The sequence below is a fragment of the Thermobia domestica genome, chromosome 13 (assembly GCF_964235325.1).
Source record: "Thermobia domestica chromosome 13, izTheDome1.hap1.1, whole genome shotgun sequence".
NCBI classification, from domain to species: domain Eukaryota; kingdom Metazoa; phylum Arthropoda; class Insecta; order Zygentoma; family Lepismatidae; genus Thermobia; species Thermobia domestica.
Window position 1 is genome coordinate 16,573,431 of NC_137466.1, and position 144,179 is coordinate 16,717,609.

Consider the following 144,179-nt stretch of genomic DNA (forward strand, 5'->3'; position numbering starts at 1 on the left):
TTGGTTTTTCTGAGAGCTCAAATTCTACTCAAATTCTGCACCGAGTTTCCGAATTTGAGCTTTTAGTGGTCCTGCCAACTTCACGCACCTTTATTTCCCCACTTCAACAGGTCAAGAAAAAGGAAAATTGATTATTAGGTGAGCATGGGCATAAAGAAAAACTGCTTTAAGGACTGTGTGAAATGAGTTCAGTATGCATCCATTTGCTTAAGAATTTGCACACATTAACATTCTGTTTTAAATATTTAGAGTATTCATGTTTCTGTTTCATGAGAATTTATATAACAGAATGAAATGAAATATTTAGCCGGTGGTCCTGGGACGTGAAGTTGGCAGGACCACCTTTCAAAAGAGACTTCAAGCCTTTAAATTGAAAGCTCAAATTCTGGGAGTTGGTTTCTCTGAGAGCTCAAATTCTACTCAATATCTGCACAAAGTTTCAGAATTTGAGCTGTTGGTGTCCTGGTACGATGTGTTTAAAATTGCAGATTTTTAGTGGACTTAGACACTTTAAATTGAAAGCTCAAATTCCGGGAGCTGGTTTTTTTGAAAGCTCAAATTCTACTGAATATCTGGACGGAGTTTGAGAATTTGAGCTTTCGGTGGTCCTGTAGCGTGAAGTTGGTAGGACCTTCTTTCAAATGGACTTAGAACCGTTAAATTCATAGCTCAAATTCTGGGAGTAGGTTTTTCTGAGATCTCAAATTCTACTCAATATCTGCACTGAGTTTCAGAATTTGAGCTGTTGGTGTCCTAGTACGATGTGTTCAAATTTGCAGCTTTTAAGTGGACTTAGACCCTTTAAATTGAAAGCTCAAATTCCGGGAGCTGGTTTTTGGAAAGCTCAAATTCTACTGAATATCTGGACGGAGTTTGAGAATTTTAGCTTTCGGTGGTCCTGAAGCGTGAAGTTGGCAGGACCACCTTTCACATGGAGTTAGAACCGTTAAATTGAAAGCTCAAATTCTGGGAGTTGGTTTATCTGAGAGCTCAAATTCTACTCAATATCTGCACGAAGTTTCAGAATTTGAGCTGTTGGTGTCCTGGTACGATGTGTTCAAAATTGCAGCTTGTAAGTGGACTTAGACCTTTTAAATTGAAAGCTCAAATTCCGGGAGTTGCTTTTTTGAAAGCTCAAATTCTACTGAATATTTGGACGGAGTTTGAGAATTTGAGCTTTCGGTGGTCCTGCAGCGTGAAGTTGGCAGGACCACCTTTCAAATGGACTTAGAGCCTTTAAATTGAAAGTTCAAATTCTGGGAGTTGGTTTTTCTGAGAGCTCAAATTCTACTCAAATTCTGCACCGAGTTTCCGAATTTGAGCTTTTAGTGGTCCTGCCAACTTCACGCACCTTTATTTCCCCACTTCAACAGGTCAAGAAAAAGGAAAATTGATTATTAGGTGAGCATGGGCATAAAGAAAAACTGCTTTAAGGACTGTGTGAAATGAGTTCAGTATGCATCCATTTGCTTAAGAATTTGCACACATTAACATTCTGTTTTAAATATTTAGAGTATTCATGTTTCTGTTTCATGAGAATTTATATAACAGAATGAAATGAAATATTTAGCTTAACGCAAGGTGACCAGAACTTTTACTTTCAAAAACGGGACGCATACGAATTGGCGACGGGGGACGGAGTTGCATTTTAGAACTCAGCAGTGTTTTCAGTTTACAAAATACACAAGTAAAAATGATAACACAGCGTTTCCAACTTAAGTACAACCAACAATACTTTTAACTACTTGAACACTCAGAATTCCCACTCAATTTCCACTTGAACCACAGAACACTCAATTCTCATTTGAACATTCAGAAGTTCTAGGCACGGCTGAACTTTCCCAATGAGTGTCGGTACGGAAAAGCGTAGAATTTGCCTTGAACATTTACATTTTGAATAATAATTACAGGACACCTCGGTCATTTTTGCTTAAAAACTGGACATTTAGGCGTCCCGTTTGAGAATCAGAAAAAAACGGGACAACGGTTGAAAATAAGGGACTGTCCCGGCTAAAACGGGACGTCTGGTCACCTTGAGTTTAACGTCCTACGATTATGGACCAAGGCTAAGGGAGATGGAATTTATACGAGGGAAATTCAAAAATTATCTACACTTTTCATTCTACAGTTTATTTACATGATGCCGAGTTATACTATGCACATCATTTTTCTACGTAACCTCCCTCCTTATCAATGCACTTGGCCCAACGGTCAACGAGCTTACGTATTCCTTCCAAATAAAAAGGTTTTCGGTTGAAGCCACTTTTGCACCGCATTTTGCACATCTAAATCTGGGGCAACTGAAGCTCGTCGTGGATGATACGATGGGCAGAGCCATGACTGATGTTCAAAGCAGCTGCTATCTCATCGATAGTGATTCGCCTATTCGTCAGAACCATCTCTCGAGCTTGCTGAATGTTGTCATCTGTAGTGGATGTTGATCACCGTCCTGCTCCCTCTTCATGCGTTACACTTGTTGGACCACTTTTAAACTTCTCGAGCCACAAAAACACAGTTTAACTTGATAGTGCACTTCTCCCATTTTGCGATGATAGTCTGCGATGAATGTCTGACTCTTTGACATTCTTCGACAGTGAAATCGGATCGCTGCTCGTTGTTCCTCTTTGGTGCAAACTTCTAATAGAGCAGCCATGATATATCTGCAACAGAAGGAAGAAAAATAAAGGAATTAAGATCACACTTTCACAGCATTACCACAACAGTATAACAATAAAATATGCGAGGACAGAAGATAAAGTGCGCAATGAAAGAAGTTATGACAAAAGTGTAGATAATTTTTGACTCTCCATCGTATAAATTACCATTTTCTTTAAAGAATTCATATAGTTAGTAAGTGTAAACGATAACTTTTATTTCGTTGTCTCTGCAAAATTAAGCCTCTAATTGTTGTTAGCAAAAATACAATTTTGTGGTAATTATTAAGTTTCTGTAATTCGGGCTTATTTCGGGCTCATTTTATTATCATCCCGGCTCGGGCCTAAAGGCTAAAACATATTTCGGACTCGGGTCGGACCTAACATAAATTCACGGACCGGGCCGGGCCCAAGCTAAAAATTCCGGCCCGTGCAGACCTCTAATGGAAGAAATAAGCTGATGTTATTTTAAATATAAATTGACACTTTCATAATAATAATAATAATAATAATAATAATAATAATAATAATAATAATAATAATAATAATAATAATAATAATAATAATAATGAACAAATCGTGTTAGAACGTTTTAGATTGGTGTACATCGGTTTCATTTGTACTGACAAAATAGGGTTAATTTAAGATAAAATCAGATTGTATTCTTGTGATAATGAAAACAGTTTGCAGTGTTACGTGTACACTACGTGAAGGAGTTTGGCTCACAGGGTGTGATATTTTCTCAATTATTATTTAAACTGCAAGTAGTAGTAAATTTATACTGCCGGTTTTAATAGAGAAATTATAGAGTTGAAGTGGAATATATTCTTGGAATGCTTTATCGAAACAGCTTCTCGCTATCCATTACAATTTTCACTCTATAACGATCAAAGCTAAAACCGGAAGTGGTTAGTTTCCCCCACTTTTGGTTTTAATAGAGAGATTAGAGTGAAGAGGAAACATTCTTACAACCCTCAATAACTGGGGAAAACAGCTTCTCCCTATTTATTACCATTTTCACTATATAGCAATCAACTGTTTCTGTTTTCTGTAGTTTCGCACATACACGTGGTATATACAGTTCGAAAATGTTTCTTATCTTTATACCTATTACTCGTATTTCAATAATTAGAAGAATCGTCTCGATAGAAGGAAGTGTTCTAGTTTTTTAAGACGCCTTTCGTGGAGGTAACTGTACCCCTCGGCGTCACTAGCGATGCCCAAATAGGTTGCCATAAAATCATTGTTTTGAAAATTTCCCAAACATCCCGAATTTTACATCCAGGAGACATGCATGTTGTATTTTATCATTATAAAGTGTGGATTATTCCAAATATTATGACGTACAAATCGTGAATCTGAGGTAAGTAGAGCATGAAGAGCAACTTTCTAAGTGAAATTCTTAAATTTCTCTTTAAAAAAAAAAAAAAAAAAAAAAGCTTGATTTTAAAATGGTCAATCACTTTGTCTTTTAGAGAACTTGATAAGTATTGCGCAGGTCTGTGTATAATTACCACACATGAACACGTCGTCAAATAACAGTAAATTATCATGGTAAATATTTTGAAAATAGTTTCCAAAAATATTTTATTGTTTAAGTATATTAGCAGAAACAACAATATTACATTTTCTTAATTACTTTTCCAAGAGGTTTGAAGTGTCCTATTTATTAAAAAATAGAATTTGCAAAAGCATAAGATAAAACAGATTATGTGGTCATAAACATTGACATTTAGTTGTGTATTTTTACATGCTCATTATTCAAAGAGAAGTATGGGGTGGGTGAGAACTTTGTGATGTGTTGGGAGCTCAAGCTCCTGAACTCAGAGTAACCTAAGATATACAAGGTGTGATTAGAAAGTGCGGTGTATGTAGTTGCACAGTGCCATCTATCGATGTTTTATCCATTTCAACTAGTAAGCCCGGTAGCTTAAACCTTTGGTACAGTCAGTGTCGAGTTTGAACGAGTTGTGACTTGTTAGTTGGTTTGCAGAAGCAGAAGAGTGATTACGTGTTAAGAGTGTCTGTCGCAGACCAAAACTAAGTTTTGTTCTAAGCTGCAAACAAAATTACCAAAGAAACTCAAAATCAGTGTATGGCGATCAAGTAGTGGCATTGAAGACTGTTTACAAGTGGTATCAGCGATTCAAAAGCGGAAAGGATTTGGTTGGAAACGAGCAACGATCGAGATGTCCTTCCACGTCAAAACAGATGAAAACGTGCAAAAACTGCACAAATGATTTATTCTAACAGGAGAGTGACTATCAAAGAAGTAAACATCTCGTATGGGTCGTTGAACAGAAGTTTGACCACCGATTAAATTGTCAAATGGCTTCCTTATTTATCACGAAAACACATCTTACTTTTGATCCGCGAGTTTTTGGCCAGAAAGTGTTCTTGTCTGACCACATCCGCCTTACTCACCAGATTTTGTACTATGTGACTTCTGACTCTTCTCAAAAAATTAAAACCATGCTTAAGGGAAAACGTTTTGACACCATTCTTGACATCGAGAGGGCACCTGAACGCCCTCCCAAAAGAAGCCTTCCAGAAATGCTTCCAGTCATGGATTCAACGTTGAATAAGTGCATTGCTCACCAAGGAGAGCACTTTGAAAGATATTAAATCAAATTCAATGTAAGTTTATTACTTGATTTCTAGTAAAATGATTCGCCACACTTTTTGATCACATTGTATAATTCGAATTGTCACAGGCGCTTGAACTCAGTGAAGCAAACGACTTGACAATATTAATAACGAATGCTGTGGGTTCTTGTATCACTTGAAGTAGTAGAGTCCCGAGGTTGGACGAGGGAATAGCAGCAAACACTCATGCACTTAAAAGCAAATTTATCAATAACAATCGTAATTTTATCATCATCTGAGACTGTTGAAGCTGTATTGTTTCAAATATTATTAAGAAGCGATTTTACTCTGTAGTATTGAAACATCAAACAAGATAAAAAAAAAAAAATCATTTTCTCAGTATCTTATCAGTCACACTTAGGACGAAAGTCCGATTGCGCTACTAATCACTTGTATGACTCAAGCTTTTATTGTCTTTTATTACGTTATGATATTGCGTTTGTTATGACGGATAGAGCAGTTCGTACAGATGTATGTTGAACACAATGTTTATTGTTATGCGTATCAACAATTTAAATTCTTTAAGTAGAAAAGCTTTTAAAGATATTGTGGATATTGAATTATTTTCTTCGAACTAGTAACGAGTTTTCTGCAATCCAAACCCCTCAGAGGAGTTCCTCAAGGATCTAATCTAGGTCCCCTGTTGTTTTTTCTTGTTATTAACGATATTCCTCCCTGTATTAAAACTTCTCAAGTTCTTCTTTTTGCCGACGATTTCAAATTATACGTGAAACTTCAACATAATCTACAGAGAGTTCAAATGTGGTATGATATGAATAAATTGGTCCTGAATTATCCAAATGTAAAATTGTATAAAGAAAATCTAATTAACTTTATCTATACAATAAGTGGCAATTCCTTGTCTACCCCAAATACTATCAAAAATCTAGGAGTTATATTTGATGACAAACTAACCTTTGTTCAAGACATTGACGCAATAACGAGAAGTACATACAGAAACGTAGGTTTAATTTATAGAATAGGACAGGATTTCTACAAAGAATCAACATTTAGATGGTTATATTTTTTATGTGAGGTTAAAATTCTAATACTATTGCACTCTTTGGACATAAAGTGTCACTAAATACTCTGATGCAATAGTAAATATACAGTTTTCTATTCCCTGCATACAAGAAAACCGGCTTCTACCGCTATGTTTCCTATGAAGACTTAGTGACGAATTTTAGTTTTCGAACATTAGAAGAAAGGAAGTGGGTTTTTGATTTGTTGTTTTTACATAAATTATTAAACGGTAAAATTGATTGTCCAGAATTAGTTTCAGATGTGTTATTACATGTCCAGCAGTTAAGATTGGAACAGCAAATACTGGGACATTCTATTGTAGAAAAGAAGAACTAACGTATTACATAAATCTCCTCTGTGCAGAATGTGTGCTTCATATACAGATGGTGGTCAGAAAAATGGAAACACCTGTAGTTGGCAACACGTCAGATGTATGGGTTGGCAGTGGTGTCGTGGCGCCCGCAGCGCCGGATCGCTGGTGGTGGTGTGTTAGGTCGGTCTCCATACTACGTCAGGCGCAGTGGAACAGCAGTGTCTAGTGGCTGCAGCAGACGGAGGTAGTGTAAAATGGGAGACCTCTCAGAGTTTCAAAGAGGGCAAATTGTTGGTGCGCGGTTATGTGGAGTGAGTGTGACGGCAGTGGCTACTGTGTTAGGTGTGTCGCGTGGGACAGTGTCGAAGGTGATGACGACCTACACAACACACGGGAAGACCACATCGGGGAAGCGGAACAGTGGGCGGAAGAAAATCATGGGTGACAGGTCACGCCAGGTATTAAAGCGCATTGTCACGCAGAACCGTCGTGCCACTGCGGAGCAAGTGACGGAGGAACTCAATCAGCACATCTCCCACCCTGTTTCGACAATCACAGTCCGCCGCGAATTACATGGTATGAACTTACAGGGTCGTGTTGCACGGCCCAAACCGCTCATCAGGGACCATAGCGCTTTCGCACGCCGCAAATGGTGCCGCGACCATGCAACTTGGACCGTTGAGGACTGTAAATGTGTGATATGGTCGGATGAGTCATCCTTCACCCTATTCCCAACCACGGGCCGTGTTTATGTGTGGAGAACGCCCAAAGAAGCTTATGATCTGCAGTGTCTCCGCCCAACTGTGAAACATGGCGGCGGCTCGGTGATGCTGTGGGCCGCAATATCATGGTTTTCATTGGGTGCTGTGGTCACACTTAGCGGACGAATCACTGCCAACGATTATGTCGCAATTTTAGGAGACCACTTGCATCCTATGATCCGGATGTTGTTCCCGGAAAATGACGCCATCTTCCAGGATGATAATGCACCCATTCACACAGCTGGCGTTGTTGCAGCGTGGTTTGAGGAACATGGGGATGAAGTTCAACACCTCCCCTGGCCCGCCCAATCCCCAGATCCCAACATAATTGAACGTCTGTGGTTCGTCCTGGAAACACGACTCCGGCGACGATTTCCACCTCCATCCTCTCACACAGAACAGGCCGATGCCCTGCACGTGGAATGGTGTAAAATTCCACTTGCTACCATTCACGACCTCTATGCCTCCATCCCACGTCGCATCAAGGCTGTTCTGAAGGCGAAAGGTGGTCCGACACCATATTAATCTGGTAATTTGCAATTTCGTTCAGGTGTTTCCATTTTTCTGATCACCATCTGTATATCGAAATGATTAAATTTCATGTAGTAGATGTGTTTAGTATGTCCGAAAACAAGTTGAAAACAATTGTCAGGCAATAACTTCTGCGTAATTAAACGACGTATATTTGCGTATGTATAATAATGTGTGTGCACAACACTATAACTTTGCATTAAGCCTGTTGTGTTGTCCTTATGAAATAAATAAATAAATAAATAGACCTAAATGTACGCAAACAATGAGTTTTAATTGAATTGTAATGAAATGAAATCTAAGTTTTACGTCCCACGGTTATGCCGGTTAGGCTAAAGGAGACTGTGATGATGAGAGATGAGTGAAATGGTGGAATGAAGAAAGTGGGAGGAAACGGGAGAACCCCGAGAAAATCCACGAGCACGGTGTTTGTCCACCACAAAGTCCACACGGCGCGAGCTGGGATTGAACCATGGACCCCAAGCACCGGAGGTGAACGCTCTACTACTGAGCCACCGCGCCACTGAGACACTGAACATCATTGAGCCATTGTGGTCTGAGTTAGAAAGGCGTGTTCGGTCCCATTACCCTCCATCAGCATCTCTTAAGGAACTTGAGCATGTTTTGGAGGAATAATGGTACAAAATTCCACACACCACAATTCAGGAGCTGTATACGTCCATTCCACGTCGGATACAAGCTGTTTTGGACGTAAAAGAAGGCCCCACACCATACTAGGTATGGTTTTCACACTTTTGCAAACGTTTTAATTCTTTTTTTTTTTTTTTTTTTTTTTTTGGCCAGTCCCTGTGCTTTCTCCTTTATCATGTTGGCGATTGCCAGTAGCCAGGTAGCCAAGTCCGCTCTTGTTACTGGGATAAATTACACTGTGCAACAATGAATTTTTTTACAGAAATGTAAATTGTCATCCTTTATTGACTTTTAGAGCTGAACACCTAACTGACAATAAAAATGTGCTCCTTGGCTATGATTTACTTGTAATTACACAATTTACATGTTACATATAACGCTTTAATAATGAAATTGTAAAGGTAAAAGGCACAAACCATTGAAATGATCACGGAAATCAAAATACCTATTCTTTATAATATCTTGGGCGCTGAACAATAAAATGACAATGATAATAGCTCCTAGCTCAGATTTAGTGGTAATTGCAGGGGCGATCGGGGCAATCGCCCCCCCCCCCCCAAAGAGGAAACTTTCTTCCACCCCCCCAGAAGTCCATCCTGCATCCGCCCCTGGGTAATTGCATAATTTACCTTTTGCATATAACGTTATTATAATGAAATTGTAAAGGTAAAGTCACCAAACTTTGAAATGATTACGTAAATAGAAATATCCGTCCCTTATAATTTTTTGGGCGCTAAACAGAAAAACACAATAAATACGTGTCCCGAATTCAGATTTAGTACTAATTACACAATTTACATTTTGCATATAACGCTATGATAATAAAACTGTAAAGGTAAAAGTAACAAACATTAACATAATTAGGGAAATAAAAATAGCTGTCTCTTATAAATGTTTGGACACTGAATATGAATATAAAAAATATAACGTCCTCCTGGCACACTATCGGTGTAATAGCACTCTTAACATTTTGCATATAGCGCTACAGGTCAAGAACTGTATTGGTAAAAGTTACCTAAAGTATCTGTTTTAAATAGCCATCTCTTTGCTTGTTTTATGTGAGGAACATCTGGAGCATCTCTTGGAATCATCCAGCAGAAATCTGCTAACATTGAAATTGACCACTTTCCTTTGTAATGTTGTTCCATCGCAGAAATGTCCTGGTGAAGTCGCTCACCTTGCTCGTCACTGTAAGATTCACTGGAAAGACATCAAGGTAGGATGAAAGAAGTGCATTTTGAGTGACATATTGCACCCAAGTTTCTCATAGGCAGATAGCAATTCTTCTACTAATTCATTGTAATTTTCGGCTCGGTGGTTGCCCAAGAATCTGGTTCAAACATTGCGGAAACAATGCCACGCATGGAGCTCATCAGCATTGAAAATTCATAAGAATTAATGCTTTTATTCATGTAATTAGATTGTATGCATATGCAAGAGTTGAGCAGGGAGGGCAAAGGGATTTTGGAATTTTTCTGTAACCTCGTTTTCTATAAGATGATTGGTTGTTAGGAGCCAATTAGGGAACAGTTTTTAAAAAACACACTGTGGTCACATATTGGGCTAGAATAAGTATTTGTATAATTTATATGTACAGTATTCGTTTATTTGTATAGGGTTTTAACTTTTAAACGACAAGAAATATATTGTGACAAGAATACGTAATGTTTTATATATATATATATATATATATATATATATATATATATATATATATATATATATATATATACAGGGGCGGATCCAGGATATGATCAAGGGAGGGGCTAAACCAAAGTGCCGTTTTATCCAGTGTAAACCAAGATTGAAGCCCATTTTATCCAGTGTAAAGCTGAGCGTCAAGGGGGGGGGGCTATAGCCCCTATAGCCCTCCCCTTGAATCCGCCACTGTATATATATATATATATATGTATATATATATATATATATATATATATATATATATATATATATATATATATATATATATATATATATATATATATATATATATATTAGATAAATACATATGGTTAACTAAGTAGTGCTTGTTATGCCTAACACATCATAAATCTTCATTGGCACAATTCAATTTTAGACTACCTACGTAAAAGTTCCTGATCAGTACTGAGTTCGTCACTCGAAAGTGTGTAAGTGCAAGTGTGTTAAATGTGTAAAATGGCTGTATATTTTAGACACGAGAAATATAACTGTAGATAATTGAACCTTCGCCTGTACCATATACTTTGAAATGTAGACTGAGTAATAAATAGATTTATCTAATCCAATACTTACAAGTAAACCTTACGATTGGGTGAATCGAGTTGCTGACTGAGACACATATGAGAAAGTAGTACTAATTGTGGTCAGTATTTCAGTGAAGTTATAGGTGCGAAGCTCCAGAGGTTTAGGAGATATAGCTACCAGAACATCACATGGAAGTACAGAATAGTCTTCATACAGTTGGAGGTAAAAGCTCTGTAAGACCTCTTGTAATGACAAAAGATGAATAAAAAATATATGGGTACATATTAGGACTAGGGAGAAGTCATATAGTAAGTGTATACCTGACGGCGGCCATCTTGAAATCCGCCATTTTGAATTAAGTTTAAGTTTTTAAAATAGGAATAGGGTCATGTGATACATGATTTAAGACGCAAATTTAATCAGAAGAACAATGGTGACGTTAATTTTGATTTACGTGCAATTGGTAAAAAGTTACAGGGAAATTAAATACTGTTGGAGCATATGTATTAGTCCTTTACCCCACCTTGTAAATTTTGTGTTAATGATAATAATTAAATAAAAAGCAGGTGGATAAATATTAGGTCTATGGTAAGAGTTGCCTTGATGGCGGCCATGTTCAAATCCGCCATTTTGAATCAGACAAAAGTTTTAAACAAAACGCATAACAGTGACACCTTATTAGTAGCAAATTTTACCATAAATCCAACGGTATAACAATTTTTGCTTTATCATTAACCAGCATTTGTTATCGCATAAACAAGTTGCTAATTTAAGGAAAAATGACCAAAGTGGAATTGAGTGATAATTGAACTTGGGTCTTTCTTCCAGAAAAATCCTCAATTAGTACAATTAATATGTAGTTCAGAAAAGAGTGCATGACTTGCACAATTGCTCTGCTCACAGTGAGCACACCTGACAAAGGCAATCGAGTTACACTTGACACATTTGTCGTTAACATTTCCGTCAAAGCAGTAGTCGTAAGTAGCGATCCATTTAATTTTGTGCTGGTTAATGATAAAGCAAAAATGGTTATACCGTTGGAGTTATGGTAAAAATTGCTATTAATAAGGTGTCACTGTTATGCGTTTTGTTTAAAACTTTTGTCTGATTCAAAATGGCGGATTTGAACACGGCCGCCATCAAGGCAACTCTTACCATAGACCTAATATTTGTCCACCTGCTTTTTATTTAATTATTATCATTAACACAAAATTTACAAAATGGGGTAAAGGACTAATACATATGCAGCAACAATATTTAACTTCCCTGTAACTTTTTACCAATTGCGCGTAAATCAAAATTAATGTCTCTATTGTTCTTCTGATTAAATTTGCGCCTTAAATCATGTATCACATGACCCTATTCCTATTTTAAAAACTTAACCTTAATTCAAAATGGCGGATTTCAAGATGGCTGCCGTCAAGTATACCCTTACTATATGACTTCCCCTAGTCCTAATATGTACCCATATATTTTTATTCACCTTTTGTTGTTACAAGAGGTCTTACAGAGCTTTTACCTCCAACTGTATGAAGACTATTCTGTACTTCCATGTGATGTTCTGGTAGCTGTATCTCCTAAACCCCTGGAGCTTCGCACCTATAACTTTACTCAAATACTGACCACATTTAGTACTACTTTCGCATATGTGTCTCAGTCAGCAACTCGATTCACCCAAACGTAAGGTTTACTTGTTAGATGCTGTTGCTCATTGCATACATATGGAAAATAAATAACATCTTGTATAGATGTTCTGTACTTCTTGTAGTTACTGCACTTAATTTGTTATATGAATAAAAAAATCAAATTGTATTTATGAATGTATTTGCAAGCCTACCAACATATAGTTCATAAGACGAAACGGGAAAATGCACATCGAGATTTCCCGTTCCGCCTTACATCAAGATGGAAAGTGATAACGGGTTTTACATGCAAATTTCATTGCTAGTGGTCATAAGGCGAAACGGAAAAAAGCGAACAGTGCAGGAATCAAAAGATCATGTGTAGTTCTCGAGAAGTTTGAGGAAAATAAATTATTTTGTAAAATTAAAAAAATTGATGCCAAACGTAAGGCCCCCAACTATTAATGTGAGATTAACGTTGAAGAATATGAAGCTCTTCATTATGACTAGGGATGGCCAATTGTGGAATCTTTACTTTCCGGAATCTGGAAAGTAAAGTCAGAAAAATTCTAGATTTCGGAAAAATTCCGGAATCTTTCCGAATTCCGAAATTCCGGAATATATATCGTACATATGGGCGCCATTTTATGTATTAAGATCACTAAAATTGTTTTAGTAACGTAAATAGCTAAACTGCGTAAACCTATTTACTAAAGAAAGCTTTTCAGTTCTTGTAATAAAAGTTTTGACAAACAAAATGAAGTTAAATATATCAACAAATTAATATAGCTATATTTTAGAAACACAATAGGTACTGATTATCTGAACACTGCTCTAAAATATACAAGAACAATCAATAAGACTGTCTAATCTACGATGCTGTAAAAATCGTAAATTAGAAACAGTCTACTGCGTCAATATAGCATTTATTTTATGAATGTATCACACATTTGATTATCCACGCTGTTCTTGATTTCTCACAATATTTTGTTTTATAGATACGTAACTTTATACATACATTTTTTTTAAATGATTGTACTCTTTACCTGTTCTCTGCCAATAGCATCTGTATGAATTTATAAGGCTAATATAAAACTGATAAACAGAATAAGAATAAGAATGAAAAGAAACATTTATCTATAATATGATGTTTCGCAGGGCGCAGTATTTATCCTTCACAGGTTCTTTACCAACAGCCACTACATGAATTTATTACAGGAAACTGGCATACAGAAAAATAACTAAAGCAACTTATATAAAATGTGGTTTCGCAGGGCGCTTTATGTAAAGGGCGCATTGTACCTTTCACTTTTTTTTTTTTTTTTTACCAATAACAACTGCAGGAATTTATTATAAAAAACTTGTAACTTCATTTATGTGATTGGATTGGACCATAGAGCATCAAATTGGAAATTACTCCTATTTATCAATCGGAGAAGCCCTGAGATAAGTAAAATTATGTTATTTTCACGTATCACTATTATACTTTGATCTTTAATATTGAGGTGAAGAGAGTATTACATAAGAGTGTCATCTACACCCAAACAAAATATTGGATATTTATCGTCTTTTGACATGAATGAAACTACAAAATGCCTTTATTATTATTTCTACTCTTTACCGATAACATATAATACAATAATAGAAAATAATAACCATGCACAAATAGGTTCAATAAGCTCTAAATAAACCAGAATCCATTAATGTTACCAAATAGAAAAAGAAAAGGAAAGAAATTCACATTTGAATGCGGAGCATCTGCTTGATTACATAGTTCTTTTCTTTTCAATTTATATTTTATTTATGAAAGAAACAGCATATTTGTGCTACAATTAAATTACAGCTAAAAAATGCATTTGCTTATGTGATAATCGAAAGTACATTAGTACTCAGAACTGAAGCCATAACTATATCCATTCTTTAAAGAATTCAAAGTAAGTGTACGTGATCGAAGGTGCTCTTAAGTGAAAAGTAATTACTTACGTAGATGCTTCTATCAGGCCTGATGCTTATCACTAATATTGTAGAGTCACGTTCATAATAAAGCGTAATCAATTTAATCAGATTATTTGAAGATAATTAACGTATGTTGAGTGGTTTTCAAGCTTTGTACTTGTCTAAAAGCATGACTTCACAAGGTTGCTTTACCTAGGTTCTCTATAACATAGGCATTTAATAACGTATGCATATTTACTAGTGAAATTATACACAGGTACGTTATTTTCAAGTTAAGTTCTATTCATCAGCAGAGGCGGCTTTAGAATTTTAATTTTTCATAGGCTTGCTTCCTCGCTTATGAAAAAATTCACACGAAATTCTCATGAATAATGGCAGTGGGAAATATTGGTTGACATTTTTGGATATATACATATAAACCATTGAATAATTCTAATTTGAATAATATATTGACTTTGTTCTTTTCCAGTAAAAATATGACTATCTTTTTGACGTTTATATTTTTTCAGATTTCTTGGGAGGCTTGTTCATAACCGACCTACCCTCTAAAGCCGCCTCTACTTATTAATTATAATTTCTTCTGCAGTAGTTGGAAGGTTGTCCTAGGTTGTCTCTGATACTAAGTAAAGCTCTGAAATGAATTTGAAGGTGTACAACTATGCTAAACGCTAATCGTTACCTTTATGTATTTAAGTCATAACCTTCCTTATTTATTTGTTTATTGATTCATCTGTAACTCCAATATATACGAGGTGTGTTCTAAAAGTATCGAACTTGATTTTTTCTCCGCGTAAACCAATGATGCGCAGGAGACTTTCTTCAGTATAGATACAGAGGGGACACTCATGTGCAGTCGTGAATTTTTTTCCCGCCCGCAGAAAGCGTGTCGCTGAAGTCGGCCAACGAATGAAGACATGTCGTGAGCGGTCGTCGGATTTCAGTTTTTTGTAAAATGACAGAAAAACTTGAGCAGCGATATTGCATCAAATTTTACAAAAATCTTAGCGATACTCAAGCGGAAACCATTCAATCGGATCAGTACATTGAATTTTGAACGAGAATTTGGACATGAGGAGAGTGTCCGTGAAATTTGATTCAGGCTTCCATCGCCAAATACATAATTCCTGTGTGTCGTCAGGTTTTCTACTCACCCGACATGTCTCCGTGTGACTATGCCACTTAAAGAGGCCCAATTTAAATCAAGAGAAGACATCATGAGGAATGCGGAAGCATGGTTGTTCACCATTCCAAAAACTGTGTTCCAGAAGTGTTCCCAACAGTGGCGGGAGCGCTGGGAGAGGTGTGTGCATTACCAAGCAGACTACTTTGAAGGGGATTAGTGTTTCGGATTTCCAAATCAATAAAAGGTTCGATACTTTTCGAACACACGTCGAACGTTACTTTTAATCCAATTAACGCAATACAACCCATGCAATAAGATATTAAGTAAAAAGAAGTGAGAAACTAAATAGCTATAGTAATTTCAGAGGATATGGTTTTACAAAGAAATAAATTCTTCGGAAAATAGTTCGTATGCATCTTCAAGATCATGAAGGAAAACATTCTTACATTGGAGGTAGAGAATTATTATATTATTTTTGGAACGTTATATACAGTAGCTCCATGCCGGACAGTACATAAGTATCTCTGAAATGCTATGCACAAGAGTGACCAATACTTGTAAGGCATTATTTATTAATAAGAAATCTGTATTTTAGACTTGTGTAACTATAATTAACTTTCAGTTACGATACTTATTAAAAAACTAAAAGAATGTTCAACACTTTTTAGACCTCTTGTAATGTAAAGGTCGTCGCAAATCGAAAATTGTGATTTTGTGCTTTGATTTTGTTTATGCTGGAAGTACCTTCAAAAAGAACTACTATGGAGATAACCAGACGAAAGACTGTAACATTCATTCTATAATTTATAGTTTTGTTTAATGAAACTAAGGCAATTGAGGGATATAGTAGTGGCCAAATTGCTCAGTTCATACGGTAATTCACACATTGGGAGCTGTTCCCATGCAATGCCCGCTCCATGTCGTGGTCCACAAACTTTCTTTTCAGACTTTGACGTTAAAAAATCATTGAGTTGTCTTTTCAATTCTCATATGGCGTGCTATTCCTCTGCCATGCCCCGACAGTGCCGCCTTGCAGAGAAACCACTTCGGTCCCGACTCGACGGCCGTGATGCTTCGGCTTTCCTCGGAGTACTCGAAGCGACACGAAGCGACACGAAGCTGACTCCTTCTTACAATCCATCTTAGGAAATGGTGTAAAAAGCAGTAGCGGCATGGTATGAGTGAATTGTCACGACCATGGCACGGATGGAGCATAGCTAGGGAATGGCATCGTATGTATGAGTTATCCTTACGTGATCACTGTTCGGTTTCTGGTGAAACTAGGTTTATTAGACAACTAGGCATCGTGAACAAATTGAGAATACACTTGAATCCAGACTTCAACGCCAAGTGCAAGCCGATGTACTATACACAGAACATCCAATTAAAATCATCTATCATCTAATACAACCATAGTCTACCTGGAACGTAATAACACATTTGTAGGAAATTTAGTTTAGAATACCCATTGATAACTATTTGCTTTCAATATGTAGTTTCTTTGAAATTCTTCATAGCTTGGAGCATAATGTTACGAAAAATGTAAGTTTAATTAAATATGGTAGCATTTTACCCTTACATCAGGTACTCTACTTTTAAAACAGAAAATCATTCTGATTCAATGTTAATAATATATTAGTTTATTTATAAATTTGTCGAGTTACTAAGAGAAGCGCACGTTTTTCGCACGGGCACAATATGGTGTCATAAATATAATGCCAGAAATGTGTATCTTGTAGAGATTGTCTCAATTACCGCTTCAAAAGCGAAATTTTCGAAAACCCTGAAACACATGTTCGGCCATTTTGAATCAAAAGGTTGTATACTGAATTTCACGCCCCCAACAGTAATATAAATAAATATAGTAGCTTTATTAAAACACTTGTACAGAGTTTTTAATTTAAAATGTAATACCATCTAATGTAAGGTTTCTTTTCTAGGTCGGAACGAGTCTATTGTGAGTCACGATGTCTTCCTGTTGCTCTTGCGAATATCAGGATCCTATATCGATAGCTAACACCTGTGGGGCTGGTGCAGTGCTATTTATGACGCTTGTAGAAACGCTAATTCAATCACAGTGTGGCATAGCAGATCCATGTAACAGAATTAGCCCTGTGGATCAGCCAAACTCTGAGTATGACTTCATCGTTGTAGGCGCTGGCGTTGCTGGACCAGTGGTGGCAAATCGACTTAGTGAAGTAGCAAATTGGACAGTTTTACTAATTGAAGCTGGAATAGATGAACCAACAGTGGCAGAAGTACCGTCGTTCATTGGAGTCTTGTTAAACACTATTTATGACTGGAATTACACAACGGTACCACAAGAAAATGCATGCTTAAGTACAAATGGTATATGCAACTGGGCAAGGGGAAGAGCAATAGGTGGTACTGGGGTATTAAATGGTATGATGTATATTCGAGGAAACCGCAAAGATTTTGACTTATGGGAACAAGCAGGAAACGAGGGTTGGGGTTACAACGATGTGTTACCATATTTTATCAAATCTGAAGACAATGGCAACCTCGATACCGTAGATGAAGGTTATCACGGAACCGGCGGCTACCTCCCAGTTGAGAATTTCCATTACCTCCCACCATTAGCTCCTGCAATATTAAATGCTGCGAAGGAATTTGGGTTTAATGTGGGAGATATTAACGGAAAAAATTCAACAGGTTTTACGGTTGCACAGATGACTAGTAAAGACGGCGTACGATTCTCACCTGCTAAAGCTTTCCTGAGACCCGTTAGAAACAGAACAAATTTAGACATAATAACTGAAGCTTTAGCAACCAGAATTGTAATAGATCCTGTTACGAAGACAGCAACTAGCATAGAATATATGAAAAATGGGAAGATTTCAAGTGTTAATGTTAGGAAGGAAGTTATAGTTTCCGGTGGAACATTGAATTCCCCTCAATTGCTTTTGCTTTCTGGCATCGGTCCAGAGGCAGATCTCAAAGATCTAGGAATTGATGTCATTCAGGATCTACCAGTAGGACACAATTTACACAATCACGTAGCTATAGGCTTAGATTTTACAATAAACAACACAAATTACAATTTACTGACAACAGAAACTTTATTAGAGTACGTTCGAAATCGTACAGGCCCCCTTTCATCTACGGGAACATTTCAGGTTACTGGAGTAATTTCATCACCATATACTGATCCAGATTATCCTGACTTACAGCTTTTCTTTAGTGGCTTCGAAGCAGGTTGCTCGTCTACCGGATTATCAAATGAATGTGCTTCTGAGGAATGTGGAAGACGAGTTATATCTATTACACCCACTCTTCTGCACCCAAAAAGCAAAGGTACGCTCAAACTTAGCACGAAAAATCCACTCGATCAGCCATTAATGGATCCACAATATCTCTCCGTACAAGATGATATTGATATTCTAATCTACGGGATAAGATTTGTAATTAATTTCACCAAAGCTGAAGCTTTCGAGAATTGGGACTTCCAGATGGATACCACTCCTGTTGAAGAATGTGCTAATTATATATTTGACACTGACGAATATTGGACATGCTTAATTAAATATAATACACATGCTCAAAGCCACCAATCTGGAACTGTGAAAATGGGACCTGAAAGCGATCCTGAGGCTGTAGTAGATCCTCAACTTCGAGTGCACGGTGTACCTAATATTCGCGTTATGGATGCTTCTATATATCCAAGGGTTCCCACAGGTAATCCAGTGGCTTCTATTGTTATGATTGCTGAGAAAGGTTCGGATATGATAAAACAGAATTGGTCAACTTACAAATAGAACCATAAACTTAAATTGCTCATGTATATGTACGAGACTGTCCTCAGAAGTTAAAAAATAAACTTTTCATCAAAAATTTATTTTATTCTGTACATAAATATTGACTCCAAAAATTCACACAATGATCCTAAATCCTTACAAAGGAAGAATTATGTAAGTATAAATGTTTATATTTTTACAAATACTTGTACTTTCAAAAGCCTCTTCTTTTCATTCTGCTTTAGAATTTCACGTGTCATCGACATAAAGTAGAATAAAGAAGGGGAGGAAAATGGAATGCTGCATGATTTAATGAGAATGACACGAATTAATTAATAGTAAATTCTATAGCCATAGCACCAAGTTAAATCAATTCCTGTTACGCTCCATTTCGGGAATTACTTCAATTTTCTATTAATATCTTCATTCTTAAACTAGTTGACGTTCTTGATCTTTAACCGTCATTTATAAACACCATGAAAATCATTTAAAAATTGTGCTTTCGGCTCGGAAAATCGTTGACACGAATACAGATTCATTCAATTTTTGGAAGTCTCCATCTTAAACATTTCACTTATGTATGCTAAATTGAATTTCTTCTTCCTTCCCTTGCTCTTTCAATTGAAGTTTCAAAAATTCGTAAACTAAATAAGGAATTCATAATTTCTTTAGTCAAATGACTAATATACTTGTACCAAGTTTGTTAATCTTATGTCCAACGGTTCGAAAGAAATTCTCAAAACAATAGTACAATTTCCTTTTCCTCCATTTCTCATGACAGTGGCAGAGAGAGCACAAGTGGCTCAAACCCTTATCTTTAGTACAAGAAATCGAAATGGGTTGTGCTTACATACAATATGTTTCGTTGGTGATTCCTGATGTTAGTCATGTCAAAAAACTTATTTCCAGAAGCACTCATTTTAACCCTACACAAAATTTTGACATACTGTATTAAGTTACATATTGTATTCTTCTATTTTTAAAAAGCTTTTTCTTGTTGACATATGCATAAAAAATTACTGTTTTCAGTTGCAGATTGAGGTCATTAAAAAACAAAGTAGATATTTCTAGGAGGAGAGTGGTCAAATGGTAAAGTTCTTACCTCCGGTGTTATGGTGACCAGGTTCGATACCAAGCTATGTGAGTTTGTGACGAATAATATCGTGTCTATAGATCTTTTCGGGATTCTTACGTTCTCATACCACCAACTCCTTCATATGACTTTCATTAACTATTCGTCTCTTTCACCGTATAATGGAATAATCGTTGTATGTAAAACTAAACATTTCATTTAATTTCATTTTGGATGTTCAAGTTTCTTTCAGAAAGCATCACTAACTCCTGCTTAGCGAATTCTTAGCTGCCACCACTTCTTTGTGCGTAGTTCCTGGTTCCATCACCGATGACACCAAGGAAAATTTCCATTTTTGTCCCAGCATGAATAGGCAATCGGCGAACTCCTGAATTAGCTGGTGGCTAATTTCGGTCAAGAAAGCCAAAAATAATTTGATATGGGGGCCTATGCGCCGAGGACGCATCAGTCAATTGAACATACGTATGTCATCTGTTCAGCCATAGTCTTTCGTTCTATACTTAACACCGGGAAGTTAAGTTTAGTATTTCTTTCTATCTGATAACTAATTTCAGCGGTATTTTATTACCGTGCAACTAACAAAGGAGAATAGAAGACAATGTGAATTCTTTGGTTCCTGTTCTTCCCGTCATCTGACTCTCGTGTGCGTATTAGAACAAAATAAGGCCAGTCGTACATTCACCTGAGAGCAGGGCACCCAAGTCGAGGTTTACTAATGTCAACAATGCAACAAAGCTTTGTACTGCATACTCACTTGAGAACTCGCTAGACAAAGGCCCTTCCAACGATGTGATAGACAAAGCCTCCGCATCCTCTGCTGCTTCGACTTAATTGATAGGTCAATATGCGCGGTAGCTCAGTGGTAGAGCGTTCACCCCCGGTGCTTGAGGTCCTTGGTTCGATCCCAGCTCGCGCTGTGTGGACTTTGTGGTGGACAAACACCTTGTGTGTGGGTGTTCTCGGAGTTCTCCCGTTTCCTCCCACTTTCTTCATTCCACCATTTCATTCATTTCTCATAATCACCGACTCGTTTAACCTATCCAGCATAACCGTAGGACGTAAACCTTAAAGATTTCGTTTCATTTCAATATGCGCCCGGCCTATTGTATTGTTGTAACTGTAAAATGACTCTGGCCAGCCATATTGAGCTGATTTCAGGCGATGACGCGCAGCGACGCAACTAGCGTAGTTGTCGCCCAGGGCAAGAATTCGTCATAGCGCCCGTCGTAATGTAATCCTGAATTATGGAAGTGAATAAAAATTTTGACGTGGTATATGTAAAAAGGGTCTAAAAGGTTTGTGAACCACATGTATGAAGGACCACAAATTGAAGAAAAACAGGTTTTATTCGTGAAATTTCGCAATAACATCCTTATTGTTTGTTGGTAGCTTTTGATGTAACTGGTATTTTCATTATTTTGATTACACTACTGACATCTTATGTGAATACATTATTAGTTGGATATTTGAACGCATGATGGATAGATTTTAATTAGGAATGTGGATCAAATATCCTCACTCGTATCCTGCATAGATATGCATCTTTAACATGTAAAAAGCGTTTCCGATTACATAACAAGACACAACACACTTCTTTCGCATTGAGAAATGAAACGAAGTATTTCCAATTAAAATATGAAGGATATGCACAATGGGTCTTTTCATTATGATTTTGCAACACAAGAATAGTATATAATTCTAGTAAAAATCAGAATATATTTGATCTAATTAATTTTTCCCTATTATTCGAGTCCCATACTATAATTTTGCACAAACGTTTATATGAACTAATTAATACTGTAAGGGAAACAATTACCATTTTCCCCTTCATATCCTACAACAATATGCAACTCGGATGCAACTATTATGTAAAAAAGCCCGTTCGAGTGCATAACATCTGGCAGGCGTTATGATTGGGAAAATTTTGTTACGATTAAGTGATGTATATGATTTCGATAGTTCCCTTTTATAGGTGATGCATTGAAAACCTTAATATATATATATATATGTGGATTAATTCAGTGTATTTTTTATTATTCAAAGCATTTATGGGATAATCAGACTTGTACTATCGGTTAAAGTACAAATAACTACTTTCAATACTTCTGAAGGAATATTACTGATACCTTGAAATTACAAAAAAAGAAAAGAATAACAAAGAAACAATTAAGAAAAAGAAAAGTTTATTTTGTAGGCCCTTAATAAACAATAATAAATTGCTTCATGTGAGTAGAAACATGAGCGTTAAGTAAATGCAATGAGAAACTAATACGAAGTTGAAAATGTGGGTATGAAGAAAAATAGACAATGTGAATTAATTGGGAAAGCGGAAAACTAATTAAGAACCTTTGCAATTGGTAGGGTAAAAAGAACTTACACTTGGTATATGAAAGAAAAAATACTTGGGAAGGCGATATTTTGAAGAGAGCGATAGGGCTGTGGAAATCAAAAGAGGTAAAGGATAACATTTGATGACCCGCTTAAAACTGATAGCTAACGGTCATAGTGTATGGGAAACTTCTCATTTCGCTAAATGATCTATTACTAGAGTACGTTTTTTATTAGGTGCATTTCGCCAGCCCCCCCACCTTGGAGTTTCGAAACAAAACCTATGCCAATCTATTGTGCTACGTTTGTGCCGGAATGTACCGCAAAATATTTCGTTTGTACCACTTCCGGTACGAAGTAATAAGAGTTTTAAAGTGGGAGGGCTGTGGAAACGGCAGCCCCCCACCTTGGAATTTCAAAACGAAACCTATGACAATCGTTTGTGCTAGGTTTGTGCCGGAATATACCGCAAAAATTTTCGTTTGTACCACTTCCGGTACGAAGTTATAAGGGTTTTAAAGTTGGAGCTGAGGAAACGGCAACACCCTACCTTGGAATTTCGAAACAAAACCTATGCCAATCGTTTGTGCTAGGTTTGTGTCAGAATGTACCGCAAAAATTTTCGTTTGTACCACTTCCGGTACGAAGTTATAAATGTTTTAAAGTGGGGGGGGGGCTGGAGAAACGGCAGCCTGCATACTTGGAATTTCGAAACAAAACCTATGCCAATCGTTTGTTCTACGTTTCTGCCGGAATGTACCGCAAAAATTTTCGTTTGTACCACTTCCGGTATGAATTTATAAGAGTTTTAACGTGGGGGCTGGGGAAATGGCAGCCTCCAGCCTTGGAATTTTAAAACAAAACCTATGCCAATCGTTTGTGATACGTTGTGCCGGAATGTACCGCAAAAATTTTCGTTTGTACCGCTTACGGTACGAAGTTATAAGAGTTTTAATATGGGGGCTGGGGAAACGGCAGCCCCATACTTTGGAATTTCGAAACAAAACCTATGCCAATCGTTTGTGCTAGGTTTGTGTCAGAATGTACCGCAAAAATTTTCGTTTGTACCACTTCCGGTATGAATTTATAAGAGTTTTAAGGTGGGGGCTGGGGAAACGGCAGCCTCCAGCCTTGGAATTTTAAAACAAACCCTATGCCAATCGTTTGTGCTACGTTTGTGCCGGAATGTACCGCAAAAATTTTCGTTTGTACCGCTTACGGTATGAAGTTATAAGAGTTTTAATGTGGGGGCTGGGGAAACGGCAGCCCCATACTTTGGAATTTCGAAACAAAACCTATGCCAATCGTTTGTGCTACGTTTGTGCCGAAATGTACAGCAAAAATTTTCATTTGTACCACTTCCGGTTCGAAGTTATAAGGGTTTTAAAGTGTGGGGAAGGGGAAACGGCAGCCCCCACCTTGGAACTTCAAAACAAAACCTGTGCCAATCGTTTGTGCTACTTTTTTGCCGGAATGTACCGCAAAAATTTTTGTTTGTACCACTTCCGGTACGAAGTTATAAAGGTTTTAAAGTGGGGGGCTGAAAAAACCGGCAGCCTCCAACCTTGGAATTTCGAAACAAAACCTATGCCAAACGTTTGTGCTACGTTTGTGCCGGAATGTACAGCAAAAATTTTCATTTGTACCACTTTCGGTTCGAAGTTATAAGGGTTTTAAAGTGTGGGGAAGGGGAAACGGCAGCACCCACCTTGGAACTTCAAAACAAAACCTATGCCAACCGTTTGTGCTACTCTTTTGCCGGAATGTACCGCAAAAATTTTTGTTTGTACCACTTCCGGTACGAAGTTATAAAGGTTTTAAAGTGGGGGCTGAAAAAACCGGCAGCCTCCAACCTTGGAATTTCGAAACAAAACCTATGCCAAACGTTTGTGCTACTTTTGTGCCGGAATGTACAGCAAAAATTTTCATTTATACCACTTCCGGTTCGAAGTTATAAGGGTTTTAAAGTGTGGAGAAGGGGAAACGGCAGCCCCCACCTTGGAACTTCAAAACAAAACCTATGCCAATCGTTTGTGCTACTTTTTTGCCGGAATGTACCGCAAAAATTTTTGTTTGTACCACTTCCGGTACGAAGTTATAAAGGTTTTAAAGTGGGGGGCTGAAAAAACCGGCAGCCTCCAACCTTGGAATTTCGAAACAAAACCTATGCCAAACGTTTGTGCTACTTTTGTGCCGGAATGTACAGCAAAAATTTTCATTTGTACCACTTCCGGTTCGAAGTTATAAGGGTTTAAAAGTGTGGGGAAGGGGAAACGGCAGCGCCCACCTTGGAACTTCAAAACAAAACCTATGCCAATCGTTTGTGCTACTTTTTTGCCGGAATGTACCGCAAAAATTTTTGTTTGTACCACTTCCGGTACGAAGTTGTAAAGGTTTTAAAGTGGGGGGCTGAAAAAACCGGCAGCCTCCAACCTTGGAATTTCGAAACAAAACCTATGCCAAACGTTTGTGCTACGTTTGTGCCGGAATGTACAGCAAAAATTTTCATTTGTACCACTTCCAGTTCGAAGTTATAAGGGTTTTAAAGTGTGGGGAAGGGGAAACGGCAGCACCCACCTTGGAACTTCAAAACAAAACCTATGCCAAACGTTTGTGCTACGTTTGTGCCGGAATGTACCACAAAAATTTTCGTTTGTACCACTTCCGGTACGAAGTTATAAGGGTTTTAATGTGGGGGGACTGGGGAAACGGCAGCCTCCAACCTTGGAATTTCAAAACGAAACCTATGCCAATCGTTTGTGTTACGTTTGTGCCGGAATGTACCGTAAAAATTTTTGTTTGTACCACTTCCGGTTCGAAGTTATAAGGGTTTTAAAGTGTGGAGAAGGGGAAACGGCAGCCCCCACCTTGGAACTTCAAAACAAAACCTATGCCAATCGTTTGTGCTACTTTTTTGCCGGAATGTACCGCAAAAATTTTTGTTTGTACCACTTCCGGTACGAAGTTATAAAGGTTTTAAAGTGGGGGGCTGAAAAAACCGGCAGCCTCCAACCTTGGAATTTCGAAACAAAACCTATGCCAAACGTTTGTGCTACGTTTGTGCCGGAATGTACAGCAAAAATTTTCATTTGTACCACTTTCGGTTCGAAGTTATAAGGGTTTTAAAGTGTGGGGAAGGGGAAACGGCAGCCCCCACCTTGGAACTTCAAAACAAAACCTATGCCAAACGTTTGTGCTACTTTTTTGCCGGAATGTACCGCAAAAATTTTTGTTTGTACCACTTCCGGTACGAAGTTATAAGGGTTTTAAAGTGTGGGGAAGGGGAAACGGCAGCCCCCACCTTGGAACTTCAAAACAAAACCTATGCCAATCGTTTGTGCTACTTTTTTGCGGGAATGTACCGCAAAAATTTTTGTTTGTACCACTTCCGGTACGAAGTTATAAAGGTTTTAAAGTGGGGGGCTGAAAAAACCGGCAGCCTCCAACCTTGGAATTTCGAAACAAAACCTATGCCAAACGTTTGTGCTACGTTTGTGCCGGAATGTACAGCAAAAATTTTCATTTGTACCACTTCCGGTTCGAAGTTATAAGGGTTTTAAAGTGTGGGGAAGGGGAAACGGCAGCCCCCACCTTGGAACTGCAAAACAAAACCTATGCCAATCGTTTGTGCTACTTTTTTGCCGGAATGTACCGCAAAAATTTTTGTTTGTACCACTTCCGGTACGAAGTTATAAAGGTTTTAAAGTGGGGGGCTGAAAAAACCGGCAGCCTCCAACCTTGGAATTTCGAAACAAAACCTATGCCAAACGTTTGTGCTACGTTTGTGCCGGAATGTACCGCAAACATTTTCGTTTGTACCACTTCCGGTACGAAGTTATAAGGGTTTTCAAGTGGGGGGACTGGGGAAACGGCAGCCTCCAACCTTGGAATTTCAAAACGAAACCTATGCCAATCGTTTGTGTTACGTTTATGCCGTAATGTACCTTAAAAATTTTCGTTTGTACCACTTCCGGTACGAAGTTATAATAGTTTTAAAGTGGGGGCAAACTTCAGAAACATCAAATTCTATAGAAATAGAGATAGAAACATAGAGTTAACGGCAATCGTTAGTGCACTTAAAAGCACTAAGCACTAACGTTAGTGCTATCATATTTTGGGATTTAGTCAAGATTTTTGACGGGGGGGCCAACTTCAGAAATATCAAATTCTATACAAATAGAGGTAGAAACATAATGTTAACGGCAATCATTGGTGCATCATTAGTGCACTTAAACGCACTAAGCACTAACGTTAGTACTACCATATTTTGAGATTTATTCAAAAAATTTGGTAGGGTGGTCAACTTCAGAAATATCAAATTCTATACAAATAGGGAGAGAAACATGGGGTTAATGGCAACCGAAGGCGCACTTAAACGTACTAAGCAGTATCGTTAGTGCTACCATATTTTGGAATTCATTCAAGATTTTCGGTGGCATGGGCAACTTCAGTAATATCAAATTCTATACAAATAGAGATAGGAACATAGAGTTAACGGCAATCGTTAGTGCATCGTTAGTGCACTTAAAATACTAAAGACTGACGTTAGTGCTACCATATTTTGGGATTTTTTCAAGATTTTAGATGGAGGCCAACTTCAGATATATCAAATTCTATACAAATAGAGGTAGAAACATGCAGTTAAAGACAATCGTTATTGTATCGTTAGTGCACTTAAATGCACTAAGCATTAAGGTTAGCATTACCATATTTTGGGATTTATTCAAGATTTTTGGTGGGGCCAACTTCAGAAATATCAAAGTCATACAAACATTTAGTGCTTTCTAGAAGCACTAACGATACACTAATGAATGGCATTAATTTTTTGTTAGTGCTTGAAGTTGACGCAAGTTCACCGTGCCCTCCAAAGATATTGTACCTGTAGCACCTACACTAATGAAGTACTAACGTTAGGGGTTGGTGCACTAAGAACCACTAACAATTGCACTAGAATATATCATTAGTGCTTTTGAATATGGCGGAAATTTGATGCAATTAAAAATTACCAATAAATGTCTTATAGGAGTTTCGTGAAATGTAATTGTCCATAACTACACTAATAGTGAAGGACAAACGAAACTGTTGTGTATTTTAGAAGCACTAAAGATGCACTAACGATTGCACTAGAAGAGATCATTAGTACTCTTGAATTTGACGGAAATTTGATGCAATGAAAAATTTCTCATAAATTTATTATGTGTTTCGTTACATGCAATTGGCCATAACTAAACTAATATTGAAGTTTTAACTAAACTGTTAATGTTTTCTAGAAGCACTACCAATGCACTAACGAACAGCACTACGTTTTTAGTTAGTGCTTGAAGTGGGGGCGCTAAGTTCACTCTGGCCTGAAAAGGTATTTTAATTGTAGCACATTTACTAATGAAGCACTAACCTTAGATGTAGATGCGCTAAGAAGCACTAACAATGCACTAACGATCGCTCTAGAAGAGATCATTAGTGATTTTGAATTTGGCGGAAATTTGATTCAATGAAAAATTTGCCTAAATTTCTTGTGAGTCTCGTGATATGTAATTTGCCATAACTACACTAATAGTGAAGCACTAACGAAATTGTTAGTGCTTTATAGAAGGACTAACGAATTGCACTACTTCTTCCGTTAGTGCTTAAAGTGTCGGTGCGAAATTCACGCTGACTTCCCCATAGTTTTTTTTTACTTGTAACACCTACACTGATAAAGCACTAACGTTAGGTGTTTGTGCTCTAAGAAGCAATTACGATGCACTAACAATTGCACTAACAGAGGTAATTAATGCTTTTGAATGCGATGGGAATTTGATACAATGAATAATTCCCCATGTGTTTCTTATGGGAGTTTTGAGACTTATAATTGGCCATTTCTACACTAATGGTGAAGCACTAACGAAACTGCTTGTATCTTCTAGAAGTACTAACAATGCACTAACGTATAAAACTAATTTTTTCGTTAGTGCTTGTAGTGGGGGCTAAATTCACGATAATTTCAAAAGTTTTCTTTCCTTGTAACATTAGTGCTTCCTAGTGCACCAACACCTAAGTGTCGTGCTTCATTAGTGTAGGTGCTACAAGTAAGAAACCTTTGCGGGCCAGCGTGAACTTGGTTCCCACTTCAAGCAGTAACGAAAAATAAGTCCATTCGTTAATGTATCGTTAGCCCTTCTGCAAAACACTCATAGTTCCGTTAATGCTTAACTATTGATGTAGATATGGCCAATCATATGCCACAAAAATCCCATAAGAGATTCATGTGGAATTTTTCATTGCGTCAAATTTCCGCCAAAATCAAAAGCACTAATGACCTCTTCTACTGAAATCGTTAGTGCTTCTTAGTGCATTAACACCTAACGTTAGTTCTTCATTAATGTAGGTCCTACAAGTAAAAAAAAAAAAAAAACCTTTGGAAGCTTTCATGAACTTGGCGCCCCACTTCAACCAATAACGAAAAACTTAGAGCCGTTTTCGTTAGTGCTTCACTATTAGCGTAGTTGTGGCCAGTTACATCTCAGGAAACTCACATAAGAAATTTAAGGGGAGATTTTCACTGTGTAAAATTTTTGCCAAATTAAAAAAAAAAAACTAATGATCATTTCTAGTACAATCTTTAGTGCATAGTTAGTGCTTCTTCGTGCACCAACCCCTAACGTTAGTGCTTAATTAGTGTAGGTGCTACAAGTAAAATATCTTTGGTGGTCAGCGTGAATTGCGCCCTCTTCAAGCACTAACAAAGTAATTAGTGCATTCGTTACTGCTTCCTGAAAATACTGACACTTTGTATGGAATTTGATATTTCTGAAGTTGGCCCCCACCAAAAATTTTGAATGAATATCAAAATGTTGTAACACTAACGTTAGTGCTTAGTGCATTTAAGTGCACTAATCACGCTCTAACGATTGCCGGTAACTCCATGTTTCTACCTTTATTTGTATAAAATTTGATATTTTTGAAGTTGGCCCCCAACCAAAGATCTTGAATAAATCCCAAAATATGGTAGCACTAACGTTAGTGCTTATTGCGGTTAAGTGCACTAACAATGCACTAACGATTGCCGTTAACCCCATATTTATACATCAATTGTATGGAATTTGATATTTCTGACGTTGACTCCTAACCAAAAATCCTGAATAAATACCAAAATATTGTAGAACTTACATTAGTCCTTAGTGCATTTAAGTACACTAACGATTGCCGTTAACACTATGTTTCTATCTCTATTAGTATAGAATTTGATGTTTCTGAAGTTGCCCCCCCCCCACCAAAAATCTTGAATAAATCCCAAATTTTGATAGCACTAACGTTAGTGCTTAGTGCTTTTAAGTGCACTAACGACGCACTAACGATTACCGTCAACTCAACCCCATGTTTCTACCTCTATTTGTATAGAATTTGATATTTCTGAAGTTGCCCCCCACACCGAAAATCTTGAATAAATCCCAAAATATGGTAGCACTTACGGTAGTGCTTAGTGTGTTTAAGTGCACTAACGATGCTCTAAGTTTTGTGAAAATCTGTCTGCATAAAGATGGGTGGAGGGGCTAACTTCATATGAAGTTGGTCCCCCACCAAAATCTTCAATATCTCGTAAACGCTCATAGCACTAATGTTAGTTCTAACGTGCACTAACGATGCATTAACGATGTGCAACGTTTCGTGTAGTTTGGGAGAGGTGGGGGGCCAACTTCAGGCACGTAATTTTTTTTTGCGGTACATTCCGGTATAAACGTACCACAAACGATTGACATAGTCTTATCTCGAAATTCCAAAGTGGGGGGGTTCTGGAAACGGCAGGCCCCTCGTTAAAACTGTCATACTTTTGTACTGGAAGTGATACAAACAAAAATGTTTGCGATACGTTCCGATACAAACGTTGTTAAACGATTTGCATAGGTCTCGTTTCGAAATTCCGAGGGGGTATGAAAACGGCAGCCCCGTAGTTTGAAACTCTCGTATCTTTGTACCGGAAGTGGTACAGAAAAGAATTTAGCGATACGTTCCTGTTCAAAAGTAGTGCAAACAGTGAGCATAGGTTCCATTTCGAAGTTTCTGGGTGCGGGGCTGCCCTTTCCACAGCCCCTCTTGAAAACTCATATAACTTCGTACCGGAAGTGGTACAAACGAAAATTCTGCGGTACATTCCGGCACAAACGTAGCACAAACGATTGGCATAAGTTTTGTTTTGAAATTCCTTGGTGGGGGGCTGCCGTTTCCCCAGCCCCCACTTCAAAACCCTTATAACTTCGTACCGGAAGTGGTACAAACGAAAATTTTTGCGGTACATTTCGGCACAAACGTAGCACAAACGATTGGCATAGGTTTTGTTTCGAAATTTCAAGGTAGGGGGTTTCCGTTTCTCCAGCCCCCACATTAAAACCCTTATAACTTCGTACCGGAAGTGGTACAAACGAAAATTTTTGCGGTACATTCCGGCACAAACGTAGCACAAACGATTGGCATAGGTTTCGTTTGGAAATTCCAAGGTTGGAGGCTGCCGTTTCTCTATCACCCCACTTTTAAACATTTATAACTTCGTACCAGAAGTGGTACAAACGAAATTTTTTGCGGTACATTCCGGCACAAACGTAGAACAACCGATTGGCATAGGTTTCGATGGAAATTCCAAGGTTGGAGGCTGCCGTTTCTCTATCACCCCACTTTTAAACATTTATAACTTCGTACCTGAAGTGGTACAAACGAAATTTTTTGCGGTACATTCCGGCACAAACGTAGCACAAACGATTGGCATAGTTTTTGTCTTGAAATTCCTAGTTGGGGGCTACCGTTTCCCCAGCCTCCCACTTCAAAACATTTATAACTTCGTACCGGAAGTGGTACAAACGAAAATTTTTGCGGTACATTCCGGCACAAACGTAGCACAAACGATTGGCATAGGTTTTGTTTCGAAATTCCAATGTTGGAGGCTGTCGTTTCTCTAGCACCCTCACATTTAAACCCTTATAACTTCGTACCGGAAGTGGTACAAACGAAAATTTTTGCGGCACATTCCGGCACAAACCTAGCACAAACGATTGGCATAGGTTTCGTCTCGAAATTCCAAGGTGGGGGGGCTGCCGTTTCCCCAGCCCGCCCCCCACTTTAAAACTCTTATAACTTTGTATCGGAAGTGGTACAAACGAAATTTTTTGCGGTACATTTCGGCACAAACGTAGCACAAACGATTGGCATAGGTTTTGTTTCGAAACTCCAAGGTGGGTGGGCTGGCGAAATGCACCTTTTTTTATTTATTGGTACGCTTCCCGCCTAAAAGGATAAATCTATCTGCAACGTGTTCTTGCCATACCACGATTAAGTTGCGAATTACAATACGCCAGGAAACACAGCAAAATGCCACATCACTCACAAATCTACATACTTGTTCGCGTGTGGCAACTAAGCACTTCAACTACCCGGCAAATGACAATGATCTCATTTGATAGGTTGGCTGACAATTAACGTCACCTCCACGACAAAACCAATAAGACGCCTTTTGGATTGAAAAGTTCTCGTGAGTGCTAACAGAAAATACTTTGAAAACTAACCAAGTGCACTGGCGGGAAGGGTGCAAAGATAAAACAAACATACTCTACTGAAAGTCATTTCTTTAAAGGTTGCTGTTCCCTCCCTCTTCTCTAAGTTATTCGCTCTTTCGCCACTAGACGCTCACTTTTTCACCTAGCAATTCACTACTAGCGCCTCTACTGGGAAGAATTGGAAGATAGGAGCGTTCATTTTGAATGTGTCCAGGAAATCCCTTATGACAAAATATTCACACTTGAAGTGAGCAGGGGAGAGGAATCTAACAGATTGTTTTTTTTTTTTTTTTTTTCGTGCACCTGCAGTCAGTCAGAGTCTATAGTCTGAAATAGTGTGACGTCTCATCCGTTTCGTTGCCATGGTGATCATAGTTTTATTTTCTAAACAACATGGCCTAAGAACCTAAGTACAAAGCGAAAACAGTGATGTGTTAACTTTCGGATTGCAGACATTAGAGTAAAAGAAACACTTGTACATGTTTAAAAAGATTCCAATGAATTAAACTACGAAAACATGTGGAAAGCACGCAATTAGGTAAATAGTATGTTAAAATATGACAAGCGTTGAAAGTCAAATGTTTCCCCTGATATCGCAGATTTTGTGATTTATACATTTGGAGTGTACGCTAATTGTCAAAATATACTTAGCCTATTTATTATCGGATATTAAATTTAAATAATTCTGGAAAAATTTTATTTAGTACTATCAGTATCACACATTACATTCCAAACGTGTAGGTCTACAGAAATAGTGTTTAAAACTTATGCTGAACTATTCATAATTGGATGTTTTCTTGTTGTAGTGTCAGTGTATATTTTTAAAGTAAGTAGAAAATATAAGGAAAGATCCGATGCATGAATAATGTTTATAATGTTTATAACCGACCAGAAATTAGAACGTATATGGCTACAAGCTTCGTCTTTTTTATTTATTTATTCATTTTTGATTGATTACTTGTTTCTTTATTTTGTAGCCACTGTAACTATGCACTCATATTTTAAATGGTGAGTGTAAATATCTAAATTCGCCAATATAATTAAAATTATTTTCAAAATAGACAATTATTTTTCCTCGTAGACAAATAGTATATTTGTTCTATTTTCATTGTGTCGACAGCTCATCAGTCTTAAGAGTTTTTACATTGCGTATAGTTGATTTTCTTTATTGTGCATTACGTGGTAACGGAGCTGGGATTAAGCAATTTCTATCTCATCAGATTACCCTGTAGAAAAATGTTCCTTACATGTTACTTCGTTAATTACTAGATTTCACTAATAAATTTTCTAAATAGTGGACCCATATTCTTAATCTGTATCTGTTCCTGCTAACTTTACTTTGTCTCAAAATATTCTAAAATTATTATTAACTCTGTGCTCTTATTAACAGTATACTTCATAGTATTCCTATCAGCTCATGCATTTGTTTAGAAAAAAACATGGCGATCACCATAGTAACGAAGAGGAAATGACGACATCACTATTTCAGACTATTTTTACAAGCCGTGTGTAGCTGTAGGGCAAAACTTCAACCATCGACGAATAACATAAATCTTTTCTTTCTACAGGTAGGAAGGAATAGAGTTTTTGAAAGAAAAGCGGGTGGCAGAAAAAGGTAATTCGTATCGAATTTCGTTTGTGCGATTCTCCATAACTCGCGCTGACAAGTTTTCTTCCGCGTGTTTATCGCATAAAGCCTCTTTTCTTTTCTATTATTATCAGAATATAAGATAAATAGCATAAATGGTTTTCTGTATACAGAAAACAAACCAACAATACTATTGTCAGTACTATATGATTTTTTTCTGAAGTGTATGATGCATGAAAAATGGACAGAATGAATTGACTTTTCTATTTGTCACTACCCATCTAAGTAGAGAGAACGCAAGGCAAAATAACAACACCCATATAATATTAAGCGAAATTTCCGATGTGAAAAGTTTAGTCAGTTTCTGGTAGAAAGTGTGGCTAATAAAGTTAATTATTTATTTAATAATTGTGGTCTCCAACAATAAAACTAACAACAATATGCGAAATAGACATTAACTCGATATTTCAATCGTAAATAGGTTTACAAACTTTGATCAGTTCCTATTTGGAAGTGTGGGAGATACAGTTGATTATCTCTTTCAAAAATGATAAGTGTCGAACAATGAAAGTAAGTTTATTAATAATACAGCGAAATCGACATGCATTATTCCTAGGGTGACCAACCGTCCCGTAAAAAAGGGGATTGTCCCGTTTTTTCACTACCATTCAAGGTGTCCCAAAAAAAATTCACGGGACGCTAATATGTCCCGTATTTACATACATTGGGTAAAAAAAACTTTCCAATCTAACATTTCCTAATTTATATTATTATTTTCTAAGCTATGTAATTATATTGGAATATGTCTAATTACTGAACAACGTCATTACGAAGTTTCCGATATTGGATGTGGTGGCGGCACTGTTTTCCCTCCTAGGTAGGGTGACCAACAATCCCGTAAAAACGGGATTGTCCCGTTTTTTCACTACCATTCCCGGTGTCCCGAAAACTTCTCCCGGGACGCCAAAATGTCCCGTATTTACGTACATTGGGTACAAAAAACCTTTCGAATCACTAAAATTTCCTAATTTATATTATTTTCTAAGCTATGTGATTATGTTGGAATATGTCTAATTACTGAGCAACTTCATTACGACGTTTTCAATATTGGATGTGGCGGCTGCACTGTTTTTACTCCTAGGCCTTCCCACTCCACAGACGGCAATGCAAGGGGCTGAAAGTCTTATGGAGAACAAATGTAACCTGTTTTTACTCTCTGTTTCGGGCGGTGGAAGATTGAGGCGCTGTCATTAAAAGTGAAAGTAAAATGAAAACTAATTGTAAATGAAATAATGTCTAAAAGTAAGGCAATGCAAATAAAAGGAGTTGGAATCCGATGCTGAGAGTAATTATAAATAATGTCGGTGATAGATTTGAGTGCTCATATATTTTTAGTAAAGTTTTCAAATATTACATTTTTTGTTAGCAGCTGAAAGTTACTTATCTAATTAATTCCATATCTTTACAATGGCTTTTAAAAGGAAAAAGTGTAAATTTGCCCTTTTTTGAGAGAGATACAAAGAGAGAGAGAGAACGGAGAGGCTAAAAAATATATTTAGGGGAGCAACCTATCCATAAATAAAAGGTGTCCCGTTTTTTCTAGTTTACGATTTGGTCACCCTACTCCTAGGCCTCCCCCTCCAAGACTCCCATTCCGCAGACAACAGTGTTAGGGACTGAAAGCCTTATGAAAAAACAGTTTTTACTGTTTCGGGCGATGGGAGACTGAGGCGCTGTCATCAGTACAGTACAGTGTTTCCGTGATTTGACTAGCAAGACGTAACATACTGTCATTTACGAAAGGGGAACAAAAGTATAGAACTATAAAAGTGAAAGTGGGAAATAATGTTTATAAGTTTATAATGTTTATAAGTAAGGAAAAGCAAATAAAGAGAGTTGGAATCCGTTGCTGAGAGTAGTTCTTTATAAATTCTGCTGATGACAGATTTTGTTGATTTACAGATTGATATATATTTTTAGTAATGTTTTCAAAATACCATTTTTTGTTAGTTGCTTGTAGTTAGTTGTTATTTAATTAATTCCACAACCTTTTCAATAGATTTTAAAACTATAAAGAGTAAATTTGCCCTTTTTGTGAGAGAATCAATGATAGAGAGGGAGAGAGAGAGAGAGAGATAGGGAACGGAAAGGCAAAAATATATATTTAGGAAAGCAACCTATCCAAAAGTAAAAAAGTTGTCCCTTTTTTCTAGTTGACGATTTGGTTACCCTAATTATTCCATACATATTTCATTCCTAAATGTGTGTGCAGTTTGGCCAGTTTCTGGTAGAAAGTATGAAAGATAAAGTTGATTGTTTATTTAACAATGCTGGCCTCCAATGATTGTTTATTTAACAGTGGTGACCCCAACAGTGAAACTAACAATATCTGGACAGGTACCATTCCTTAGATATTTCAATTATGCCTGGTCAGTTTCTGATAGAAAGTATGGAAAATAAAGTTTAGTTAACAATGGTAGTCTGAAACAATAAAACTAACAATAATATGTAAAATAGGCATGTACCATTTCCTAGATATTTCAATCGTAAATAGGTTTGCAAAATTTGGTCAGTTTCTGGTTAGAACTGAGGGAGATGCAGTTGATTATCTGTCGCAAAACTGATAGTGTCTAACAATGAAAGTAAGTTTATCAATAATACGTGAAATCGACATGCACTATTCCATACTTATTTCATTCCTAAATGTGTGTGCAGTTTGGTCAGTTTCTAGTAGAAAGTATGGAAGATAAAATTGATTGTTTCTTTAACCATGCTGCTCTCCAAGAACGAACATCAATATGGGAAATCGATAGTTACCATTCCCTCGATATTTCTATTGTAAATGGTCGTCCAAAGTGTAGTCAGTTTCTTGTAGAAAGTATGGAAGACAAAGTTGATTGTTATTTAAAATGGTGGCTTCCAATAATGAAACTAAAAACAATATGTAAAATCGACTTGTACCATACCCTAAATATTTCAGTCGTAAATAGTTGTGCCAAATTTAGTTAGTTTCTGGTAGAAAGTATAGCAGATAAAGTTGATTGTTTATTTAACAATGATGACCTTCAACAATGAAACGAACAACAATATGTTAAATCGGGATGCACCATTCCCTACATATTTCATTCCTAAATGAGTGTACCAAGTTTGGTTACTTTCTGATAGAAAATATGGCAGATAGAGTCGATTATTTATTTAACAATGGTGGCCTTTAACAATGAATCTGACAATAATGTGTGAAATCGACATGTACCATTAAATATAAATTTTAATCGTAAATGGGTGTACCAAGTTTGGTCAGTTTGTAGTGGAAATTGTGACAGATACAGTATATTGTTTATTTAACAATGCTGGCCTCCAATGGTTGTGTATTTAACAATGAAGACCTCCGAACAATGAAACTAACAACAATATCTTAAATCGACAGTTACCATTCATCAGATATTTCAATCGTAAATGGGTGTGTAAAGTTTGGTCAGTTTCTGGTAGAAAGTGTAGAAAGTAAAGTTGTTTGTTATTTAAAAATGATGGCCCCAACAATGAAACTGACAATATGGGAGATTGATATGTACCGTTCCATAGAAATTTTAATCGTAAATGGGTGTACCAAGTTTGGTTAGGTTCTGGTAGAAAGTGTGGCAGATAAAGTTCATGGTTTATTTAACAATGCTGGCCTCCAACCAATGTTTATTTAACAATAATGACTCCCAACAATGAAACAAAGAACAATATGTAAAATCAACAGGTACCATTCCTTAGATATTTCAATCGTAATATAATGGGATGCCAAGTTTGGTCAGTTTCTAGTAAAAAGTATGGCAGATAAAGTTGATTATTAAACAATGGTGGCCTCCAACAACGGAACTAACAACAATTTGAGAAATCGATATGTATCACACCCTAGATTTTGTAATGTTCATTAACCAGATTGTATCCGTTTTCTCTCAGTTTTTGAATTATTCATTTTATTTTTCATTGTTTTTATTTTTGTTGGAAATAGGATTGGGATAGAAGTGCTTACAAATATGAGAATGTACGATAGGTAGTTAAGGGGACATAGTCTGTGCAAATAAGACACAGAATTATGATGGATGTGTAAGTTGATGTTTACGATATGAATCATTATGAAGATCTTGTGGATAGTAAATATGTAATAGCTGTGGAATGGTCCAGATGAATTGCGATGTTTAAAGAAAATGAAATGAAATGAAATCTTTGAGTTTTACGTCCCACGGTTATGCCGGTTAGGCTAACGGAGACGGTGATGATAAGTAATGAATGAAATGGTGGAATGAAGAAAGTGTGAGTAAACGGGAGAACCCCGAGAAAACCCACGACCACGGTGTTTGTCCACCACAAGGTTCACTTGGGGGGAGCAGGGTTTGAACCCGAGATCCCTAGCACCAGAGGTGAACGCTCTACCACTGAGCCACCGCGGCCCCCTCCGAGAGATATAGTAGACGGATAGGTAGGTAGATAGATATAATTCTCTTGTCACATGTAGCGACCTACACAGCATACAAATGATCTGACGAAATTATGTTGCACTTCGAATATATTGGAAATGAATTATCCAAGATAGATGGTTGTCAAAAAGTATTTAAAAGATCTTAATCCAGCAATGGATCGACAATTGTTAATAATGGTATGTATGAGTTTCGAGTATAAACAACCCTCACTGCTTCACTCATATGATCCCAGTTGTCACTCTTGATATCTGAGCATTTGAGATTAGGGAATAAACGTCTATACCTTCTTCTGAGAGAACGTACTTAACCTTGTAGCTGTAAGAATTTCTAAGAACAAAGATACTTAAAATAAAATTTACCGTTCCCCCCGCCCTCCATTAATTTTCTCGTATGTACAGAGCAAAGTAATATTCTTCAAATAGGTCAATTGTTTTTAACTGTGAAAAGTTTGTATTGTACACGCTCTCCCAACTGAAATTTGCAATGCACACACTTGCTATGCTACGAGGGGTGTTGGGAAAGTCATGTCAATGACAGGCTAACAAGAAAACCAATGAGCTGAGAAAAATAAACCGTTATTATTGTTCAATGTAATCACCTTCCAGTTCTACACATCGTCTGCATTTTGTTCCAAGTGACTTAATGCTTTCAACATAAAAAGATTTCCCCTTGGAGTCAAAGAACTGAATCACAGCATTCATTACCTGCTTGTCGCTTGAAAATCACTGGCCCCTGAGGTATCTTTTTCAAATGATGAAACAGATAATAATCACTTGGGGCTAGGTCAGGACTGTAGGATGGGTGGAAAAGTTGAGTCATTCCTTGTTCTGTGATAGCAGCCTGCCAAGATGCGATGTGTGTGTAGACGCATGGTCATGAATAGGCAAAATTCAACAATTTGCAACTTCGCGTCGTTTATTTCTAACTACTCGGCGTAAATCTTCATTTTTATTGTAAGTAGTCCCTGACACGGTATGTTCCTTTGGTACAAATTCAAGCTAAAGAATTCCTTCTCTGTCCCAGAAAATAGTTACCACAACCTTGCCATCCGATTTCTTTGTCCTGAATTTTTTGGACTTGGTGACCTTGATGCTTCCACTGCATGGACTCTTGTTTAGATTCTGGGTCATACCAGTGAGCCCATGTTTCATCCCCTGTCACTACATGCTGGTAGAATTAGTTATCTTCTTCCTTAAAATTAAAATTTTCCTGACACATTTGCACTCGAGTTTGCTTCTGAAAAAGGTTCAAATTGTGAGGTACCCATCTGGAAGAGATCTTTGTGAGCCGAAAGTGTTGGTGTAGAATATCCCAAACACTATGAACATCAATCCTTACTTCCTCCGCTATTTCTTTAATCTTTTTTTCGTTGATCGAGCCTTACCCATTTTTGTACAGTTTTCACGACTTCAGGTGAAGTTGCTGTCTTTGGTCGACCCCTCATAGGGTCATCTTCGACGTTTGTTTTACGACGCTTAAATAAGTTTATCCATCGTGTTATCTGTCGATGCGACAGTGCATCATCACCATATACTTCCAGCAAGTTTTGATGAATTTCACTAACTCTGACATCCTTATGAAAGAAAAAACGAATCACATGTCTCTGTTCTAAATTAGTGTTTTCTGGGTTTTGCTCGACTTGTACACTTGTGGAGGCTCTTATAAACCGGTTGCTTGACATTTTCCCTTGAAATCTTGTTCACTTCTTAAATATGCTTGTCCTTTATGGCCAGATTGCTTTCATTCACCTAAAAAGGAAAGTAAAGGTAATTAAACATGACTTTCCCAACACCCCTCGTAATAGAAGTACAAAAGATATAGAAATCATATCTGCATGGTTTATTTTTGATTGCCGAAAATGGGTTCTGTTACGTGCAGCTGTCACCGCCATTTTTTTTAAATATATAAATTGTTTATAAATCCTGAACAAACAAAAATTTTGAGAACAATCTTGAACAAACGATCAGCACGTTCAATTTTCAAATTCTGACAATGAGTTCTGCCAGGTTTAAACACATACTTTGGCTTCTTTGTTTCACGTTTGGCTTAGTGATGTGTGAATGTAGGTTTATTTCGGTATAACAAACGGTACTGCGAACTCAAAATATTTTAACAACCGGTTCGCCCGACCCAGTGCGAACCGGCTGAACAGCACCACTCTTTATAATAAAGAATTATTGAAAAACTTGCGTACACATAATAAGATTGAATATAGTTACCAAAAGGATTAGACATATATAGATTGTTCCATCCTTTGGCTCTATTTTAACATTTTGAGCAGTGAATACATTGGTTGTTTTGAGGTATTAACAATTTTATTAGTTGTATATGTTAACATTGGTGCCAGTGACGCCATCTACCGTGTTAGACACAAACTATTTGGACGTGAAAAATAACCTTAATAAGTATTGTTATGCAAACATTTATTCTGAAGTTGGTCGTCTGCCTATTTTTTTTTTTTTTTTTTTTTTTTGGCAAAAAGTGTAATAAATGGCTCCTTTCTGTACCAAAGTTTAATATTTAATTCACGTAGTATTGCCGAGCGAGTGTTAGCGTCTGAAGGCGAGTTAGAGCCCCATAGAGCACGTTGTTTTCTGTCTTTATTAGGGCTAAATGGGAAGGGGGACCTGTGTTCCAGAACCTTGCCGCCATGTTGGTTATTTTACCGTTACATTGAAAAGTATAACTTTCTCCACGTTTCTTTACTGTTATTTGCTTTCCGCATTTATGCATCGTGTAAAAATGTATCTTTATGAATTTGGCGGAAACAATACGATAGCTTATGTGAAGGAATATCTTAACATGATTGGAAGAGAGATATAAACTTTATATACTCTTGATAGATGCTGAATCTATGACGCAAAAAGTTGTTAACAATCGTTGAAACATCATAATTTAGATAATTCTTTAATTTTCAGAATGCAAGGAGTATAAGAATACAAAACTACTTAAAGAAAGCGCTTGCAAGCTAACAAACTGCCATTTTGATAAAAATCAATTTTGAGTATGTAAGGAGCCTCCCATGAAAATATAGTGGACGGTAAAGGATCTATGAGGTTAATATATTCTGATTCCGATTTCGATCTGTATTTGCATTAGATATTTTTCTTTTCGCATAAAAACACAAAAAGAACGTATGATTACGTCCAGAGCAAAATTTGGCAGTGCGTTATAATTTCCGGGCGTTCGTCTGCGTTCCTATTTTCTTTCTTTGTTTTTTCTATTGCTAATCATAACGTGATATATTGTTCAAATGTTAATTATTTTTTCACCCTTTTAAACGACATTTTTCATAGTCGGGTTTTAATTTCCTTTATTTAAATTATATTTTATTAGAGAACTTTTAGTTCTAACGTCTTTCGTAATTGAGGGACTAAAAAAAAAAAGTATTCTAATTTCAATGCATTATGGTTTTTAATGCCATGGTATCCTCTGTAGCTTAATCAAATTAGCGAAACAAAAGAGCATATCAATGCATTTCCAAACAAGTTAGTTTTTCTAACGTGAAAGGTCTTAAAATCAAAGGAATGCCGCACAGAAAACCTGACATTACCAGACAATTTAAGTTAATGAATTATCATTCACTTTCTGTTGATTAGGATACAACTGTTCTGCAAAATCCGCAATAGTACAGAAAAGCCGAAAAAGAACAAATAACCTTTTTGATATATTTCTATCTGATATTTTAAAATTTTCGAATTTTTGATAAGCATTATCATTCAGTGGACCAAGACGAATGAAATACCTTGTACGCTTAAATAAAGCTGGTAGTCTGTTTCCAACTTTTTTTTTCTGAATTTCATTAAGTTCATAGTTAATGAAGTGTTTTTGGTTTATCATGAATACTATTAGCATTGCACAATATTTTTTAACTAACCTAGCTAAGAATACTCTCGTCAAAACAACGAAGCATTTGATATTTTTCCCGTTATAATTGGTTCTATCGTTGTTGAGTTACAGTGTAGCATATAAACACACAGATAAATATACCATTACAGTACATTAGCACACTCCTCCTTGCGCGTTCAGGTGTAAATTTAAAACAAAAAATGTGTAAAATTTAACTTTCTAATGTTTCTTGACTTTTAAATCTTAAAATATTAAACACTAACGTAAAAATCAGACGTAAAAATAATGTAATAGAACATACATTATATATACCCTTATATTGTTTGAAGATGTATTAGGGAATTTTATTTTATAACGTCGCTAAAATAACTTTGATAGCATCTTTGAACACTTCAAACAATGATGTATCATCAAATTAACGCTTAATTCTCACTTCTTCTCACTTGTTGTTTAGTAACCAGTAGAAATCATATAAAATCTGTTAGAGCAGAAGCATGATAACTTTAGTTGTTGATCACAGATTTTGAAAGGCAGTAAATTTGACCATAAACTTTTCTTTAATAAAGCATTGTTTTGAGAGTATCCTCTATCCTTGAAATCAAAAGATGCTGATGACACTTGTTAAGCATAATTAACAATCAGCTGTATTCAATTAGGCATATACTTCAATAGTTTCTTGCGAAGAAAAATACTTATGACGTGATTCTTCATTTTGTTTCCAGAAGGTTAAATTCAAATGAAGATATGAGGTCATGTAGAGTTAACTGCTTGTGTACATAATTACTTCCATGCAATATGTTCATAATAATTTCATTTTTCATCCAACAAAAAGTGATAGTGGCTCTTGCTTGTTCTCAGTGGCACTGCTTCTTCTGTAAGTGTTCTGTTTTGGTTTTACCTTTACCCATTACTCTTCTTGGTGGTTGAAATAATTTCGCACTTGGGTTGGCTGAAATAAAACACAATCTCGCGTTATATGCAAAGGAACAGCACACAGAGTGTTCTTACACTACGAATGTACTAAGTTTCGCGTATTCCGCTCACCTGGGCTGTATATGCACTTAAAATAGAATAAAACATCCCTCCTGTGAAATAGGATCAAGTGTTCTTCCTGTATCAACGCAGTTAGTAGGGTAACGAGATTAGAAATTTCGAGACAAGATCAGACTGAAACGGCTGTGTATGAGTCGACACGAGACACACTCAAAATGTCGATACTTTTTCGAGATGCCACTGCAATCGAGGCATACTTGTAATTGGAGACGAGCCGGAGACTACATCAAGCACAATTTTGATCTTGTCTCGAATTCTTATCTCTGGGAAGAAATACTGAAATTTTCTTTACTCAAATTTCATTATGTTATGTTATTGTAAGATTCTCGAACAATTGTTCTTGGATGGCCGTCATAGGTGCATACCCGACGAAAAAAGGGAAAGAAAATGCCAATTCATACACTGGACATATTCCAAGTATTTTAAAGGATACACAATTTGAGTTGAAATTTGACTTTTTTCTAACTTTCAATTTTTAGTTGTTATTCAATATATTTATTCCCTTTTCAGCTAATATATATATATAATTAGAAACAATAAGAATACTAGAGATAGTGGGTGGCGTATGGTACGGGAAAAATAAAATTTTACCGTAGTAAACATCAGTGGCGGCGTAAGGGCGGGGCGAGCGGTGCCCTTTGCACCGGGCCCCACTTTCTGGGGCCCCCCGACGGTAGGTAAAAAAATAATTACTAAGGAACTTTGTTAGCATGAGCCGTCCAAGGGCTGACAATCCACACCTTCCCTAAAACGAAACGCAATTAATTGTCAATCAATGTTAAACCAAATGACGGATGAAACAACATAAATATCTGTCCAATAAAGCTAATCAGTGCCAGATTTCCGTATAAGCTATACAAGCTATAAGCTTCGGGCCTCACTCTCTTGGAGACCCGAAAGAAATTTAAAGAAAAAAAACTGAATGTAGATTTAAAATAAATAAAATAAAAGTTTCATTATTTTGGAGGCTCCCAAAGAAATTTAAAGGAAAACGCTCTGAAAATAGGTGAAAAATAAATGAAACGTTTCACTTTCTTAGGACCCCCAAGAAAATAAAAGAAAAAAAGTTGAATGTAGGTGAAAAATAAATAAAATAAAAGTTTCACTCTCTTGGGGCCCCAAAGAAATTTAAAGGAAAAAATGCATGTGGATTAAAATATGAATAAAATAGAAGTTTCACTTTGTTCAATAACCTCAGAGAAATTTAAAGGAAAAACCTGTGTAGATTAAAATATAATAAAAGAAAGTCAAAGTATATTGTGTTGTTTATATTCTAAGGTCTTATGATGCAAGTAATGGAACCACCTCTGGTAGCCTGCTTCCTAAAACCACTGTTTATTTATTTCTTCACATATCAGTTCAAGAGAAGGGTAGAAAGAACTGATTAACGTATATTTTTTTTAATTTTTTTAAAGGATACTAGCATTTTGTTGCTAACTGAAAGCTCTTAGGTGCAGACGCTATAGTTGCAAATTCACTTCGTTTTTTTTTCTGTCTTTTTCATTTGTCCTTTACAAGTCGATTTTTCAGCGAGCGAAACCCTTTTGCTCAGCTGGTTTCCCCATTTCTGCTCTTGTTTTTTGATGTATTAATTTACATTTCAGCCCACAAATTTAGAATGAAAAAAATGTTCAATAAGAAAACAAGTGGTCAAATATTCAAAATACTCATATGGAACAGTTCTCACAAATCATTTGATTTGTTGACATGCAACGTGATTCTGTTCAAGTTCGGGAAGCATTTATTGATTTTATCTCTGTCAAAGGAAAAACTGCTGAGAGTATTTCTGCTGAAATACTGAAGTAACTACAACATGATACGCTTGATATTAAGATTGCAGAGGCCAATCTTGTGATAAAATCAGCCTACAATGACCAGGCAATATTCTGGAGTTCAAACTTTGATACGGAATCTAAGCCCTTTGGCCATTTTCATTCCTTGTAACAATAATTCATTGAACCTTGTGGCTTACATGATACGCACGTTAACGTTCTGGCGAACACTTTGTTTGGGGCAATGGAACGTTTTTGGTATTCTTCTCTAGATCTACTCACCGATGGAATGTGTTGCAAAATCATGTAAAAATTGGTCTGAAACGTAAGACTGACACTAGATGGAGTTGAAAAGCAGAAGCTTTGAATACACTTTCTAGTCAATTGGATGAAGTAATTGATCTGTTGGAAGATCTGCGTGACACTTCGACTGAAACACTTGATACTAGAGGAGATGCTGATCTTCTTCTTGCAAGCATCCAGTCATTTAACTTCATCGCTTTACTATATTTCTGATCTGCAAATCTCTCATATATTGATCGGATCCAAAAATACTTTCAATCTCAGGATATGAGTTTCAATCAAACTCTTATTCAGTTACAGAGCCTGGTTGACACCATTGATACCTGGAGACTTGAGCTGGGCAAGAAAATCATATCTGCAGCTCCGCGCCGATTCAGTTTTTCGCGTCGAGTTTCAAGTCTAGTCGAGTTTGATAAATGGCTCGTTCGTTTTAAGTCGTCTTGAAATAATGGCCTGATTACACTGGAAAACGAAAGCCATGAGAAATGTAAGCTAAACAGTAATATGGAATACTTTTAGTGTTGCTCACAAGAGGGGACACGGCTCGCATCTCGTCTCGTCTCGATAGCGAGACCACAAAGAGATTTTTTATAACAAGCTCAACTCGGCTCGGCTCAACTGAGAATGGCTCGAGCCGGCTCACTTGGGATGAACCATCGGCTCGAGCTGGCTTGGTGGAGATCAGCCATTTGCTCGGTTCGGCTCAACTGAGCCGAGGGCTCTAGCCGAGTCGGTTGGGTGAGCTGTTGGCTCGGCTCACTTCTCGGTTCGGGTCGATAGTGAATGAGCCGAGCTGCTCGAGTCGTTGACAATTCTAAACCCGGGCCGAGCAGTTTTCAAGATATTTGGCAAGTGCCCTCTAACTTTTAACAGGTTTGACTCGAGCCCGAATACTCAACCTAGACCCTCAACTCAAACTCAGAAGCTTGTGAACAATGTCCTTGTCTCCTAGACTTCACTACTACTGAGGTTGGCAATCAACTAGTTTTTTAGTATTCAAATACAAACCGCCTATCTTTCCTTTTATATACAGTGTTGTTGTTATAATAATAATAATAATAATAATAATAATAATAATAATAATAATAATAATAATAATAATAATAATAATAATAATAATAAGTTGTAGTACTAGTAGTAGTGTCATTGATAATAATTATACTGTATATGTAATATACTTGAAGAATGTACTCGAAACTACACAGCGGATTTGGCTCGAGTCGACTTGAGTCGAATTGGAGGAAATTTTTCGAGTCGAGTTCTCGGGTCGAGCTCAAAGATGTTTGTTTCTAGTCGAATCGAGTGTCAAAGAAAACTCGCTCGTGTCCATCCCTACGAGTAACGCAGTATGGCATTTTATCAATGTTACATTATATGAAAATGTTCATATATCAAGTAAAAATTTGTCCTTGCATTTACATAAAGCGATTCAGAACGTGCTATAATAATAATAATAATAATAATAATAATAATAATAATAATAATAATAATAATAATAATAATAATAATAATAATAATAATAGCGGTAGTAATAGTAGTACGGAAAATTGAAGTCATAATTTTTTTTCACATTTTTAAAATTTCGACCTAAAAGTAACGCGTTAGTAACGCGTTACTTTCGAAGTAAAGTAACAGTTAGTTTTTGGGGGCAAGTAACGCGTTACTAACGCGTTTCATTTTAAGAGAAAGTAAAGTAACTTGTAACGCGTTACATTTTTACAAGTAACTTACCCAACACTGTCCATTTCATTGAATGTGTCATTTTCAATGGCCATCAAAACTAGTCCATTTAATCGTTCTTGAGATATAGTTGATCTCAAATAATTCTTTATTAATTTTAGTTGAGCTTGTTTAATACACAACAAATGACAAAAGTGTATGCCTTAATCGATATTTAATTTACTTTCGATCCAGCGGCGGAATTTCAAAATCAGACCCCCTCGGAAAAATTCTTTTCAGAGCTCCTTAGGGCTATAAAACAATTCAGTCCTTTCATGTTTCTTTCCAACATAGACGTTCAAAATCACTCAATGAGTAACACAAGATAAACACTAGCAGTAAGTAGTACACCCAACATTTCTCTTTTGGATTCGAAGGTTTTTCAGAGTAGCCTACAAAATACAAATAATTTTGTGTATTTCCCCCCTGAAATTGTGCTAAAAAATCAAAAAGTGTTACTAACAAAGGGGAAGGGTTCGGCCTTGCGTTACGAAATGTGACAAGCAGGAGGGAGGGGTAAAAATTGGTCAAAAATAGCGTTACGTAATATGTGGACGGCCCCTAGAACAGGAAATGAGACATAGATGTCAATAAAATAATTATGTTTTTTTTTCTTTTAGTCACGAATCATAAATAAATATATTTGTCAGGAAATCTTAAAGAAAATAAGTGAAATTTCAAAGAAAATCAACTTTATGTAGATTGAGGGCTTGTGTACAAGGGCTTAAACTAAAATAGTTATGCACAAAGGTATGTTTGGTCTTGGACAGTAATTATTGGTTAAACATAATAAAAAACCACCTGGAATATAATTTATGGAGAAAAAGCGAATAATAATAATTATAATAGTAATAATAACAATAAGCTAGAAAGCAGTGTTTTTTAGTTTTCCGAAAGAAACCAAAATTTTCCTTTTTTTAGGCCTCAAAAACACTAGCTGCAACATAATTTCTTTTGGCTTTGTAGCTGGCCCCCCTTGAAAAACGACGGGCCCTTCCTACACAAACCTGCTGGCTACACCCCTGACTCTATTACTGATAAGTTATATTTATTACATATGAGGAATTGAGCTCTTCAGCTACGGACTTCAGCTAAGCTAATAAATAATGAATACAAACATACTTACCTAATATACTATCGTCTAACGACTTGTAGATCTTATTTTGTTATCCACTTTTCGTTTGTACTAGGTAAACAGTAATCGTTTACTAATCCTTTGAGAAGAGCGGGAGTTGGGAAGAGCAGAAACATGAGAATAGCCCAAGTTTAGGGCGAATGTCATGGACTACACCATGCTACAAATGATATATAGTAAACATATTGTAGACAACGCACGTAAGTTTTAGTGTAGCTTCGCATTCGGAAGGACTGAGAATTACAGTCGGTATCTCTCAACTTGCCTAGGGAGTCCCTCAACAACTGTATGTAAGTGGCGAAACGATAGGCATTCTGAAATACAGGTTCTGCTTTTATAATTCCGTAGTTACTCCAATACTGGTGCGTAAAAATGTATTTTTTTATAGTTTCTTTCCTCTAAGGCTGTGATGTCAAAGGATTATTGTAGGGACTATGATTTACCTAATAACATAGACAGACACCACCGTAAGTTAGAACATTTTCTGGAGAAAGACATCTATAATATTTGTTCCCTCTGAAAAAGAAAATATGAATTTCATCTCCCCTAGGTTTTAAACCTCAATAAACATTTTTACTACCTTTAGAATTCCCAGTTGGCATTTAACTAAAGTAAGGCCCATATTTCATTTATGCTCCATCTTGGAGAAATATATCTCGTTTAGAGGATGGGGCAGCACCAGCCCCTTAAATTATTTTAAGCTCTGTTGGAAATGGCCTATTCCATGCTTCCTTAATCAAATTGCATGGGCAATATTTGACACAAAGATGCTTCTGGAGACGCTAATAGTAAACATTTTAGTGACATGGGCCCAGATCACATTTTAGATGATATTACAGTGAAACCTCTCTAAAGCGGACAGCCGTGGGGAATCAAAAATTGTCCGCTATAGAGAGGTGTCCGCCTTCAAGAGGTTTCAGTATTTTGTTATGTAAATTAGTGAGGAAGGTAAATATACAATTAAAAAAAATATTTTTGCATGAATCACGTATTTACGAATATCACATGCATTATCCTCTGTCATCCAATTCTCTATGTTCGAGGCACAACATGGAAATAACATGTTATAGTTCTGTGCACTTTATACTTATCAATACTTCCTTCGTTTTCAGTATGGCGCTTTAATTTGTGGGGTAATTGCAGTCCTGAAGTGTCCTTTTTGAGACAATATACATACCTAAGTGCAAAAATTACTAAACTTGTCTTCTGGTTGGTTAGAGACTCCAACGGGACAGTAGCATAACGTGTCATCCCTAACGGCGGGCAACTGTCAGTCACTTTTGTGTCTAAAACAGCTTGGGTGGGAGTAGGATGCAAGCAAAGGACATAAGAGTGTTGTTAAACAGAGACGCTTCGTCTGGGTTGCTGAGCAGACAGTTGAGGGGGCAAAATGTTGTCACAATGCTTCCTTGGTGACACATGTATGAATTACTAAAAATGTATTTTTACTACACTTTTCGACTTATTTCTAGAGAAAGTGTCCGTAATACGGAGGTAAATAATACCTATAAAAGACAGAAAAGACTGTCCGTGTCCGTACTAGAGAGTGTCCGCTTTAGAGAGGTTTGCCAATATGTTTTTTCCTATTCCAATGTTTGGGGATTACAAAATATGTCCGTTAAGGGAGGTGTCCGCTTTATAGAGGTGTCCGTTAGTAGAGGTTTCACTGTATTATTATTATTATTATTATTATTATTATTATTATTATTATTATTATTATTATTATTATTATTATTATTATTATTATTATTATTATTATTATTGTGGTTGTTGTTGTTGTTGTTGTGGTGAACCTATTCCATGTTTCTTTTCAACATTCATGTTCGTACTGTATCATGTGGAGTAAGAAAATTTATCTTGAAGTTGCCTCCTCTCGACCGACGGGGAGTTTAAATGCCCTCCCCCCCAAAAGTTACGGCACTGGAGGGAGAGTATTGGAAAGAAATTTCATGAATATTGTGAATTCTTATGCGATATTGTTGAATATAATGAGAAACTCACCGTGGATGCCGTTAGGAAGAAGGAAGGCACACATAAATTCTCTCATTGAGTTTGAGATCTAAACAGAGGCTCATATTACTTATTTAATTAAAAGTTTTAAACTGTCGATCTGAAATTACTTCACAGGGATTAATCTTTGAGCAGGGCTATTCTTTTTCTGTACGTCTAGTGGTATCGATAATTTTTAATTCTCGCAGACACAATCACTTTTAAATGAAGAGATCATGCCCTAATACATCTATTGTCTTATTTAATTATGTATAAACGCATGAGTTAAAAAATAAGCATATACCGTTTTATGCATTTTAATACTGGGTGTAGGTGTGATCAAGCTTTATACAGATTAAAAGTGATACAGAAGTCTTTAAAATACAAATGATAATTACGCGTATATTCGTTTCTACATAATAAAGAAGAGAATATATAATAATGAATCGAAGTTGATTCATCTTTATGTGATTACTACTACTGAAGAAAATGGAATTTACCATATGTATACCACACAATAGTAATCGAACTTGTTCTACTACAAAGAAAATTTATGATAAAGCATTTATGAAACAGTCTATAATTTATTTTTCTATATTTTCTTTCTTCTGTTCGTAGTGAGAGATTTTCTCAAAACTCCAATATTATAATACATGTAGAATTGACATAATCGATGTATGTTTATTTTCCTTTCAACTATCTTGTGTATGTATGCTGTATGCTTATGTAGGTGTGTATGTATGCTGAACTATTAATACTTTCAAATTCTGAAAACAGACTCTTGGTTTGATTTTTAGCATGTTAAATGCCCTGTTATTATGTAAACATTATGTCCCCATCTAGAACTTGCTGGCTACACCACTGGCTCCCTATTATCGATTTTTGAAGAAAAAAGTTACGAGGTTCTAACGATTTCCACGAAATTGAGTTTTATGCAGAAAGAATTTTTGTGAAATTAGTTGAATCTGTCATTTTCAGGTACAAAAAATCTGATAAGTCAAATTTTGAGTGTTGGAAATGTCGTTAATTGGTCATTCTTTTCAGGATTACTATTTGCAAATTGTTTTCATAATATTTGAAAATCTTCTTTCATGTATAAAAATACATTTAGCTAGATCTTGATTTTGGTAAACCTTTTTTCGATGTGTTCGGAAGAGAATAAATTTCAGGCCCACTTCACACACAACATGGAAAAGAATAGGAATTTGTTGATTTGGAAAGGAGAGAGAGCAAATAATAACTATGTGTTTATTTAACTCTATATTAGTGAGCCAATGCTGACGAGAGAACAATCTTCAGCACATATCAGAAACGTTTGTTTCCAGGTTGTGTGGGGCACACTTCTGTTTCAAACAATTGGTATTAATTTACTTCTATATCTTAGAAAAGTAGAGATTGGTAAAATGTGGTAGATGTCTTTATTGTGAATTGTATAGCAGAAAGGCATTTAACGAGATTTGTACGTACTTTCACTGCCCTGTATAAGTAATTTTTTTTTCTTCGAAAGTACGGAACGAAGTGAGTTTGCTTACTATCTTTAGACTAATTTTACATTTAAATATGATATGTTCCTCTTTTCGTAGGATTGTGACAGACTTGGATAACTTGAGCGAAATATGTACAAGTTGCTCATCGTTTCTATTACACTTCTCAACATAGTACACTGTCAACTATTTGATGATGAAGATGGGTTCTCGCTAGTTGATAAGCTTAAGAAGAAATTTAAGCAAAGTAAGTTTTTTGTGTGTTTTGGAAGGTCAATAAATTAAATACAATAAAATCGTGGAGGTTGGATTATGGATTTGAGTTACACGGTATTACAAATCTTGAAGAAACTACAAGCACACAGTTTTGGTTTTGAAAACACAAAATTTCTGGTTTATATACTTGCGAAGCAACTGCTGATATTCAGCTTCGAGGAGCTTTACTGTATAATACCTTTATATTTATGACAAAAATACAATAAACTGTTAGACACTTTACGGAATTTAATTGGAATGTGATATGTTGCTTGGGAACTATGAACGATAAGAATAATCTACATAACATGCAAGTTGACAGCGAGTTTGCATTTCTTATGTTGTGACCTACATATTTTATATGTGCACCATTTACTTTTGGTTATATTGTACAGTAGAAGGACAACTTTATTGATCAAAGCTTAGAAATTCTAGATAACGCTTTGAAAGGAGCAATTTTTTATGCACCAACATTGTCATATTAATCAGGTTTGTATTCTGGTCCATTTAAGAGATATTTAGGTTACATAAACCTTTTTGATGAGGTTACTGCTTACTTTTCGGAAAACTTCTCGCATAATTTGCTACAAATTAACGATCGAAACCATGTTAACAAATAAGAACGAAAGAAATTAACATTCCTTCCCGTAAGAAATGTTATCCCTATTATATAGCAGGAGATGAAAGGAGAGAATAAAAGTTATGCAAGAATTGTCATGAAAGATGAAACATTGAAATTATTAATATTGGAGCCCTTAATGCCATATGCATTTTTCTTTGCGTACTTTTCCTTGCCTATAAACACATATTTACGTTTATTCTTTGAGTAACTTACTTGTAAACTTGAAGATACCAGTCACATGATGCCACTCGAAGACACTTCATCTGTTCCCACCTAATGAATCTGGAATTCCCTCTCCTCCTTCAGTTGTGAGAAAGATTGCTATTAAGTTTTGGGACTAATGGAATAACACAAGTTGGATTAGTATTTTCGAATCATTTGTGGTATTATCTTTAACGCCTTTCCAAATAAGGATACTCGTTATCTATACATAACATTATCGTTGATTGTGTTCAAAACGTAGCACAGATTCTTTTAAATCATGCACTTTTTACCGGAATTAGTTGAAGCTACAAACGCCATACACTTCCAAGACCTTGCTTATAGCCCATATTGACAGAACAAAGTGAATCGTCTGAACCAATGTAGGCCTATGTCAGCATAGATATATAGCATCCTGTACCCATGAAACGAGAGGAACCCATGATGCAACTGACCAATGTTGCTCAATATTCTCATTGAAAGCTCTACTTTTTCTTTCCAACTAACCTTGACGCTAAATACAGTAACAATAACTGTCGCATTTATAACTAGGGACTTATTACGCACCAGCTTTTGCAAGAATTGCGGGGCGTAACAGCGTAAAACGTGCAAAAATCAATTTTAACTGCTACGCCTTTTATTGCAAACTAAAGAATAGCTTTAACGTTCCGTTAAAGCTAAACGTTACTGAATGGAACCCCAGATATTAAGTAGATAACTAATTCAATGGTCTATGGAGTCCAGAGGTTCAAGGACGCACTCACAAAAGCTCTCCATGGACTTACGTCCTTAGCTAACTGGATTCGGTTTCTACATTGTATTTCTTCGAGATCCATCTTAATATTGTCTTGTAGGTATTCCTAATGCCGTTTTACGATCAGATTTCTAGTTAAAATTTTGAAAGCGTTGAAACTTTCTTTCATTCTGGGTACTTGAACTGCCCAGTTGAGCCTCTTAGACTTGATGATCCTAACAATGTTTGGTAAATGGTATAAATTATGCAGTTCGTTATAATGAAGTTTTCGCCATTCTCTATTCCCGTTCTTCTTGAGAATGAATATTCTCAAATACTTTCAGTTGCGTTCTTCCTTCAGAGTAGGCGGCCATATTTCGCAACTACAGAGGACAATAGGCATGATTATCGTTTTATATATTTTAAGCGTTAAATTCCTCGAGAGAAGTTGTGGAGACAAAATATTTTGAACGGAATAATAGCACGAACTCTCTGCTTTTAGTCGAAATTTAATTTCTTCGTGGATATGACTTTGGTTTGTTAATATTGATCCTAGATAGTTGAAAGTGTACACTTTCTCGAAAGTATTATTTGATATTTTGACGTTTGCAGTATTTTAATCGTGACAAAATTACATGTATTTAGTTTCCTCTGCATTTACTCTCAAACCCATGAAGAGTTTAATAAACCATCTGCATTTTTTTCCATTGTTCTCCTTATTATTCATTGTCAGATATACACCATCAGCATACGCCATACCTGGTGAATACCATTCAGTTGTAGGCAATGGTTACTATATTTGATTTTCGTTATAAAGTACTCAAGAACAAAGTCGAGAATGACGAAAACGCAAATCCTTGTTTCAGGCCATTCTCGATATGAAAGCTCGTAGACAAGTACGGTATTTTCCTACTTAGACTTTCCTTTGGGATCCACTTAAATACAACTTAATTAATGTAACTATTTTTTTCGGTATTCCAAATTCTTTGAGAATGTCGTACAATGTTTCCCTCCTAACCTAGTCGTAGGCCTTTCTAAAATCGGTAAATAATTGACGTACCGGGGTATTGTATTCCCACTTCTTTTCAAATATTTGCCGTTTCTGGCTAATACTTTCAGTCTACGTACTTTCCTCAGAGTAAGCGATCATGTTTTACTATGAAAACAAAATTATTATAAAATTTGAAGATGAGAATTTCGATATCACGCTTTGTAACAACAATTATGAGATCTTTAATAAAAGATAATCAAGTTTCAAAACTAACCGCTAAAGTGATGCAGAATGTCGATCCGCTGCGACACCAATTGAATTTTAAGTGTTTTGATGGAAATAACGGGCAAAGAAGCACGAGAAAAGTTAAACTGATGACATCAAGAAAAGAACATATATTAACTTAAAAATAACAACTATATTACAATTGACCGATTACAATCATTCATTGGTACTTGCTTCCAAATGGTGTTTACACGATGAATTCAGGATCGCCTGAATAAGAGTTCGTTACAAATCACACATCTGACTGCTGCATTTTTTCGATCTGTTGCTTCTCCTCTCATTGATGAAAATCCCCTTCGATATATTATGATTACTACGCAAAATATTATCCCGTTTGAATGCCACCTTAATCATAATATTACTGGGGCCTAGGCGGCCGGTTCGTCAAGAAAAACTTAAAGATACCTTGGAAGAGAGTTGGCTAAATAATTTTGACAATTTTTGTGCGCCAAAAGCTCAAGAACAAATTTTGAAAAGGATATAATCATCTGGTTCTGTTAGACGAATAAAAAATTTAAGACTTCTTTTTTTATTTTAAGATTGTTAAAGATTTCTAAGATCATGTAAATCAACGAGGGTAAGTCAATACGTATCTGCAATAATTTTTTATTATTTATTACCACAAGAGTATAATATTTTTGTTCATATCATTTTTCAACATAGCCACTCTGCTTTTCAATTCGCCTGGTCCACTGTTGCACAAGCTTTCCGACACCGTCTGCGATAATAATTTTTGGTTCCGCAGTAAGCTACGAATTCACCGCTTCCTTCATCTGTTGATCAGAGCTGAATCGACTGCCTCTGAGAACATCTTTAAGTGGACTAAACAGATGGTAATCCGACGAAGCGAGACCGGAACTTATGTAGGATGCTCCAACATCTCGAAACGCAATGTCTGAAGAATTTGAACAGTGTAGAAGACAGTATATGACGCGCAGTCATGCAATACGAAAACGCCTTCCGACAATCGACCTCTACGTTTATTACGAATTGCAGAGTTGAACATGCTTACCAGCATATCATAATGTCATAATAATTTTGTTAGTCATAATGTTTCAAAAACCTTGAACATGTCCTATGGACGTGATATGCCATTCAGAGTTTTCGGTAAGCGAGCACGGGCAAAAAAGTCATTGTACTTTTGGAATATAGTTGCAATAAAAAAAGGAAGACCTTGGTGAAATGAGTAAAGGAGGCAAAAAATACTACTTCACCCCGGGCGCCAAAATCTCTAGCTACAGTTCTGATTACGAACAAGCACTGGGAATATAGGTCAAAGCTTCATTATCATTCCTAGTTCAATCAAATGTGCACATATGAGTAAGAGGCAACCAATTTTCTGTAGGCGATCACCAATAAGTTTCCCTCCCCTTATATGCAAATCTGTTTGTAAAAACTAACTTCATCGTGAAGTCAGGCTCCAACAACAAATATTTATTTTAAGTAATTCATATTTCATATATTTCAATTTTATAATAGTTTATGCCAGTGTCCCATGCCAATGCACGTGTTTCACATACTATAAAGCCACACTGAGATAAAAATGTATGTGGCGTACGTAAAATCGCATGTAATGTTTGTAAATCCTGTAGTTTTTGGACTTAACGTACAGCAAACGTATAACTGAAAACGCATGTTTTATAATACTTTTTGTATAAGTGTTCCATCTGTACGTACTTTCTGTATGAAACAATATAGGCGTTCAGGATCTCACATACAAATGGACGTATATAAAATATAGCTGACGAAGGTAATATACATGTATGTATGTAATATAAGGAAGATTGTTAGATATCAGACATCCTGCAACGGCATGATGTAACATGTAAGGGTAGTGCGTATGTAGCATACGGATAACGTATGCTCCGTACTGATTTTCGTAGTAAACAAGAAGATTCCATATATTTGTACAATATACCGCTGTCCGGAGAACGGATTTTTCTCAGTGCAGTCCTGATTATCACGCGCAAGTTATCTTTCTCGTTGCGTTATGGTTTTCAGGATAGCTATGTTCCAAGCCCCAAGTCTACTTACCTGATTTTAATAAGCAATTCATAGGAACTTAGCTATAGACCAACTTAACTGAAGTTTGTATCACACACTATTGTGCTGTATTGTATGTCCTATGTTGACTATAGCAATTTACGTTATAATATTTAAGCGGGTATTTTTTTTAAATTTTAGAATTCCAACACCAACATCCAGATGACCCGGACAGACAACCAGACCGATGCTACGTAGAAATAGGGAGCAAATGTGTCCCAGAATGGGACAACAAGGAATTCCCGATAGATTATCCCCATAAGTATGATATAATTGCCCCAAGGTATAAACTATATTCCCCTGGAAGATCCCCGGTAAGCCATTGTTTTATTAACATTTAAGATAATACAAGTGTTCGTATTTCTTAAATGAAACTTTTGTTATATTCATAAGCATACATAAAATCAGGTACACAAACTAAATACAACTTTCTTACAAGGCTGTCTATAATCTTTATTATAAATTAATTAGAAATGTTACAGTTTCGGAAGTATATCACTTCCTTCTTCAGACTACTATTCCAACTGAAATCATAAATAATATTGTGATTCTGTTATGCTTCTGTTTGCACGCAAGTGAATACGGTGATAATTAAATTGGTAATGTTATTGGTAAGCATGTTAATTTATGTATTTTGTCTATGAGTTCTTGTATTTTAGATTGTTGGGATGTAGTGCAGGTGATGTAGAGGTTACCCGACTTAAATTCGTGTTTTTTTTTAATGCTATTTGTTGTGATGCAAACGCTGCATCACTGTGCAACAAGCCGATAAAAAGGATATTGGTTATTTGAACGTGTGTTTCTCATACGTCGCAAGTTACGTGTAATATTTTCATTGATGGTATTAAGAAAATGATAGAATACAATAACACCAATGATGTAATCCTGAGGGAGCTCAGAGGGCGCAGTCCTACCTCAGAAAATTTAGTTTCTAACAAAAGTCTTAAGTTTTCAGAGAAAATATTTTTATATGTATTTCATACATAGGTACAGGGGTAAAATGAGGCGGATCGCAGAGAGATGCCGTCCTCCCACTTCGTAAAATTAACTTTGGCGTCCTCCCACTTCCAAAAAGAAATTATAATGAACAAAGATAGCTCAGCGGGAACGGCGTGACGTCATATGCGTTCTATTTATTACACAATACATAATATATAACACATAGTAATTCGTGTTATTTTAAAGATTTAGTTTTAGATAAAGTGTATCATGTTTATGGAAAGGCATTAGTGTTGTTGCACAGTGATTCAATAAATGCATCACCCCATTTTGGCGCCAATAATTATAAACTATGATCAAATATATTATCACTGCATTTTATAGGGTCTAATACATTCAAAAATACATGTGGTTTATATTTACTAAAGAATTATTTTTCGCATGGAACATGGGGGTATGAAAAAAATATATATATTTCTCCGTACCGCAAAGAGTTAGAGAACACACAATAGACTCCAGTTAAGGTGTGTACATAATGAAATTACTGTATAGCTATAAAGGAAGAAATCCTGGGTGACTGATACTAATTGACTGATCAAAGCACAGGCCAAAGAGATTAAGCTAGAAACTTCAAAATTGAATAGTGCATAGGATTTGTGACATAAGATACCATTAAGGAAGAATTTTTAAAAAATGATGGAGAAGAATGAAATACGGGTGGAAATTATTGTATTAAAATATCCATGTCTAAATCTAATGTCTCAAGATTAGAGACATAAAATTTGCTATATGGGCTTATTATTTACAATAATTAGACACGTGTTTAAGCATTTCTTGATGTTTTACCTACAAGAAGATAAAATTATGGGGAAAATAGAAGGGGTAGGGATTGCAATTATTATAACAATATGTCTATATCTCAGAAGCTTGTAATGTTAGAGACGAGAAATTTGGTGTTTGGACTCGTCATTTTAAATAATTAGACCTGTGTTTCAACGTTTTTTTTATTTGACGTAGAAGGGAAGAAAAAAGAGATGACATTATAATTATTATAATAAGATTTATATATCTTTGAATTTCTTAAGTTTAGACACAAAATTTGATATTAGAATTTCTCATCTAAAATACGTAATTATACCCTTGTTTTAGCAGGGAAGAAAATGGTTTTCGGGTTACAATTATAATATGAAATCAATATTTTGGAACGTTAGTGACACGAAATTCGGTATTTACACTTTTCATTGAAAATAAATTAAACACATGTTTCTGTGTTTTTAGATGTTTCATCTAGGAAAAGGGATAAAAAGAGAATGAGGATTGTTACTAAGACAAGCGTTCAATTTTCTTACGAGACTTCGTATTCAGTCGTATAAGCCCTATAGGATAAATGAAACGAATGGCAAATGGGTATGAATAACCATGGAGGATTGGGAAGTAAAACTAAGGGAAGAAACAAAAAAAGAATAAAATAATTCGCCGAGACGATGTTGTTCACCAAAAGCTCAGATGCCCTGGAATTAAATCGAAGAATCTCGACTTCGTAGTTTAATGTTGGCATGTATCACATACTCACGTGGCTCTGTAAAAGTTCAAGAATGGAGACAGGCCCATGCATCAAATCATTAGATGTTTAAGTAGAATAATGGCCTTTCTCCATTCGCACACGACACGTTCTAAAGGGCTGGATTTGGAGATAACAGCTTCATATTTTCTTGACTTCGCAGAAGGAGGTGATGTAGGGCCAGTTCCTTGCTAGCCAGGGTTATTTCTTCAGGAAAACATTTCAAACATTCTTGGTGAACATAGAACTGCATTGGAACGAGGCTAGGACGAGAAAAATCCCCGCTTGCAACGGGAATGGAACCCAGGATGCCCTCCTAGATGGCAAGTAGATGCCTTATCAATTACCCTATTACGGCTCAATTAAATATTTAATCGTACGTTTAAATAGGCCTAGTTTTGATTTTGAAACAACAGCTCTTACTCCCTATTGCTATTACGAAGAATGGTACACGTAGACATTAAATTTACAATTAAATAACTTTACAGTGCAAAATATTTTTTTTAATTTTCATTTTAATGAATTCACTACATGAGTGATATTAATTTTAAGTTACAAATTAACTCAATAATTTTTAATTTCTTTCATCCATTGTCCACACATCAATCACATGTACTTTATGTTTTGTTTCAGAGAGAAATAGCTGCACGCCTACAATATGTAAAAGATTTTGATGCAAGTTTGCCATTGAAAGTTATAATTCATGGTTACGTAGGACGAAAAGGAATGCCGTACGCAAATCTTGTTGACACAAAAGCTAAAGTAAGTATTATTTGTTAGAAAGAAAATTAAATTTACAATCTCAATTTTCTTTCTTTTTAATTTGGTTTGGAACTTACTTGAAGTCACCGTCTTAACCAGAAAGGCTCAGGAGGCTCAAGATAAGCATAAAGGAGAATATTATGTAAATTGTAAATACTAAACTAACTTTCTATAAATTTAAATGAAACTAGCTGAACCTGCGCTCTCTTCACAGCGCATCGACACACCAACATATGAGCAGGAATCTCCTTGTCATTCCTCACAATATCTGTACATGTCCCTTTAAAGACACAAGTGAAAGACGTCTTGGTAAAAATAGGCAAGGGGTACCATAAAAAGGAGATTTTTTTGATTATTTTTTTCAATATTTGTCACCGTTTGCAAGATTTGAGCCTACTTCCCGTTGGAACCTCCTTTCTAATTCATGTGATCAGTGTTTTCTTCTTGCATGCAGTATGTAATAAGCAAATACATTACATATACAATTAATTATAATGTCAGTTATATGTGGTGTTCATTGGGTAAAACACTCAAAAAATAAAGATTTATCTTAAGACTCGAGAAATGGTTATCCTTCCTTTTTCACTATTATTTGACCATGGAACAAACGCCTGAGACATATACAACCCCAATATACAACATTGTGGTGTTGGAATGTATAACACATAGGATATGATGCTTTGCTTTTTTTTTTAATTTCAAAGCTTCCAGTGTACCCTTAAAAAAATGTAATAAAGAAATAAGGGCCATGTTTTTTTTTAAATATTCAATTAGAAATGGACAATCTACGCAAAATTTCCAATCGATCAGTGAAAACGTTATCTTTCTAGAGCCTGTAGTTTCCGAGATCTCATTGTCAAAAGGAAGGCCACAAACATATAAACATAGTTTAAAAAGAACTCGGAAGATGGAAGCACAACTCACAAGCATTGATTTTAGAGAAGGCTTATTAAAATACACCAGAAATTTGAAAAATAATTTTATATCATAAACTTTATGAGAAAGATATAGTTAACTAATTTAGACTATTTAAAGTAGAAATACTTAAAATGTTTGTCTCTGTTAAACCACACATAACCGTAAATGAAAGATTTGAAAGCTAAAGTTATAGGTTGGAGCTCAGGCGCTTTTAATCGTATACTTTCCCAGCTGGCGTAGTACAGCTCTTGTAGTGAGGCATTGTTGCCAAGTCCAGGCTGTAGGCTGTATTTATCGCATACGTGTGGACGCACGGTGATCCGAACACAGTTGCGGGCGAGAGACTGCAAGAGGTTGAGGAATTCTCCCAAGTGGAAGCTAGCTAAAGTGCACAAGTGGTGCATATTTTGAACCTCATTTTCATTTTCATCTTCATCCCATACTCGTGGGTCCTGCTTCAGATCGGTTATCTTCATCGCTTCATGGATACTGGACAACCTCCTCTACCACCTCTGAAGATGATCGAGAAGCGGAGAAATCACCGTGATAAGACGTCCACCTACCCAAGTCCTGAGCGTTCTCGTTCTCCAATCCACGGGCACAACCTAGCACCATCAACTAGTTCACCACCATCCAAGAAGAAACATACCGACGCACATAGCATCTCAAGCTCCGACGCTGATTCCAAACGGCTTATCATCGACGAAGGTTTTCCTCCTCTGCAGTCTATCTACAGCTTCCTACTGCAAAACTATGATCCAAAGTACAGGAATTATAAGCTTTTGCTCCAGCAACTCCTCAAGTATCGTCCACGCTCCGAGATTTCACATATGGAGTGGAAAGACGAAATGGATTCATCATCAAATCAAAATTGGCTAACTTCGCAAAAGCCATCAGAGACAAGCACAGTTTTGAAATCTTCGGGAAAACTGCAACCTTAACTTATTTCACCAGCAGCCGCTACAAGCAACCACCGCCACCACGTCAGCCACCCACCATGTCCGTCGTGGTACGAGGAGTTGACCTGTCCATAACCGATGAAGAAATAGAGGCTGAACTACGAGAAGAAGGCTACACCTTTAAAAAATGCATCTGGATTAGCAACAATCAGGGACCTACCTACATGGTTCGAATTCTGACCAACTCCCAGGATACTATCAACGACCTTCTGGATAACGGTGCCTTCATTTTCAAGAAGCATAGAGTTGAACCATCCCGCTCACTACGACCACTTCCTCTCAGATGTGAACGCTGTCAGGAATACAACGTGCATCCTACTCACCGCTGCACCAATCAACTCAAATGTGGATATTGTACTGGACCTCATCCTACGAACAGCTGTCCGAATTTGCAACAAGCTCCAACTTGCAACACCTGTCATGAACGCACACATCCGACGTACAGCCACAAGTGTAAATCTCGACCTGCTCCTGAAGAAGACAAACCAGAACTTGTGGTACTGCTGCGAACTCATGATTCTCAAAATCTAACAGTCGACACATCATCAGAGCCCGATCATTCTGTTTCCATTCATCAATTATTAGCCTTTGTCACCTTCATTCTTCAAAACGTTCATCCTTTCGCACGCCCATTAATGTTACAACACGTACAGCACGCAGCTCGCAACATCTTTCAAGTCGATTTTCACGCAACCTACAATGGCCCGTACGTACACTTTCATGCATCTCCACTCGCAACAACTGTTTAACTTCATATTGCTCATGGATTTAACTATGGCACTTATATTTCTATTTCTCAACATCCGCTCACTCTTAACTCATAAACTCATCTTTGAACAAGTCCTACATGAGGAACAGGTTAACACATTCTTTCTTAATGAAACCCATCTCACTATCAAACTCCGTTGCAAACTTCCTGGCTATCAACTAATTAGACACTATAACAACCTTCCTGCAAGACGAGCCAATGGCGGCGTAGGATTTTCCTCTCACATACCGTATAGTATCCATTCTCTATCTCTTACCAACATTCCTGAACATCTAATCATAACTCTTTATTACAAATCCTTCTGTGTCACAGTCGCAACCATCTATGTTCGACCAGGTCATCAAATTCCTCTATCATTCTTCCAATATATTTCTAATCATTTCCGACATTACCTGATCTTAGCTGATATTAACATACATAGCCGCTCAGACAGAGATAAAGCAGCTTTTCACCATTTCATTAATACTTCTACTACAGGCATCATCCATCCACTTCCAAAACCAACCCGTCCCGACTCTAACACTACTCCTGGCATAGCTATCACATCTTCATCACTTTCCCACCGCATCATCATCGACATCCTCGAACCTCTCGGTAGTGACCATGTGCCCATTAAACTCACTCTAAAAGTTTCCACTCCTCCTATCTCTGACCCGCCGCCTCCACAACTGATCCCTCGCTATGATAAAGCGGACTGGTCCAACTACCGAACCTACTTAACCAATGCCCTGTCAGCAATCACTCCCCCTTCTACTGAAGATGAATTATACTCCACTCTCGCCTCTATCACCACTCATATACAACTTTCATCCGACCAGTTCATCCCTCATACCACATATTCACCTCATCGTCCTAAACTCCCTCCTCACTACCTTCATCTGATTAAACGTTCCCGTCAGTTTTATAAGAAATGCATTCGCACTGGCAACCGTGAAGCTCTTCAGCATCATAGAGCCCTCCATTGCACAGTCTGTAATTACCTTCGAGCATACAAATTACGACAGTGGATTAAAACTTGCAATACCCTTTCTACCACCTCGCATCCTTCACAATATGGGAAACGTTTCAACACATTAGCTGGTAAATTTACTAAAACCTCATATCCTATTCTAACTCTCGATCAGGCATTACACACAGACCGCGAAAAGGCTAACGCTTTTGCTTCCTACTTACAGGAGGTCTTCACACTTCTACCATCCGCCCGGCATTTTTATGATCATCCTGTAAACCATTTCAACTTCAATTCATCACATCTTCAACCCAACGTGGCACACAACCTACCCACTCATAAAGCACTCACTACCCCCATCACTATCACAGAAATCACTCATGGCATCAATCATAAACGCAATACTGCTCCTGGAATTGAAAACATTTCCTATCGACATGTTAAAGAAAGTTCACCACTTCTGCTCACCCTTCTCGCCCTCATTTACACCTTTATCCTCCGCACCGGCTATGTACCCGCTCATTGGAAAACATCCAAAGTTCTCGTGTTTCTTAAACCCAATAAACCTCCTGCTAACGTTTCATCCTACCGGCCGATACAACTCACTCCAGTCTTTACAAAAATCCTCGAGAAAATCCTTGTCAAACGCCTTCATGTTCATCTTTCTCATTACCATCTCTTATCACACCATCAAGCAGGCTTTCGCCCATAGTTCAGCATCAACGATCAGCTTCTGCGTCTCCTCAACTACATCCATGATCAGTATAATACCGCTAAGCCATCTTGTCTGGTACTCTTTGATTTAGAGAAGACATTTGGTAAAGTATGGCATCAAGGTCTGCTTTCAAAACTGCTCAACTTTCTCCTTCCCATCGCATATATCCGTTTTATTTATAATTTCTTGTTCGGCCGCCTTGCTTATGTTCACACAAACCAACAGTCCTCTTATCCCATCTTTCTGCACTCAGGTATACCTCAAAGCTCTTCGCTATCACCTTTATTATATCTAATTTATGTAGCCGACATGCCTCCACTCCCTCAACATGTTCACTTATTTCAATACGCTGATGATACAGCATTTCTGGGAACTGGCCGCACTATACACCAAATCAACAAAGCCTTACAACCAGCAATAGACGCGGTTGTTCTCTGGTGCGATAAATGGCGACTAAAGATCAATGCCGCTAAAACCCAAACTATAGTCTTTCTTCCTCCTAAGAAACGCTCTAAAATTCACCGTAATCCAAACTTACTTCAGATCACCGTTCACGACACCCGTCTTACAATCTCTAACACCGTTAAATACTTAGGACTCACTTTAGATAGGCACCTCACATGGAAAGTTCATCTCCAGGACATCACCACGAAGGCATACAATAGACTTAATCTCTTAAAATGTCTTACTGGCACCACTTGGGGTCTTTCTGCAGAGCTACTCTTAAACACTTATAAAGTCCTTCTTCGGCCGGTGCTTACTTATGGACATCCTGCTTGGGTCTCGGCACCCCTCTCATATTATCAAAAACTTAAAGTTCTCGAACGTCACGCACTTAGAATTGCATACAGAGTCAAACCGTAGATACCATCAATGCACACACCAATTTTCATATCGCTCATCCCATCACTCATTCATCCCTCTCCCTTCTCTTCACGATGTATCATTATTCCTTACCACCAAATCATCCAGATCTTCCACTCACCAGACCATTTCTTCTCGATCACCCTTCATCGCATATAATACCCTCATCTTCTGCACAGTAACTTCTCTGTCACTAACAGGGCTTCCCACCGTCCATCATTAATGCTTGGAGTTGTCCCCAAGCGAAAAGACTAATCGGCATCTGTCCATTAACACTATCCTATGTGTTGTGTCGTCTAACTGCACCTCATCTCATCACTATCTCACTCATTCCCTCATAATCGTGCAACCTAACTACAGTACTTTAACTAATGTCTATAATTCATTGTGCAATTTCCTCTCCTCTACATATGATTACGATCGTAAAGATCGTAATGTCCTAATATATATAAATTTATTTAGAAATAAATAGGGATGCATTCGAGTCGAGTCGAGTCGAGATTTAAGCCTGTCTCGACTCGACTCGAGAAAATGTTGTCTCGACTCGTGTCTCGACTCGAAAATATGTTGCTGTCTCGACTCGTGTCTCGATTCGACAGTCTCTGTCTCGACTCGACTCGAATTCGAGTCGAGACGTCTCGAAATTCGAGTCGAGACAAAATATATGAGTTAAAATATACACACACATCAGCCAGACCATTATGACTATCTACCTAATTGTTAGTATGTCCACCTTTTGGCACGAATAACAACGGCAACGCGTCTTGGCGTGGTCGCAATGTTCCTCGGTGGGTCGCTGGAGAGAGTTGGCACCACATATGCACACACAGGTAATCTAATTCCCGTAAATTCCGGGGAGGGGGTGATGCGCCCTCAGGTCACGTTCAATCACATCCCAGATGTGATCGATTGGGTTCAGATCCGGAGAGTTTGCACTTGGGACTCGCTCCTGTGTTCCTCGAACCACTCCATCACACTCCTGGCCTTGTGACATGGTGCATTATCTTGTCGAAAAATGCCACTACCGATGAGAAACATGGCCGTCATGAAGGGATGTACGTAGTCTGCAAGCAGCGTGTGACGCCTCGGTCGTCATGGTGCCTTCCTCGAGCTCCAATAGACACATGGATGCTCACCTGAATGTTCCCCAGATAATAATTAAGCCGCAGCCAGTTTGTCTCCGCCCCCCAGTACAGATGTCAAGGAGCTGTTCGCTTGAAACACGACGGATTCGCACCCTCACATCGTCATGATGAAGATGATATCGGGATTCATCAGATAATGCAACGCTCTGCCATTGTGCCAAGCTCTAGTGGCGATGGTAACGTATTCATTTCAGTTGTAGTTGCCGATGTCGTGGGGTTAACATTCGCCATCGGTAGGAGTGTTCGGTGCACCGTGTGTTCAGACTAGTGTTGTAAAGGTCTGTGAAAAAAAAACAGAAATTTTGGGTAAAAAAACAGTTTTTTACGGTTTTCCCGAGCTGGGGAAAAAACGGAATATTTGGGTATTATCAGAATCATCATTTTTGCTAATCACAGAATCATTTTAGTTAATATGTTAAATCAAACATATTTCATAGAGATATCTTCATTGTTGTATGTAAAATTCCGGAAATTTTGAAACCATTAGAAAAAAATCATTTGTTCGGAAATATTGGCAAAAACAGGAAAATATAGTTTAAAAACTATTTGTTGGCCTGATGCTAGTAATCTTACTTGCTGTAACATGTCTGCAACATATACAGTGGGAAGTCGAAAATTCGAACTAATTGGGACCACAGGTAGTTCGGATTTTCAAATTGTTCGGATTTTCGAAAATGACCAAGAAAATGCCATTTAGGCTTACATATACTGTACGGTATGTTCTTCTATTGATACAGTGGTTATTCAGTACATACAGTAATTACAATACCGTACGTAAGGCTACTTACATTTAATGTTTCTGAAGAACGTGCTTGTACTCTAAATAACACTGTTCTTGTAAGTCACACTTAAAATTTATAGGCCTAATAAAAAAAAATAAAAATAAAAATACATGACGAACAATTACATATAAATGAACTTTTGTAAAAACACTGACTTCACATAACGTCGATGGACACGATATTGTTGGTTTCTCGCGTTAAGACAAAATGTAAAAAGCTTCTAGGGACCGCGTTCGGATTTTTGACGTTAGGATTATCGACGTCCTACTATATATGCAATGTATTTCGCTAACGGAAAAATACTTAAAGCAACAGGTTTTAGTTCTACTTTACACACATATACCGCACAAGTGAGTAAATTTGTGCAGCGAGAAATATATTAAGTGAAACTTCCGTTAGTTATTATTACAGACTAGCAGAATATCCGTTCTTCGCACGGGGAGAATACGTTTCATTTTGGACGCAAAGGGCACCAAAACTGTCCCCAATGAAGTTGTGAAGCCCCAAAACTATGAATTTGACATTAATACCGATAATTTTCAATTATCTTTACATGTCACCATCCCCCTTAGAGTACTGATGGGGCTGAATTTGTGGATTTAAACGGCATCTTCTGTTCATCTCAGCGAGTATGGATTCGAGGCCATTTTCGATCATGTATGTATATATAGGTAGATATATATACATATATACACACAGAGCCGGATCCAAGGGGGTTATCGCCCCCCTCTCTTCACACTCAAGTATACACTGCATAAAATGGGCTTCAATCCTGCTTTACACTGGATAAAACTGCAAACTATGGTTTAGCCCCTCCCTTGATCATATCCTGGATCCGCCACTATACTGTATATAATTCTCAAAAAAATTAGGGGTTCAGCTGAAACATCACACAAGACCTTAAGATAGTGTATGAATAAGCTTGTGTTTGACTCATATATATCTTACAAAAAGGAATGCTTTAAGATACACTAGAAAAATGGGGCACATACTGGTGTTGGGGCACGGAAAACCTTGTTCACATGGCTCATGACACAAGACGGTTATGTGTGTACCTCTCGCACTGCTCACAAACAGGCAAGGCAACAACACTGATTGTTCCTTAATATGTCATATGATCACTTCGAATAGCCAACAGAGCCTTGCACCTGCGTGGCATGGATTCAATCAGATTATCGATGAGTTCTTGGGGAATGTTGTGCCACTCATCCAGAAGAGCGACTTCCAGCTCTGGAATGGTTAATGGATTTACTGGCCTAGCGGCAATTCGTTGCCATGCATATTCCAGACATGCTCAATTGGAATGAGATCCGGAGAGCATGCTAGCCACTTCATCCGAGCGATACCCTCAGCATCCAGCATCTCATCCACTAACCGAGCTCTGTGAGGACGAGTATTGTCATCCATGAAAAGGAACGAATCACCAATGGCACCAGCATAGGGAAGAGCAAGAGTTTTCATAATCTCATCCCTATATCTGAGAGCCCTCAAAGAGCCATTTCGGATGATGTGGAGCTCAGTACGCTCACCAATGCTGATTCCTGCCCACACCATCAGTCCACCACCATGATACTGGGATCTTTCTCGCACAAACATGGGAATCTGTCGTGTTCCACAATCTCTCCAGATGAAAACACGTCGATTATCAGGCTCCACACTGATTCGAGATTCGTCAGAGAACAAAACATTGACCCATTCATTGCGTCCCCATCCACGATGTTCCTCCGCCTACGTTCTTCGATCAACACAGTGTCGTACAGTTGATGGGACACAAACCATAGGCCTACGTGCGTAGAGACCACCTTCTCGAAGGCGATTGCGGACCGTTTGGGTAGATATTGTGCGTCCTGTTGTTGTTCGGAAGGCTTGCGGGAGCAGAGTTGTATTCTGACGCCGGTTTTGACGGGCTGTTAACAAGAGATAACGATCGTCTCTGGCTTTGGTTGCTAGTGGACGGCTCTGTCTTTGTCTTCTTCGAACACTTCAAGTTGTTTGTAATCGATACCACAATCGGGAAATCACACTTTGTGCCACTCCTATGGCATGTAACACCTCCCGCTGTAACTGACCAGTTTCCAACCTGCCGACAGCTCGCCATGCCAACGATTCTGGCAAATCACGTTGTTGCGCAATTTCACTACGTAGATTTGTGACGCACTAAACACAATGAAAACAAAGGTATCCTGGAGCTGGAATGTATTGGCAGCGCCACACTACAAAATGATATCTGTTAGCGCCACGTCACTGATCACGTGCACAGATGTTTCAAACGGTTCGTTTGCACGTTGGGCCTTCAGGATTTTAATCTGAACTGGACAAGATACAGTGTTCTCACATTATTCGTAAGAAGTTTTACATGTGTTTTCATCTGATTCCCTAATTTTTTTGATCAATATATATATATATATATATATATATATATATATATATATATATATATATATATAGATAGATAGATAGATAGATAGATAGATATCAATATATATATATATATATATATATATATATATATATATATATATATATATATATATATATATATATATATATAGATAGATAGATAGATGTAGATATATATTAGACAAATATACCCATTCTTCGCATGGAAGTCAAGGCCTGTGGAAGTATTACCCTCATTTCCGCGACCGCGAAAACTATGGATCTGAGACTAAATCGATTATTTTGGATTACTTTTACATGTCTCGGTATATCCTCCCCTCCCCGCTGATTCTCGGTCCGCATACAATGGTAGCTGAATTTGCAAGTGATCACTAATGAAAGTGTCACCATTCATCTCAGCGACCGCGAAAAGTATGGATTTGACACTAATATCGGTCATTTTGTATTACTTTTACATGTTACGGTATCCCCACTCCCCGCTGACTCCCGGCCCACATACAATGGTAGCTGAATTAGCAAGTGATCACTAATGAAAGTGTCACCATTCATCTCAGCGACTGCGAAAACTATGGATTTGACACTAATATCGGTCATTGTGGATTACTTTTACATGTTTCGGTATCCCCACCCCCCGCTGACTCCCGGCCCACATACAATGGTAGCTGAATTAGCAAGTGATCACTAATGAAAGTGTCACCATTCATCTCAGCGACCGCGAAAAGTATGGATTTGACACTAATATCGGTCATTTTGTATTACTTTTACATGTTTCGGTATCCCCACCCCCCGCTGACTCCCGGCCCACATACAATGGTAGCTGAATTTGCAAGTGATCACTAATGAAAGTGTCACCATTCATCTCAGCGACCGCAAAAACTATGGATTTGACACTAATATCGGTCATTGTGGATTACTTTTACATGTTTCGGTATCCCCACCCCCCGCTGATTCTCGGCCCGCATACAATGGTATCTGAATTTGCAAATATCGCTAATGGAAGTGTCACCATTGTTCTCAGCGATCACGAAAACTATGGATTTGACACTAATATTGGTCATTTTGTATTACTTTTACATGTTTCGGTATCCCCGCCCCCGCTTACTCCCGGCCCGCATACAATGGTAGCTGAATTTGCAAGTGATCACTAATGAAAGTGTCACCATTCATCTCAGCAACCGCGAAAGTATGGATTTGACACTAATATCGGTCATTTTGGATTACTTTTACTTGTCTCGGTTTTCCCCCCTCCCCGCTGACTCCCGGCCCACATGCGATTGTAGCTGAATTTGCAAATCATCGCTAATGGAAGTGTTACTATTGATCTCAGAGACCGCGAAAACTATGGATTTGACACTAATATCGGTCATTGTGGATTACTTTTATATGTCTCGATATCTCAACTTCCCCTTCCCGTTGACCCCCGACCCGGTGCCGCATAGCATGAATTTGGAAGTTAATGCGATCGGAGTTTCACCGTTGATTTCAGCGACCGCGAAAACTATGAATTCAACACTCATATCTGTTATTTTCTACTACTTTTACATGTCCCGGTAAACAACCCCTGAGACCCCCCTGGTTCGAATTTTGACAAAATCGTTTAACTCTGGTCTGGAGCCTGGACCAAGGTATTCGTGATTAAAATTTGGTAACTCTCGGTCAATTTGTCTTGTTCCCAAGTCGGTTCCGGTAAACGCCTCCCCATGAGACTCCCCTGGTTCGAAATTTGAAAACAACTTTTCGTCTTGATCTCGGGCCTAGGCCAAGGTACCCCTGACCAAAATTTGGTAACTCTCGGTCCACTCGTCTGGTCCCCAGGCCGCATACAGACAGACAAACTCACAAACAAACTGTTTATTTTATTTATATTAGACTAGATAGATTCTTGGAAATTATACCAGATTTTCATATTATCTTTCCGAACTAATTTTAAAGACCCGCTCCTACTTATCTTTATATGTATACAGTATATCTATATTTATATCTATATATGTATATAACAAACGTAGGAATTACCCCATAAATAACACTCCTGGAGGACCCCTTTCTCAAACACTTGTACAAACTTCAGTTTTCGTACCGGATGATTACCGAGATCTGGTGGAAAAAAAAACTGCTTTTGCGTTCGAATTAAAAAAAAAATAGTTCTCCTCAGATTAGTATTCACTGATAATATTTTTATAAAATTTAAATTTGATGGGTAAATCAGTGGACTTTGAATACATCCACATCGTATCCACTGAGTTGCGAAATTGTGTACCTCCAAACATGAACGGGCGAAGAAAATTTTCTAGGGGAACATCTTCAATGTTTGCTATATTAGTCTGGCATTTAATGTTCATGGTTTGTTATATTACGTATACATTTTCGTGAGCCAGGGAGGTTCATTCTTATCAAACACGGAGATTATGAAGGAGCAGATCTACTGTACAAAATATAATAAAAACATCTCTTTCGGATTTCTATTATACCGCAGTCCAACCCCGAGACGGAAACATAAGAGATAGGCTTTTTGTTTTTAAACAAGATAACGTGTCTAGCGAATGCTTTACATTGTGAAGATTATATTAGTGAAAATTAAACGAATATAATTTTACAACTTAATATACATATTACTAAATGTTTAGCTTCCCGTTGCTATGTTGTTAGCGATGCGCCTTTCTCGAACGAGGTTTGATTCATGGTAGGAGCTCATGTGTTTCAAATCCGACATTAAACTGTACGTTCACGTCTTGTAGAGCTTTGCTCCTAAAAACGACGCTAAACTATAATCTAATTTAATATTATTAATATTAAAACATAATGACTTATCAATGTGACGTCAATTTGGCAGTCATCAAATCCATTTTATACTTTCACTTAATCCAGTGGATATTAATATAACAATTACGAGACACACGCGCATATAAATACTCAGAAACAAGCACATACACACGTATACATACACAAATATGAACACTTCAAATCTATTTACATGTGTTGGACTGCACTGCATCAAGTATCTTCTCATGTATCTGCATTTTCTGATTCATCCACAGATTTCTTATTTGTACGCATCAATCATTTTAGCATTTTCGGGAAGGTTCAGGGTTCGTTCTTCATTTAAAGAGTCGGTTCTCTGTATTGGAAACAGAATGAGGGGAGGGTGGGGGAATTTATACTTTATGAATGGATAACATTTTAAGAAATATATACAAAACATGCCGCTTCCGATGCAGCACTAAAGCATTTCTTTTAGCGGTGTACTACTAGTGGTACCCTGGTGATAATACCCCCTCCCCTCTCAAGTTGTAAAGTGAGAAGGGACAGAAACATCCCAGACACTCAGGGTTCAGTTGACAATAATAAAACTATGGGTAAGTAAACATCTTGTGCAGAGTCACGTTTTGCTTATTTTTGAACATTTCTGTGAAATCAACAATACAACAGCGGAAATACTAACTGGTTTTATTACTCCAACCATCGCTTCAACAAGGGATAATTCCCAACGGTCAGTGTTCTCTTTCTCTTTTTCTGTCCTCGTTCTTATTCTCCACATCTTTAATGAAGTAGGGGGCGCCCAACCCCTCGACATTTGGACGTCTTTTCCTCTTGGTTTCGCCACTTGTTGAAGACAATCACCACAGCACTCTTCGAACACCTGACAAGTCCTGCAGTTTCCGAAATTCTCGTGCCGAGTGTTTCTGAGCCAGTACTTTCTTCAAAATATTATTAAAAATTATAGAAAGATTTTCGAGACATTCGAGTCGAGTCGAGATTTTTACCAGCTGTCTCGACTCGACTCGAGTCTCGACTCGAAAATTCGAGTCGAGAAATACGTTTGTCTCGACTCGTCTCGAATTTTACAAAGAGTGTCTCGACTCGAATCTCGACTCGAATTCGAGTCGAGTCGAGTCGAGATTCGAGACATGTCTCGACTCGAGCGCATCCCTAGAAATAAAGTGATATGACAATATTGAATATCCCTTAGCTTATCTCCCATTCCTTTCCACCTGTCCCTTTACCTTACTTCCCTTTCCCCATGGAGGGCGTAACCCTCCAGCTAGCCCCGGCTAACTAAAAAAATGCTTTTAATTGGTATTGTAGCATTTTAATAGATAGATTCTCCTATCAGTCTGCCCATGGACGCCCAAACGAGTGGCATCTCCCTGGTTGCTATAATACATCTGGTATTTAATGTACGTGGTTTGCTATATTACGTATAAATCGCAGTATAGTTAAATTTCGTGAGCCAGAGGGAACCCCTACCTCCCTTCGGGAGCCCATGAATCTGTCTCATCCAGGGGTAAAAGTGGATCTGAAAAGGTAGGAGGACGGTAGGTAGCGGTATGACGTCACGCCGTCTCGCCAGAGGCAGTTCTAGGATATTTTATACCCTAGACGAAAAATATGTCTGAGCCCCCATAATCTGCTTCTCCCCCCCCCCAAAACCCAAACCAAAGTGAAGCGTTGTCAATCCTGATATTTTCATCACATCATCACGTTGTTACCATTTGTTTAAGCATTAAATAAAATAAAACTTACTCCGAATGCCTCCTTCTATGGTATTAATAAGTAATCATTAAGCCAATTACTTTTTTTCGATGGCATTTGGAATGTCTGCTTGTGGTGTTGTGACAGCATAACATCACGAAGTATTGCCGTACGCGGAATCGTGTAAGTTACCAAACCTCTAGACATTCCGGGCCCTATGCAGAGTCGTTTTGACGAATGATTAGCGTCATACTATAGGTCTGACTGCTGCTTAGTCGAGCTTTTTAGTATGGCACTAATCACGCGTTAGAACAACTCTGCATAAGACCATCTGATTTTAAAATAAAATACGTGAAATTTTGATTGAAAAATTAAGTTTTTATATTTTTCCCTTAAAACCATATTACCTACTTAACAAATTTCAATAATAAAAATAGCCATTTTACATCAAAGTAAGGTTGAACTTTTTAAGTGATTTTCGCACTTTTAATTTTCCCTTAAATTTCCGGAATCAGTTTTTATCCTCGAGAACCTATCTTCAGGGAGTAATCTACACCCCCTCAACACCCCCCTAACACCCCTCCAAATTTCTTTACACACACCCCTGGATGGAAGATGAATACTCGCCCAAATCCAATTGTATCAATCAGTATCTTATAGGTTATTTATTACATCAAGTTAAAAAAGGTTTAGCGTTTATGAAAGAAGGCAATATTCTTATTTATTTATTTCACTTCAAAATACGAAGCGACCTCGTTCTCATGTACAGCTTCGAGAACCACACGACCTCATTGTTTCGGGCGGTGTTTCGATCAAAACAATTGACAAAACAGACCGCTGATACCTACCCTCCTGGGTTCCGCTGTCGTTTCCGAGAAAAGAGATTGATGGACAGATGCAGATGACTGAAATTGGCAACGTCTTGAGCGGTTATTCACCTACCTCCTCCTCAAAAGGAAAAATGTGACAAATAGTAATAAGCTTATACCAGATACAGTTAGTAAGTGCTACTCTGCAACAGGCTCGCAACCAGAAGGGGGTTGGGGAGGGCCCGGCCCTCCTAAATTTTTCATGTCCCCTCCAGACCTCAATACAAAATGCACAATTTAGATATTTGTAAGAGAATTTTTAATGACTTGGCCCCTCCTAACATATTCATGGCCCCCAAAGCTCTGTAGCTGATTTCGAGCCTGTTCTGCAAGTGGTGTATCAATTAGTAGACGAACGTTAGAAGGGTGTAGTCAAAACGTTTTTAGAAATGAAAAGATCGATCGAAGTAAGAATTACATATATTTTATACTGAGTCTAGTGTTATGCAGGAACGCATTTGGCGCTATCTTAATTTTTTGTAAAGTATTTTTTATTCACGTAAATTCATTGAGCGGAACAGGGCTCATAGTGAGTCACTTTTTTTAACTAAAATTTACTTTTTTCAAGTTGGTCACTAAAAGTTATTTTTTTAAAATTTGTCACTAAAAGTTACTTTTTTGAGAGGTAAAGTGACTTTTCGTGTGATTTATGTTTTGCATTGGCAGTTTTCTAAGAGAAACAAAAACAAATGGAAAAAGGCAGAAACTTGTTACTCATTACTCTTCTGAAAGCTTCAGTACTTGCTGCCACATGTGAAACAGTCAGCTTCATTCTCACTTCAGCTTTTATTCTTTCTAAAGCACAGTGGACGGTTGGTGGATGCTTAAGTTCTCAAGGTGGGGTTGAGAACCCTTCAGTGTCTATTCTTTCTTCTATCATAATAATCTTTTAGTTTTCTGTCGTAATAGTTAACGCTCCGTTCAACGTTGTGTGTGTGTGTTTGTGTGATTCATCATGTTCGTCTTGTGTTATGCTTTTTGTATGTTCTTATGAGTAGGTGATGAATTTGAATATTTCACGTTTTTTAGAACTCTTAATGCGAAGTTAAATATAATGTCTGGGATGAAGAAATTCTGAAATAGGCCAGAACTGGATCCACTTATTCAGAAGCTTTTTACATCTGCTAAGTCTGCTTACCGTAACTACAAAGAATATTTTGAAAAAAACCTAAGAAAAGAGGAATATCAAAAAGAAGAAGTAAAGAAGAAACAAAACAACAAAGAAAGAGAGCTAGAAATTGACAAAGGAAAAAAGGAGCATGGTGAGATTTTGTGTGCTTTTGATCATTTTTTGGTCACTTTTCAACTATTTACAAGAGACCAGACCACTATGAGCCCTGGATTATTAAAATTAGGGCATATTAAAGAAGACAAAACAGTAAGATACAAAATATTTGTAAATTGAAAAACTGGATTTCTGGAAAACAAGTAAATCAATGAATAATTTCTTATGAAAGATATTCAGACCGAATAACGTAGCCAGGAAGGGCAGGAACAGAGATTAAGAGATCAAATAATATTACAACAATTAACGTTAACAACAGGGTTAGAATATTAAAATAATGAAATTGGAACTATGTACAGTATTAATTACTAAACGAATGTGATTTCAGCATGGGACGAGGGATTTTTTCTCAATATTTTGAAAAAAAAATCACCCACTAAAACTTGCTGGGGATGAATAAATTGAAATAATAGCAGAATTTTGCAAAATAATTACAATAATTCGTATGTAATCAATTCACATGTAGGGAAATTATTGGGTAAAATAGTGGAGGTTAATTACCAATACAGTGAAACCTCTCTTAACGGATATCTCTCAATAATGGACATCTTCATAAGAGGATAAACTTCCTTATTCTTCCATGCCATAAATATGTGTGGTGTGGTGTTATGAGAGAGAATCCTTCCTTTTAGGGACACCTCTCATTTACAGACAAGTAATCGGTTCCACCGATGTCCGTTTTGAGAGGTTTCACTGTATTACTTAGTTTAATAATAATAATAAATGCTCAAATGTGTGAACTTACTTTATTGAACCTACCACTGCGAAGAGCTGATATTATTATTATTATTATTATTATTATTATTATTATTATTATTATTATTAGTAGTAGTAGTAGTAGTAGTAGTAGTAGTAGTAGTAGTAGTAGTAGTAGTAGTAGTAGTAATATTGCAATAGTTGCGTAACAAAATATACTGTTTTCTTATTTGAGTCTGTTTAAAAATTATATAACTATTCTGAGAGTACACCCCCCCTTTTATTTTGAACACACCCCCAAGTAAAAATTTCTGGCGTACTTACTGCCTATTTTCCTTTAGGTATAATGTTTAAACTAATGTTACACACATAATATAAGTAGTCTTAACCTAAAAGTATCTTTAATGGTTATTATTTACTTGTCTGCAGAATCTCTTCTTCCTGTTCTATGGCAAGTTTCTTCCTTTTTGTATTCCGTGTTTTATGTTACATTCTTCAAATTGGGCACACTAAGTAAGTTACTCAAAATTCCAAACATAACGATCAACTGTTAGTAAACAACCTCACCTACATTTCACGTCTGCTCATTTTGCTGTGCTCACCTAATAGAAACACTCTCTCGTGAATGCAATCGGGATAAATGGCCATACATGCCGAAAGCCCAGAAATCTAAATCCTAATCGTGAATGCAAAACCTTTCCTTAATTCCTGGTGTGTTATTGTAAAACTCCATCTATTAAGTATTTAAAACAGTAACTGATAAAGGGAGAGGCAATTGCTGAAACGACTTGTAAACTTTATCTTCCCCTTTTGTCCCACCGACTTTCTTGTGCCCATTTCAACAAGCAAAATCGTGTCAAAATATGTTTTTTTCTCTCTTTTTTTTTTTTTTTTTTTTTTTGTTGATAAAAAAATGATATTTCGATGTTTCTGTAGATATCTGTTCTACAAGCATTTAGAATATTAACATTATCATTTCAATATTTATTCTTTCTTAATATGTTGGAGAAAATAGTGTAAATAAATTATAAGACTTAATACAGGGATGCAAATAACTACTCGCCCGGGGCGAGTGGTTCATCGGTGCGGGCGAGTGTTTAATATAATATCGAAGGTAAGTAAATGATTTCTATTGTGAGATGTGGGCTAGTAGCTTTTATCTTGGGTGAATAAAATTTTGTTGCATCTCTGAGTTAAAGTGAATGTTAAGTGGCTAGAACTAGTAAATACATAAGGAATATATTTAATTTAACGTTGTTTTTCTTACTTTTGGGGGGGGGGGGAATTGTAGTCGAATTATTTTTATTTTAGTTGACTTGTTGAAGACGTCACGTTAGTCGAAGATGGGTTGGAGTACAGAGTTGCCAAACTGAATATTTTTTTATTTCATTTATTTATTTCAGAAGATACTCAGATACAGCATAACAAGTCCCATTTACACAAGAAACATAACAAACATGTATAAACAATAGAAATAAAATAAAAATAAAAAAGACAAAGCATAGATGGTTTCTTAATTCATTTTTAGTTATTTTGAATTCGTGTAATTATTCTGTCAAAAGCTGAGTAGCTTTAAAAATGCCCACGTTAGTTGTTATCTGATTATATGAATTTGTGCTCTGTGAAAAAGGACCTTTGAATAATCGACAGTCTAGGGCGGAAAGGTGGAAGTAGGTATTTGGTGCTAAGTGGGTAGAAATGTGAAGGGATAATTTTTGAAGTAGGACTTCAGACTTTAAGTTTCCATTAACTACCTTATGTAGAAACTTTAGGTCAGTGATATTATGCGAGCATCCGGAGCCTGGACATTCAGATAATGCAGGAGATCTTCTTCAGCCATAGAATGAACGCGGAAACTTTCTAGAATGAACACTGGCCAGATAGATATTCTTCCGCTCCATATAGGTGACCAGTTAATCCCATTTTTCATTAACTTCTTCTTCCTAAACGTCTAGGGCGTATGTTTTGGCTAATGTTGATAAATCGCACGTAAAAAATGCCTGCCAATCCGCCCCTAAATGTTTCCGCCCTAGGCAGCAGCAGCCTAAGTTGTCTATATGGACAAGCCCGCCCTGCGTCTCTCAGCCTATCTTTGCCCATTGTGATTTTTTAGGAACTGGGGGACGCTATACATTCTTTTTCGAGGTCAGGGGGCGGGGCAGGGGTCTTTTCCCCCTCACTTTTACCACCTGCTACCATCACCAAACATGTCTACTGGTTTCAATATCGCCAACACTTCCATCTCACTAAATCGTATGGACATTAGAAATACGTTATCTGTGGTTATTTAATATGAAACTCACGTTATCAAAATGTAACTTTACTGTCAAATGCTCTTTATTGACATTTATAACCTTGGTTTGATGCCTTGATACATGGGCTAAACTCCAACAAACAAAAAGTATTTTAAACATACTGCTTTCAAATGTTTTGTATAATAATTAAATTAAAATTCAATACACATTTGAATTCCATGAATTACATTTATTTAAGGATTGGCTTCTTTACAGAATCGATCGACTATGAAACACTTGATTTATAAATAATAATAAAAAAATAAAAATATTTCTCAAATGTGAAGCTGAATGTTCTTACTTTACTTCATTTAACTTTAGTGGTTTATATCTGGTTATATGTTTTTCTGTACAATTCTTCCTTTTACCTCCTCAATGTGAGAGTTGAGTAATATAGAAGTTATTCAGTTTGTGTTTATTGCTAATTATCCATCACGTTGACATGGGTCATTCTTACGAACTCCTTATCTCCCAGCTGTTTCTGAAAGCTTTCCAGTAATGCATTTGTCTTTCTAAATTGCCTATAATCTTTATTTTTTCCTATTGAAGTCAAAATTAATCGATTTTCGTTTGCTTCTCTAAGTACGACTCTATTACTTCTACCGTATGTCTCGGATAGGTCCGGCATTCTTTCCATGTTCCATTTTTTGTCATACGTTCCTAAATTTCTTGTCTATGTTCCTCATACAAAAAAGCAACGTGTTAATATATATGCGAATAAAAGCACAATCCTTGTTCGAAAATCTACTGTGAAGCTACTTGTATGTTGTGTATATAACGATATGAGCCATTCTCCATAACTAGCAAGTCTTTCCTCCTTCGTTTACCTTCGTCATGTCGGGCGTGGAAAACAAGCCGAAGCTGAATAGCTTTATCTTCTCGCCCACCTCCTCTTCTCTCTCCGCCCGACGCCCGCCAAAAATATAGCGAGCATATTTTTCCCATCACGTTAAATGTGTGATTACATTGTACCTAAGAGTAGGCGTTTAAAGGGCTGTTCTCTGAGGCAGGTAACGCGAGAAAGAGCCATATTTTCCGTTAATTACGAGGGTCATTTAACTCGAACAGGCAACACTGCTACGATTGGAGTGTCGTGTGGGCAGGAGACAAATGACGAACGTAGTGAGTTCCGTGGATATGTACTAGTCAGTTCAACGCTGCTGCAGTTCCATATTACGGTGTGTGGCTAGTAGACGCTGATTGTTGTGTGAAATAACGCCCTAACGCAATGTTCACGTGTGCAGAACAGCGTGTGTTTATGAAATTCCAGGTGGCACGAGGGCGAAATGCTAGGACGATTTACAGAGGATTAGTAGAGACCTGTGGTGAAGCTGCTGTACCGTATCGGACAGTGGAGAAACAGGTTGCAGTATTTCAGGCGGGACGACAGTCAACAGAGAAAATGCACGGTGGAGGGCATATGCGAACGGCTACGGACGAAATTCATCTTGCAAGACTACAACACTGCTTGACGGTGATCGGCGCTGGGCTTGTAGTGAATTGGCGCAGAAGCTGAACATTTCTTCCGGATCAGTGTTCCGCATGCTAACACAAGATCTTGGCATGCGAAAAATTGCAGCCAGATGAGTACCCCACCGATCGAGGTTCAAAAGTGGCATAGGTGGAAATGTGCGCGTCTACACCTTCAACGTTACAATGAGGAAGGTGGTGACTTATTGCACCGCATTATTGCAAGTGACGAAACGTGGGGAAGATCCTATGAGCCTGAATTGAAACGTTAGTCGAGTGAATGGCGCCACCCAGAATCTCCACGACTGAAAAAGCTTAGGCAAGAGCCAACAAACGTGAAGGTGATGATGAAAATGTCATAGGACTACGAAGACATTATACTGTCACATCAAGTTCCACCGGGCGTTACCGTCAAAGTTGCGTACTATGCTTCATACCTCAGTCACCATTTGCGACCAGCAATGCGGCGCAAACGTCCATACCTCCTGAAGTCTGGACCAATTCTCCTACACAACAATGTCACATGCCATACAGCCAATCCAGTACAGACTCTGTTACGACGATTGGGTTGGGAGGTACCGAAGCACCCCCATACTCCCCGGATATGAATCCCTGCAATTTTGATATTTTCCCAAAAATGAAAGAACCTTTCGGGGGCAAACGTTTCAGAGACATTCCCAGGATTGTTCGTGCCTTAGGGCGCACTGTCAACACCCTCTTACAAAATGGGGCTTTGACAGGTATTCAACGGTTACCGGACATTTGGCGAAGGGTTCAACAGGCCGGCGGAGATTACATCGAAGGACTAGAAGCTTGATGAGGTGAGTGATTCACTACATTCTATTTCACAACTATGTTGCCACTTCGAGTTAAATGACCCTCATATTGTTTTTATTAATTGGGAAGGCACGTGACTTTGTGAGTACATCATAGAGCTGCCCCTGATAAATACTTGACTCATTGGCAATACTGTTCACCAGTACAATTTAAATTCAAAGTGAGATTTGAATTCGTGGAATAATTGTTTAGGATATTTTATTATTGTTAAAAAGAAAACTTGTTGCTGCAATGTGGGGATACTGATGACCATAAAAGCGAAATTAATTCCAGTTTAAAGTTAATAAATCTTAAAATATATTTGTGCTGTTGTTAGTGTTATTATTATTGTGTTAATAATATTACTACGCAAGTGATGTAATTAGCAGCAGAAATGTCATTCTGACGTTAGATGTTCTCTCGCCAAAATCATCGGAATGAGTTGAGACATTTGAGCACAACTTTCAGATATATGAGTACAGAGAAGCGCTTTTTCTAGTTAAGAAGGCGGTAGATAACTTTATACAACTGTTCCAAACCTAGTAACAAAGTGATAATGGAATTGGTAGGTTGATTTAGTTTTGTTTCTAATCCTGACATGACATTGAGGCTGGGAATGAGAGGACTTACTATTTACATGAGCTTAGAGCAACACTGCAATTTGAATCCGGTGGAGCTGTCAATCCACACAAGATGTCTTTCCTATTTGTAGCCAAGAAAGTTACATTACAAAATCACGCCACAGGTCTCGGACCAAACTGGGACGTTTTTACATGGTAGTGTAAAGTACTGTATTAAAAAGTCAAGTACGAGTGCAGTCGTAACATGCAGTGATTATCAAAACTGTAAAACGGTAACTATTTTTTGCAATGTTAGACTGTAAAAAAGAATAAATATAACATCTTAAACACTTTTAGAACATTTTTGAGAAGAAAATTTATAAACAGTTTTAAAAAGTGTGCTTCTCGTGTCAAAAAAGCGTTAATTCTTAAAAAGAGAACTTTTCAGCACTTTTAAAGCACTTTTCAGCAACCACTTCGAAAACAAAGTTATGTCACATTCTGCAAACATATTTGGGACATAAATTGAAAAAAAATATCTAAAAGGGAGAGAATATGTGTCATCCAGGGGTGTTCAAAATGAGTTAGTAATGTGTAAAGTGTTCTAACTGTGTCTAAAAGTAGTTTCCAAAAATTTTGTAGTGTAAGTGTAAAGAATTTTTATCGTCTTTCTTTGTAAATTAGTCACTTGTTTAAATAGTTTTCAGTCTTCAATAAAAAAATTCAGTACAGCTATGTGAAAACACATTATTAACATGAAAATTCGCTTTATCTTAGAAAGGACATGTAGATTTTAATGTTATAAGATTAACATGTGTACTTGCCACAGACGCCTTTATCTGGAACTATTCTTTTCACGGCTGACGTTACGCATCGTTTAAATGAGAGCGCTCATAAGCACTTGCTCATATAAATAATAAATTCATGTGCTAATAAACAGTTGCACATTTAGTAATTGCATGTCAGCATTCAATGTAAGGAAATTATTGAATATCAGTGAAGTATTTCGATTAGTTTTAAAGTAAAGGACATTGTATGTATACAGGTACTTTTTTGTGATTCACATAATCATATTCAGTGTTACAATATAATGGTATTAAATACATGATTGCATTGAAGCAATACTATGTAGTATTCAAAACACTTGTCTTCTCTCATCGGCTTCTGTATTATATAATTTTCTTTCCTTTTTTCAGAAAATTGCCAAAAAGTATGTTGAGTATCAGAATGCGAATGTAATTGTAGCTTATTGGAACAGCGACCAATCCTACGAAGACGCTGTCTCAGACGCAAGAGTTGTTGGTTATGACCTTGGATATCTTATCAAGTATCTCCAGGTAATAAGCTGTAATGAGTACTCAATAAGTGAAGATTCATGGGCACATGAAACATAGGCAACATGTATCTACAAAAGCTGTCGAAAGATTCTTTGCTATGCGTTTCAATGCATAAAATAACACCATTACAACCTTCTACCCTCTTCTCATACATAGGATTTTCAGATGATGCTCAATCAGCCATTACCATTACAATCTAACATTTCGAAACTAATACTTTAAACAGCTTCTCTGATCCTTACTTTAAATATTAAATTAATATTGTATGTATATAATCCATGACTTAACAACAGAGGGAAAAGCTTTGTGTGCGGGACAGACGGTTGGTCTATCACGGTAAACACTTACAGCAAACATTTACAGTTGGAGCTAGTAGCGATTCCTCCAATTGTTTTCAGGGATGAGTGATGTTTTATTTATTTATTTATTTATTAAACAAATTCCCAAATACAGCATAAATTTGCCATTTTAGATAGGGAGATGTTAACAAGCAGAAAAAAAAATATATATCAACATCAATAACACCAATAATGTCAACAAAGAGTGCACGAGTAATATTATTTGGACAGCATGCGTTTAATAGATCTGTCAAACACCGGGTAACTCGAAAAAATGTCCACGGTCATCAGTTGTTAGTTGATTATAATAGTTCGGTATTCTGTGAAAAACAAACCAATGTATAATTGCTAATCTAGGACAGACAAGATGGAACAGGTGGATATTTCGGGTTTTGCGGGAAGACACACATAAGTATAGTTCTTGAGTTCATAAGAAGAGTTTCCGATCTTAAGTTCCCATTAACTATCTTATGGAGAAATTTCAGGTCAGAGTTATGTCTGCGTGCTTCTGGAGTCTGGATATTAAGATATCTTAAGAGTTCCTCCTTAGCTAATATTTGAAGAGTGGACACACGAAAGCGTACTGTTGCAATAAAGAAATTAAGAATAGAATCAAGTCTAGAGAGATGTGTAGGTGCAGCCATGGCCCATATGGGAGAGCAGTATTCGATCTTTGGTCCTATTAGAGTTTTTTTTTCTTTTTAGAATGTTGCTAATGATGCCACAGTGCGTAGTTCAGTGAATTGGTAAAGGAGCCCCAACATACGCATTGATTTCTTCACTATTGAGGTGTTTCGAATCAATGAGAAGTTTCGAACAGAACATGAGTTTCGAATCAAAGATGATTATGATGATTATGACAAGATCATTATAACTAGCAGAATGGCTTATAGGGTATCGTTATTATGGTATTTGGAGGGAACAGGAGGCTTTTTTCATAGTAATTGTAATACTGTCGCATTTCTTGCTGTTAAGTTTCAATTGCCACATTTCACTCCAGTCTACAAGGTAATTTATGTCTTCCTGAGGGCAATCATGTCATCAAAGCACGATACTTCTCTATATAATTTACAACCGTGAGCAAAAGTAAAAGGCCGCTAGGATTAGCAGATAAGTATAAGTAGAGGTCGACCATATACAAGACAAATACCAGAGGCGCAAGTACACTCCCCTGAGGCACCCCCGAGATCACAGATTGGGGGTTAGAAGAAGCCTCTGAACAAACAACTTTCTGTTTACGGCCCTTCAAGTAGCTGGTAATTAAAGAGAGAAATTTACTATTAATTTTCTTCTGAATAAGACCAAGCAGACATGAATAAAGCGAAGGCGCCAGAGGAAGAAGTGAATTTCGCCTGATCCAACCAACGTATTGGAATTGTGGAATTTAAGTCTTCATACAGCTAAGTTTCTTTATGTAATTTTAAGGAATAAAGCAATCGCTTCATCCTTTAATATAACGTTATATGTGATATTTAAAAAAAATCTTTAAAAAACTTCGGTTTACATACTCCTTGTTAAATCATTGCATGTAAGACGACTATGGTAAATATGAATACAACTGTTCCAGGTTAACTAATTCACAAATGTGTGTACAAAGATGAACCACCTAGTGTATGGTTGGCCCTATGAAATTGTGTCCTTTTGGTTCACTGGCTTTTATGACAATATAAGGTTATTTTAATTAGTAGACTCACCCCTTACCTAACAGCATTTAAAACGAAAACAAAATCTTAGACTTGATGTTCCCAGAAGAGTAATCGTCATTCTATGGGAAAGATAGTTGAGTGCTGATTAAGTGACAAATTGTCATATTAGCCATATTTATTTAGTTATTGATAAAGAGTTTAAAATGCATTACAATTCAGTAGCAATCAATTCGTAATATTTATGTAAGTAGTAATGGGAGTCATGAATAATCCCAAAACCATCTCCATCCGATGGTTTGGAATGGAGCAAAGCAGGAATTGGAACTTACAACTACATTGAACTACTGAATTTGATTGCAAAATATTATTAGGAACTTGCACATCATTTATTGAACGCAACTGCATTTGCTAAAACCCAGTGGCGTATTTAAGGAGGAGCTTAAGCCCCAAGAAATTTTATTTACTATATTAAAGTAAATTAAATATCTTGCAGAATTTTCACATTTCCAGGAATAAAATTAGCAAAGTCCCCCCAAAACCAAATCATAAATACGCCACTGGCTAAAACTGCCAATAAAATTCAGAATGGCATTAACAGCTCTGTAGCAGAGGAAGTACAGTTATCCCTTTGTTGCAATATTATTTAACAAAATAGCAGAGTAGCAACTTTGACTACTATCACAGTATCTGACAAAAAGTAGCAAAGTGGGAAAACGTTTCCTATAACTTACGAGTACAAATATTGCTGAAAATCGATTAGCTGCAGCTAACATGATATGCGTACTTCTCGAAATTTAAACTAAAGGAAAGAAAACAATCAACTCCTTTTAAATGTATAATGATGAGAACGTAGTAAGAAATCATATATTGCTCGAAACTTTGGTACAAAGTATATGTATACCCACTTTACAGTATCGTGTACAAATCACTAGAGCAACCCGCATTATGCTTTATTTTTGTTTAATTATGCTTTATTATTAATTTCAGTTATTATTTTACATTAATCCTGTATATTATTTACTATACTATATATTTACTATATATTAAATATTCTAAATATCTTGATCTATTTATTAATATTTTATGCAACCAGTTTCTTTCATATTTAACGCACCTTCGACTTAATGCACTTTAAAGAGATACGTATGTTTTACTCGCGTCAGTTTTTTTTATCACTTGTATGAGCCTTAGAGGTGCATATATACTGAAAGGGAAAGTAAGAGGCCACAAAAAAGTACAGAAAGTGCTCAGGTTCAAGAGCTACATCTAACAATATAGTGTGGAGTTTTTGTGTATTATTCATTGCTGGCGGAAAGTTTTCTTCTTCTTTTCCTTTTTTCTTTTCTTCACTTCAAAGGATTACACTGAAAAGTCTACAGGAATAAAAATAAGCTTTACATTATTGCATTGTCATGTTTTTAAAGATTTTGCATCGTAAATATTGGTTGTACAAAATATTAATACAGTACGTTAAGCTTGCAGTTAAACAGAATTTTGCAAGAATTGTGCTATAAATTTTAAATTATGCTTTGTTTTTTTTTTAAATTATGCTTTATTATGCTTTTAAAATTAGTTTCTTCTGGGCTCTTAGACGACCACAAGCATGTTCAAGGTACCAACCCTATGTGTAAATTGCTGTTATGCTTTTTATGCTTTTGGGTTGCCCTAAATTTCACATGTGAAAGATTATTTTCTTTGTCTTTTATAGGAAGAGAAAAATCTTGATTCTCAAAATGTTCACATTATTGGTGAAGGCATAGGAGCTCATATTGCCACTTACGTTGCCCTCGAAGTTCGTGATATAGGAAGGATAACAGGTACGTAATGCATGCACGTAATTGTGCTAGTACAATTTCTTTTGCACATTTTACGAGATTCATGTCTAGTATCTGCGTATATAATCAATTCTCTTTTGTCTTTTTCATTGAGCATCATATAAACGCAATTTAACAGGAAGATAAATTACATTCATCGTATATATAAATGACAAATCGAATTTTCTGAGTGGGGAAGTCATGTATTAAATGACGCCTAAATGTTATTCTTTTGTAGAAATGTAGCAGCGAAATAACTTTCTTTAATATTGCCAATGTGTAGAGTATATAGGTTACGCAGAGACTCAGAAAGAAACCTGTCGTTCATAAATTACGTTTTAACACCATTAAGAGGCTTACGTTGTACGTTGTCATTCCGAGCGTAAACTAGCAAAGGTGTTATTTACGTTGTCAATGACTTGTGTTGTTCTATTTTTCTTTCCGTGGTCTGTGTTGTTCCTATTGTAATAGTGCAGTTAAAAAGAAACACTTCCCAACTGTAAAACTGGTTTCAAAAATCTCAAAACAGTTGGAGTGCAGTCAGTCTACACACTTCTGTACTTCAAGTTAGGATCCTCTTCGGAACTAGCTTGATTAGAAAGCACCAATTCTTTAAATAAATTTTATAGTGACGAATTATGCCTGCAACAATGTTTCAACTCAAATTATTCTTAAACTATGCAATACTGCCACGTATGATACAAATATATCTTTATTCTTCGTTCTGCAGAAATCCTGTACAAGTAATAACTTCACGTAATGGTATTTGAAAATAATAAGTCTCACCAAGTTGCTGACATTTCATTGGTTATTGCATTTATTATAACGCTTACCCATACGTGTACAATATTATGTCAAGGAAATTTATTATGGACTGCTTAAATACGTAGATTTAAGAATACTTGAATAAATGTTAAGATTTTACCATTCTTTGGATTCACGTTCCCCAAATCTTTATTGCGCCATGAATTTATTATTTATATCCATTAGAATCTACAACTTTTGAAAATGTTATACATTCAGAAAATACCTACTAAATCGACTTTAATATTTTATAAAACTCATTTTTTATCATTTCTTGTAAGCTTGAGTCTGATACATATTCTGTTTAGTTTAACTACATATTCGGAATTAGCTATATAATCAGGAAAGGCCACATATTTAATTAATCTACTAGAACCACTTTTCAGAGTTTTAACTTAAATTACAGTTGCGGAGCTATCCTTGTAAAGTGCACATTTACACTTTCTCGTTATGATTGACAAACTTGGTGGAATTTTAGTGAACATTAACAGACCAAAATTTTAAGTGTTATTCCTAAAATTCTTAATATTAATCTCCTTTTAATATCCTGTATTTGCAGGCTTGGACCCAGCGAACCTAGGATACAGAGGCGCAAGTAAACTACATCGTTTAGATCGAGATGATGCAATTCTTGTCGACGTAATACACACAGATGTTCACTCAAATAATCGAGGTATGATAACCATAAACATTCAGTTTTTATTCTTATTGGTTCCACTTTTCAGCCCATAAAAATAATTAAATACGTGTATATTAAATTAATAATTGAGTTTATTTTACAATATTTTCCCAACTGTTCAAGTGTTTAAATGTTATGTTAAAGAAAGCAATAACTTTTTCAAAGGAGATCAAAATATGATATTTTAATATGATACTTTTCAACAGATAGGAAGGAAAGAAGTACACTGGAAATTAAATATGTATATGGAAAGTTAAACATGTTATACAGAACAAGATCTTTTTTCTATTTCTTTCTTTTTTCTTTTAAAAAATGTTTTTTGTTCTTAACATTCTCTGTTTTAAATACTGCATTGAATCGGAAGGCCCCACAATTCGAATAATTTGAAACACGAACCAAAAATTCGACCAAATTTTGCGTCGGAATACGAATGGTACTTTGGAATCCGAAAGTCCAGTACGAGCTTCGTAGGTGGTTTTGTGTATATTTTCCCTGCGTAATCATGCACTTTACCATTCAGTTCGTTGTCAGAAACTGGAGTAAAAGCATTTTCTGTGGTTTTCGCTTCTAATTTTATTATGCCTTGGTGCCTGTTGTGTGTTATTTTCTTGTATAATGTATCGTCATGATTCAAAAGAGTTCGTTTTTTCAAGTATTGTTATTATCTGTATTGTTATTAATGTTTAACCTTAAAACATTGCCAATTTACAGTTAAAATTAATCTTGTTTAGGAAGTCAAACGACATACAACTCGAACAGAGTTCTGGAACGAATTATGTTCATATGCCAAGGCATCGATCTATATCATTTGGCACTTACCAAGGGACTGTTGGTCGAAACGTCAATCTATATATATAAAAGAGAACGTACAAATCCTTTGTTCCCTCATCACACTAATACGGCTGAACCAATTTCTTTTATTTTGGGGGGGTTATTAGGATTTGGACCCTAGATGGTTTTTATCATATCACTTTAATTTTTAATTACCAGTGTCTTGAGATAATTGACCATTCAAGTGTCCATAACGTACAAATCCTTTGTTAGTTCATCATAGGTAAAAATAAACGTATTTATATGCAACCCGCATGACCGTGTCACTCGGCGGGTTAACATAAATGACAGGCGATATAATGTTAACATTTACTGCAATCTACTATGGTTTTTACATCACTATGGTTATTACTATGGTTACTATATTACTATGGTTATCATATCACTTGAAAGCGAAAACTTCCGGGGTGACCGCAGCGAAGCGGGGCGGGTTAACATAAATGACAGGCGATATAATGTTAAGATTTACTGCAATCTTCTTTTTTATCATATCACTTGAAAGCGAAAAAGTAAAAATTATCTAAGTAACAAAGTTTATTGCGTTCCGGGGTGACCGCAGCGAAGCGGGGTGAACGCTGCTAGTATGTGATACACTCCATTCCATCTATTATTGAACCTGCGGTATGTAACATTATACAACGTTCTTACAGAACTTTGAATACCGAGAAAGGAAATTAGATTAATTAAGGTATGTTTAAATGAATCCCAAAGTAAAGTCCGGATAGGAAAAGTTTTGTCCACGAGCTTTCACGTCGAAACTGGCCTGAAACAAGGAGATGCGTTGTCATCATTATTATTTAACTTTGTTCTGGAATACGCTATAAGAAAAATCAAAGATAGCAACCAGGGCCTAGAGTTGAACGGTATTCACCAGGTAGCCTCGAAGGTCTAATTTCATCAAAGAAGTGTGTAACGTATTGCACACATTACTGTTGACAAATAGGCTAGTAATCTTTTGATACAACGTATCAGCATAGCAGTTCAGCAAAGCAATGTGGCTTCCATTCTAGGTAACTTAACTCCTGGCAAATTATTAGAAGAGGTTTTCCTTTTATAACTAACCAGTGGCGGCCGGTGGATTGTGGTTTCGGGTGTTGCAGTACGAACGATAAAAGACAGAAGATATAAAGTGGACTCATTGACTAATCAGCATAACTTTAGATGCAAATGCTATGTGACATGTTAAATTAAATAAAATTCTGCTTATAAAAAATAAAAAATGCAGAACATTTTATCCGATTAATCACCTTAATTAATCAGTAAGTTCATTCTCCTCTCTTTGATTGGAGCAAATCTGTCTAATACTTGCTGGTTGAACTCTGGTATTCTTATTGTCAGGTCTTTTTCGATGGAAAGCATAACCAATGGTAATAACCTTTCTTGGGACATTCAATTCCTTGAAAGTGTCAATTCTTTTTTATTTAGAAAAATACTTTTCGTCTTTTGCTGACGCCATAGGTACAGTTAATATTAATTTCAGAAGCTTTGTAGATTGATTAAATATTTTTCTAGATTATTGCGAACGATTCATTCTAGTAAACTCAGTCCCTGACAGTGATCCGAATTCCTGTTCAGCGTTGACTGAAGAGAGTTCGTAACAGAGATTAGTGTTATTAAATATAAAAATTTCCATTGGACACACTTTATTCACAGTTTATTCAGGAAAATTTAAAATAAATTGAGGAAATGTGTACTGCCATAAAACATCCTGTAAATTTAAACAGGATTTTTTTTTGAACACTCTCCTGAATTGTCCTTTGTTTGTTTTGTCTAAGCCTTAATTGCAAGTTTTTTCTCAGTTGAAAGCTTGTCAATGTTTTTTGTAAGTTATTTACATAAGTCACGGTATACAATTCATTCAGAATTTGTAGGTTATTTACAGAATTAAAGCACACTTAATAAAATTAAATCTAATAAATAAAAACCAAAACAGTGATACAAAAGAGGTACTGGTATATGAATTCCCAATGTCACATATTCACACATCAACACACACACATGTGCGTAAAAGAAAAAACTACATTCCAAATCATCCGTCTTGGTTGTTACGCAATGCACGATGAACACAATATTCTTCCACATGAGGCGAAACAATGCTTATCAATGTCATATGTTCTGGAAAGGAAACCTCGAAACCCGCCAGATGTAGGATCAGGATGTATACCTAACAGAAGGTAAAAGTCGAAGAACATCAAAACAAACTGCATTGCAAGTTCTACACCCAGAAATGTGTGTTGGGAGGGGTTCTTATTCTGCATCCGAAAAGACGATAAGTAATAACTGTCACCTATATTCTTAGCAAAAGATGATAGAACAATTGTTTTTAAGAAAAGAGAGAGTACCTGATGAGGCGTAAAATAAAATATTTAGCCTACATCAATCGTTTCTCTGTTAAAACAAGTATAGTTCGTTAGGAAAGTCTACAAATGTTAGTCAAGTTTCGAAATTTTTGGGAGGTCCGGACCCGGTGGACCCCTCTCGTGGCTACGCCCCTGAGCATTGCAAACTAGTCCCAAATTCAATGTGGCGTTCCCCATCATACAGTTTTATGTTGAAATTATCAAGAGTATAAAATATACTTATTTTATAAAAGAAATATGTATATACTAAAATACTAGGCTATCCACAGAGGGGAAGGAGGCGATTCTACATACCGACTTATTAATATTTGAATTACAAATTACTGTGGAAAAAGCCTTCATTATCAATATAAGCTAAGAATTAACTTGTAAATGCAGGGATACTTTCATTTATTTTCTGCTCTACTAGATATTTTCTTTCTTATTTTTTAATTCTGCAATCACTTTTTTAGTTGTCATTATATTGATTTGCTTCAGTATGGTCCTGTAATTTAAAAATATGAATGTATAAAAACAAATTCCATTTGTTAATTACTAGTGAAATAAAATTTAGAAATCTTATTTAGCGCGAAAAACCTTCTCGTTCATTGGAAACCGTGCTGTGTTGCAGAAGTACTGCAACGACCAGTCTCTTTAACTTCTGAGATAGGGGAAAGGAGACTTAACATTCGCTCCAATTCCCGCGCTGAAGGAATCTGGTCGTTGCATGCTCGCTGCAACACAATATAAATTAGAGACTCTGTGACGGATTATTTTTCGCTTTTTAAAATGGATTAACGGAACGGACAGTTACAGAAATAAAAAAAATGTGTTATTTAAAGTGTATATATGCGAGTATTAAAAAGTATTTTTCTGTTCTTTACTATTTATACTATTGATAATAATATTTTTTTCTTGAAATACTTTGGTTGTTGCGCAACGCTGCAACACTAACATTAGCCGCCACTGTAATTAACTATGCAGAATTTGCTATTTTCCCATATAATTTTTCTTTCTTTCGTTTCTACGCACCATCTTGTTTTATCTCTTTTACCTGTTTGTACCTTCTCTGTTTTTCTTTTATATTTTTCACAATTACAACATGAATTTGTATATCGGAGATATATCAGGAAATAATATGAAAAACGAAAAAAATATAATTTCGGATATAAATAATATGTAATACAGGAAATGATTACATAAATTTCATTCTCTTGAATGAGGGTTGTCATTACCCTTACTCACTGTTTATGTAGTTTATATGAGTTTGAGGCAGACCTCATTTTCACTCACCCCCATTTCAATACATGGGGATGAGAGCGAGTAAAGGTGAATGTGAGGGAAGCGATTGGGGGAGGGAGTGTAAGGGACGAGATTGAGGGTGAGTGTGAATGAGGAGGATATCAATAATATTCGAGCATGTGAGTGAGGGTGAGTATGAGGGTGAGAGCATGACTAGTATTTGAGTGTGAGGGCGACTGAGTGGGAGTGAGTTGATTGAGAATGATTGTAAGTGAGGGTTAGGAAAAATGCCCATCTCTGCCTTGGTATTGCATATTTCATAATCAATAGTATACTAAAATAGTTTTTAATTGATTTAAACAAAAGACCAAATTTCACGCAAGGAGAAATGGTGAATATTTATAAGTGACAAAAAATTAAATATTTTTATTGGTTCAGCGTCTGAAATCAAATAAATGAAAATGTATCCTTCAATGGATAATGATTTTTTAATATGTTCGAAGAGAGATTTCATTTTGGGTGAGCGATAAACATATTTGTTATGTTACTCTTAATATAAAACTTCTCTTATATCCGTAATGACAATCATGACATTACTACAGGGTGTCTATCGGTCACGAAAGTCACGAAAGTCATGAAAAAGTCACGAAATCAGAAAAGGGTCATGAAAGTCATGAAATTTAGCTTTTGGGTCACGAATTTTTCTATCTGTACAAATATAAGTCCAGACCGGAAAATTTTGTTCCATGAAACGTCAAAATTCACCACCAAAAATTTCTATGGTCGGCTTTAGACGCTACCAAATCGCAACCAAAGTATGCTTCTATCGCATGTATGAAAATTCGACCTAATTCGCACTCAATTTTGCACTTGAGAATGTTACGAAATTTTATGGTTTGGTTAAGAAAAGGTCACGAAAAAGTCACGAAATTTCATTTTGAAATTTCAGTAGACACCCTGTACTACCACGAGAGTAAATAATTATCGTTTGAATTTGTTACTTCGTGAATTTTGTAATGATGAATCTTAGTACATAGAAAATAACATTATTACTTTGATTCTGTTTAATTCTAAGGTTTGGGGATGGACGAACAAGCTGGTCACTTGGACTTTTATCCCAATGGTGGCAGAAAACAGCCTGGATGTCCCAAAAGCCCGAACAGCACTTGGGATGGTCTACTTGAAGGAGTGGATACAAAAGGTGGTGCTTTCTGCAGTCACTTACGAGCTCTTGCTTATTACTTGGAGTCCATAGGAAATGACGACTGTATCTTCGTTGCCAAAGTCTGTGATAGTTTCTTGGCATTTCAACAGGTAACTAAAATATCTATGATGTTAGTAATAGCTATTAGCAAACGTATTATTAGGGATGGTACCGAGACCGTCTCGGTATCGTCTCGAATTATCGAGACGAGACCGAGACCGAGACGGCCTTTTATATATCGAGACGAGACCGAGACGGCCTTTTATATACCGAGACGAGACCGAGACCGAGACATAGCTCTATAAATCGAGACGAGACCGAGACGAGACTTAGGTCAGTCTCGAAAGTCTCGGTCTCGTCTCGAATATTGATATAGATAGCTATTATTTTGCCCTTTACTCAAAATTTGTTTCGTTGCTGTGTTAGATAATATGGGAACGGTTGACTAATGTTCAGTGGAGTATTTAGGGGGTGGCTATCGGTCTCTAGCTCCTCCCGAAATAAATTTGTGATCAATTTTTCGCATTTCACGTACAACACAAATGTTTCTTACTCGTTCTCAAGCCTCTCCTAAAACGAAATCCACTGCTGATGTATATAGCCTTCTCTGTCTCTCTCTCTCTCACTCTCTCATATATATATATATATATATATATATATATATATATATATATATATATATATATATATATATATATATATATATACTAGCGGATCCAGGGTATGATCAAAGGACAGGCTAAACCATAGTTTGACATTTTATCCAGTGTAAAGAAGTAGGATTGAAGCCTATTTTATACAGTGTATAGCAGAGCGTCAAGGGGAGCTATAATCCCTTGAACCCTCCCCTTGGATCCTCGCCTGTATATCTTATCTAATATAAGTAAAAGGAAAAGTTTGTTTGTTTGTGTGTCTGTGTGCCTGTCTGTCTGACTGCCTGTGTGCGGCCTGGGGATCAGACGAGAGTCCAAGAGTTAACAAATTTGGGTGACGGGTATCATGGCCCAGGCCTCAGACCAAGAAGAAGCATTTTTTTTTTAATTTTGAACCAGGGGGTCTCAGGGGGAGCGTTTACCGGGACATGTAAAAGTAGTAGAAAATGACCGATATTAGTGTCGAATTCATAGTTTTCGCTGTTGATGAGATCAATGGTGACACTTCCATTAGTGATGACTTTCAAATTCAGCTACCAGTGTACGCGGGCCGGGGTTCACCTGCGGGGCAGGGGGTAGCGAGACATGTAAAAATAATACAAAATGACCGATATTAGTGTCAAATACATAGTCTTCGCGGTTGCTGAGATAGTGATACTCCCACAGGCATTGGCTTCCAAATACTGGTCCCATGCGAAAAATGCTGAATTTTTTTAGCATGCTGTGTGAAATATGAAAGGGGAAATTCTTCTAGATACTCTGCAATACCACTAGATAAACAAGCAGTGTTGACAACGCAACATAAAGTTGTAATTTCTCAAATTGCACTACGTATGGTATTATATATTTCTGTTCAGTTAATTGAGTTTAACGTCCCTTTCAGCAGCGAGGCTATATGAGACTGAACCTACTGATTAAAGTGGAATCCAAACTATATGAGCTCCCGCTGGGAATCGAACTTGGGTATCTCACGCCAAAGGATAACCGCTTAGCCACGAAAGAGCTCTACATCTTTCTAATTTAGATATTAAATAAAACCACAAAAGCACATATATTATTCAGTGTAACAAAGGACAATAGATATCACTAACATCAACATTTTGGAGATCTCTAATAACTCAAATGGCAGAGACATTATAACATTAGTGTTCGGTAGTTTTAATTACAATAAGTCGCAGTTACATTATTTTAAGCAGTGTTGCGAACTTAAATAAATTGCTAAATATTATTATAAATATAGTGCAAATAACGTAGTTAAACTGCAAAATATTTTAAAATAATTCGTAATTTGTTTTATGGTGCACGAATGTTTTCAAAACACGATGTTTTTCATAGTCTCTGAGCTAGTTATAATATTAATGTCAAAGTTTCCGTTCCAGCAATACATGTAAAAACAAATTCTAACTGAAATTAAATGTAACTGATAACTTTTCAATAACACTAATTGTTCTCTCTAAGCTTTAGGCCTGGTGTATTTTTTTTTTAAGATTAAAACAGTACTTTATTAAAATTTTAATTACACTCTAACTGCATTTCATTTGTTATAGTTTGACCACCGACCACCTCAAACTCGATCCATACCATATAGCTATATGCAATTATTCAGGGACTTACAGTTAGTAATATACATTGTGTTGATTTTTGACTTGTTTTGTTTTAGTTTAACGTCTCACGTTTATGCTAGGGCGGCTAAAGGAGACGTGGAGTTACTGATCATAGTGGAATCCGAAAACTTCGGTCGTTGAACTTTATCGCCACCGGGAATCGAACTCGGGACCATGCGAACCAAAATCAAGCATGCTAGCCACTAGAGCAAATGGGGGTCCTTACATTGTGTTGATTTAAATAATTGAGTCAGTGTTTTCAGATCCGAAGATCAAAAAGTAGCGTGTCTGTGCTCGAAAAGTAGAGGATATGAACTATTTGAATATATAGAAATGAATTATTTGGCAACTAATGACTGGTACTAATGAAATCATTTTAACATGGGCTAGAAAATGTGCTGGGTATATTGCAAGAATAAATTATGATCGATGGACGAAAACAGTTCTATATTGGATAGCACGTGACAAAAAAAGCCTAGGAAATGTCTGCATACCAGAAATACTGACAAAATCAGGAACCACTGGGAAGTAACCTGGAAAATAATTACCCAAGATAGATAGTTGTAGAGAAAACTTGGGAAGACTTCATCCAGCAATGGATTGATAATGGTTGATTATGATGATGATGATGATTTTATATCTACCTCAGAGTTAAACTAAACCAAGTCATAATTTCGTAATTTTACAAGAGAAGCGAAAAACCTGTTCCTTAACTAAGATCTATAGTACTGTTTTTCAAACTATACTAAGTAGTTAGAAAGTAGTAGGATGCTCTTAGACTTACATCATTACACCACTAGAAAGAACATAGTCTATTAAAAAAAAAGTATTCTAACTTAATTTGACCAAAAAATGACTTAGCATAGTCTACCGTATATATACTGTATAAATTTACTAGGTAAGGTAGGGTAAAATTGGATCCAAAATTTAACGAAAGTCGTGCAGCGAAAAAAGATATTTTTGACTATTTAATACTTCATGTTGCTGCAAAACTACGAAAATTAATACAAAGAAAAACTAGAAAGTTAAGAATCACTTGTTTTGGCGGGAGAGAGAAAATAGATATAGATAGCTCGAATTACCTATATACTAATATAATATGTATGTTTATGTTTCGCAAGTAATTTTCAATCAATATAAAATTTCAACGTAATGAACGCACGATTGGTTTTCTCGAGTAAAGATCACATGCACCGCTAAGTGCTTAGGAATAACCTTAATCTATGTTACGGCAGTGGATATATGCCTATGTAATACATTACAACTTGTATAGAAAACAGAATGTACTTAAATTTAGACGCGAACTATGCGAAACATCTGACTTTAAATCTAATTTGTTTCGTGATCCAACCTGAGACCATACATAGCAAAGATGAGTGCCGTGGCTCCCACCACAAAGTTCAGGAAGTTCGTGTTATAAGGTGGCAATTAAACACGTAGATGTGAAACGGTAATAAAGCATTTGATCAATTTTAAACAAAATATATTGTAGTAATAATTTACCCTATTTGTTAAGATAATGAACGTTATATTCTGTTTTTAAAATGACAGTCAAAGCAGAATGTATTGGATAATAAATGAGAAACTGTAAAATTTCAATTTCGGTAAGATTAAATACATTCGTGCTGCTATGTGTTGCGTTATCCGTTAGGATGTATTGAACAATTCTGATTCAGAGGAAGGAAATAAACTACTATATAGTACTGAAGTTAATTTAATAAAGTTGAATTGTATGGGCAGTACTGAGGTCATATATGAGAAAGTCTTCTGCTGATAGTGAAATATGGGTTACTATTAGGGTTTTATCCCAGGCATGATATACTCACTGATAATTGAACCTGGAACACACGCATAGAAAGCATTAGCGCTAGCAAATTAGCTCTGAAGAAGTACACTATACTATAATTCTAAGTCAAGAATGAAGGCCAAAAATAAGCGGAAACGACAGACTGTACGATAATAACACTTTTACAATTTTAATTTCACCTATTTATTTCGAGACTTTCGAGACGAGACCGAGATTTGACCCTCGAGACCGAGACCGAGATCGAGACAAGCATTTGTTGACCGAGACGAGACCGAGACCGAGACGGCGAGTTTTGACTCGAGACGAGATCGAGACCGAGACAGCTATTTTTCAACCGAGACGAGACCGAGACTGTACAAAGTCTCGTCTCGTCTCGTCTCGATACCATCCCTACGTATTATCGACATATGAAAACATTAAATGGAACTCAAAGGGCATAAAAGTCTAATGGCTAAATTAAAAACGCATTTCAAAGATTAAACAGTTGGCGTAGAGGCTTAAACTGTAGAGAGAGCGATATCAATTCAGAAGTAACACCTAAAACTCTCAACTATTATTAAAATTTATTTATTTATTGGTTTTAAAGAGGTTGCTGTTTTTGGTATCCCAATATAAAAGCTTGCCAATATAAAATCTTCAAACTTCAAAAGTGATATTACGTTGCATTGTAGCGTCTAAGAACTTAAAAGTGCTTAGCAGGTGTAGTACTCTCTATATAAATATCGAGAACACGTGAACCACTAGTGTTGTCTGATTTGACAAGATCAACGTAACAATTCGCTTCTTGTCTAAGGTTGACTCCAGGATTTAAGTCTGTGATTAGCAACACCATCGCTTCCCTAAGGTTTCTCTGTTCTCTCCTTCCCTTACAATTTTTCATTCTAACTGTAACATTGTCATTTAATTGCATTTCCCCTTCATTGTCTTTAGCCTATAGGACACAACTGCAGGACTCATGAAATGATATTTGAAATCTTTCAGTTTAACTTCCCACGATAACGCTCTTTAGGATAAGGCTGGCGGATGATTAAGGCAAGTGAATGATGATGAAAGAATTGGTGGAATGATAATGTGGAAAGAAACGAAAATACCGCAAAAAGACAAACGGACCCGATGTTGTCCACCACAAACTAACTTGGATCGGGATTGAACCAAGGACACCATATACCAGTGGTAACTACTAAGGCATCGTTTCCCTTAACACACTGAATGTTTCATTTGCTTCACTCGTTCGTCCAAGTATCTGTCTGCAAAAGACTTTCTTGAAACAGGCTGCAAGCTCGTATTTTTCTGTAATTTCAGATGAATTGCTGTTGACGATGTGAACTAATAAGTAATAAAGTGAATGAGACGCTTTATTAAAAGGTTAATCGCTTAGACATTTAATGTGCATTCTATTTTGTAATTCCTAAAGTGTATTGAAGGAAAGTAATCTTAGTATTAAACTATGCAGAAAGTAATTACTAATCCCGTTAAGTTCTTCTAAAATAAATACTTTAAACTGTTAACTCCATAACTGCTCTTTCACTTCTAAAGCATTTGATGCATGATCAACATATTTCACTTACAGTAACCTAGTTTTATAACATTTTCAAAGTTATTCATTGGGTAGTAACACACAAACATAAAGAGACGGTTGTAAATCTGTATATACGTATATGTATTCTTTTGCTTGTAATAATTTCATAATCATATGATGATTTGGGAAATATATAAAACAAACGGCAAGAGATATAAAAATTACTCATATTTTTAAACAACAACAATAATAATAATTAACATATTTTCAGGGGTTATGTGAAGGTTGCACTAGCGCAAATGACTGTGTTGAAATGGGCGACGCAGCTGGTAATTATCCAGTCGAAGCTTCTACAGAGCTCTCTCTGTATCTCCATATAAGAGAAAAGAAGCCTTTTTGTGACAAAAGTACTTTCAACTATGAAACGTATCTTAAACAACACGTTAACGAAGCTTTGGACTAATGGTAAGTGAATACATAACCATTAGAGTATAAACACTGTGCATATATAAAATGTTAGCTTGCTTAAATAATTATAAGCTATGTATCAATTGAAGAATTACCAAATAGTACATACATCATCGTTTTGAAAAATTACAACTTACCTCTGTCTTAATGGTCATATCCTCAAAGTCATGTGATGGAAATTTTAATATTCATATTTGGATCTCAATTGGAGAAATAGAACTCACACTTCCACTTGTTTCATTGAGTTCCAGGTAGGGCCTATAGATAAGGAGTACTTAAAGAGAGATACGTAATGGACTTTTCTCGAATTAGACTGTACAAAAAATGGTTAAAGCAGTTTATTTCTTACACATTTAATAATCATTAATATTTAATTTATTAACATACCGGTAATTCCTATGAAATAGCAGGGCATAATTTCTTGATCTCTAAATTCAAAAGTCACTAGAGTTGAAAATCTGTTGTGTGTGTGTGTGTGTCAGAGTTAAGCACGTATCAAGTTGAACAAAAGATAATTTCAATGCCATCATGTTAGACTGTGAACCCAGAACTTTATGTAAATAATTATTTCATCTGAAAGATGTTTAATACCGTAAGAAATTAATATCATAAAGATTTCACCATACTAAAACTTAGAACAATTTCGCATATTATCCAGTTTGAACTCTATAAAAGAAGTTCGGTTAAATAGATAGTGCAACCTGATCACTGGATTCCCCCTCAAGTATTTGTAGCTCGTAATTATAAGCACTTCGGACAAAAAATTAGTCACCTCGTTGGTACTTACGTTAATACCGTGTGGCGCCGCCCCTGTTCTGGATAACCGCCTGGATGCGGTCGGGAAGGGAGTCCACAAGGGTCTGCAAGGCCGTCACATCCAGTTGAACCCACTCACGGAGGATAAGATCACGCAATTCCACCAAACGTCGGGATGCTGATGTCGACGTTTCACCTGCTGTTCCAACTGGTCTCACAGATGCTCAATTGGGTTGAGGTCCGGTGATTTTGCGGGCCATTGGAGGTGTGGTAGGGTACCTGAGTGTTTCTCAAACCAGTCACATATGGGTCCAGCTCTGTGAACCCTGCTGTTGTCGTCTTGAAAAATGGGGGTGTCTATAGCAAAGTCATCGCGAAGAAAGTGACTGAAGGGCAACACCTGCTCGTCCAGGATGTTCAAATAAACGTGCTGGTTCATGTTCCTGGACACCTCAATGAGTGGGCCCACCCCATAGTACGAAAAACACCTGACCTTCCACACACTGCGGGTGAAATGCATCATGTGGTCGTCGGTAGACACGAAGCCGGGCGTCATTCGAATACAGGCAAAATCGTGATGCGTCAGACTATATGACACGGCGCCAGTCTGCTACTGTTCATGTTTGATGATTATTGGCCAACTACAAACGAGCAACTTTATGTGCATATGTGAGCAGTGGCCTTTTGCGAGGTACCCTACTCCATATGTTAATTGCATGCAGTTCCCGTCGCAATGTTCTCTCGCTGACAGGTTGGACTGGGCCTGCATTCACGGACTGCAGTAATTCCTGGCGGGTTTGGAAGCGATTTCGATTCACAAGCCTGGCAACCCGTCTTCGGGCCCGATCTATGAGGATGTTTTTCCGACCACAGTTCTGGCGTCGTGTTTCATGGCCACGTGTGTTACACCACTGCTTGTAGACACGTTGAACAGTCCGCCGCCACCACCAACAAATCGGGCAACTTCCATCACTGTGTGGTCATGGACACGGCCAAACACGATTGCCCCTTTTTGCCACTCTGTCACGTTCGCACTCTTCCCCATCTTGCCGCACACACACCGCCGCGATCGGTTCTGTGTCACTCCACAGTAATGCCCTCTGATCGCCTCGAGACAGTGTAGGCACGTTTGGCCATATGATTCTACCAATACGCCATCTGTACCTGTTTGCCGACGCAGCCTTGCTCTCACGCGGGGTGACTAATTTTTGTCCGGGGTGCTTAGTTATTGCTTAGCAATTAGGAGCTCCTTATCAATTATTATAAATTCTAAATATTCTATTAATCATGTATCGCATATATATTTAAGGGAATATTGAAATGTATGAATGTACTCAGGGTAGTAAACGATCGGATTTAATGAACTTAATATTGGAAGAAGGAGAAGTTAGTTTTGGTTTAGGCAGTGTTACAAATAGAGTTCGGCGGCGATAGTGGTAGTGTAGTGTTAACATCCTCTAGTGTGATGTGCAGAAGATGAAAGGGATTAAGTGAACGTATCACATTTCACACTATTTACACACATTTACATTTAATTAGAAATACATTCACATACACTCACAAATACTCTACATACTTTCATTTAATTTATTTTTCAATTTTCTCAACTTTTACACTCTGATCATCTGGGTAGCTGTCCCTCTTCATCCCTCTGAAACTCCTTCCCGATTTCAACCTTGATTCACCCTTATTATAACAATTCTCTGATTGACCTGATTCTGACATGTTCTTTACCTAATCATGACTACATTGTTTTAACTTCTATCAATTTCTTAAATATTCAATTAAGGCACTACGACTCTCATGTCGGTCAATGAATGCAAACGGCGACGTCCGCCATTTTTAAAATTCTTATACATTTTCGTGTAAAATATTTTCATTTCTGCACAAATAATTCAAAATTTCACATATTTTGCACATTAGGCTTAAGTTGCTGGTGCCCTAATTAATAAATTCCGTTAATAGTAATGAACACAAGACAATATTAAAATTACTAATTATTGTTATGGTATTTATTACATACTACATAATTGTAATATACAGAAAGAATGTATTGTAAGCATAATGATAATATGGATTATGGCGTGCAAACGTGAATGGTACACCTATAATAAAGCTGTGTAACGAAACAGAATTATTGCTTTGAGCCCTTGTTGAGATCTTATAAATAGGCACGATCTATTGAGTAATAAGACTTAATAGTGAAGTAAATAAAGCTCAAATTTTAATGAAGAAAGGAACAAATTAGTAACAAACTGAAAATTGGTACAGATGTTGGGAATGATGTTCTAAACAACATACTAAAAGTCCCCTGAAATCCCAGGTGACATTCGCCGCTATATTGGAAAATGGTCGTTGGAAGTGTCAAATGAACGATACCCAGATAAAAATAGCAATATCTTCGCTATGGTTGAACACAAAGAGATAAACTTAGTGTCGTTTTATAGAACATAGACAACACAATATTTTCGTAAAGAGAAACATTTTTTTATAAAACGCATACTTTTGGAAATAATTAGCTCAAAATTCTAAAATTCCGAAAAATACCGTCAAACTGATTTAAAATGTTATTGAACTTACGAAGTAATTATTAACAAGTTAAAATTTAACATAGATGTTGATAAAGATTATTCAAATGATATACTAAAATCCCACAACTTCTTCGTTCGCCATATTAGAAAATGTCCAAATGTCCGAAGTAATTGAAAGATAATATTTTAAGTGAAATACAAAATATGGACCGGGCTAAATATTTGAGAAACTGTAAATTCAGTCGATCCGAAGTCAATTGGGATCAATGATGGTGCGAGGGCGAAACATTATGACGTGTTTAAGGTTGCCCTCCGCCATCTCGGTGACCACCATTTTGGAATCAACTTATTTATTTTAAATGGCAATATGGTCGAGTGACATATTAAACAAGATCCTCGTTCGAAGAGAAACCCAATGGTCAGATCATTTTTCCAAAACCTACATTAGTTTTGAAGTTGTGAATAGATTTAGGATATGTTATATGTGAAATGCTGTGAAATGTGCTGTGCGAAGTTTCGAATTGAAGGATAAAGTAAAAAACAAGCTTTGTAACATCTCACATTACGTATTCTATAATAACAAGGAAAAGAGAGGGCTAACACACATGAGACAATTACAATCACATGACATGTTCAGCATGCCCACCGTTCTGTTCTATGCATTTCCTTAACCGTGATACCTAGTGTTTGTGCACTCTGCGAAGCATAGTTGGTGATATTTGTTCACAGACAGTAATGATACTCCTTTTCATGTAGCCAATGTCAATAATTTTACACTGGTAGACAATGGCTTTAAAGTGCACCCAAAGATAGAAATCCAACAGAATTAGAATGGGGGGACCTTCCTGGCCACTCAACTAGTCCATGCTGACCTATCTAGCAACCGGGCAAGTGTTCATTGAGCCATCGATTACATTACAACATAATGCGATGCCCCATCTTATAGCCAATATTGATGAAATCACCCTTCCTCTTCCAACAAAAGTGGCATAAAGTGTTGTCAAGCATATCTTCATATTGTCCAGCATCCAAGGTCCCATCAATGAAAATAGATTCAATAGGTCCAATAAGTTTTCACCCCATATTCCACACCACATCAATACCTTACCTGCACTTTGCATCTTTGAAGCAGCTATCTAATTAAGATTTGCATTAGCCCAGTACCGGACATTTTGGTTGTTAATCTCACCTGTTACATAGAAATTTGCCTCATGTTATGAGGAAACACTGGGTCACGATCTATCTAGGCCAACGCCTACTCACAAAACTGCATTGGTCTGTCTAAATCATCCTTTGGCAGTCTTTGTTTCAACTTTAATTTTTAAGGATGTCACTTTTCCTTTTTCGTATTCTTTGAACACTTTTGACACTAACATTATGTTCACTTGATAGACGTCGCACACTTTTCATAGAACTTTTTACCAATACACCCAACACAGTTGCTGATGTATCCGGATCAGTTGCATTTCTTGGTTGTCCTGATCGAGGAAAATCATCATTTCCTTTTGCCATAAATTTGCTGATTAGTTTCCGTACAGCACTGTCTGTCACATGCTCGTGATTAGGATGTCGCTCTTTGAAGACGGATGTTACTGCTGAACTGCATCCTCTAGCCAAAAGAAAGATTTTGATTCTTTCCTCTCGAGTTAGAACCCTGTCCTAACTACAAGAAAAAAGAAAAACAGACAGTCGGTTCCCGTCTATACAATGTTCAACAAATAACAAAATTTAAGTCCAGACGATAACTGTTCTAGCCTAAATCCATTCTCAACTTCAAAACCGTTGTAGATTTTGAAAAAAGCTTTACCGTAGGATTTCTCGGTATTGGGCAAAATGTTCGGTACAGGGCTAATGCAAATCTTAATTAGATAGCTGCTTCAAAGATGCAAGGTGGGTAAGGTAATGGTGTGGTGTGGAATATGGGGTGAAAACTTATTGGACCTATTGAATCTATTTTCATTGATGGGACCTTGGATGCTGGACAATATGAAGATATGCTTGACAACACTTTATGCCACTTTTGTTGGAAGAGGAAGGGTGATTTCATCAATATTGGCAACAAGATGGGCATCGCATTATGTTGTAATGTAATCGATGGCTCAATGAACACTTGCCCGGTTGCTGGATAGGTCACCATAGACCAGTTGAGTGGCCAGCAAGGTCCCCCCATTCTAATTCTGTTGGATTTCTATCTTTGGGTGCACTTTAAAGCCATTGTCTACCAGTGTAAAATTATTGACATTGACACCTGAAAAGGAGAATCATTACTGTTTGTGAACAAATATCACCAACTATGCTTCGCAGAGTGCACAAACACTAGGTATATCACAGTTCAGGAAATGCATAGAACAGAACGGTGGGCATGCTGAACATGTCATGTGGTTGTAATTGTCTCATGTGTGTTAGCCCTCTCTTTTCCTTGTTATTATAGAATACGTAATGTGAGATGTTGCAAAGCTTGTATTTTACTTTATCCTTCAATTCGAAACTTCGCACAACACATTTCACAGCATTTCACATATAACATATCCTAAATCTATTCACAACTTCAAAACTAATGTAGGTTTTGGAAAAATGATCTGACCATTGGGTTTCTCTTCGAACGAGGATCTTGTTTAATATGTCACTCGACCATATTGCCATTTAAAATAAATAAGTTGATTCCAAAATGGTGGTCACCAAGATGGCGGAGGACAACCTTAAACACGTCATAATGTATCGCCCTCGCACCATCATTGATCCCAATTGACTTCGGATCGACTGAATTTACAGCTTCTCAAATATTTAGCCCGGTCCATATTTTGTATTTCACTTAAAATATTATCTTTCAATTACTTCGGACATTTGGACATTTTCTAATATGGCGAACGAAGAAGTTGTGGGATTTTAGTATATAATTTGAATAATCTTTATCAACATCTATGTTAAATTTTAACTTGTTAATAATTACTTCGTAAGTTCAATAACATTTTAAATCAGTTTGACGGTATTTTTCGGAATTTTAGAATTTTGAGCTAATTATTTCCAAAAGTATGCGTTTTATAAAAAAATGTTTCTCTTTACAAAAACATTGTGTTGTCTATGTTCTATAAAACGACACTAAGTTTGTCTCTTTATGTTCAACCATAGCGAAGATATTGCTATTTTTATCTGGGTATCATTCATTTGACACTTCCAGGGACCATTTTCCACACAGAGAAAAATCCGTTCTCCGGACAGCGGTATATTGTACAAACATACGGTATCCTCTTGCTTACTATAGAAATCAATACGGAGCATACGTTATCCGTATGCAATATAGGCACTGCCCTTAGATGTTATATCATGCCGTTGCAGGATGTATGGCATCTAACAGTTTTCCGTATATCACATGCTTATACTTATGTTACCTTCGCCAGCTATATGTTATATACATCCATTTGTATGAGAGATCCTGACCGCCTGTATTGTTTCATATGGAAAGTACGTATAGATGGAACACTTATACGGAAAGTATTATAAAACATGCGGTTTCAGTTATACGTCTGTTGTACGTTAAGTCCAAAAACTACAGGAATTACGCATGTAACCTATCTTTTTAAGTACGCCACCTACAATTTTTTTTCTCAGTGCAATATGGCGGCGAATTCAGGGGACTTTTAGTATGTTGTTTAGAACATCATTCCCAACATCTGTACCAATCTTCAGCTTGTTACTAATTTGTTCCTTTCTTTTTGTTAATTTGACTGCACTATAGAAGGATTACATTAGGTACAACGATATTTTTGACTATATGTGTTAACTGTAAAACCTTTTCTTTCAATACTCTAAAAAATTTACTAATTTATTTATATGCTTGTAATATTCACTTGCGATTATGAACATTTACAGATACTTATTAATTTAATGGTAACATCTGAAGTTAGCAACAATCAGGCGGCAACAGCAACACTGAGGTGTTAGCGGCTGTGTGTAGGGCAAACTCTGTACTAACAGAAGTACAACAGCAGAGTGCAATGAACTGAGCAGACCGTAAAATGGTCGATCTCTCTCATATCCAGAGAGGGCAATTTGTTGGCGCTCGGCTGTGTGCTGTGTGCGGGTCGAAAATTGCTAGCGGGTTGACGGTCAGGATCAGTGTCTGAGGTGATGACGGTCAAATCATATCAGAGAAGCAGAGCAGTGATCGCAAGGAAACCCTCACTGACATGACAGGTCCCATCACGCATTAAAGCGGATTCTCACTCAGAAATATGAGACTCCGCTGCAAGTGACAGACAAACTTAAGCAGACCTACCCAGATTGTGTCGACAGTCACAATCTACTGCGAGTTATATAACATGAACATATGGAGTCGTGTTGTATTGGCACAACCATTGCTATAAGATTATCAGGTTTACACACGACTTCAAAGGTGTCATGAACACGCGACATGAACGTCGATGACTGGAAACGTCTGATGTGGCCAGATGGGTCATTGTTCACTTTCTTTAATACCAGGGGATGTGTTTATGTATGGTGGACTCTCAAATAAGCGTATGATCCGCAGTGCCTTCGCCTAACCGTTAAAGATGGCGACAGCTGTGTAATGCTATACGCAGCAACATCCTGGATTACAGTGGTTTCTGTGCTGTTACTTACCAGTCGCATCACTGCCCTTGGTTATGTCGCCATTTTAGGGAAACATGTGGAGGCTATGGTTTAGATATTGATATTACTGACATTGTGGAGGCAATGGTACAATATTACAGGATGATAATTCGACCATTCACATAGCTGGTCGCATTATCATCCTGTGGGAGTTTGAGGTAGATAGAGAAACGATAACATTAGCAAATAGCGTATAGAGTTCTGGTAAAGATATTCTTCGAACTGCAACTAGCGTACAGAAAATCATTTCTAAATTATTTAAAAAAAAAAACAATTTTTTTCATGCTGCAGATATAATATAGCTTTCCGGTTGAGATCGGTAGGCACACAGCGTAGTCCTACTGTATGAACCTACAAAACACTGGAACATCAAATGAATCATATCGAATTATTACAATTAGTAATAACATTTATCCATTTATTCTTATTTCATTATATGTATTAACCTTTTTTTATAGGAATTGTTCAAAGTGGTGACCATTCATATTCACACGTTCATGACTTCTTCACAGAACATTTCCATTAATATGTAAATGTTCTACCTCTGAGATTCTTGAAATTTCTTATCTAAATGCTTAAGTTCGCCTATGATATGAGGGTTATTCCTATATACCCTACTCTTACGAATTAAATATTGTAAAAATCGCACACGCTAAGTTCTGGGGAACGTGCATTCCATAGGACTCTTGAGATAAACCTGCCATTGACAACCTCCTAATGACGTTCAAATATTCCATAGCAGCGTGTCCTGTGATAGCATCTTGTTGGAAATATCCATATTGTGTCTCGTTTCGCGATAACAACTAAAAAACAATGTATTTCCATAGGATATCTCTCTGAATGTATTGTATCTTCGAAAAATATGGACTCCAGTATTCTTGTATAAATTAAAAGACAAATTCTCACCAAAGCATATATTAACTAATAAATAATAGCGTTACTGTTTCGTCAAATTAACTTTGCCTTCAACAGACACATTATCTATTATTTATTATTATTTATTAGTTAATATATGATTTGGTCAGAATTTGTCTTTTAATTTATAGAAGAAGTTCCAAAGCTAGAATGAGTGGTATCTATTATTCTTCTTGCTGTTACAGTATACCACAGCAACTTTTTAACGTGTAATAGAGGTTCTTATATTCGGTGATTTTCATTACTCCATATCTATAATTCTGTGAACTAACATGGTCATATAAATAAAACGATGCTTCATGTTCCTGTAAGAATGTTATTAGATTAAGAGAAGCAGGACTATTCAATCCCACTCTGAATTTATATACGAAATTATTTCACATATCCAGCGGCGCCGATAGCTTGGGAGGAGGAGCACGTTCAGATAATGCATGCGTGCTTCGTATTTCGATATCCAAGGAAAGATATTCGAATAATGCAGGAGGGGAGCCTAAGTTACTAGGGTTCCTTAAACTCCAGGATCGGGGCTTCTGCATACATTGTAACTGCATTCGAAAGAACTTCACCATCTGTAGGTTATTTAGAAACGTATCTTACATTGCGTACTTCGTCTAGAATTGGATTGTAGCCTCCGTTGCACTCCCAAACGTTACGTGCAGGAATGACCGAAATTAATGAGTAGACATTCACGGTCAACAGCGGGAAAAAAAGTAATTGTAATTTTCATTAAATATTCATGTTGTTGGAAGTATTTACATATTTCAGTTGCAGTCCAAGGAGAGAGATTAGTGTTATTTATTAAATGTTCTTAGGTTAAAGAAAACAGCATCGCTAATCGCTATTTACCATCAGTTGTAGTCTACTACTTACAGACCTAACCGGCTGATGTTCGGCCAACTGCTGTATTGTTTACAAATACTTAGGCGCCACACTCTCGGCTTAGCACTGAGTGAAACGCATACTATATAAGTAATACTTCTAGCGTACGGTCACCCAGTGTATCTAAGAAGGTATTACCGGTAATCAGAAAATGATTTATGTAGACTATCTGTTTAACACTGAAGTCATTATTTATATCCAGTGTATATGGACAAAGTGTTCTCTATAGGTATTGTTTCTTATGATAGTGAATTATTCTGATTCGTCTGTTGGTATATTGTTATTACTACTTTATTTATGTGTCCTCCGTTTATTTGCAATATTGCTTTCCATCATGATGTTGTGATGATATGTATATTTTTGAACTGTACAGGTATTTCGGCAACTGTGTTGCTTATTGGAGAGAATTCTCACTATTATAAGTTTTTTCCGTGGAGTTGTCCCTAAAAAAGATTATATCCTCGTAGTTGGACTTCATATTACTCGAAATTCCTCCATGGGAGAAAGACGTATTCTAAATTTAAAGAAAATCAAACATTAAGAAAAAGTCCAGCATTTCCGATAATAGTGTACAAACACGAGACAACGTTGACTTCGGTTAAAAGTTTACACAAGAGTAGAATTGTGACAAGTATCAAAATAGTTGTCCGAGACACCAAGCAATATGTAAAAGGAAGAATTAATACATTTTATTAAATTTTATAGTGTATATATTTTAAATTTCACCGTGTCTAGAGACTATAAAAGCTAGATTACAAGAACGTTGTTATATTTTATACGTTGAAATCTTTGGTACTTCATTTTAAGACTTATACAAAATAGTTTCTTTTTCCTCGGGCTGGTTGAAATTTCATAGTGGAAAATTTTCATAGTTTATTCAAAAACAATTTTGTATCGTAATGGTAATGTTCTTTTCATTTTATTGTGTTTAGATAATATCCACTTCGTGCTTATACTTCTTGGGGTTCTGCTAATTGTTTTAGTTGTTTGCGGAACTCATAATCAAAGCAAGTACAACAGAAGACAGGATTGCTAGAATTACTTCAATGGTGTGTATGAAATGGATTTCAGAAATAGTGTAGTTGTGTCACTATTGTGTAATTATAATGCAAACCAGTAATATGTATTTGTAATTTAAAAGTCATCGGTAATAAATTTTATTTGTAACATTTTGTCTGTCCTTTAATTTACACTGCAATCTCAGTTAATTTTATTTTTTACACTGAAAATATGGTACACGCAACTGAAAATATCGTGTTCCTCACATGCACACAGCTTCAGTCTTTGATAAGGTACAAGAATAACTGCTAGAGATCCCTCTGAAATTTTCTCTGGCTTTCTAAAATGTTTTGTGTAGGTTCAGCACTGCTAACAAATGTGAATATTTAGATTAAATTCATTCCGTTCCTTTAATTTATAAAAGGATTTGCATTAGATTTAATATTTGGACCAATAGTAACCAAACCACCAAAGGACAAGAAGGACCATCACCTACTGAGACACGACCCCCATAATGAAAATTCCAAATGAATTTCGAATTAGGAATACTCACAAGGAAAGGACATAATGGGACTTCCTAATCAAACCTAGTCCATTCGATAAACATAACAAAGATATGTTCATGCACAAAAAATAAGGTGGTATGGATAACGGAGTAAATCCCTGGATCCTGTTAGTATACAGAAAATCGTAGAAACGCAGTGAAATAGCTATTGCATCAACACTGTTCAATTTTATAGTTCATTCTTTTCAACGTGAAACAAGCTTTTCAGAGGTTCTCTGTATTGGGGCCCCTAATGTACTTGAACAGGGAAAACTGGGAGAATGTCGGGAAAATTCCCTCCAGAAATCTCTCTCATCAACTTTGGACCCCTTTGGAGTAGCTCCTGGTAAAAGCACCCAATCCAAATGTATCCCCAAAAATAGTATAGGGGATAAGAAATGCGTATACCAAGTTCTGTATTGATAGACGGAATGGATATGAGGGAAATCTTGTATATCAATACAGGATTTCTCCTCATACCTATTCTGTCTAGCAATACAAAACTTGGTACACACATTTCTTATCTTCTATAGTATTTTTCTGAGTACACATCTGAGAAAGTGTATTGAACAGGGGAAGTGTGTAGAATAACTGAAATTTCATCATTCTCAGTGTTGGAAATTTAAAACCATAAGAAAGAATTGAGGCATTCGATGGCAAAGTGTCGTAAGTCACTTTTGAGACATTTTGAGATATTGAGACTTTTATTAGAGTCAATATAGAAAAATCAGGGAAAAACTACAAAGTTCTTGCAGTGTTTTATTTTATTATTTTTCTATTACATACCCTTTCACTAACAGCTACATATATTATCTTAATTTATAGTACGCTTGAGTTTGATAGAGCGCTCTACACTAGTGATGGCCAAAGTTATGAAGCTTCTGACCTACCGTACCATTTTTAAATCAAAGTGTGATCTACCAACCAAAACAACTATCAATTTTTTTTTTAATCTTACATTTGTTTATGAGGAAGTAAGGTTAGCCAACCGGAGCGTTAACGCGATCTACCGAAAATTCCCCACGAGCTAATAGTAGTTCCCGACCGACGGTTTGCCGATCACTGCTGTAAACAGTCAAGGAACCGGTCAAAACCCCCACAGCCAAAACACCCACACTCAAGAAATGTCAAAACGCCCACACAAATGGTCATAACCCCCACAGAAATGGACAAATCTCCCAAACACACGAACGGTCATAACCCCCACAGCCCAAACCCCCACACTCAAGAAATGTCAAAACGCCCACACGATCGGTCATAACCCCCACACAAATGGACAAATCTCCCAAATACACGAACGGTCATAACCCCCACAGCCAAAACCCCCACACTGGTAATCGGTCATAACCTCCAACGGTCATAACTCCCACACAAATGGACAAAACAGCCACACATAGCAACGGTCACAATCCCCACATAAATGGACAAAACCCCCACACAAATGGACAAAACTCCCACACAATCGGTCAAATCTCCCACACTCTGAAATGATCCTGGTTGTATGTCTTGCCCTTGTACTTTTTAATAACATTTTTATTCCACTTAAACCGATGTTGCAACTATTCTTCTTGCACTGTTTTGTAATGACAGAAACACTAAAGTGGGCGTCGTAAAGAACCGCAACAAAGACGTGCAATCACGATATTTTCAGAGTGTGGGGGATTTGTCCGATTGTGTGGAGGTTTTGTCCATTTGTGTGGGGGGTTTGTACATTTGTGTGGGGGTTATGACCGATCGTGTGGGCGTTTTGACATTTCTTGAGTGTGGGGTTTTGGCTGTGGGGGTTTTGACCATTCGTGCGTTTGGGGGATTTGTCCATTTGTGTGGGAGTTATGACCGATCGTGTGGGCGTTTTGACATTTCTTGAGTGTGGGGGTTTTGACCTAGACCCCTGTTCTTATATAATATTTGGACTTTTTCCCTCACCATCATTATATCAGTGTTCAGTACACATTGCTGAAGTTTAATTCATTTACAAGTCGTTTGTGTCCGTGATCTACCCTGTTTGCATAGCTGCACCGATACGTAATTAGTGCTAGAAATAAAATCACAAAGCTGCCTTTGAATTGTAAAACTTGGTACGTAAAATGGAACAGTGTATTGTTTTAGAAACATAACAATATGAACTTGGATCTTAATTTTTTCTCATTCTCTCTCTTAAAGGTTCTAATATCAATAACTGCAACATGTAGTGAATAATAATACTCTCATACTTATCAAACTAGAAACAGGAACTGTTTAGGATTATTTAGATGTGAATATAGTAAGACACAAAAGACCTTTTACTATATGTCAGTTAAATTTTATAATTTTCTACCTATATCTCTAAGAGAACTTCCATTTCTGGCTTTTAAAAAAGAAGTACAGAAATTACTTATTAATAATTGTATATATAGTGTTGAAGAATTTTTTGAACTCAAAATTGATAGTTAAAATATTCGCGTCTGTTATGTAGTGATCTTTGTTTATATTATGGTATGTTATATATGTAACTAAAATTTTCAACTTCTATTTCTGACGATTGTAATACATCTGATGTTCTTAGATGTTTCTGCAATAAAATTTATTATTATTATTATTATTATTAAAAAAATATAGGTCAAATTAACGTCAATAACTTGTATATATTATTAGCTTAAACATAACGACAGGCAAACCCTATCCGTTATGGGCTTTGACTACAAGGTTTATTCAGAGCAAGAACAATATTGCTAAGAGCTAGAACGAGTGCGAGGACAGCTTGCCAAGCTGATCGACAATTGTGAGATCATCGTTCGGCAGCTTAGTCTGCATCCGAAAGAGCTACTGAATGTTATCCATTTACATTCTTAAGATCTTCAATACTTAGTGTAAGTCCATCAATGTGAAATGTGCAATAACAATAACAGTAACAAAAGAGATGTAATGTTGGTTTAAGTATGTTTAAATATTCTCAGGATGATGCTAGTGCTGTAGCTAGTAAAATTGTCATTCACAGGGGAAATGACAATGCGTTAAAACCAGAAAAGATATCGATTTGAGCTAAGTTTCGTTGCGGAAGTTTTCTCTTTTGATTGAAATCAAAATAAAGTAACTTTTGCCCTGTACAATTTATTAGATTTACCAAATAAATTTTATATTCCAGTTTCAATTTACAAAATATTGCACAAACTCACAATCTACCAAATTTAAGCACTGGTTAACAAAGTTTCAAAATTACACGAAATTACACACGGAACATTACATTACTCCTATACAATAAAAATAAACAAAATGTTAAAATTCCTTGACCTTTAGTAGAAAGTAACACTGTATCCAATTATCAGTGAGACTCATTTCATATAATACTAAAACGCTTATTTTTATATAATAATATCTCACGCTCTTCCATTGTATCAGCCCACAACGTACTTGGACAAACTTTGTCTGAGATAGTTCCACATTCTGGGCATGCTTTGTTAGTTTGGTTATCCCCAATATTCCGTTTCCGTCTCCAACCAAGAATACATGCTAGACAGAAACAATGATCACAGTTTGGCAGTAAGCCAAACAAGCGAAGATCACGTGGTTTTTGCATAACCAGTTCCTTGCATAGTATACAGACTTTTTGGTACGATTTCTTTAGTACTTCCTCTTGTAATCCTATCTTTTGGAGGCAATTTCTGACGTGTGCATTCCTCTGGACATCGTCTGTAGGATGTAACGACGGTCTACCACAAACTTCGCACAAGAGATAGTCATCATTACTTCTACTTGTGAAAGGAACTTCCTTTGAATTGAAAGAATTACTCCTTCCCTCTGTTACAGGCCTTCTGTCTGAAATTTCGGAAGGAATATCACAGGTGATAGCTTCCTCTCTGTAACTTCTCTCCCCATATCCACAATTATTGGTGATTGTCAAATTATCGTGTGGCTCTTCTAAAGCAACTAATACTTCAATTTTATCAGAACCAAGACTAGTTACACTAACTCTCTGTGAAAGTTTAGATTCAACTGGACCTGGGTCCGACCACGTGTCAACTGCCCTAACTCGAAGATTTCTTGTGAGAGAGCATTTTTTCATCATTTCGCAATTTACAGATGATCTTGTTATTTCTGTACTGCATGGTACTGAAAGTAGAAAAATAGGCTTACGCAATCTGTTTCTAATTTCATGCTGTTGGGATAAGCGAGCAAAATTTGGTGAATACCGGACCTCGTCTTGAAATGAGATGTTCTTTGTTGTATTGCGTTTGTAATATCCAGATTGTGCAATTGACTCTTGATACTTTCTTCGTCTGATCAATTCATCTCTTGTTGGAACATCTGAGACACTGTACCAGACAGCATCGGCCTCGCTCAAGCAGTCCCCGGCCATTGGTCTCAAACTGGGGATATAGTCATTTTCGGCTAAGCTATTATTTCTGTTATATCCCTGATACAAGAATTGAGTATTTTGGTTTTGATTTTCACATGGGATGGTATCATTCAGGTCAGAATCAGAATTTGTGGAGTTTAGTAGGCAAACATTTTGTGTGTTTACAAATTTATCATTTGGTATACATACCGAATTTTTAGAATCTGTTAGTTGTTTTGCAATGAAACAAGCCTCACAGGAACATATTGCAGCACTTTTCAAAGCCTGACACACTTTACACTCACATATAACTTGAAAGTGTATAAATCTGCAGAGGTTACACTGGCATCTTTGGCTGATTGATGACTCACCTCCATTTGATGACACTGATGTGGTGGGACGGTAGCCAAACTTCTTCAAGACACGTTGGGCCCTTTGAAGAGGATTAATTGTGGGTGGTAAGGATGACATTGAACTTGTTGATTTTTTAAAAATAAAGGAAAGCTGTATTCTATAATTTAGATGCGAAAAAAATTGCTGATAGTGTTTGTTACCGTGGTATTTCTGTAATTGTTGATTATTATTAATTCAACTTCTAAACGTACAAGTAATATTAAAACCAATATAGCTGCATTGTGCTCAAGAAGCAATGCTGTGCCGGGAAGGGGGGGGGGGCGAGCGGGGTGACGGCTCCGGCCACCGAAGTAAGGCTCTTTTTCGCAATCCATGATGTTTAAAACTAAATTTAGTCACGAACAACTTGTGAATTCATCTCTCTCGTGCGGAATGGATTACTCCAGCTCCATAAAATATATACAGTGGGTCAAAAAAGTTTCCTTACAGATATTTTCCGGTTATGTATTGTAATATATCTTACAAAGTACAGAAAGGAAAATACAATTTCTATGAGTTTTCTATAAGGAATTCCATACTAAGCATATACATAAGAAAATAAAACATTTGGAATCTATAATTTAGAAGAAAATCAAATATACACGAAATACTGACCATATTGCAAGTCAAAAAAGTTTCCGTACACATAAAGAAATACACATAAATAAGGGCACCACTTTGCATTTCGACTGCAGTTAATGATCAGTTTGGCCTTCTTTGGCCTTAAGTAGTTCTCGCATTCGTTTCTGCATTGCAGTGACCAATTTTGATGTAGTTACAGGGGAAATGTTCCTCCATTCTTCAGTCACGTAATACATTTTTCAACTAGTCCTTGTTTCTAATATTGTGTTTCCTAATGCACATTCCTAATTCATCCCACAGATGTTCAATAGGATTACAGTCAGGAGATTGTGGAGGAGTATGAAGTTGCTTCGGCTCATTATACGACAACACTCTTTCACTTTTCGTACAGTATGTTAAGGTCGTTATCTTGCTGGAATATAAAGGAGACTCCCATATTCAGTTTCTTTGCACTGTTGTGGAGATTCTGTTTCAGAATGCTTAAGTAAACGTGCTTTTCCGTTGTACCTTCGATAAAATCCAAATTTCCTATTCCAACTGCACTCAAACACCCCCAGAAGAGCACACCACCACCTCCATGCTTGACAGTAGGACACAGATGCTTCGGTTCCATGTACGTATTTAGGTTCCTCCACACAATAACTCTTACGTCGGATCCATGAATGTTGAATTTGCTCTCATTACTAAATAAAATAGAGTTCCAGAAGCTAATTGGCTTTAACAAAAGAGACACTGACCAAAGCTTAAAAGTTTACTTTATTTTAAGCTTTGGTCAGTGTCTCTTTTGTTAAAACAATTAATCCAAAGCCATGAATAGTCTTACTAATTGGCTTGTGTACATGAGCTTTTGGGAACTCTACACATTTCTTAGCATTTGCTTTACTAACATATGGTTCCTTTTTGGCTACGCGACAGTTGCAGGCCGCTTTTCCGATGATAGTGCGAACTCTTTCAGGAACCATTTGTACACCATAGTCAGTTTCAAACAGAATAACTAGTTTTGGAGCACTTGTTTTGGATTCATTTTGGATAGTTCTTAAAATGGCACATTTATGATTATCCTTTAGCTTTGTTGGGCGGCCACTGCGCGGTCGAACTTTGCAACTATTTGTTGCAATATACCTATTTAGAATGTATTGCACTATAGAATGTGATTTCTTTACTGTCTCTGCTATGTTTCTAAGAGATTTACCTTCTTGTCTAACTTTTACTATTAGTTCACGTATTGGAATGGGCATCTCCATTTTGACGAGTCATTTTACTGCCTCTGTAGGTCTTCCTTGCCCAAATTTAACTGCAGTAGTATCTTATCACTAGTAGAGCACGCTACTGTCATCTGTAATCACTGAAAATGCTGTTTGGTGTGTATTTTGCTTCCTTCTTTTGTATATTTGTGCCGTGTACGGAAACTTTTTTGACCTCAATTTTCAGCAACTTAACTTAAATCGTCAGTTATACTATCAGTATATTCAATAATATTACTATAATGTGATACATTATAAGTAGAAACGAACAAATTAAGCTTATGTAATTGTGCTTTATAATTTATTTATTTTAAGATATTATAACATTTTGAAATTACTAATCTCAGGTGTACGGAAACTTATTTGACCCACTGTATGTATATATGTTCCACAATTATTACTTTACAACTGTTTGATTTCGAGTTAATATGTCGCACATTTTCTTTGAGCTTTCTCAATTATTCACTCTATTTGGATTCCACATTCACTCTGAAATCAGTCAAGAATGAAGTGGCGGCATTACGCCTTTCCAGGCCGATTTTTTAGTTCTACAGTATTTTTAAAACACTCATTTCGTTTTGATACAATGTTATGTACACTTACTTTGACTCTTTTCCGTAATTCTCAGTGCTTAGGATTAAGATGTGACAAGAATGAGCAGTCTCTAAGGTAATATGGATAATCATCCTAATATTAAGAAATTTTATCCAAGATTCTTTTACTAGATTTGCATGGAATATGGTGTATACTTTCTGATACTTGATCATCATTTCCACAACTTGGATTTAAAACCAATCGAGAAGGAGAGAGTGAATCTCTCCTACTTCGGTTTTAAAATATATTTTTCAACTATCATAGTAGCCATAGTAGTAAATATGATACTAGCCAATTTTAATACAATGACTTATGAGTTTATTCAGGTTACTATGTAATCCTAATTTGTACTGTTAGAGACATTTAAATATGAAGACTTACTTGACCCCCCTCGAATATTTAAATAAAACATTCTTTGATAGAATTCACAGAAAACACTATTTCGTGAGATATATTCAGGGGAAGAAGGGAGGAAGGAAAAAGCTCCCAAAAGTAATATTTAGAGGAAGATGTTTAATCTCTGGATTAAGTCAAGAGTACATGAAAACATAAATACTTGAGTTTATTAAGGGTTTGAACACATAAACATCACATTGACAAGCTACTCACTCAAAATACATTACTATTTCTTATGCTATTTGAGACGTCATTTAAACATTTGTATAATAGTTTCCTGCTTTCAACTAGCATTTGTTTGCAGTAATACGATTGATTTTAAGGCTAATAATTGGAAGTTACAGCTCTTGCAATGTATAAAGGTATTTATTTCACAAGCCACGCTTAATTTTACGTCATATTAACTTAGGCAAAACAGATTAAATCCGTAAAACGATTGGGGTAGGAATGTTTTCATAGCTAGGAGATTGTATAAACCCCCTTCACGTGGAGATTTACTTGATTGAAACGTGGTACCAATGTCACACTGCAGTGTTTAATAATAATGCATGTGCAGTAAAGCAGCATATTTGAATAAAGATGAATGAATAAATGAACCAGGTAACAGCATGTTACTTTATTTTGTTCTTCCGGATCATTTAATTCTTGCCTACTTATCTAGAATAATAAGAGAGTAGCCACTATATCTGTAGAGCAGGAGTAAGATGATCAGATTTCCTCTGTGATTAAGAAAAGGATGCCTATTTGCAATACTGGAATTTTCGAAAGTACAGTGGACAGTTGAATTCAGAATTAGAATTAGAAAAAAAAAAAAAAACTTGTACGTGCAAGAAATATGTAATTCTAGCTTCATTATACAAACAACCACCGCAGACGTCAATTAATATTCCAAGTTGCAGGTGTCAAACAGCGAAATCCATCACAAGTTGTTACATGATTTCTCTTAACTTCCCAACTTTTAAGTTATTACTGTTTCTATTAACGCCCTGACCAATTCGGCGTGAGGGTCATGTATTATGTCTTTTTTGTTCTTTTTCCCTTTGTTGGGCTCGGCTTAGAAAGGAATTTAAAACACTTGACACTAATGCAAGAAAAGTTAATTAGCTTCAAGCAATATTTTTTTTTTTTAAAGATATACACATAACAACGGGACGATCGAGCAATTGTGTTTGTCTAATCTGACTTTCTCAATAACAAAAGATACACACTAAATAGTGATGGGTCATGATGTGCCAATAGGCTAGAGTGGGTGAGTTGTTCACAGTGGATCAGAGTGGATGGGTTGTGAGAAGTCACGCAGTGTTGACCCGCGACCCACAGGAGCTGTTGCGATGTGATTTGAGGAATGTCATGGATGTAAGTTGAGGAGTTGTGTGACGTGATGAATATCTCTCGTGGCTCATCCAATTCGCGAATCTGAACATATAGTCTGGCAGCCAGTCAATAAGATTTGCAGAGTACCTTGCATTTTGGGGTGACCAAGGTTTTTTGATGTTTTCTTATAGATTTTGATGTGCTGAATCCAAAACTGCCGGGTGCAACGCTGGCACCCTTGACCATTTCCCACAAAACTCACTAACGATTTCCCCTCCCCCTTTTTATTAAAAAATCGTTGACTTCGGGAAAATTATATGTAACTTCTACAGTAGTTAACGTAGAATAAAAATTCAAACCTTGTTCTGCTTCTAATTAAACTGTCTTTCCAACTATGTTAATCACTTGGGGCCGCGACGAACAGGAAAGGGAAATAAAATGGGAAATTCTGGAAACTTCTCTCCAAAAGCATCTTTCAGCTCTTAGTATTCAAGAGCCGTACCTCGAATCTCCATCCGGAAAGAAAATATTTTTATATTTTCATGAACTTTCGACACTAGCAAATAATATTAGGAACGGTACCGCCCTGGCACCCTTGAACATTTCCCACAAAACTCACAATTTCCCATCATTTGTATTTTACCAAAAAATTATTGACTTCTGGGAAATTATCTGTAACTTCTACAGTAGTTAACGTAGAATAAAAATTCAAACTTTGTTCTGATTCTAATGAAACAGTCTTTCCAACTATGTTAATCACTTGGGCTGTGACGAAGAGGAAAGGGGAAATAAAATGGGAAATTCCGGAAAATTCCCTCCCAAAGCATCTTTCAGCTCTTAATATCCAAGAGCCGTACATCGAATCTCCATCCGGAAAGAAAATATTTTTATATTTTCAGGAACTTTCGACACTAGCAAATAATATTAGGAATGGTACCGCCCTGGCACCCTTGAACATTTCCCACAAAACTCACAATTTCCCATCATTTGTATTTTACCAAAAAATTATTGACTTCTGGGAAATTATCTGTAACTTCTACAGTAGTTAACGTAGAATAACGGTTGAGACCTCGTTATGCTTCTATTGGAACAGTCTTTCCAACTATGTTAATCATTTGGGCTGCGACGATCAGGAAAGGGAAATAAAATGGGAAATTTTGGAAAATTCCCTCTCAGAGCATCTTTCAGCTCTTAATATCCAAGAACCGTACATCGAATCTCCATCCGGAAAGAAAATATTTTTATTTTTTCAGGAACTTTCGACACTAGCAAACAATATTAGGAACGGTACCGCCCTGGCACCCTTGAACATTTCCCACAAAACTCACAATTTCCCATCATTTGTATTTTACCAAAAAATTATTGACTTCTGAGAAATTATCTGTAACTTCTATAGTAATTAACGTAGAATAACGGTTGAGACCTTGTTATGCTTCTATTGGAACAGTCTTTCCAACGATGTTAATACTTGGGGCTGCAATGAACAGGAAACTAAAATAAAATGGAACATTTCGGAAAATTCCCTCCCAAAGCATCTTTCAGCTCTTAAAGTACAAAAGGGATGGGGTGTATCTCCTTCCGAAAGAAATATTTTTATATTTGCATGAACTTTCTACATTTGAAAATAACCGTACACACGTGAACTGTATCTAACCGTGCGATACACGTTTCAATAATTAAATTTTAAAAGGAATTTACATTTATAGGATTTATAAGTAGCACAATAGATGGTACAATTATCCTCCTCATATAATTTGGGCAGTAGGATATATTTAGTACTTGTGTTTGTTGTTTTTAAGTTCAGTTTACGATTCCTGGCTAAAAGTTCATGGATCTTAATGTTTAAATTTCCTTTTATCTTTTCATCGTTATTAATTCTAACTTTCCTCCATATATTAATTCAACCTTTTTATATATCTACAGGTAGCAGCCATCACATAGACATATCAGTTTTTAGTGATCATGTGGGTGAGTTTACAGCTGAGTACTGCCAAGTGAATAAACTGTTACTGTTTTATGTGTGTTAACACGTTTCACATTGGTGTTTCATAGTGCACTTTTTAAAATCATGGCGGATGAAAAGAAGTGCATTTTCACATGTCAGAAAACACAAGAGCGGCTTATAACTGGAGAACCAGCTCGAGTTCGATCAATTATGTTGGCAAGTAATCTTAGACGTGACGGACGGTTTATTTCTCTTGAGGAAAATGTGCCAGTATAGTTTCATAAGGACTTCGTATCAACATATACTTCGCAGTAGCATATCAAGAGAGCCAAAGACAGTCAACTTCAACCTCCTCTGAACCACGGATGAAACGGATTAGAAGATCAGACGCAAAACCTTTCAATTTTCGTACTGGTTGTCTATTCTGTGGAGAGATCTGTTCCGATCCTGATCCAAAAAGTCAAAGTCGATAGCGCAGATATCACCTTCTTAGAACGGTCGATCGTCCAGGGCAACCTCAAGAAGCTATGGTCAAAATATGTGATGTTAGAAATGACGAATTATCCGAAGCTGTTCGAGTGCTTGTAAATGGAGCTGTTGGAGATCTACATGCGGCAGACGCTCGTTACCACAAAGACTGTTACAATCAATTTTTGCACAGTAAGTCAGCTAAAATTTGTTCACTGAAACGCAGCATAAATAAAGGAAGTGACGGAGATGGAATCAACGCAGTCACGACAGCTTTAAAAGAGGACGCTTCTCGTATTTGGAACTCCATCGAAGTTTACCATCTTTATCAACAGAACGGTGGATCTAGAACTGGTCGTCGTGCAATTATAAGAGATGTCCAGGAAAGAATAGGTAAAGACCTTCTAGTATTGTCCTCTCCTGGTGTATCCACCATTCTTGCCTTTAAAAATCAAGCTGCTCTTGCCATGAATATTACCGAAGATGACGACGATGATGGAGAAACAACAAATGAACTAAGTACAGAGATAATGAATGAAGTGAAGAAGCCTGATGATTGATTGAAAAGTTACGAAACTACCTTCTCTGAAGACAATATTAAAAATAATGTTAGTTAGTGAAACTTTACTTTCCCTATTAGAGATGTTTGGAATTACTGAGCTATCTGCAATACTCATTGGAAACTACCTGCAATATCGTAACTGCAGCATTGACAAAGCAGCCAACTATTCTCCAGATTGCTCTTGCTATGCTTTTGAACAGCAAACGTCTCATTGACGAATTCTATAAGTTTGGAATCACTTGTAGTTACAGTGAGACCCTAAGATTTAAAGCGTCAGCTGCAGCAGAAGCCAGCAAAGCACCAACTTTGCAAGGATTTAATCCCTCAACAGACGGATTTGTGCAAGCTTTTGGTGACAACTTCGACACGTCTATTTCATCTCAAAATGGCCTACGTCAAACTCACAGTATGGCTCTGCTGATAACTCATGTGGAGAAGTCATGGAGTCGCAACAGTAACAAAATTTGTCGCATTACAAAGGAAGAAATGAAGGAACGTGTGACTAGTGGAGTGCCTGTACATTGGTACACAGGGCCAAAAAAGCCACCAATGCCCCAACATTTCTCAGTAAAAGAAGTGCCAACTCTAGCATTACTTGCATCTCAAGTTTATGCAGTGTACAGAGCACAGAGAATAGATTTCGAGTTTTTAAAGTCGATCATTAGGAGTTCTGAAGTCACTCCTGAATATGGTGACTATAATACAAGAAAATCAACAGTCATTAAACAAGTGTTAAAAGGAGTTAGCTTGAAAAAATTGGGGTCTCAGGAAGATATAACCAGTGATATAGAACAAGAAGCAACTGACTTTGTAGCTGCGTGCTGTGGTGTAGCAAGTGTGAAGTCTATGATAGAAGTTCGTATTAACGTTTGGAAGAAAAAATCTGCATCTGCTCACACAAGAGCCCAACTACTTTGCTCTCTTCTACCGACGTCGGAAGCTTTTAAACTAAATGTAAAGCGCGAACATCTACAAATGCTAATCTAGCTGAGTGCAGACAGGGCAGACCCACCAAATGTTGATCCAACTTGTTATGGATGGACACGTGATGAAACAAACAAATCGTTAAGGCCAGTTATGCTTCCTCCAAATGTTGAGCCAGCTTCTGCCGATGAACTTCACCTCATCAAATGTTCCTGTTCGTCAGAAAAACCTTGTTCAACAAGAAGATGTAGTTGTGTAGGTAAACTACCTTCTACAATGTTTTGTAAATGCTTTGATGGTAGATGCTACAACAAACTAAACACGTACTCACATAACGACGCTGACGAGAGTGAAGAAAGTGGTGAGGAATAATATTACAAATAAACATGACATACTTAAGTCATTATGTAAGTTTATCTTGAATAACCATTTTTTTACAGATAAGTGTGGCTTTTAGAATACAACTACAACATTCATTTTACTAAGTGTGCGAAACCTCTCGAATTACAGGTGCTACATTTTAATCAAAATCATAAAAATCGAAGAAAGTTATAAGAATATTTTTTTTTAACGTACGATTTATTAATACACTTTACTGATAATAGAAAATTTTGGAAGTCTAAATACATTACATTCGTGCTTAATAAAAATGTCTCGAAATTGCAAATGCCCTAAGGGCTGATATCGTTGGAAAGATTATTCGAACAGAAGCAGAAAGGGATGAAACATTATTCTTTATTAATTTGTATAGAAGTTCAAAGTACATTTCCAGCAATGAATTATTTTTAATATAGATGATGGGAAATCATAAGTTTAATTGGGAAATGGTCAAGATAGAAAGTTCATGAAAATTGAAAATATTTCTATCGGAAGAAGATACACCCCATCCCTTTTGTACTTTAAGAGCTGAAAGATGCTTTGGGAGGGAATTTTCCAGAATTTCTCATTTTATTTCCCTTTTCTGTTCGTCGCAGCCCCAGTGATTAACATTGTTGGAAAGACTGTTCCAATAGAAGCATAACAAGGTCTCAACCGTTATTCTACGTTTATTACTGTAGAAGTTACAGATAATTTCCCAGAAGTTGATAATCTTTCGGTAAAATACAAATGATGGGAAATTGTGAGTTTTGTGGGAAATGTTCAAGGGTGCCAGGGCGGTACCATTCCTAATATTATTTGCTAGTGTCGAAAGTTCCTGAAAATATAAAAATATTTTCTTTCCGGATGGAGATTCGAGGTACGGCTCTTGGATATTAAGAGCTGAAAGATGCTTTGAGAGGGAATTTTCCAAAATTTCCCATTTTATTTCCCTTTCCTGATCGTCGCAGCCCAAATGATTAACATAGTTGGAAAGACTGTTCCAATAGAAGCATAACAAGGTCTGAACCGTTATCTACGTTAAATACTGTAGAAGTTACAGATAATTTCCCCGAAGTCAACGATTTTTTAATAAAAAGGGCGGAGAGGAAATCGTTAGTGAGTTTTGTGGGAAATGGTCAAGGGTGCCAGCATTGCACCCAGCAGTTTTGGATTCAGCACATCAAAATCTATAAGAAAACATCAAAAAACCTTGGTCACCCCAAAATGCAAGGTTGTCTTGCTCTGCCACCAGACTAATAGCGGCTCAGCCAGAGTGACTTAACCAGATATTTAACTGGGTATCACATGACTAAGTCAGTGTATTCTGACATATGCGTTTATTTCTTTTTCTTTGTTTGGAGTTTTATTTAGTTGTGACCTTTCATTTCTTATGTTAAAACAATTTGCTTGTTCTTACTTGTTTCTTTTAATCCATATTATTATTATTATTATTATTATTATTATTATTATTATTATTATTATTATTATTATTATTATTATTATTATTATTATTATTATTATTATAATATTCTGAAATAAGAATTTAGCCATCTATGCTTGTGTAATGGGTATCGAGTGTGCCTTTGGTACACATAGTTCCCGGTTCGATCCTGGAAACATTTCACTGTCATTAATACTCTGCCTTCTTTAGCTTAAAGGCATAGCGATGCATTAAACTAAAATTTCATATGATTTCAGTAAAAAATACCAGGAGTGATCCTAAAGTAACTTTACGAAGCCTCCAGTGCAACGTGTAGATATTATTTCATACAACCAATACAGCCAGCAGATAGTACATACAGCGTTTGAAGGTTTCCTCCTGCTAAAAATCTTCTCCTTGCGTGTTCAGCCACGTTGTCATGAAGTATATCATTTCCTCGTCTGAAGCGAAGTGACGGCCTCTGAGGTGCTCTTTCAAGTGCAGGAACAGGCGAAAGTCGCTGGAGCGAGGTCTGGGTTGTAGGGAGGGTGGTCGGTGCTGTTGATGCCGTGCTGGGTCGGCAGTTGAGTTCGTCGTCGGTCACGTTTTCTCTATCCGCCGCAAACTTTCAATACCACTGTGACTGCTGACGAGACATTAGTCGCTCCGTAAACCTCTACGAGCTGCCGGTGATTTCAGTTACATGTTTCGCTCGCATAAATCGAATAACTGAGCGGACTTCTTCGCAAGACGTTTTCCAAACGAGTCTCAATTTCTGTTTACTTACAACTAGTGCCTTAAGTGGCGAATGGCTGAAACTCTGCGCAGTTGCCAACTCCATGTATTAAAATTACCGCACACTCCTCATTTCTCTATAACAGACGAAACTGTAGAAATATCGGTCTTGTAACTTCAGTTTCCGATCCTCTCTCGTAATACGTCCTATCTCTCACATTTGTTATTAAGTATGCTACCGTTATTATTTATTTACCACTTCTTTTATTTTTTTCATGCAGCAACCATCTGAGCAGCAGGATATCACAATATTAGTCCATGTTCTTGTTCTAAATCATAATATTATTTGGCAGCATATCATAAGGTAGATTGACAGAAGTTAACTTACGACATGCATATATTTTCAAAATTAATTTATCATGATATCGTTGATATAAAATATCTGATATATATATTTTTTACATTACACCACTACGAAAATACATATTACAATATAATTTAAAATAATTGATATATTATTTTTATTATTCTATTGTTCGCTTGTTTCTGTTCCACTAGAGAAGAAACACCTCCTCCAGTTCCTTTCCAGGTGGCAACGTACCAAGAACTGACGAAACGTTGCCACGTTGGACCGCAATGGATATACGTTGGAATAAGAAGGATGCTGAACGAACATCTCCAGAAACGATAGATATGCGTCTGCCTACCTCTCTGATAAAATCAAGGCTTCTAGAGCCCCATGCTCCACTGGTCTCGATAGCTATTGGAGCAAATATAAATTTATCGAGGAGATTATTGTATTTCCTTTCCTTTTCTGCCTCTCTACGTCTAGCAACTTCTCCAGCATTCACAACGGTCAACGGCAGGCTTGAATGGGCGAATGTTGATATATTATTTGTATTAGTTGGATCGATTTACATAGGCGAAATTTAGAATTATAAAATTGTAAAAAACATGATATCTCATGACTAATTTTGATTATTATTCTGTTCAATTATATATTTCAAGAATGTATTGAATTAATTTAGATATAATCACTCCTTTTATACACTTCAGCAACTTACGTATTTCCATTATCGTTATTAATATCTTCAGTATCAAAAATCAAAAGCAGAAAAATGTTAAGGAAAGATCAGATTTGATTACTCTAAGGCAATAAATTTTTGATTAATGCAAAGTTATAAATTAACATTCATTATGTTTCTCATTCCGTTGGCAATTCATATAAACGTTATGCAATGATTGCAATTTCGTTACAGTTTGTCCCAAATTACAGTTGTCATTGCAATTGCTTTCGAAAGTACAGCAATTACATTAAGTCATTGATAAACGTACTTCGTTCCAAGTTTGAGAATGCATCCTTTGTCGCTGTCCCATGTATTACGACTGACAATTATCGACATTAATCGGGTAGTTTTCTCGGCTAACAGTGGGAAGAATTAAAAATTTTGATTAATTATTTTACATTTGAATTATAAAAATGTTCTATTAGTAGTAGTAGTAGAAGATATACAGAGATTATGTTAAAAATCTTATTAAAGAACATAATCGGAACTGAACTGATTTTCGGTAAACGGTAACAATATTTGCTGATGCTTGTATATCGCAGTCTTCGCCATGAGCGGAAGAGTATTTCCGCCTCTGTATAACAAAAATACAGAAAGGAAGAATTTCTACTATTCCTTATTTATTTTGTAACTTTTATCATTACATGGAAAAACAAGCAAATGGAACAGGCTCTGGTACAAAATATGACGTTCACTACTTTAGATATTGTATTTATTGGTAGGTAACACCTTTTCACTTATATCTAGTTGTAACTAACACCATTGAGGAAGAACTTGATGCATGACTGGCGACTTAATCAGAACTTTTATTATGATCATATATGGAAAACAATACCTCTTTATCTTCTGGTGTTTCAAGCCAAAACATAACTCTAAATACGTAATCAGATGCAATTCTACATTGTGGACAATTCTTGGAGACATTTGGTGGACCGTTTTGGTTTCTCCACCGATTTAAACAACTGAAACAAAAGCAATGGTTGCAATTTTGAAGTATTCCAAACCATCTTTCATCCGGATCTTCTTTACTCGTGACATTCTCCCAACAAATTCCACAAACTTTGTCCGTGGATTTTTCAACACCTTCTGAAAAACTAACATCATCTTCTAACTCCATGACACATTGCTCAATATGACCATCTCTTGAATTCAGATCTACAGGATCCAAACACCTTTTAGCACAGTAATCACAGAGATCGTAAGTATCTTTCTCAATCCTTGAATTCTTGTTCTTATTTCGCTCTGGCCCTAAAACGCAGTTGTGGTTGCTTATAGGTACCGCTACCGCTTCACCTCTATCATATCCTCTTAGTAAACTAGAATTTGAAAATCTCCTTACACTCATTACTGGACTCACATATACAGATTGAAAAGAACTTTCTATTGTAAAATCATCAGAGGAGTATGATACGTCAAATAAACCATTCTGATTTAGGCCATAATTGAAACATCGATGATCCCAACTAACATCAGATAATAATGAGCATAAACTATCAGTTGTGGAACAGTAGGAATCAGGGTCTGACAGAGACGAACAACGTAATTCAGTGATATAACTGTGTGACGAACAACACGTCCGTGGCAGATCACTTGTTATTTTAATTGTAATAAGTCCACAGCTCTGACTTCTCACTGACACTTGGCCGTTTCCAGATATAATGAAACCAGGTCTATCACATCGCAACTCTCCACCTAAATATGTCGGCAGGTGTCCTTTTAAAGACTTGTTCTCGTAACTAAAATTATTCAGATGAGCACTAGTATTTGACGAAGGGATGACACTGACTCGGACCGTTCCATCTGAAAGGGATGTTGTGATTGTTCGTGGATTTCGCCCACAAGGATCACTAAGGTTAACATGCAGACTCATTTTTGGAACACTGAAATCGACGGATGGAGGTGCTTAGATAAGTGAAAAGGAGGGATTAAAATAGGAAAGAATATTGCTACATAACTTAGTTTTCGGGGTTGTGTTTGGTTACTATGATATCGGTACTGTACAACATAGACATATAGCTATTTTTTAAACTTAAGAGTCATATTCATTGTTGTCTATATTAAATATATTTCTATCTTCCAGCTACATATATACTTCATTGAAGTGTGACTAAAATTAACACATAAATTTTAAGATACTTCAACTTTAAATTAAGGTCTCAAGATAACAGTCTAAGAAAGCATGTGGATATGTTTGGCGAAGTGGATTGTACTTGTTGATGTACGAGGCATGTCCAGAAAATAAATGAGCTAGATTTTTGTAGGTTTCATAAAATTTATTTAAAACTAAACGTTTACATGCTTACATCAATACATACGTGAACTACTTTTCCACGTAGTCACCATCCCTCTCGATGCACTTAGTGAGACGAGGAATCAATTTATGCCTTGGTCAAAGAAGTCTGCTGCCACTTCTTTTGCCCAATTCTTCACCTCCATCTGAGTTGAAAATTGCTTTCCATTCATGTGCACCTTGATGGAGGTGAACAGATGATAGTCTGAAGGCTCAAGGTCAGCAAAATAACTCCAAAAGTTGCTTTGTTGCTTGGCCGTATGCGGTATGATATTGTCGTGCAGAATGCAAAGTCTATTCGTCAGCAGTCCGCTCCCTTTGTTCTGAATTGCCCTTCTCAATTGTTTTGATCTCGTTAAAAACTTCAGACGACAATTTTCCCTTCACAACTAGATAACAGATAACACTGCAAATCTCGCAATTAACGGCAGATTTTATCGACATCTTTCACGGGAGACCTTCCTGTGGCTACAATTTTGGTCGTACTGAGGTCTCATTGAGTTTACTGTAAAGGGTAGGAACAAAGCTAGACGGTAGTGTGACCAACATAGCAATAACAAATTCCCTCTGCCCGGGAGGGCCCTAGTACACTTGTTTTGTGGACATGCTCGTAAGTTTGATACTGGCTACGTTTTCTATTCCTATGTTGGTCACACTACCGTTTAGCTTTGTTCCTACCCTATTCAGTACCTAGAAATAACTTTACTAATAAATACTTCACTTTAAGAGTAAAACAAAAATCTAGGTACTGAAATGTTGTGTTGCATAAATTATTATAGGTTCATATCCACGAAAGGTATTTATTCTAGGATAACCCTGTTCGATAACTATTATTTAAAAGATAAAAGGATCCTGAGCACAATATGGTTTGTTTTGAGGTAAATCTCGTTCTAAAAAAATAACGTTTTTCATAGAGACACACTAAGTGACATTGGTCACCACAGCACACCGTGAAATATAATTAAGAATTAGTGATGGAATATCAATCTCTCTCTCTCTCTTCATCTGTATATATCACAAATAAAAGACATTGTGTCCATACAAAACAATATTTGTTGGTTAATTTTTTAAATAAACAACATTGTTCAGTTGTTCATATAAGGACACAAAAATTCATGGTCTTGTTGACAAGGAGACAAATTTATTGAGAAAAACTGCTTGGCTATAAACAGATAACTAACGAACAGACAACTAACGTAAAACTCTGTTTGACGATGCATCGTTTTAACAACACCTAGTGCTGTTTGTATGAACCCTTGTTAGTAGTTACCTCTTTACTTCAATAACAGCTGTGTATGCGCTATTCAATAGTGTCGTAATATGTTTAAAATTGGACGCAAATCTTTAACGTGATATCTTAAATCCGATTAAAACTACTCGCTGAGCAAAACAGTATGTTTATTGTAAAAATTAATAATTAATTTTTACATTAAACGTATTGTTTTACTCAGCGAGTAATTTTAATCGAATTTAACTTTACTAAAGCAAAGCTTTTATGATGAAAAATGTAATCTTAGTGTTTTCATTCATATGAACCATTTGAATAGTACAAGGAACAATCAAATACTATAAAACCCGGAAAAGAGCTCTTAATTAATAGTAGAAGCACGTGTTCAAGGGATTATCTTGAGAGAAGAGATTCCTTTTCTGCGAAAAATCACTCAGTGGCCGGAAGGAGCACTTTCCACTGCCTCACTTTTCGGGCACTGCGTCAAACTCTTGAAAATATAATTATAGAGTGCTGTAAACATTATGTAAAAACACACACTGATCATCCAAAAATAACAGCTTCTCTTAAGGATAAGTTCACTGGAAAGAAACCAAACGGAATAGACGTTAACTGCTCCGGAATTACCAATAGAACTATGGAGAGCCATTTTCAATTGATATCAAAGAGGATGGTGGCCGATCGTCTTCAGGTCTGTGGACTTAGGGGTAAGATTACAGTAAAGAAGCCATCCCTCAAAGCAGAAAACATTACGTAAAGATACTACTAGGTCAAAAATAAATAAAATAAAATGAAGACTGGAACGATAAACAATGAAAGAGGGCTGTGGCGGCGATTGGACGTTAAAAGTGGGGGGGGGGGGGCAAGGCATGATCTGAATATTTGTATATCAATGTTAGTTTTCCTCATTGTTTTTAACACTTTGTTTGACGAAAGGTTGCATAACTAATAGGATACTATCTTTTTTTTTAGTTAAAATACCATATATCGTATTTCATACTTTATTAAGTAAATTGACAAGAGCAACGCAAGTAGGTACTCATAAATAACGAAGGAAGAGATTTGATTGCTTGCTCATGAACATCTTACAATTCTGTCTGGAATACTGTGTGATCAAATTATTTAATAACAAATTTGCAAAACAAATAAATAGAAGGGATAACAGTAATCACACTAATGAATAATGAGGCTTGTTTTGTGGAAGTTATAGTGAAACTGGGGATTAATGAACAACTTATATTTTTAATTCCACACATTAAATTAAATTCCATGCCATTTAATGTATGTTATTACTCTTACGGTTTAGATAATGAAAGACAGTAAATACTACAGGCATATCCTATGACATTTAAAGAAATACGCAATTGCAATATTAATTGCTTTTAATTGCAATTAAACGCAATTCCTGTAGCTTTCTTAACTCACGGGAAGACAAATATTAAATGGCACCATTTTTTCTATGAACCAGTAATACATGCAAAAACTGGGTCACTTCAAAAAAGTGGGGGGGCAACTGCCCCCTCTTGCCCCCCCCCCGAATCGCCGCCCCTGGAAGAGGGCACTCTGGGCCGATGAATCTAAATTCCAACTTTTCACCTTCCAATACCAGAAGTTTGTTTGTCGTGGACCCAAAGAATGTTTTCATACCGATCGTATAACACCTAAAGGAAGTTACGAAGAATGTAGGGTCATTGTTTGCGGATGCTTTGTAGACTTCCAAGTTGATAATTTAGTTAGAATTAACGGAATAATGGACAATAACGTGTTGCCTAATGTTTAAATGAGGCACGAAACTCCTTCAAAAACGAAGATTTGAGGCAGTAACTTTGTGCTACAACAGGATTTTCATCTAAAATATTCTTCCAAGCTATGCAGTATTTGCAATACAAAGAAGACGCTTACCGCACCAACAAATTGAATAGTCACTACAGTCTCCACGTTTGTTACCCATCGAACTCTTGTAAGATGAACTTGACACTTACGGTCCGTAACACTGAAGCTACATATCTATCTATCTATCTATCTATCTATCTATCTATCTATCTATCTATCTATCTATCTATCTATCTATCTATCTATCTATCTATCTATCTATCTGTCTGTCTGTCTGTCTGTTTGTCTGTCTGCTTGTCTGTCTGTCTATCTAACTATCTATCTATCTATAGTCTGTGGAAGTGTTCAGTTTCATTTCACTCTGTGAATTGAAATGTGTATTGGTGGGTAATATTGTTTGCACATTTGCGTAATTTATGTTATTGAATGCCTGAATATGTCTGGCAGTCTAATATAAATGGGTAACAATTAATTTTCCCTAGAATGGGATATATAAATATAAAGAATTTATAACTACAAATTTGTTGACTAGAAGCCAATATGGCTGCCATGGCAACAACGTCTACTACTGATATTAATACAGATAATTTGGTAAACAACGGAAAACAAACAGGATTGAATATGCAACCTAATAAAAAAAAATATGCCGTGGTATTCGATAGTACTCCTGGTTTAGTCTTAGAGGACTATTTAGTGGCTGTTGCAGATAAAGTGCAAGGTATAAACATTGCTTATGCTTCTCGAATTAGTGGTGGCAGAGTTTGTATTTATTTAAATGGTGAAGATAATGTTCAGAAGCTTATTAGTGCAAGAGGATTATCAATTCAAGGTATATTTGTGCCGGTTCGGCGATATATTTCACCTGCAACGAAAGTTGTATTGTCAAATGTTTTACCTGACATACCAAATGATTTATTACTGAATGTTTTGAGTAAGTATGTAAAAGTAGTAAGTACTATAAGGCATATACCTGTAGGATGCAAACGTCCAGATTTGTAACATGTTAGATCTTTTCGACGTGTATGTGTTGTTTGACAACCCAAATGTGGTACCAAACTCTTTTCCTTTAGAATATGATGGTACTCATTACAGTATATTTGTTTCTAAGGACGATGTGCAATGTCTAAAATGTCATTTATACGGACATGTTGCACGAAATTGTTCCCTTGTACCAGAAAAGCCTTCAGTATCTAATGCGAATCAACAACAAGTTACGTTAGCTGATATTGTTAGTTCTTACCAACAGGTAAGAAAAATTCCGGAAGTTAATGACAACAAAAATAGAAGTTTCCTAACGCCAATGAAATCTCAGCCAGAGAATGTACAACTAAGTGAACCTAATCTAATTGTTCTTCCGGTAAAAATAAAACCCATAATTCGACCAATGATCACAAATAGGCCTATTTCAGATATAGAATTCCCTCCATTAACTCCAGTTGAGGATAACGAAGACATATTCACTGATAAACATAATTCAAATAATTGCACTTCGAATTTAAATTCTTGTAACTCAAAATCTGAGAAGGAGCCCAACAATCAGACTGATAGTCCAGATAACATGAATACCAATAATAGTATAGTTAATCAAAATGGTGGTGATGTAAACGACAATACGCTTAATGATTCAATGTCTAACGATAGTTTTATTCCACTAGGACAACGCGAGAAATCTATTTCAGAAGAAACCACGGATCAACAAAATGATATGTACATCACGGGTATAAAACGAAAGCAGATCAGTGATACCGTAGATGAAGTATTATCAAAAAAACAACCAGTATCAGTATCCGATAATGAAACTAATGAAAATGATGATCAATTATCCACAATATCAGCAAGTTCTGACTCGTCATTGCAAAAAGACGAAAAAAAAAATTAGAGTTTAACCTAATGACAGAAACGCCTTTAAGCCAAAGTCAATTCCAAGATTTTCTAACGAATGTTCGTAGTTTTAAGAAGGCCATGCCTATTGCTAAAACTTTTACTAGTGACATTCCTGGTCTTATTGTACAGTTAGAACAGGTCAAATCATCTGGAGTGGAATATAATTTACGAAGGCGTCTTAGCAGAATTATTAACTCACTACATAGTGATATGTGAAGTAATATGTCAGAGAATGTTCATTTTCTGTAAAATAATTTGCCTATTTCTTTCGATTTTAATTATGGTTAATTTTTTATCTTTAAATGTGAATAGTTTAGCAGATGAAAAACGACAAATTAGTTTATATCTGTATACACAAAAACATAATGCGGATGTACTGTTTCTTCAAGAGACAAATCTACATGAGGTACCTAATCAAAAACTCTAAATGATTATGCTTTTTATATAAATCCTGGCAAACATGCTTTTTCTGGAACTCTTATTGGAGTTCGTAAACAATTTTATACCCAGTTGAGTGAAGTATCTCATAACATTAGATTTGATGGACAGGTACAAGTGTTATCGTGTATATACAATTCCCGTAGATGGCATTTTATTAATGTATATATACCTTGTAACAGTCCGGTAGCTATGAAAGTAGTGAAGTCAATAGATGAATTTTTGTCTACATTACCTTCTGTTGATTATGTTATTATGGGTGGTGACTGGAGTGCAGAGCCGTAGCTAGGGGGGGAGGGCAGCGGGGCGGTCGCCCCGGGCGCTGACAGCAAGGGGGCGCCAAACGAGCAAGAAGAAAGGAAAAATTTTAGACGATAGTAAACAACGGGGCGCCTCGTGAAAGTGTTGGCGCCCTAATAAATCAATATTGTTGTTGGTTTAGAAAGAAATGGATTTGGTAAAAAAAATTCTTGCTCGCTTCGCTCGCAACCCAAACAAAGTATTTCCATAAGAGTCACAAGCTTTTACTTATTACTTAAAGGAAGTTATTATATAATATTTGTTAATGATGATGTGATATACAAGGTGCGATCTAGTGTTACATTTCACAAAATATTTTTTTTAATGTAAAAGAATCGAAATTAAAATGCTATTTGTGTGGTCACATACAGAATATAATTTCAAAAGTTTACAATTTTTGTTGGAAATTAATGATGTTACTCATTTCAAACATTTTAAAAGCACAGAGCTTCTGATGTATTGAAATTTCATTTCTTATCGATAGTGTGAAACGTAAATAGTTGTAAATTTCCATAACTGTTCTCAAAGTTGACCTGTATACCAACCAAAGGTATTTTTGCCAAGTTTAACGAAAAGTACGAAATAAGCGTCTTGAAAACTGCTCTTATTTGTAAAAGAATGTATAATGATCGGTTTTGGCTGTTGTAAGTCTGTCCAAGAAAAGTGCAATGTGCGCTTTCTCATTGTTTCTGTTTAGCATGCCTCAAGGCAAGAGAAAACTGTTCATGGCAGTTTTGTCCAGTTATAACGCTATTTGAATTTCTTTAATCTTTTTCAATAGTGTGTGTGTTTTCGCTTGTTGCTGTATCTATCCAGAACCTTAGGATAAACATGAAATTCGAAGAGAGCGCTATGATTAATACAAACAGAATTGTTTGTTTCCCGCTCCTGCACAAAGAGTCCGTGCTATTTTATTTTTAAATTTAGCTACAACAGAGCAGACACACAGTTTGCAAGGAAGGAGTATTGTTAAGTCACCTTTTGTGTAGGTGTGTTTACGAAACCGAGCTTTCTATCGTTGTATTTTTAGTCTGTCTTTGTTTTCAAAGTTATTTTTTGAATTTTTAATTAATACTTAGACTGTTATAGTATATACTTAATCATGCCTCCTAAAAAACTTTCTGTGCTCAAAACAGAAAAAGAAAGAAGATGCAGGCCAACGAAGACATGAGAAGTGCAAAGCTTTTGAAGACGTTTCTGAAGAAGATATCCACTGATGACAACGAAGATTCTTCCGATTCACGTTCAGATTCGCCAGAAACTCAAAGAACACAACAGGAAGAAGTAAGTAATATATTTCTATAAAGTTTCATATTCTATATTTTTAGATCTATGAGTTACATCACTTGCCATGACTTTTGATGATAAATAAGATTTGAATGTTACATTCTTTTAAAAGAATATCAGATCAGCTGCATCAGTTAGGTGCGGGTAGAATAAACTTCAGATTATTTAAGATCCACTTCATGCAACGAGACTAACAGGAATCTAAGGCTTTCAATTAGCTCCAACAGAGTTTCTGATTATCAACCAAACGATTGTAACCAGTTAGCTACCCTAGCTGCAACCTACATTGTAGACATAAATTCAGACACGTATTTTCGTGGCTGGTTTATTTATTTATTTATTGCTTGTTCGATATAAATATTCAAATATATGACCTGTAGCCTAGTCAATACTTTGAGAAGCAACAACATTAATAATACAATTTTTTGCAACATTGTGTCACAAATGTTGATCAAAGTGGTAATAGATATATTCGTATCATAATCTATATATGCTTTGAATTATCAGTAAGCTATATTATATAAAGACCAAGCCACTCATCAATCGCTACCTCAGTCCAGTCGAGGCCAGGAGGTAGAAACGTAAAAGCATGTTGCATCATGTGTTAGAAACAAAATAACAACCAATATTACTTTTCAATTGTAATAATGAATATTTATAATAAAGGCACTTCTTGTTTACTAAATTGTCAGGGTCAAAGAAATATTATTACTACATTACTATTGAATAGGTTCATGATCGTAACAAGATACACTTCCTGCAGTGTAAAGTTTCAAAATTATTTAATAGGTTTTGCATATAAATATCATAATTTCAACGAATAATCCAAATTTTCTCCGAAGATAGGCACACACAAAATATTTTTAGGTAAACATGAAAATGTGATATGTATGTAGCGAGAATGTTTTTACTTTTTACGAAATCGCTAATTAAAATTATCATTAACATTAATTATTTGAGTTAATTATTTCGACGGTGAGAGTACGAGCTACGATAGCAGGGTTCGTAGATTCGAATCCTTGGTAAGGCACTGATGTTTGTGTGTCTCTTCATGCCTTTCATATTCATCCACTCATTCACATTGTCACAAATCATCCAGTCGGTGTGCAAAGATATTAAATAACTGAATTCATCAACATAATTAATTATTTCGATTGAAAACAGTTAGCATATGAGTATTTTGTAAAAACTGAAAACTTGTTCCAACGATATGCATCAAATCTTCATGTTTATTAAACAATTATCATTAGTGTATGTATCTTCTGAGAAATTTGGATAATTCTCTGAAATTATGATAATTAATTAACATGCAAATATTTTTGAAACCGTACACTTCAGGATCATAACATATTCTACCTTATGTTTTAAGCTAGTATAGTATAGTAATAGCTTTATTACCACTTTCATATTTCCTGCATAAAACTTAATATTTTCAGAGTGGAGCAGAACGAAGGTCTCTTAGCAGTCAAAAAGTTTTTGTTTGTTCCACTAGAACTCACCCATTTCTCAACCGATTTCGAAGAAATTAATTTTAAATTAAAGAACTAGATGAAATCTGTCGTGACAAAGCACAAAATATAGACGGGGCTTTAGGAGAGCAGAGCCTCCACTTGAAACAGTTACCTATATATTATAACCATTTCATGACAGTTTTTATGGCATTTCTATCCATGCTGTAAAATCGTCCAATCCCTGGACGGAGGATAGTCGGAAAACGTATTTTCGCAAAATGACCGTTTTTTTTTTTTTTTTTTTTTTTTTTTTACCAAGATGGCATTTGACAAGGCAGCACGAAGCGTCGAAAGTGACACTTTTTTTTTCATCGTTTCAATCGAGTGAGTGGTCGTAATAATATAGTTTTGATCGCGTTGAATTTGTTTCATCCAGGAGTGGCTAGCTACTGGAAATAAAATCGCCCCGCTCTGATAATGTTGAAGAACCAAGTGTTCGGTGACCACCGTAGTTATAATTTGTTCCCTGTGTAGATTTATTAAATAGTGTCATTACATTCCTCCCCCTAGAAATTTGTAATCACACGCTATTGCTCTGTACAGAAAGTAATATAAATTTTACTAATTACTTCAGCATCCTAAGTTTAAAATGATATTTTAAAGCTATTTCAACTTGTTAAATAATGTTATTTTGCTTTCAGAGCACATCTGCTGGGAACACAGAATGCGATGCTTTTCAACCCGGATGTTCTCTTCTCGTTCACGAATCAAGTGTTGGAGAAAGAAGAAGCAGTGTTTCCTATAAGCCATCAGACACTGCACAAGAAAGTGGTCCAACAGATCCTTCATTGCTTGGGAAAATACAAGAAATACAAGAGGAAACAGTGTTTCCACAAGTTGTCGCTTCATGTGATATAGGGTTGATGCCTTTTCAGCAAAGACAGCATTTTTCAAAAAGGTGGTTTACTCGTACACTTCCAAATAATGTTGAAGTTGAAAGAACATGGTTAGCATATTCTCCAAGCAAAAAAAGTGTGTATTGTCTTCCTTGTTTCTTATTCGCAAAACCTGATTCGTCACAGTTTTGCCGTGCTGAAGGATTTTCCCACTGGCGTAAACTTAATCCGAGAATTCCGGATCACGAAATTTCACCAATCCATAAAAATGCTTTCGACGAGTGGAGGCAGCTATTCTCTCGTTTGAAAAATAGGACTGCTATTGACAACGAACTACAACAGCGAATTGTGAGTGAAACTGGCAAATGGAGACATATACTGCGAGCAATATTAGACTGCATTTTGTTTCTGGCATCAAGAAATCTTGCATTACGAGGCAGCGATGATGTTTTGTGGAAGAAAGCTGATGGAAACACAGGACAACATGGAAATCTATTGGATCTGTTCATGTTGTTAGCGAAGTATGATGATGTATTAAAATCTCACGTTTCAAAAATTATGCACTCCCCATCAGCTCTTGCTGTGACATATTTATCTTCACAAATTCAGAATGAACATGTCTACTTAGCTGGAAATTGTGTACGTCAGGCAATAATTGAGGACATTAAAAAAGCAAAATATTTTGCCATTTTGTATGACGACTCCAGATGTAAGTCATAAAGAGCAGATGTCCCAGATTTATCGTTATATTACAATATCTTCTGATGGAGAGTGCAAAATTGAAGAAAGTTTCGTAGGCTTCATTACTACGAACAACAAAACTGGAGCTACCTTAACTGAAGACATTTTACGTGCTGTTCAGAATGATGGCCTTCCCATGTCAAATTGCCGTGGTCAGTGCTTTGACAATGCCAGTACTATGTCGGGAAAGTACTCGGGTGTTCAAGTTCGCATATCTTAGCAGTTTCCTGCCGCTCGTTATGTTCCTTGTGCATCGCACTCATTAAATTTAGTTGGTGTTCACGCTGCATCAGTGGAAATAGAAATTGTCAATGGATTTGGGGTAATTCTAAATGTTTACAATTTTTTTAGTAAGTCAACGCATCACTGGGATATTTTAAAAAATCATGTTCATATTACTGTGAAGGGACATTCAGCAACCCGGTGGTCTTCGAAGCAAAATGCAGTACATGCTCTAAGCATCCAATTTCCGGATGTCTGTGCTGCTTTGGAAGAACTTTCGGACTTTTCAAAAGAAACCCCGAAACTGTAAATGGTGCCAAGTGCTTCCTATACAGTCTTAAGAAGTTTGATTTTCTTGTGTTTTTATTCTGCTGGAATGATATCCTTGATGCTAACAACAACATTAACCTACGACTGCAAGAAAAGACAGTTACTGTAGATATAACTGTCAGTCACTTACAGGGACTGAGGAGCTTCTTTGCTACCAACCGGGAAAGAATTGTGACCAAGGCTATTGAGAAAAGCAAGGAGATCTGCAATGATATGATGATCACAATTGAAGAGCCTCGTCCGAGAAAGAGAGCCAAGTTTTTTTACGAAGTTACAGAGAATGAATCCGTACTCATCAATATAGAAGACAAAATGAGAAAGATCTTGTTTTGTGCGTTGGATTCAATTACATCACAAATAGCTGATCGATTCCAGCGCATGAACGGAGTTTTGGAGGATTTTTCAGTAATTATTCCAAGTAATATGGCAGTTATGTCAGAAGAAACATTGAGGAAAGGTGTCTCTGATCTGGCCTTATTGTACCCTATGGATATTAATGGAGGTGAGTTGCTTCAAGAACTGTTGTTCTTTAAATACCATGCGCAAGCATTTTTGAAAAACTTTCACTTGGAGAGTTTGTCAGAATTGTCCCCTCTTGCTGCTCTTACGTTTATTCATAAAATATCATGTCTTAAGTTATACCCTAATTTTGTCACTGCATTGAAAATACTTTTAACATTGCCTTGCTCTATTGCATCTTGTGAAAGGAGTTTTAGCAAGCTAAAGCTTATAAAGAATTACTTGCGCTCTTCCTTGTGTCAAGAAAAACTTACTAACCTCGCTATTTTATCTGTTGAAAAGCTTCGTGTTCAGTCACCTGTGTTCGACGACGTTATAAATGATTTTGCTGCTCGGAAGGCAAGAAAAGTTAACCTGTAGCTTTGTTCTCACACGAGAAACCTTTTCGTTCTAAAATAATTGTTCACTGTGTTCATTTTTTAAAACCATTTCAGTTTAAATTTTTATTGTTTGTTGATTTCATCAGATTTGTGTAATAATGTTCCAGTGTATTTGAAGTAGTGTTATGTGAATAACAACACTGTATTACATTAATGATTTTACTTATATTTTTCTACTGCCTAAGAAATATACTGTTCATACGGTAAAGTATTTCGTATTTATGTTTTATTTTTAAGGATTTTTTATAATATTGATTTTTCTATTTGCGCCGAAAGACATTATTTTAGCGCAGCATAACAACAAATGTTGCTCCTTTAAAAAAAAAAAACTTGGTGACATGAGTGTAGGGGGCGCCAAATTCTAATCTCGCCCAGGGCGCAGAAATCTCTAGCTACGGCTCTGCTGGAATGTAAGTTTGTACCCAGAGGATCGGAGTAATTATGTGGAAAGAAATACAACACTGGCTAATGTACTACGTGATATTATACAACATAATAATTTACAAGATGTATGGAAACAACTTTTTCTCAATAAATGTAGGTATACATATGTGGGAACGCAATCACACTCTCCAAGATCTCGTCTTGATCGTTATTATACGTCATATTCAGTTTTATCTCGGATTTTAGAAATAAAAATATTTCCGTCATTTTCAGATCATTCTAGTGTATTAATGTCTTAATCTGGATCAGAAACTCTAAATCGTCCTGCATATTGGCGTCTGGATAATGTACTTCATAACCCTTTGTATCGTGAAATTGTTGTTAATTACATTAATTTTTATGTTTCTCAGTTAGTTTGTGTTTCGGATAAAATTGGATTGTGGGAGTTGTAACGAACCTTGTGCCGAGGATTGCTTGACACCCACCTTAATTCTATTCAATACAAATAATCAGTGATTAAGTTTAGCCAAACTATCTTTTGACACGGTTCTGATATCTGGCATAAAAAATAAAGAATCCCCAAAGTGATGCAGGCTTCAAATCTCCCAAACGAAAATGCAAGTTATCAAGATTACAAATATTAAATATTATTTTAAATAAAAGAAAATATTCAATTGACTTTTTATTACAAATAATCAAATATCAAGGAAATAAATACAAATTAACAACAACAAATTTTAATTCTGTGAATGAGCTTCTAACTATGACAAGTGAAAAAGTAATTTAATTGCAACTGAATAATAGGTGAAAGTTACTTGAAAAATAGTTAAATATACTTTGATAAAATGAATAATTCCAAACCAGAACAATTCTAACGCTATTAACAATTTCAAAAGTTAATAAAATTTACCCGGAATAGAAAGTGTCGAAACTTAGTCAAAAGCGACCGCGACTCGATCCAATAATTTTACTACAATATAACGCGAAAACTAATAAACTCTCAAAGCAAGAAACAAGAAAAATTTAATTCGACGTCGAAATCAATCTCTCAAAAAGAAATATCAAAAGACTAACGGGACGCTAAATGCAATATTCCTTTAGATATCAAATTACGAATTATTTTCATACCAAGTATTAAATCTAATAATTAATAATCTAATAGCTACTTCTACTGTTAGCAGGAAAAAAGTATTAGTCAAATTGTTAGTTAATTAACCAAACCAAGGTTATCTGGGTTTTAGGTTCTAGAAACTACAGCTAGGTTTGTACTTACCAATTTTCAAACTGCTCCAATCTGTCACTGGGATCGTCTGTCCTCAATCACCTCTACTTGATTCTACTGTTCCCAAATATGCAGTTAATAGAAGAAAACTTGGTAGGAAATCTGAAGATTTTAGAAAACGCCAAACCGAATTTAATAATAACTTCGTATTATTCCGACCAGTTAATTCAAACGAAGAAAAATTCAACTTCAAACTTTCTATTCCTCCGTCCTCCGTTAACATTCGACCAAATACAACAGACAGGTACTTCCAGAAGAACAATCCAGATGGACATTCAGCGCAGCAACTAACCTGGCTCACGGCTTTCGCTCACGAGCGAGGCAGCTGTCTACGCGCAAACGACCAGACATTACGTCACGAGATTTAACCTTGAGTTTGTTGCAAACAAACTCGCTTCTACAACCTTCGCTCTTATTCTCATTACCTACAATTTTTACTCTTTTTCATTTAAAAAAAACGTAAACACAATAGATTCTCTTAATCGAGGAAATACAAAAATAGGAGTAACTTATACAATCAAATATAATACATTTTCTTTCTTTCTTTCATATTCTTGTCATAGTCCATATTTTAGTTTCACTTCCAGAGACCAGCATATACAGAGTGTTCCAAAAATACAGGCAGCTCCAACTCAATGTAGCTGAGTATGCTACATTTCTCCCCCTCCAAAGAAAAAAAAATCTGAGAAGGATTTTTTTGTATGGCTACCAGAAATCATCCTCCTTAATGTCTCAGCTGGAAAACTCACAAAAAAATTTCATAACAAAATAGCCATTAATATAATGAAACACTCTCTCCTTTAATTACATTTAAAACAATTCACAAATCACAATTTAAATTTCACTTCAAATAAAAACCATTCTCAAAGCTACTAGAAATTTCAAATTATTTTTTTTAATTATTTAATATCGCAAATTTTAAAAGTTTTCTTTCCAA

General features: G+C 36.4%; 2 protein-coding genes and 1 pseudogene across 4 annotated transcripts; all 3 read left to right on the top strand.

Annotated features, from left to right (window-relative positions):
• Positions 1–6,367: 6,367 nt before the first annotated feature.
• Positions 6,368–19,345, top strand: LOC145669135 (glucose dehydrogenase [FAD, quinone] pseudogene; annotated as a pseudogene). 2 transcript variants are annotated; one of them, XR_014128143.1, is made up of 2 exons: positions 6,368–6,511; positions 17,447–19,345. The product of XR_014128143.1 is annotated as a glucose dehydrogenase [FAD, quinone] pseudogene, transcript variant X2 (transcript). The 2 variants fall into 2 exon arrangements; XR_014128142.1 differs by lacking the exon at positions 6,368–6,511 and adding an exon at positions 14,512–14,639.
• Positions 19,346–42,915: 23,570 nt separating this feature from the next.
• Positions 42,916–111,086, top strand: LOC145669136 (pancreatic triacylglycerol lipase-like). The gene is made up of 10 exons (XM_081737480.1): positions 42,916–42,986; positions 51,667–51,814; positions 56,839–57,011; positions 59,831–59,959; positions 83,117–83,257; positions 86,950–87,058; positions 88,419–88,532; positions 94,026–94,264; positions 100,009–100,202; positions 110,848–111,086. Exons 2-9 carry the CDS (start codon positions 51,700–51,702, stop codon positions 100,198–100,200), a joined length of 1,212 nt encoding a protein of 403 aa, XP_081593606.1. The 5' UTR covers positions 42,916–42,986; positions 51,667–51,699; the 3' UTR covers positions 100,201–100,202; positions 110,848–111,086.
• A 23,932-nt stretch (positions 111,087–135,018) lies between these two features.
• On the top strand, positions 135,019–141,556 carry LOC145667507 (uncharacterized). Its single transcript, XM_081734982.1, has 4 exons — positions 135,019–135,140; positions 136,887–137,034; positions 139,190–140,093; positions 140,532–141,556. The coding sequence occupies exons 1-4, from the start codon at positions 135,019–135,021 to the stop codon at positions 141,554–141,556; spliced, it is 2,199 nt and encodes a 732-aa protein (XP_081591108.1).
• Positions 141,557–144,179: the final 2,623 nt, after the last annotated feature.

What these genes read in the sequence shown, in the direction of transcription:
- LOC145669136 (XM_081737480.1), top strand. Translation starts at nt 51,700, where the DNA reads ATGTACAAGTTGCTCATCGTTTCTATTACACTTCTCAACATAGTACAC. An exon ending in TGATATAGGAAGGATAACAG is followed by an intron (nt 87,059 to 88,418) that starts GTACGTAATGCA and finishes CTGTATTTGCAG; the next exon opens with GCTTGGACCCAGCGAACCTA. An exon ending in GTTTCTTGGCATTTCAACAG is followed by an intron (nt 94,265 to 100,008) that starts GTAACTAAAATA and finishes ACATATTTTCAG; the next exon opens with GGGTTATGTGAAGGTTGCAC.
- LOC145667507 (XM_081734982.1), top strand. Translation starts at nt 135,019, where the DNA reads ATGACAGAAACGCCTTTAAGCCAAAGTCAATTCCAAGATTTTCTAACG. An exon ending in ATTCCTGGTCTTATTGTACA is followed by an intron (nt 135,141 to 136,886) that starts GTTAGAACAGGT and finishes TGCTCAAAACAG; the next exon opens with AAAAAGAAAGAAGATGCAGG. An exon ending in AAAGAACACAACAGGAAGAA is followed by an intron (nt 137,035 to 139,189) that starts GTAAGTAATATA and finishes TTTTGCTTTCAG; the next exon opens with AGCACATCTGCTGGGAACAC.